The 144,179-nt window shown below is 37.6% G+C and overlaps 4 protein-coding genes across 7 annotated transcripts; 3 read left to right on the top strand and 1 right to left on the bottom strand.

Moving 5' to 3' along the window:
• The first annotated feature begins 4,774 nt into the window (after nucleotides 1-4,774).
• Nucleotides 4,775-24,548, top strand: LOC306880364 (HEAT repeat-containing protein 3-like). The gene is made up of 17 exons (XM_079433860.1): nucleotides 4,775-5,040; nucleotides 5,151-5,213; nucleotides 5,564-6,075; nucleotides 6,368-6,540; nucleotides 7,315-7,402; nucleotides 8,804-8,907; nucleotides 9,236-9,345; nucleotides 12,236-12,376; nucleotides 15,212-15,513; nucleotides 16,231-16,321; nucleotides 16,490-16,644; nucleotides 19,064-19,146; nucleotides 19,228-19,364; nucleotides 19,767-19,855; nucleotides 19,955-20,098; nucleotides 23,491-23,667; nucleotides 24,105-24,548. Exons 3-17 carry the CDS (start codon nucleotides 5,947-5,949, stop codon nucleotides 24,216-24,218), a joined length of 2,037 nt encoding a protein of 678 aa, XP_079289986.1. The 5' UTR covers nucleotides 4,775-5,040; nucleotides 5,151-5,213; nucleotides 5,564-5,946; the 3' UTR covers nucleotides 24,219-24,548.
• A 1,348-nt stretch (nucleotides 24,549-25,896) lies between these two features.
• Nucleotides 25,897-64,260, top strand: LOC306886727 (terminal nucleotidyltransferase 4B-like). The gene is made up of 12 exons (XM_079444051.1): nucleotides 25,897-26,690; nucleotides 51,714-51,837; nucleotides 54,506-54,552; nucleotides 56,860-56,980; nucleotides 57,074-57,181; nucleotides 57,549-57,677; nucleotides 58,264-58,477; nucleotides 58,596-58,722; nucleotides 58,890-58,999; nucleotides 59,082-59,272; nucleotides 60,598-60,744; nucleotides 61,516-64,260. Exons 1-12 carry the CDS (start codon nucleotides 26,209-26,211, stop codon nucleotides 61,654-61,656), a joined length of 1,941 nt encoding a protein of 646 aa, XP_079300177.1. The 5' UTR covers nucleotides 25,897-26,208; the 3' UTR covers nucleotides 61,657-64,260.
• Nucleotides 64,261-64,941: 681 nt separating this feature from the next.
• LOC306886704 (adenylate cyclase type 2-like) lies at nucleotides 64,942-108,916 on the top strand. Of its 3 annotated transcripts, XM_079444031.1 has the most exons (27): nucleotides 64,977-65,135; nucleotides 89,502-90,035; nucleotides 91,603-91,809; nucleotides 91,995-92,168; nucleotides 92,306-92,455; nucleotides 93,741-93,898; nucleotides 94,664-94,775; nucleotides 95,794-95,921; nucleotides 96,057-96,215; nucleotides 96,315-96,447; nucleotides 96,558-96,746; nucleotides 97,445-97,485; nucleotides 97,632-97,691; nucleotides 98,345-98,425; nucleotides 98,547-98,616; nucleotides 98,772-98,869; nucleotides 98,997-99,081; nucleotides 99,549-99,686; nucleotides 99,799-99,891; nucleotides 100,154-100,332; nucleotides 100,677-100,788; nucleotides 100,881-101,039; nucleotides 102,961-103,107; nucleotides 103,698-103,802; nucleotides 105,155-105,269; nucleotides 107,302-107,426; nucleotides 107,548-108,916. In XM_079444031.1, the coding sequence occupies exons 2-27, from the start codon at nucleotides 89,871-89,873 to the stop codon at nucleotides 107,692-107,694; spliced, it is 3,330 nt and encodes a 1,109-aa protein (XP_079300157.1). In that variant the 5' UTR covers nucleotides 64,977-65,135; nucleotides 89,502-89,870; the 3' UTR covers nucleotides 107,695-108,916. The 3 variants fall into 3 exon arrangements, with proteins under 3 accessions (XP_079300158.1, XP_079300157.1, XP_079300159.1); XM_079444032.1 differs by lacking the exon at nucleotides 97,632-97,691 and having other exon boundaries at nucleotides 64,942-65,135; nucleotides 107,548-108,915; XM_079444033.1 differs by lacking the exons at nucleotides 64,977-65,135; nucleotides 97,632-97,691 and adding an exon at nucleotides 65,867-65,960.
• A 778-nt stretch (nucleotides 108,917-109,694) lies between these two features.
• On the bottom strand, nucleotides 109,695-132,297 carry LOC306886695 (bromodomain-containing protein 7-like). Of its 2 annotated transcripts, none has more exons than XM_079444007.1 (17): nucleotides 132,151-132,297; nucleotides 131,218-131,405; nucleotides 131,012-131,135; nucleotides 130,837-130,894; nucleotides 126,343-126,487; nucleotides 126,028-126,138; nucleotides 125,592-125,776; nucleotides 121,569-121,680; nucleotides 121,361-121,436; nucleotides 121,166-121,273; nucleotides 112,615-112,750; nucleotides 112,330-112,441; nucleotides 112,140-112,217; nucleotides 110,753-110,849; nucleotides 110,316-110,459; nucleotides 109,942-110,085; nucleotides 109,695-109,840 (listed from the first exon to the last, which is right to left on the bottom strand). In XM_079444007.1, exons 1-17 carry the CDS (start codon nucleotides 132,197-132,199, stop codon nucleotides 109,803-109,805), a joined length of 1,905 nt encoding a protein of 634 aa, XP_079300133.1. In that variant the 5' UTR covers nucleotides 132,200-132,297; the 3' UTR covers nucleotides 109,695-109,802. The 2 variants fall into 2 exon arrangements, with proteins under 2 accessions (XP_079300133.1, XP_079300134.1); XM_079444008.1 differs by having other exon boundaries at nucleotides 112,140-112,196.
• Between the last annotated feature and the right edge of the window lie 11,882 nt (nucleotides 132,298-144,179).

Below are 144,179 nucleotides of genomic sequence, written 5' to 3'. Positions count from 1 at the left end.
TGTTTGGTGAAGGTGTTGTGAGACGGTCAGAGTGGGTGTGGGTTGTCAGATCAGGCTTTTGCAGTTCAAATCTACAATAAAACTTGTTCAAGTCTTCAGCCAGTTGTTGATTGGTGCTGGGGGAGGGGTCTTGTAACTGGTGATGGCTTTCAGGCCTTTCCACACTGATGTAGTGTCGTTACTTGAAAGCCGTTTTTTTAGCTTTTCAGAGTAGTTTTTCTTTGCCACTCTTATCTCTCTATTCAGTGTGTATTTGGCCTGTTTGTACAAGGCTTTGTTCCCACTCCTGTGAGCATCCTCTGTGGCCTGGCGAAGCTGTTTGTGTTTTGTACTGAACCAAGGTTTATCGTTGTTAAATGTTAAATAAGTCCTGGTGGGTACACACGTCCTCACAGAAACCAATGTAGGACGTCACGGTGTCAGTGAGTTCATCCAGATCAGTAGCTGCAGCCTCAAAAACACTCCAATCAGTAAGTTTGAAGCAGGCCTATAAATCCTGCTCTGCTTCAACAGTCCATCCCTTTACAGTTTTACTACAGGCTTAGCAGATTTAAGTTTCTGCCTGTAGGCTGGTAGAAGATGAACCAAACAGTGACCAGAGAGTCCCAGTGCTGCACAGGGGACAGAGTGATACGCATCCTTTAAAACAGTGTAGCAATGATCCAGTATATTGCTGTCCCTGGTGGGGCACGTTATGTGTTGTCTGTATTTAGGCAGTTCGCGGGTGAGATTAGCTTTATTAAAATCACTGAGAATGATAATGAAAGAGTCTGGGTAACGCTGCTCTGTGTGTGTGATTTGGTCGGCCAACAGTTCTAGTGCGGTGCTCACACGCCCGTCAGGAGGAATGTACACACTCACCAGAATAAAAGAGGAAAATTCACGCAGCGAATAAAAAGGCTTGCAGTTAATAAAGAGAGCTTCCAGGTTTGGGCAGCACATCTTCTTTAAAACTGTAACGTGTGTACACCAGCCTTCATTGATATAAAAACATAATCCATCGCCTCTCGTTTTCCCCGACGACTCGGTGATGTGGTCTGCTCTGAACAGCTGGAAGCCCGCTAGATGTAGTGTGCTGTCCGGGATAGATCCGTTCAGCCAGGTTTCTGTGAAACAAAGCGCAGAAGAGTTTAAAAAGTCCTCCTTTGTGCGGGTGAGGAGTTGTAGTTCGTTTGATCTATTTGCAAGGGAGCGGAGATTCGTCAGGTGAATACTCGGCAGGGGAGTCCATAAACCTCGCTGTCTGGATTTCACGAGCGCACCAGCGCACTTCCCTCGCTTGCGTCGCCTGGAGCACTTGTATAGGAACGCAGCTCCTCTAACTAAAATGTCCAGTAAAGCATCCGAATGTTCAAACTAGGGCTGCAGCTAATGATTGTTTTTATTGTCGACTAATCTATCGATTATTTTTTTCGATTAGTCGACTAATCTATAGATTATTTTCCAATTTATCTATTTATTATTTTCTTATCAGTTGCTGAATTCTTTAGTTAAACTATCAATAAATAATAACAGTAACTTCTGCTATTAATCTATTATTTAATTCTATTAATTAACACTTTACAAAAAAATAAATAACAACAACAAAAGAAAGAAAGAAAAAGAAAGAAGGAAAAATAACAATAAAGATAATAACAAGAAAAGAGAGACATTTATTTTTCTTATTAACAACAATAAATAATTAATAAAAAATATAAATGAAAGAAAATAACAATAAATAAAAAATAAGAAAAGAGAGACAGAAAAATAATAACAATAAATAATTAATAAAAAAAGAAAAAGAAAGAAAGAGACGTGACATACGGCCAAGTATGGTAACCCATACTCGGAATTCGTGCTCTGCATTTATCCCATCCAAAGTGCACACACACAGCAGTGAACACACACCATGAACACACACCCAGAGCAGTGGGCAGCCATTTATGCCATTTTATTTGGGACTGACAGCAGTTGCTTACAGGTGAGAGACTTGAAATGTTTTATTAAAACTTTTTATTTTTAATAAAATTTTATTAATGGTTTATGTTTGTTAAAACATCTGCTTGAATACATATCTGTATGAATGAACAGCTGAAGTCACAATTGCATTTAGGACATTAGAGTGACAGAATAAAAAATGCTGTCATAACACCGGGAAGTTTGATCACAGTTGACAGCCCGTTTTTAAATAAATGCGCCCAGTCGAGGCTTGTCCTATCCATCACACAGTTAAACAACTAACGACTTTAATGCTTTGTTAGCGAGTGCACTGCAGAGAGCGCATTTGGCGCGCGCTTCTCAGAGCTCGCGCGATTGTACTGACAGCACCTCCGGTGGATCTTAAGATGAACGCGAATCATTTCTCCATCTCTTTGGGTGAATTAAACCCATCATGATTATATAGGCAACTCGATGTCCCGTGCTGTTCCGTTCATTCAGCTCAGCTTTGAATACGGTTGTGAATCCTGACAACGTAAAGGCGTCAGTTCGGCTATGTGCGGTTCTGACGGTCCTATAATAATAGAATGCTCTATGAACACAACTCTATGAAGTGAAGTTGCTCTAGAGTCTTGTGTTAAACGGCAGAAAAACCGTAGAGAGAGATAACTGCGGGCTCGCGCAATGGGCGTGGCTAAAAGTGTGACGCGTTGACCTACTCCATGCTAATCGACTTACTTTTATAATCGACCTAATCGATGGCCTCGACGAATCGCTGCAGTTCAAACGTTGGCAAAAGGTTATCCGGTGTGCTATTTCTTATGTCCAAGAGTTCGTTTCTAGTGAAGCTGATCGGAAAAACGTTGCTTAAGACAGGACAAACAAACAAAAACAGAAAAAGTACCAAGGAGCAACAAACCGAAGCGGCCATGTTCGGCGCCACGCGCCAGTCAGTACAGACTGTTCCTGATGCGTCCAGTAGAGGGAGGCTGTACAATATGAGCCATCAGAACAGACTAAGTCTAGAAGCGACACGAATAAGAGGTATGTCAAATAATCGCTAAAATTAGTATTGTTCAGCAATCGTGCAACGTTGCAACATTTAAAGTTAAATGATTTGCTAAGAGTCGATGTCAATTAATTTTAATATGTTAATAGATAGGTCTAAAAATGTACATATTGAGGGTCAGGTAAATAGTAACATTTGCATGTAATGTTATGCTGTTTTCTTTGTTTAAAGAGCTATACTTTTAAAGTCGTGACGTATTGTTTTGTGCTAGTTATTTTGATTGTTATCTCTTGCAGATTGGAAATGCCTGCATTTGCAGCGTTTCTCAATTTGCATGTGTTGTGAGGATTTGCAGCGTTTCTCAATTTGCATGTGTTGTGAGGATTTGCAGCGTTTCCCAATTTGCATGTGTTGTGAGGATTTGCAGCGTTTCTCAATTTGCATATGTTGTGAGCATTTGCAGCGTTTCTCAATTTGCATGTGTTGTGAGCATTTGCAGCGTTTCTCAATTTGCATGTGTTGTGAGGATTTGCAGCGTTTCTCAATTTGCATATGTTGTGAGCATTTGCAGCGTTTCTCAATTTGCATGTGTTGTGAGCATTTGCAGCGTTTCTCAATTTGCATGTGTTGTGAGCATTTGCAGCGTTTATTAATTTGCATGTGTTGTGAGCATTTGCAGCGCATGTGTTGTCAAAATGATGATGTTTTCTTGATTTGCTGGTGTTTTGTCTATTTGCATGTGTTTTCTGAAGTTGCAGCGCGTTGAGCTCTCACGACCACCGTACCTGGCTGTTTTTACATTGTATAAAATCTATTAATACACACGCGTTTGTAGGATTATATATGGACCAATCATAGAAAATAATTAGTCAAATATAGAAAAATAAAAAATAACATTAGTATGATGAACAACTTCTCAGCTATCATTTTTAACTACAGTATGTAATTATTAGCTTGCATATTGGTTGTTCATTAGTACTTAAGCACATATTAATTCTGTATTCTTCATGACCATATTCTGCATCCCATAATCCTAAACTTAAGAACTACAACGACTACCTTACAAGCTATTAATAAGCAGTAAATGAGGAGTTTATTGAAGTAAAAGTCATAGTTAGTAGTGAATATGTGTTTATCATTCTAAAGTGTTAAAAATAATTTAGGATACAAATGATTGGTTATTGTCCAGCAGTGTACTTAATGTGTTATTTTCTTCTGTATGTCACTATTCCCTGTATGTACATGTTTCAAACACTACTTTATTTGCTGTAGACAGAGGCAGAAGTGAATTCAGAGTTGAGAGTGAATGAGGCAGAAAGTTTCAGTGAGGCTTCAGAGGTAAAGATTATTTAGAGCATTGTCTATGATAAGATATTTATTTTAACAGACTAATCAGACTAATGTATAATAGAACAGAACAGAACAGAATAAAGGAGTATGTGAATGTGCAAGTATCCATTACTGTGTGCCATGTACTGTACATACAACACACATAAAATACAATCTGAAATATGTAAACAATAGTACCCTTATGAGGACATCTTTGTAACTTGTACTCAAAAAGGTGCTCATAAGTACCTTAGAATACCAATATGAAACGGAATGACTTTTGTACCATTTGACTTATATTTCACTGCTTGTTATACTCTGTATAATGGTGTATGTGACGAATAAAAATCTTGAATCTAATGTACAACTATGAAACTTTTTGGGGTAAATAAGGTACAAAGATGTCCTTTTAAGGGTACTGTCCCAGTGACAAGCTGTTGTATTTCTTTCTTTCTTTTTCTTTTTTCTCTCTTTCTTTCCTTCTGTTTTATAATCATATATAATAATATAATAATAAAGCATATTAAGCAAAAAGGTATGATTAAAAATAAAACCTGTCAATTAGACAAGGTTTAACTGAAAAAAAAACAGGTATAACACTAGACATTCCGCCCCCCCCCACTTTTGAAATGATGGCTACGCCCCTGGTAATCAAAGCCTGGTTTTGGAGATGACCAGCACAGAGACATCTTTAGGTCCACAGCTAAGAGACGATTGCCACGTTCCTATGGCATATAACATTGACCCTCTACACCGGGCTGAACACTCCATTCAATTTCCCTCAGGTGAGCTTTTCTATTTTCTTCATTAAAAGGTTGCTATAAAGTTGTTGTACTTTATTACTTCTAACAATAAGATCTGAATACTAATCCTGTAACATTTCAATTTCTGTTAGTTTGACATTCCTGCTATCAAGGAGTGGCGGTGTCTGTCTTATTGAGCAGTTTGAGACAGAGGGGTATGTGTACTAGATTCTGAACATCTCAGTTTGTTGTTTCTTTCTTGAAGTCTTTCTTGCCAATGGAAATAACTGACCAAACCGAGGCAACACAGCACAGATGAAAAATGCAATAAATCATCAGCATAGTCATAAGGCATCAATCAATCATGCCTTGTCATTGTTTTCATAATCACCTTAGTAAAATTCCCACATGGAAATACTTACATTTCTATTCTTGATAACCAACATCCAAACAGTTTAAATGAAATTAAAACATTTTAATTATGAATCTGCCTGTTTATTGTCAGTAACTAGAGTTGTCGTATTGGGGGGGTCAGCAAATTAAAATGTTTTCTTTCTTTTGAAAGGCAAGGCAGTGGCCAAAAGAATTCAAAGTGGCTTTACACTTTTTTTGCTGATATACACTGAAGATCAGGACCCGAAGTAATAGATTGGGACCCGACCCGGCTGACCATTTAAAATATAGACCCGAACCCGAAGACCTCTACTGCCTGCTCCAGGTCTGCAGCCTCCCCGCATTCGATCAGACCCGCATTCAAATGCAGTGTATTTTTGGACCCACAGGATGGCGCTCCCATTCTTTCGACGACACTTTTATTACGACTGTCTCTCACGCTTTACGGCAGTGGCTAACGTCCACATGGTCGCTAGTGTTGTGAGTCTGCCGGAGTTTTTATAAACGATCGGAATTGGTATTTAACTTCAAGTGCAGTCCAGACACATTAAAAACATGGGAAAGACTAAAAACAACAAATTCAAACGGCCATCGTTTTCTCCCGATGGTCTTTCAGCCACTCCTGTGAAACAGGCTGAAGAATCAGAAGATGAAGACTCTCCGGCGGCGGAGCTGCTCGATAAAGTAAGCTGACACCGCTGTGACAACTCCACAGACTTGTAGTAAATTATGTTTATGAATCTGAATATCTGAAAATACTGAGCTAAAAACAATATTGGCGTAACAGCTAAATGTGGCGTGTGTAATGTTTGTGTTAGCCCTTTCATTGATGGGACTTTGGCATGATGAATAAATGAAGCGAGTCAGCAGACCCGGGATTCAGATCTTCAACTCTGAACCAGCCTGTCTTCCAAAAAGGGGTTCAAATACATCTCTATTAGCACGTGACTGTCCTTCTGTATGTGTGTGTGTTTAGTTGCAGAGTCCATCAGCTGATGTGCGCGAGTACGCGTGCGCCAGTATCTCTCGTGTTGTACAGCAGAGTCAGACGATCCCAGGATTCCTCCAGAGAGATGCAGTCAGGAAAATAGGACCTTTACTGCTGGACCGCAGCCTGGCGGTCAGAGAGACTGCTGCTGGAGCACTCAGGTACACACACACACACTCTCAGATGACACTGAGATAGTTAACCTGAGCTGTAGGAGATATCCAACCTCCAAGGCAATTACAAACACACAGAAACTCTGTCACACAGACTCTGCATTTATTTCATAGATAAGCAGTAATTGTTAGGGGTGTGCAATGTTGACAGAAAATATCTTGTATTCTCTATATTTTCAGTTTTTTTCTCGATAAGGTAATTATAATATATTTTGCCGAGTGTTATTGAGCTGGTATCATAAGGACTGCTGTAGACATCTGACTCTTAAAGTTTTTGATGTTCTTCATATTCTGTGTGGTGGTCAGTTCACAGCAATGATAGAAATTAATATTTTCCAATAAGTTTAAATAGATTTTTACCTTTTATGGGCATTTTTTTGCCTTTTATAAAGCTATTTTTACTAAAAGTGTGCTTTTTTTGGGTTAAATTCTTACATTTGGTAAATCAATTAGCAGGGATGTGATTTTTCCGTATAAAGCCCAATTTATACTTCTGTGTCGGACCTACGCCGTAAAGGCCTTTCCACACTGAGCGTGAAAAAGCTAAACGTATTTCGGACGCGATGAGGCGCTGGAATAAAACAACAGCTTCATATGGATTTTTACATTTTAATGTCATTATTTCCCTCTGGACTAGTTTGTCTAATGAACAGCTTGGCATTTTTGCTGTCATTATTTCACAGCTCTCTGATATGAGACCCTTCTGTTTAAGGGTTTATTTCATAAAATGACCCTTAATTTTCATCCGTGTGTGTGCTGCAGGAATCTTAGCGCCTGCGGAGGACCTGAAGTGTGTGAGGACATGGTGAGACAGGATGCTCTGACGCCTCTGTCTGCTCTCCTGAGGGAGGTACGAGTGCTGGATCAATTCAATTCAAAAGCTTTATTGGCATGAGTCTTTAACTTGATTTTTTCAACATTTGAAAAATGATTAAAGGGGAGGTCACACTAGACTTTGAGCACAAAATATCTCGTCATGCTCTGTGGTGCTTTAAAAACATAAATTCAACCTAACTAATAATAATAAATCCAAAATGTACAAATGAAGAGTTCAGATGCAAAAGCCTCTAAGTATGTCTGACATTTTTCTTTAAAATTAGCATTTCTTTCTGGCTACTATGTACAGGTTTCTATGTAAGTACTGGTACTTCTGAATGGGTTGAGGCTGGGATTTTTGGGCATTTGAAGTGAAAGGCTTTTGCATTGGAACTCTTCAAATATACTCTGAACACTTTTCTGTAACACTGCAAACCTGTTGCTTTAAAGTTTGTGTTTTTAATTTCAGCTCATGCTGTGATCCATTAATCATTTATCGGTCTTAATTGGTATTCATTGATATGAATTTGCAAGGCAGAGTTCAGTTTGGAATAAAGTGAAATGTGAAACAACTCCACATGATTTTGTGCTTCTGGACTCCAGCATTTGAATGCATGTGAATGGAAGTCAATGGGATGAATTGTGTAGTGTGTAGTGTGACCACCCCTTAAAACAGTTTTTATTGCATTGATGGAAGGTCATTCTGTGTCAAATCAACCAAATTTCAGAGATTTTCCCGGCTCAAATTTTTGATTTTGCTAAACTATTTTCTGAAGAAAGATAAACATGTATAGTGATGATAGCTTAAATATTAAATGTCATGAGTTAATATTTACTAAGTAATCCAATATTTTGTAGAGGGGGGTCAAAATGGCATATCAGGTAAACAAAGATTGCTAAAGTCAACATATTTTACTAACAGGTCTACCAATCTCTGTGTAAAAGTAACATTGTGACGCTGCCATCTTTCTGAAGCCATTTTTAGCCCCTTGTAATTTGGCTCTGAATCTCAGGTGAAAATTGCCATTTTTCCAATTTTAACCCCCTCTCTACAAAATAGTGGATTACGTGGTAGATATTCATCCATGACATTTAATATTTTAGCTTTCATCACTATACAAGTCTGGCTTTCTTCAGAAAAAATATATTTGCAAAATCAAAAATTTGAGACCGGGACCTCTGGTTGAGTTGACACAGAATGACTCTGAAGGATATTTTTAGTCAGTCCAGTTAAATTAGCATGGCTATAGTTCTAATTCACTTGCAAATAGTCTTAAAAAACAACAGGATTGTTGGATCATGATTTTTTTTTTCCTGCCTGAAAAAATTCATATGTGATATGATATTTTCGCCATATCGCCCACCCATAGTGAGAGAGGAAAAATGTGAAAGCTTTTTTTGACAAGTGTCTCTTGTGTGTGTTTGTGGAGAGCAGTGCTGTTCTGGCTTTGATGTGAGCTCCTCTCCTACTGTGAAAGGACAGAAACACACTTTGGAAGATGTCGCCAATGAGGCTGTAAACTTACTTTGGAACCTCTGGTAAGATTGAACTCAAACTGACTTCAGGGTCGCTGGGAAACCCAATTAGCGATTAAGTGTGTTAACAAATGTTCCAAATGCCTTTGAGTGTCTTAAGTGTTTCCTGTGAACACTTGACAGCACATTATCATGCTTTATATTTAGCGACTAGTTTGCAGGATGAAGATTAGGCTAAAATATGAGACTAATCAGTTATCGCATTAAAAACAGTCATCAAAAACAAGGTTTGAAGAGTTGTTTTAAACTGTCAAAATGTGCTCAATCAGATGACATGGTTATATGTCTTGTATGATCTGTTTTTTCTGTCTGTTTTTCTGTGAATGTTTAGTGAGAGCAGCAGCACAGCTGTGTCAGTGTTTAACAAGACTGGACTTCTAGATGTTCTTCTACTCTGTCTACAGAGACACCCTCAGAATATGGAGCTGGCAATATCAGCAGGTGGCACTAGTTATAGACTAACACATATATACACTACCATTCATATGTTTGGGGTCAGCAAGTTTTTAATTTTTTAAAGGAAATGCTTATTTAACAAGGATGCATGAAATTGATCAAAATGATAAAGACCAGTATTTATTTCAGCAAACATTTAAAGGTGCCATAGAATGAAAAACTGTCTTTACCTTGGTATAGTTAAATAATAACAGTTCTGTACATAGTTTTCTCCTTCATATGTAAATCTCGTGATTAAAAAAGACCACTAAAAAACAGGCGAATCAGAACACAACACTGACTATGACGCAACAGTTGGGATCACTACGCCCCCAACATTTGCATAAACCCGCCCTTGTTCTAGGCCAACCGAATCATTAGAAGTTCTGCAGGTATTGTAAATAAACAAGCGCGGACAACAGCGGAAATGGCAGACCATGGCAATAAATGTTATGTTCCAGGCTGTGCAGGGGATGTGAAGTGCAGGGATGGGTTGGTGTCTTTATTCAGAAAGGCACGGAAAGCAAATAACGCGTTCTACTAAATTAACGCGAGCCACTAAAGGGACATGGTTAGCTCCTTGCTAGTTGTAGCCTGTTACAGTACATAAGATTTCACTTTCCACATAAACAGAGTAAGGAGAGATGAGGATGATGGCGAATGATTTACAGATGCTGAGCACCACTGACAAGCATCTGATCTTGTGAAATGTGTGGTAAGTGCTGCCGCTTCATAGTTTAAACATAGTTTGTGCGATCACGTCTCTTGAAAGTGAAACTATCGCTCAAAAGCAGTTTCAATGCCTCGCGTATTAATAACGGCTCCCTGATGCCCGCGTTTTATATACAGTATAATTACCCGGCGATATAACTGCGAGAGAAAGTATTTAAATATATATTTTCCTCCGTGCTTCCTTCTTGCTGATGAGCTGTACTGTGAAACAGCCAATCAGAGCAGAGCTCAACATTTAGCAGCACTGTGAAACAGCCAATCAGAGCAGAGCTCATTATTATTCATGACCCTGTCAAATAAGCCAATAACAGACCGTTTCATTCTAGGGAGAAATCCTAGGGTTGTAAATGGACATGTAAATTCGTCTCTGGAGATTTTTTGCCCTTACCTAAGCCACATACCTTCTATGTAGACATCAGAGAACAATTTAAAAATACTGTTTCAATGCATTCTATGGCACCTTTTAAACACGATCTGATTAATGTGAATCTTATCATTAGTCTTCTCCACTAGATGTCACCCTCTTATTAATGCTCAGGTAAGATTCTATAGCAGGGATGGGCAACTTCGGTCCTGGAGGGCCACTGTCCTGCAGAGTTTAGCTCCAACCCTAATCAAACACACCTGAACCAGCTAATCAAGGTCTTCAAGATCACTAAAGCTACAGGCAGGTGTGTTTGATTAGGGTTGGAGCTAAACTCTGCAGGACAGTGGCCCTCCAGGACCGAAGTTGCCCATCCCTGTTCTATAGTAATACTACGAAGCATTTGACATCACACATTTTGCCAAGTAAGACATGTTCCTGGATCAACATCTTTTGTTGAAGCACTGAACCCTGATCGTAAGCCTAAAACAGATATTTCCTGAAAAGTTATATCTCAATTCTGATTGGTTGATCAGGGCGCCCTGATTTCCACAATGAATGAATGGCTGATGGTGCCACGCACTGTTTGGTTTACTATACACAAACTAAAGCGCAGACGATGCTCGTGGTGTTTTAAGCTTCTGCCGTCTCTCTATGATGTATGAACACACAAATATCATCATACCAGCTGCTCTGAGAGTCATTTCATTAACATTTTACCATTTAATTTGCCATCATATCACATACACAGCAGCTGCAAATTCCTCACGGCAACCCTTCAAAGTAAAAGTTTAATTTAATGTGAAGAAACTGTCAGAAATATATTACTATTTAGCAGTCTTAAGACTCAATGTAACAACAACGCTACTACTAAATATTAATAAATCTTTATTTTTAAAGGAATAATCACATTTGCTTTCTTTTTAATTTTAACAGTAAACCTCTGTTGTGCTGCACTTTGTTTAATTTAAAACGGTTTAATTTTCATTTGATTAGGATAAATGAAATTAATGTTTTATACCTTCATCTGATTACCAGAAAAATTAAGAATATTTGATAGGGCCCTATTATTGTTTAAATAAGGACCCTATACAAAAAAGAATAGGTTTAAAATACAGGCTTGTGGCTTTTAATTTCTTTTTATTAATTCACCATTTGTAAACTGATGTTTACTGTTCATTATTTAGAAATATCAATAGCATTTGTATTAAAACTATATTCACTGAATGTAATCAAAAAATTGAGAATCGAATCAACAATTGAATCGAATCTAATCGAGAGCTTGCGAATCGAAATCAAATCGGGACATCTGAATTGATACCCAGCCCTAGTTTCTTGAGCACCAAATCAGGGAATGATAATTGAAGGATCACGTGACACTGAAGACTGGAGTATTGATGCTGAAAATTCAGCTTTACCTGAATTTTGCAATAAATTACATCTTAAAGTATTTTAAAATAGAAAACAGTCATTTCCGATTGTTATATTTGGCAGCTTTACCTTTTTTGTATATTTTTAGTCCAATAAATGCACCAATCCTTGGAGAATGTAAGAATGTTAATATACTTATTTCAAAATCATTAAAGAAACATTACCATTCCCAAGCTTTTAAACGGTTGTGTATATATAAACCCCCCGCCGATTTCTATTAATTTATTTTTTTTATTCCTTCCAAATAGACATGTGGATATTTATTTATAGATTTTCATACTCCATGTTTTTCATCCTCACACTCCTTTATTTGGGCACTATTTAGTGGTAATTGCTGTTGTTCGTTTGTTTGTCTGTTTTTCTGTGTAGCCCACTGCTTGCACACCGTAACAGAAGAGAACACAGAGCTCGTGTGCAGTGTGAATGCAGCGGTGTTTGGGGTCTTGGAAAACATTCTGTTGTCCACACACACCAGTATGGAATACACTCTACTGCGAACGCTGGCTACAGGTAAAAGAACGTATGACACAGGTCGTGTAGTAAAAACATTTACTAAATCTACTACATCCATCCTTAAATGTGTTTGCAACATGCCACCATCTCTCTCTCGCTCTCTCTCTATTTATCTATCTATATGTGTATATATATTATGTGTATATATATTATGTGTGTGTGTGTGTGTGTATATATATATATATATATATATATATATATATATATATATATATATATATATATATATATATATATATATATATATATATATATTTATTTATTTATTAATTATTAGGGCTATCAACATTAATGTGCTAACGCATGTGATCTAAAAATTGTAACGCGTTAATATTTTTTTACGCAAATTAATCGTTTGATAAGGTTTGACCCCAACTTCTTGCTGTCATCGCAGCACGGAGGGAAATCATTGCCTGCGTCCCGATGTGCACACTATCCATCCTAAATTCTATGTGATATTAGTAATTTTCAATACTATTTAGGGCAGATAGGGTGTATAGTATGCACATTGGGACGCAGGGATTGTGTGATTTATAAGGCGCCGGGCTCGACAAAAGTGAAGCGAACACACAGAGAGAGAGAGAGAGAGAGAGAGAGAGAGAGAGAGAGCAACAGTGCGTGAGAGATATGTATACTCATATGTGATATAAGGGTACAGCGAACCAGTGCTGCCAGGGTCGTGGTTTTCCCACACAATTGGGCTATTTTGAAAGTACAGTCACGAGAAAATTACAGAGCCATGAGTTGCGTTTTTTTGGGCTACTTTTATAATGTACCGCGGCCGCCCAAAGTGTAGCCTATACACATGTGATCGCAAAAGGAAGTTATTACAAACACTCCATGTCAGCTGCTGGTGTTGGTCCACTGTGTTTTATCAAGGGCAGGGTCAATGCAGCTAGCTATCAGGAGATTTTGGAGCACTTCATGCTTCCATCTGCTGAAAAGCTTTATGGAGATGAAGATTTCATTTTTCAGCACGACCTGGCACCTGCTCACAGTGCCAAAACCACTGGTAAATGGTTTACTGACCATGGTATTACTGTGCTCAATTGGCCTGCCAACTCTCCTGACCTGAACCCCATAGAGAATCTGTGGGATATTGTTGAGAGACGCAAGACCCAACACTCTGGATGAGCTTAAGGCCGCTATCGAAGCATCCTGGGCCTCCATAACACCTCAGCAGTGCCACAGGCTGATTGCCTCCATGCCACGCCGCATTGAAGCAGTCATTTCTGCAAAAGGATTCCCGACCAAGTATTGAGTGCATAACTGAACATAATTATTTGAAGGTTGACTTTTTTTGTATTAAAAACACTTTTCTTTTATTGGTCGGATGAAATATGCTAGTTTTTTGAGATAGGAATTTTGGGTTTTCATGAGCTGTATGCCAAAATCATCAATATTAAAACAATAAAAGGCTTGAACTACTTCAGTTGTGTTGTAATGAATCTAAAATATATGAAAGTCTAATGTTTATCAGTACATTACAGAAAATAATGAACTTTATCACAATATGCTAATTTTTTGAAAAGGACCTGTATATATATGTATGTATATAGTTTATATACGTTTAGGGTTAATCCTAACTCCCATTTTTACAAATTTAAAAAAAAATTATGTTTTGTTATCATGTTTTTATTGTTTTGTGTTAGTTAGCTGTTTTTTAATGTTATTTTTTAACCTTGTCAAAGTAACCCAACTGCAGTTTGATTGAGATTAAAGGGGTCATATGATGCGATTTCAAGTTTTCCTTTCTCTTTGCAGTGTTACAAGCTGTTCGTGTGCATAGATGAGATCCCTAAAGTTGCAAAGACTAAAGTCTCAAACCCAAAGAGATATTCTTTATAAAAGTTAAGACTCGTCCACGCCCCCCTAAAACGGCTCATTCAAACAATCCCCCACATGTCTACATCACGATGTGGAAATATTAGCATAATGCCACCCAAATGTTCACGCAAAGAAAGACGGCGTGGTTTCAGTAACCGCAGTAGTGTTGATGCTGCCATGTCAGGGAGACGCTGTGTGTTTCTATACGAAAGCAAAAGCACTTTATTTGTTCTTCTGAAAATAGTTGCAATTAGGAATCATTGGTTAAGATTTGTTTACAACACAACAGCACAATCTAAATGTTCAAATTGTGCAACGCCTTTTATGGACGACAGTTTTGTGAACCTAGTAGAGTACAACGCTGGCTGTGCATGAAGGCTATTTATAAAAAAAAAAGTGTCAATTCTGACTTTGCTATGACAATCTGGCGCTTCTGAATCAGCGACTGTAAGTATGTTTTGTTATTAGTTCAAGTATTTGCTATTGACTGTTCAAATGCGGAGTTTTGCATGTGTGTGAGTGGAACAGGGTCACATCACAGCGGCGTGTACAGCCCGTCAGAAATCGTCTTAACTGCGGCTTGTGTGCAAATACATACGAGCATCATCACTGTGTTTGTCATGCAACTCTGTTCCCCTTTCGGGCTTGAACTGATGGTAAAACTAACTTGAAAGCTGAAGTTCGCGATTATGGTAAGGGGCGTTACATTTCCAACGCGTGCTTGTGGTGATCGGCCAATCACGGCAGCACAATGAAAAAACATGATTTTTGATAATTGTTAAAAACTGACTTATCTTTTTTTGCAAATGAACTCTTCATATAGCTAGGAAATTATAGTTTGCTAATTGAACTTGTACTATTTCCAAAGACTTGATATAGTGCTAATAATTAATGAGTGAATTTATCATTAATACAGCAATTATGCTTTGTGATTGGGTCATAGAGATTAACTGAATATTTGAATTAAATGTAAAGAATGTTGTTCGTCTTTCCTCTGTCGTTCAGGCTCTTTATGGAATCTGAAGAGCGGTCTGTCTTCAGCACAGCAGTCTCAGACGTTGACAGTGCTGGCCACCACTCTCTCACACAACCTCAGTCTGGATGCAGGAGATCTCATCCCAGAGCTGTGGCATGCGGAATCTGCCCGTCTGTCCAAAGAGACCACATCTGCAGCAGAGTCCGATCATACAGACGAACGGCCCGCAGGTCATGAGATGGAGGAGGACGTGAGAGATGAGAAGAAGAATGGAAGAAAGCCTAATGGACGAATGTCAAACACAAAAAATGACATCTCAGATCTGTTGCCTGTAAGTTTAAAGCTATTAAGTGATTTTTTTTTTTGCACATTTTAGAACATTTTAAATTTTGTGAAGATTTGTGTTAAAGAAAAAAGCAAATTCTGTGATTATTTACTCACTCTCATGTTGTTCAGGTTTGAAACAGTCAGTCATTTAGGTTTGAAACAACATGATGGTGAATAAACTATGATAGAATTTTTGGGTGCTTTATATAAAAACATTAACAACAAACAAAAATGAGCCACTTATGATAGGTTCACGTGCGTAAGGAGATCGTAGATGCATTTTTAAAGGCCGTCTCCACTATGCTACTTGACATGAAGGCTATGGCGTACCTCCTGCACTTTCTCTTTCCCCTTCAAACCATGTCAGCCCAGCTGATGACACATCTATCCCTCAGAGCCAGATGGTTCTCACTCTCTCTAAACACAGAGTGACTGTCCCCACTTACATATGAGTGTGCAGGGCTACTGTAACCTCTCTGAGCTCCTGTCTAACGAACCCATAGGGTGTCCTAAACATTGTCCTCTTTGAAAGTTCAGGGTGAGATTTGATCCAGAGCCTCTAATTTGTGGCCCAGTTTACATCTGGAACCAAAGCAAACCATGTTTAAAATCTCCATGTTGTTGTGAATGCTCTTAATCATTTCATTTTCTGTTTGACCCAAATGACAAATGACCCAAACAATTACTTCTGTGGTTTTGTTGTATGTCTGTGGGTTTTAAGAGAGACAGACTGGAGTTGCGGGAGGCCAAAGCACTGCTGTCAGCACAGCAGACGTCGCTGGAAATCATCGTCAACATGTGCTGCTCTGATGGTGAGTTTATAGTCAAGCAGGGAAGACCAGACTGTTATTGACCATCATCTGGATTTTCCTGCTAATGTGTGAAATTAGAGGAATGATTTCTGTGTTTGTATCAGAGAAGACGAGACTGAGATAATGTGACGGGATATTGACTGTGTGTGTGTGTGTATGTGTGTGTAGAGCCCTCAGATGATGAGTGGGAGGAGATGTCCAGCAGCGATGAGAGCGAGATGTGTGCTGATGGGATGTCAGACACTAATTCCAGCTTGTTGTCTCCTCTCTGTCTGTCTGCTGAACTTCACACAATCCTGCTCAACCACAACATACCTCAACAGGTAACACACATTATTACATAGTCAGCAAAACGTAGTGTCACAGTTTTTTTTATTATTATTCTGATGTTACAGACCCTGCTTGTTCAGTGGGGAGAACACAATTCTCACATGCTGTACTCCATGTCACTTTGGCATCTTTGTAAAACAGTCTAAAATGGGAGTGTTATGGGCATATTTTGGCAGTTAAATGAGGACACTGGGTTAGGCCTTGTGAAGGATTTGCCTTGTGCTTGCTGATGAAATAATCCTGAGTTAGTAGACTACTTTTCAGAAATCTGGGGTTACAAAAGATTCTTAATTCAAATACATGCTGTTGTTTTGACATTTTGATTCATCAAAGAATCCTGCAAAAGTGCATCATGGTTTCCACAAAAATATTAACATGCACAACTGTTTTCAATATTGATTAGGAGAAATGTTTATCCAGCAGCAAAAATATTAGAATGATTTCTGAGGGATCATGAAGTCTGGAGTAATGACTGCTAAACATTCAGTTTTGCCATCACAAAAATATATTACATTTTGAAATATATTAAAACACAAAACAGTTGTTTTAAATTGTTTGTCTGTGTGTTTTAAAGCATGATTTTACCAAAGGGAAGCACATGCGTTGTGATATAATGACAGCCTTAACATGATCAAGTTTTCAAGTGGATTATTATGAAATGGCATAATATTCTAGTCTGTAGAATAAGTAGGAAAAACAGCCAATATAATTCTAAGAGTAAAAGACAAGATGAAAAATTGTCATACAAAACTGAATTACAGTATGAATGCTTTCGATGAAAAAGCTAGTGGACCTCAGAGAAAATTCATAAAAAATGTATTCTATGACCCCTTCATACACAAAGATACAGTGCCCTCCAAAAGTATTGGAACAGTTGCCTCACAGGTCTTTCTAAGTGATCAGCTGTGTCCTGTTGCATTAATTCTTCAGATATTAGAAGCAGGGAATGTGTCGTATCAGTTATATCCATTACTTCTGCATTCTGAATCCTGCAATCGATGATGACGCACACAAACCAGGATGAAGATGAGGGAGCTGACTTTGAGAGAAAAGCAAGCAATTTGGATGCTAAAAGAAAAGAGGAAGTCAATTATAGCTATAGCAAAAACAAAGGGCATGGAGAAATCAAGAGTTTGGAAACCACCAGCAACCAACAACTACCTGATCGGCTGAGAAAACAACAGTAGTTGATGACAGACAAATCATAAAATCTGTGAAAATGAACCCTAAAAGACGTGTCTGTAAAATCACCAACAACTTCCAGAAAGCTGGGGTGATGCTCTGACAATCTACTGTCCTCAGGAGACTTTGACAGAATTACAGATGCTACACAGCAAGATGCAAACCTCTGACCAGCACCAAAAATAGAAAGGCAAGATTAGAGTTTGCAAAAAAGCACAAAGGTGAGCCAGAAGAGTTTTGGAACTGTGTTTATGGACCGATGAGACAAAGATGAACCTTTATCTAAGTGATGGGAAAGCAAAAGTGTGGAGAAAAAAAGGGAACTGCAAATGATCCCAAGCATACAGCCTCATCTGTAAAGCATGATGGAGGTGATGTCATGGCATGGGCATGGATGGCTGCTTCTGGAACAGGCCCTCTCAACTTTACTGATGACTTAATGTATGATGACAGTAGCAGAATGAATTTGGAAGGGTACAAAACCATCTTGCCTACCAATATTCAAGAAAATGCCACCAGATTCATTGGGAAGTGCTTCATATTGCATCAGGACAGTGACCCAGAACACCCTGCCAGTTCAGTCAAGGAATTTATAAGTGCAAAGACATGGAACGTTTTAGTCAGTCTTGCCCAAGTCAATCTCCAGATTTAAATCCAATTGAACATGAATTTCACCAGCTGAAGAGGAGAGTAAAGGCAGAAACTCCCCAAAACAAGCAACAATTGGAATTGGCTGCATTAAAGGCTGGGAAAAGTATTTGAAAGGATGAGACCAAGAGTCTGGTGATGTCTATGGGTCACAGACTCACTGCTGTGATTGTGTGCAAGGGATCTGCTACTAAATAATAGCTTTTATATCTGCCTTGTGTTCAACTGTCCCAATACTTATGCTCACATCAATGAGTGGGATGAACTCTAAAAGTGCTGTTCTTTTTATTTGGTAAAACATGTATGTTTTGAAATGGCTAATAATAAAATGTGACATTCTGTAGTTTTGTCTCATATACATTTTTTTTTTTATCATATTTGCAAATGTCTTTACTTCACAGTCAACAGAGCAATTTTGTCTTTACTGTTCCAATACTCATGGAGGGGACTGTATGTCAAAGGTGCACTATTGGAATAATAATACTCAATACATAATCAAGTATTGTTTGTAATACATACTGTACACCTGTGTCATAGTGAAGTGTGTGTACTGAATTCACTTCACTGATTGATTTCTTGCAGGTCTTGAAGAAGGCAGAGTTCCCTAGGGCTGCTGCCCTTGATCTCTGTAGCAAGGATCCTACCTGGAAATACCTCTTGAAAAAGTAAAAAACACATTCATGATGTTTTGTTGTGTTTATACAGAGCTGTGAAAACCCAAATCTTATAGACTTTGATTCTTCTAGGATGCAGCGGGTGCAGTGTCGGGCATTGACATGTCTCCATAATATCCTTTCATCTATGGATACAGAATCTCTTGGTGGTGCTTCAGGGCTACAGGCAGTTGCTCAGCACCTCTCATCATTGGTCTTCAGCTCAGCAGGTAGATGTCTTGCCATTGCATAGGGCTGGATGATATTTTCACTTTCAATTTGGTCTTCCAATGATTATGAAGACAAGATAAATAGATCAGATATTTTGTAGCGCACTGTGGATTTACTTGAACTTGAATTATAGTTTAGCTTTATATATGTATATGTATATAGAAAGCTAAACTATAGTTCAAGTAAATCCATTGATAAAAAATAATTACAAATCAAATTATTTTTTTTTTATGGCATTATCAAGGAACTCTCTGACATTATGCAGAATCTGTCAGTTTTCTGATGAAAAGCGCTTTTAATGATTTTATTTCAATATTACGTATAGATTACACCTTTTTTGTGTTTTTCCACTGTGTGTAAAACAAAATTAATATCTTCTATGATTGTATATTAATTTCTAGAGGCATTAAAGGATGAGGAGTTCCTGGAGGCTGTGACCAGTGCTCTTCGCTCTCTATTACAGATCATGGCTACCAAAAACATCCCTCAGGTGAGAACCACATTCATTCTTTTTTTGCTGTATTGATACATTATTTCAAGCTTTACTTGTTATTTTTAACTTATGTGTTTTATTGGTTTTATCCTGCAGTGTATGACTCCAAACCAGCTAATGAGTTTTTGTGAGGCTGCCACCAGCTGTGAGCTGGTCAGCGTGAGAGTTAATGCTCTGGCCATTCTCGGTATCACAGGAAGCTCTCTTGCCAAAGAGAAAAACACAGCAGACACTCTACAGGTAATACTGACTGTGGCAGAATTGTTAGAATAATATTAATCATATGTATAGTGCCTTTTTTTATGCACCACAAAAAATATAACATTCAGAAATTATTGTATTTTACGTTGTAGAAAAGGGACAACATTTTTTTGATGTTCATTTTGTAATGTTAGACCTAATTAAACCTGTTAATTTTTTAGTTTTTCTCATTCTTTTTTATATATTAGAATATATCTATATTTTACTAAATTATAAGTGGTTACATTTATATCAAATTCTGTAATATTTTATGACTCAATACTATAATAGCAATATTTTATTTACAAATTAATTGTATAATAAAATGTATTTTGTTAACTTTTATTACACTGAACAAAATTATAAACGCAACATTTTTGTTTTTGCCCCCATTTTTCATGAGCTGAACTCAAAGATCTAAAACTCTTCTATGTACACACAAAGCCTATTTCTATTTCAAATATTGTTCACAATTGTGTCTAAATCTGTGTTAGTGAGCACTTCTCCTTTGCAGAGATAATCCATCCACCTCACAGGTGTGGCATATCAAGATGCTGATTAGACAGCATGATTATTGCACAGGTGTGCCTTAGGCTGGCCACAATAAAAGGCCACTCTAAAATGTGCAGTTTTATCACACGGCACAATGCCACAGATGTCGCAAGTTTTGAGGGAGCGTGCAATTGGCATGCTGACTGCAGGAATGTCCACCAGAGCTGTTGCCCGTGAATTGAATGTTAATTTCTCTACCATAAGCCGTCTCCAAAGGCGTTTCAGAGAATTTGGCAGTACATCCAACTGGCCTCACAACCGCAGCGGTTGTGAGGCCGGTTGGATGTACTGCCAAATTCTCTGAAACGAGCCAGGACCTCCACATCCAGCATCTTCACCTCCAAGATCAGTTGAGACCAGCCACCCGGACAGCTGCTGCAATTATCGGTTTGCATAACCAAAGAATTTCTGCACAAACTGTCAGAAACTGTCTCAGGGAAGCTCATTTGCATGCTTGTCGTCCTCATCGGGGTCTCAACCTGACTGCAGTTTGTCGTCGTAACCGACTCGAGTGGGCAAATGCTCACATTCGATGGCGTCTGGCACTTTGGAGATTTGTTCTCTTCACGGATGAATCCCGGTTTTCACTGTACAGGGCAGATGGCAGACAGCGTGTATGGCGTTGTGTAGTTGAGTGGTTTGCTGATGTCAACGTTGTGGATCAAATGGCCCATGGTGGCGGTGGGGTTATGGTATGGGCAGGCGTATGTTACGGACAACAAACACGGGTGCATTTTATTGATGGCATTTTGAATGCACAGAGATACTGTGACGAGATCCTGAGGCCCATTGTTGTGCCATTCATCCACAACCATCACCTCATGTTGCAGCATGATAATGCACGGCCACATGTTTCAAGGATCTGTACAAAATTCCTGGAAGCTGAAAACATCCCAGTTCTTGCATGGCCAGCATACTCACCGGACGTGTCACCCATTGAGCATGTTTGGGATTCTCTGAATCGGTGTATACAACAGCGTGTTCCAGTTCCTGCCAATATCCAACAACTTCGCACAGCCATTGATGAGGAGTGGACCAACATTCCACAGGCCACAAACAACAACCTGATCAACTCGAATGCGAAGGAGATGTTGCACTGTGTGAGTCAAATGGTGGTCACACCAGATACTGACTCGTTTTTGGACCACCCCCAATACAGTAAAACTGCACATTTTAGAATGGCCTTTTATTGTGGCCAGCCTAAGGCACCTTGATCTTGCATCTTGATATGCCACACCTGTGAGGTGGATGGATTATCTCTGCAAAGGAGAACTGCTCACTAAAGCCCTATTCGGACGGGACTAATTTTCTAAACTACGTTTGAGTTTCGATTCTTATCACCTGACGTCTGCGATTTTCATGTACCAGTTCAGACGGGACTAACATCGCCGTGTTTGTTACAGAGGTGGGAGGGTCTGTTTTGGACATCTGGGCGTTTCAGAGATCACGCACTCTGTATGCGTGCATTGCGTATAGTCATTCGGATTGATTACCATTAGTATAATCACACAAATACCATGGTGAAGCTAAATGGCTAATATAGCAAAACCATGTTAATGTGTGGTTACTTTACTTTTACTTTAGTTATTTATTTGTAGTAAATCCGTGTTTATTTTTCATAAAGGTACATATGTAATTAAAACATTATACAATTGAGTGCAGAAATGAACGCAAATAATTTTACCTGACACTGATATTACAATAGCCAGTCTTAACAGTTTACGTGATCTGGCTCTTGATTTTATTATTTATTTTGATTTGATTTTTTTTTCCCTTGGCCAATTATATCAAATGTGCGCACGGTAAGAGCATCTACGTTAATTCACGTTGGCCAAAACACACAAGGAAACGCGTTGTGAGAAAAAAATTCACCAGCAATTACAGACATCGCATTCGGACTGGATTAGTTTTCTCAGAGGATTACTGAGTTTGCTGAAAACAGTAGTTAATTTGCTCTGGAATTATTACAGAGGTTGTCTGAGAAAAACACAGACATGGCAGATTCGGACGGGATTAAAATCACCAAGTACGTCTGTGAAACACAAATTTCTCTAACGACCCCCTGTAAAACTAGTCCTGTCCGAATAGGGCTTAACACAGCTTTAAGCTCGATTCGGACGGTAATTGTTTCTCAGGGGGACGTAAGTGATTTTCACCATATACAGGGGGTAGTTGATGATTTAATTGCCGTCCGAATCCAGGACGTCTGTGTTTTTCTCTCACCACCCTCGTAAAAATCCCCGGCCGAATTACCTACTGTTTTTTGACAAACACCAAGGTTGTGTGGTAATCCGTCGGAATCCAAATCTCTGAGTTTACGAGAAGAAATCGATTCAAAATTCAGCGTTTAAACCCTTTTTTAACACTCCCGAACACCGTACGGTAACTGTTGTACTTCGGTGTAATTTGCATACATATTTATTTCTGAAATGCTGGAAAGTATTTAAAAGAACAACACTTCATAACTGCTCCACAACAGGAGTGAGAGTAGAAAGAGAAGAAAAGCACATAAACATTCGAAATGGGTCTTTATTAAGGCAGCGGCAGGTATGCAAAACAATTTTAAAATGTGTATTATAAACATAATAAAATTCCAGAATAAAATTCATTTTATTTACAGCACACAATCATGTGACTGGCCACGTGAGCAGCGCGTTCTCGGGTTCGCAGGATCACAGAACTCGCTCCTCCACTGTGAATAAATCACTGTCCGAATCCATGTTTTATCACTGAGGTTTCTTATCACTGAAATTCATTTTTACAGACGTCCATATGAGAAACAATTACCGTCCGAATCGGGCTTTAGACAGATTTGTGAACTTTGTGATCTCTTTTTGCAGTTGACTGGAAATGCATTACTGAATATCGCAATGAAGGACTCAAACCTGGTAGTGTGCGGGGAAGCACTGGATGCCCTCTTCGATGTGTTTGCGGATGGCGATGAAGCAGAGAAAGCTGGAAAAAATATTAACCTGCTTTCATCTCTTAAAGCACTTCAGCCAGGGTTTAGGGCTAAGGTTTGTTTAAAGCCAACAAGAAATATTACCACAGATACAAACACACTCATGCATCACATTCACACACCCAAACAGTAACATGAAATCAGAAACTCTAATGCCACATCTCACACCTCCAAATGCATGTTCAGGCTTGAGCTTAAGGTTGAAGCAAAACATTTTTTATCTTCTCTGAGATTGAGATCTGATGCATAAGCATTGTCTCACAGAAAGACTGTCTACAGAAAAGGGCACTCAAATCCAGCTGAACAGATCGGTCTTGGTTGGGTGATCTAAAATGTTCCACTTAAAACTGTGACGTACTTTTTAAGCTGCTTTTATAAATTCACAGTCTTACCATTCACAGCGCAGCCATTGCTAGATCGTCTGTATTCTAGTATGTTCTTAGGCCTTTAGATGGCAGGCTTTTCACAGTTTGGCCTTTTGTTCCACTACAGCTGCGAAAAGAAGGCAAAGGAAAATACAGCCCTGATCAGCTTTGTGTTCTGGACAACATAAGGATCAACCTGAAGAGATTCATCAGCTACTTGGAGAACCTGTCGAGAAAATGAGATTTCAGAGATCAGTAGCACAAATTCTCTGTAAACATCTCTCCTAGTTTTATTTAGCATTTTCTGTCCATACTCCTCTCTGGTTTTCTTTTGGTTTTATTGTAATGTGAGAGTGTTTATGTGCGGAAATTAAGAAAAGGAAAAAAGTTTGTAAAACCAAACATATATAAGTGCTTTAATTAAAGCATAACATATAATAATGGTCTCTTGTTGTTAAGTATTAGGATGAATCAGTAGTGTCTGTTTTTGACAATGTATACTCTATTGGCCATCAGATTTCAGCATTTAAACTGAAAAGTGTAAGTTAATTAAACAATGTCATCAAGTCTCATAAGATTCCCCTTTACCCCCTGAATATTCTGGTAAGAATTGCCCTTGTCCTCAGTGAGATCATCTGTAAAGCCCTAAACACACTGCACGATTTTTGGCAGTCCCAGACAAAAGATTGGCATCGTGAAGCAATCGTGGCCAATCAGAAATCGCTGCGATTGCTTCACGATGCCAGTCTTTCGTCTGCGACAGCCTAAAATCGTGCAGTGTATCTTGGGCTTTAGGCAGTGGTTTTCAAACCTGTCCTGGAGGAGCCCCTGCCCTGTCTCCCTAATCACACACACCCAATTTAGTGCTTGCAGTCTCTACTAATGAGCTGATGAGTGGAATCAGGTGTGTTAGATGAGGGAGACGTACAAAATGTGCAGTGCAGGGGGTCCTCCAGGACAGATTTGAAAACCCTTGACTTAAGTTAAATATAACGTAAGATCTACAAGACAATGTTTCTTTCTCTGTAGACAGGTTTATGAGGGATCTAATACAACTCCTAAACATCTGATAATCTACTGTTGCTGTGGGCCATATAATGCTACATCAAAGGGGTGTTGTTGTCATTCCGTTATTATAAACCAGTTGAGAGGGAAAACATAGCAATATAACAGTGATTATTAAGTAATCCCTGGGCACGGATTCATCATCATTTGAAGTCATTAGCATGCGTAGTAGAATATGTTTTTCTCCAATTGAATAAAGGAAAAAGCATTAAATATCTCTTGAAAATTAGATCAAATTAACCCAAAAGAGCTGTTCAGCATAAAATAAAACAAATAATTTAGTTCTCAATTACCAATCCTCACATTGTTCGAAACCTGAACGACTGGTTTTCTTCTGTGGAACACTATAGGATACAATCTCAGTCTCCATTTACATGCATTTTATAAAAAAAGAAGAAAGGAAAATGAATAGTGAATGAGGCTGTCTGTTCCTCATCTTTTTTATATTAGGTGTTTGTTCCTAACATCTTTTGAGTTTCACTGAAGATAGAAGTCATTCAGGTTTGAAATGGCATGAATTATGACAATTGTATTTTCTTGTTATTATTTTCTCTTTAAGTGGTAAAAAAGAAACACTGGTGGTCAGACCTGTCCCACAGTAATAATACTGTTTATATTCTATTCCGGACTCCTGTTCCCAGTAATCTAATTGCTGTCACTGCATTACAAAATAATCAAATTAGAAGACAACACTGAGACCCCACGAACTATAGGATTTATTGGATTAGCGCCACCTTTTTTACAGGGTACATCTGAAACATGACACAAGCGAGAGTTTCATATTACTACAATGTATCAAACCCGCTGGTGTTACGTAACAGACGCTGTAACGTGCTCTCTTGCGTAACGCTCGCGCATGCGCAGACGCGCTGTGGTCTGTCCGCCATTGAGACACACGATCTCCGATAGAAACGGGTCAGAGGCAGCGACACAGACGACACTCACGTTTCTCCATTCCTCGTGCTCTGGAGTTTGACGGTTACCGTTTTTTAAACAACGCCTTTTTACAGTCCGTTTACACGGGTGTTTTCTTTTTTGTCCCGAGGTACGTTTGATGGACCAGCTCAGGATATTTTAGCAGCGTTTAGTGTTCCCGTTAGCGGGTTAAGCGAAGCGAGCCTGGCTCTGCTCTGGGGATAAGTGCGCCTGCAGCAGCTCAGCGTTTGATGGATCCTAGAATCGCCTGGTTTCAGCCAGAACAGCGCGGACCTGCCAACAACCTGTGGATGCACATCTGGGAAACGACGCAGACGCTAGGAAACCTCTACTTCAACAACAACTGCAACACAGCCAGCGCCAAACTGACGAGCGGAGGCGACGGTGCTTCGAGCAACGCGGCCGACAGTAGCGGCAAGCCCAAGGATCATCGGGGGATGTCTGGATCTAAACCCGACAGCGCGGTCTCCGAACAACTAGACTTCATCCCTCTGGAAGCCAATAACAACAATAACAGCAGGGGTGTCGGCGGAGGGGGACAAGTGGGTGGCAGCAGGGTCGCGGGAGTGGGAACGGAGTTGCCAAGCAAGAGGAAAAGAGACAAGGCGAGCACCTTTGGCTTTAACAGGAGTCTGCTGCTGACGGATGGGGCGGAGGACGTTTACACGGGCACACCGTGGAGGAGCAGGAACTACTCGGAAGGCATTATGGGGTGAGTGCAGAAACCAACTTTGTATGTGTGGGTGTATGATGATAACCTCGGCGCAGGGCCCGGTGTGTTTGCTCGGGATCAGGAGCTGGCCTACGCGTTCACACTAAACTGAGGGTGGTTCAGTACATGTTTAACATGCCGTGACCTGAATAGCCAGACTATAACAGCACGGTGTTGGACCTGCGAGCGTCCATTCACTAAAATAACTATTAGGTTCTCGCTGGTTTGCCAGTGGCTTGACATTCGAGCCGTTTCTTCACCATATTTGGCATGTCTAGAGTATCCGTGCAATCCTTCCATTTTAAATGACCTGCGCTGGCTTGACAGCTGCTCCCCTAACTTCTGTAGTGCCAGAATCCCTAAAGTCACAAGTAGCTCAAAGTCCACTTAGTCTTTAAGTGATAGTTCTCCTCAAAACGAAATTCTGTCTTCATTTACTCAACCCTCTTGTCGTTCCAACCCTGTGCAGCGTTTTTTTCTTCTTCTGTGGAACTTGAAAGAAGTTGTTTTGAAGAATGTTGGTTACTTTGACTTTGTGTGGACAAAAAGTAAGCACTTCAAAATGGTTAATTAATAATCTAGAAGTTAAAGGTTTATTTATTGCCCATTATGATTACATCTCAGTGGATCTTTTCCCTTGTGTGCATGAATTTATTCAATGAGACCAATCCCAGATAGTACTTGAATTACTGTATGTGTAATGCGTTACACAGTGGTGCTCTACTGTAGTTACCCCTCTATTAATAATTATCTTCCCCCCCCAGTCACTCAGTCAATAATCAACTCCTTGCACTTCATACTCGGGTTACTTAATAAGGATCATAAGTCATGATGACATTGACTTCTTTCCTGACTTCTAGTTTTATTGCTGTTATTACTACAATTGCTGCATAGTTTTTCTGATATGAATAAATCAACTTTAAAGGGATCGCACACCCAAAAATGAAGGTTGTCATTTACTTACCCTGAAGTCGTTAGACTGAGTGAATTTTTGTTCCAAAGATCAACAAACGTAAATGACAGAAGTTTCTTTATTGGGTGTTCTCTTTAGAATGTGCGAAATGAAAACAAGGCAGCAACATACTCTGAAAGTCAAACCCCAAATTTCCTGTACCAAGAGAAGTTCAATTAGATTTTAATGGGTGTACTTTATTAAGGTCATTAAATGTCCATCAGAAAATTTTTCAGTGTGCAGGAGAGGTCGATTGTCAAATGGTATGAGGTGAAGCGTGTGGAAGTAGTGCTGGATTGTGTAGCGGTGTGGTTTTAGAATTAGGTGTAATGGGTGTGGTGGTTTGGTAGGTTTTTGAAGGTTCGGATTGCCCTACTTTGTGATATGTGCAGCAGCTTGTGGAGCCCAGAGCAAAGTACAGCCAGCAAGCCTTATCCTCATTTATAGTAATGTTAGTAGAGTGTTTGCATAAGAGCATTCCTCTGTGATTACTCTAATACTCTAGTCCTCTTACCTGATCCCCCCTCCTCACTGTTTTTCCTGTTTCTCCTATGAATGACTCCTGTCAGCTCCTTCTTATAGACATATGGCGAAATGGACAGATTAAGTGCAGATTGGCTCACACTGTAGCTTTGTATTTGCGATGCCTTAAAGATTTGAATCTGGTTCTGGGATCATTTGTTGTGGATTTTATTCTTTGTCATGTCTGCAAGCCGAAAACCAGGATGTGAAATGTGCTTGCTTCCTACAGCACAAAATATTTCCAACTTACATCATAGGAATATTTTGTAGATGTGTTAGTTGGAGCCTAATTTTTTACACTATAATATTTTTGCTGTTCCATTTGGAGGTGTGAGAAAAGGGACAGATGGTTTTATGGGTGTGTCTGAGTGTGGAGAGATTTTTCTGTTTATATTCTTCATGTGTTGAGCAAGTTCCTTCTCTGTTCTACCCAAAACAAATGCTCCCCCTCCCAGCTGACACATGATCCCCGTCTCTCTGATGTCACAGTGCTTCCAGCCAATCAGAGTGAGTTGAGATCCTTTCGTCTGCCTGACAGCTATGCTGCAGTGAGAGGAGAGGGAAAATCCTCTCTCTACGCTTAGTTGTGCTGCTGCTGAATTTATGTTGGGTCTTCTCAATGTTCTTTTTAAGTGTTGGATGAGTTCAGTGACACTGGCCTCTTTTTGAAGAGCACTGAATCAATGCAAAGGCTATATTTTTAGACACAAAGACACTATCATCCATTTGTATTCAGAAAGCGTTGCTGAACAGATGGTGCATCCTTAATGTCTTTGAATAGTTGTTGATCATGCTGAAACTTTAAAGAATTGTAAATTAGTTTGTCTTCACGTAAAGATGATCACTGCATGCAGTTCTTTATAGTTTAGTTTTATATTCATTACAAAACATTAAGCAGGGTTCTTTGTGGCTTCTGCTTTTCCCATTATAGTTCTGTTTTCTGCAATTTAGCTCCGCTTATATTCATCAGTCACTGTCATTAGGTTAACCAGTTGCCATGGGACATGAGGGAGGCATTGCAAGTTGGCCGAAAGGGGCTAAATGTAATAGAAAAGCAGCCTTCAGTACCAACACATGGGGCTTTCCTGAGAGGCTCCCAGACTCTACAAGATAAACGGGGTTTTCAAATTGAATTTGACTGAATCTGTCACTAGCAGCAGGATTTGGAGATGTGAGACTGTGCTCTGAGCCATGTATTAGAGCTCTGACTGTCCCAGACACCCTCACGCACATTACAGCACTCAGCAAGAACTCATCACAAGGGCACTTTCCCAGGGTGGCCGAGATGAACAGGATGATGTCAGAATGTGTAACTCATGTTGCTTTTGTTTTTAGACCAGTGGCAGAATGTTTGGAATCTGCATTGACATTTGAAACCAAGAAACGGTTGGCTGTTGGTAGACGTTTATTAATTTTAATTATGTTAGATCAAACGCTGACATGCTGCAGTGGCCTTAAAGGGACAGTCTGTCGACTTTTACTTCCCTTACTTTTTCTTATTTAGACATTTAAAAAGAAGTCGTAGTGATTTCGGTCCATACAATGGAAACCAAAACTGTTTTGTCACCAGTATTCATCAAGCAGTCATCTTTTGGGTTCTGCAGAAGAAAAGAGGTCATGCAGGTTTACAGTGAATAAATGATGACAATTTATATATTTGAACAACTGCACTTCTGCTGCATAGCAAGACATGACCAATGAATGTGTCTGTTTGTACACAAAAAATAATTTACAAGCCAATGACTCCATAAATGATTTAAAATAAATCACCTACAATGAAATGTGTGTCACAGCCCTCATTATCTTTAAATCTGTAATAAAAAATATGGATTGTACTGGCAAACTTTCTGTTCTGGCATAATTTGGCTTAATATGGCAGCAAATATAGAACATTATAACTCTGAGTTTACAGCAGATACAAGGTTCGTTGAAGGTTGTAGAATCTAGTAGCCTTATATCTAACAATTATTCATAATAAAAGCTGCCCGCACCACATGTGGATACTCCGCAACTCTCCCTTATAAGAAAGATGTTACATACAGTTATAATGCCATTATGTGCCACATGTCTTTTTTTTTTTTGTTGGAAGGTTGCTGTAGTCTGACAGACTTTATCACTTTCACAATATTCCTGTGTACTAATTTGTTAAAAACCTTTGTCACTGAATGAAGAATCTAATCAGTATTGGCTCCTTTAGCTTACACGTGGCTTGTTTATACCAGATGTAGACTATAGGAGTAGTTTGAATGTGGTTTGTCATGGTCTGCTGAGTATTGAGGCTGCAAAGCAACAGACTGACTCCACATGCTAAGCTGAGAGCAGGGGTGTATTCCAGAAAGCACAGTTAACTTGCCGTCAGCTAAACCCTGAACTTTCGGTTGATTAACCCCAAACCGTGCTCAAGGTATGTCGTTCCAAAAACACGTCTGTGAGTAAGTTCATTCAAAGAGTATTTTCCTGGTTAAGACTCAAGACATTCTCAACAGAACGACGAATCGACGAGTGACTGGGAACGGACGCTAAGAAAAAGTGCGCCATGCTGTTTCTTTCTTCTTCTTTTGTTCAATGGTCATTTACATGCTTAGTGCATATCGCCACCTATTGATGGTTGTGCAATCATTTTTCTTTTTTTGTTTGTTTAATCTTTAATCCTTGAAAATATGAATTATATTGTTTGTTTGATGATAATTATATATGAAGTTGTATCAGATATGCATTTTTATTATAGAAATAGATTATAGAAAATGCCGATCTATGTGTTAGATGATAATATAAAATGTAATATCTATGAAGAGTTCATTTGCAAAAACAGAACTCATTACTATACTGGCCATCGGAGCGAACCAACCCCGTGACGTCACAGGCTGTAGTACTGCAAGATGGTGGCGCCCTTGCTCCAAAAGCTATAACAAAACAACCTTTTTTCTTTAAAATGGTTACATTCATCATGTTTGTTATATATATTTTTTAATCAAAGTGGAAATCACTTTACTAATTAATGTAAACTTAACTGACTGCTTCACTTCCACTTTAACATATCATACAACTATATATATAGATATAGAGATACATAGATAGTAGGGGTGTGCGATATATATCGTCTGCGATAATATCGTAGTTGTTGTTTTAACGATGTGCAATTTGACAATATCGAGTATTTTGCAAAAACCAAACAAAACACGGACGGAGTGCAGGCACCATGATAATATGTGGAGAAAGGACAAACACCACTGCAACACTCCATCGATCTGGGCTTTATGCCGGTGTGGCAAGACTCAATCCTCTCTTTAGTATAGACACATGAAAACACACTTCGAATTTATAAAAAAGCACCTAAAGGACCCTCAGACTGTGAGAAATAATATTCTCTGGTCTGATGAACCTGAATTCCAAGCATCAGGTTTAAAGGAAAGCAGGCACTGCTCATCACCTGCAGGGTACCATCCCAAAAGTAAAGTGTTCTGGTAGCAGCCTCATGCTGTGGGGCTGTTTTTCAGCGGCAGGGACTGAGAGAAATGTCAGAGTAGAAGAAAAGCTCAGTGTACCAAAATCTTAAGATAGCTTTAATGAAAACCCAGTCCAGAGCATTCCGAACCTCAGACAGGCAGAATGTTTACCTTCCAACAGGACAATGGTCCTACACGCATACAGCAAGAGTGGCTTATATAACTCTGTGAATGTCCTTGAGTGGCCCAGCCAGAGCCTGAGCTTGAACCCAATCAAATAATTCTGGACAAACCTGAAAATGTGTATCTGTCCCCATCCAACCTGACAGAGCATGAGAGGTGAAGAGGTGAGGAGAATAGCACATAATTGCCAAATGCTGATGAGCAAAGCTTGTCGCATCAAACAAAAAAAGACTTGAGGCTGTGAAGGTGCTTCAGCTAAATATTTAGTTAAAGGTATGAATACTTATGCAATGTACTTATTTCAGTTTATATATTTTTAATTAATTTACGAAGTTGTGACAATTCTGTTTTTGCTTTGTCAATATGGTGTATGGAGTGTATATTGTGGAAAAAAAACCTAATTTTAAGCAGCTTAACATAAGGCAGCAACAATGAAGGGGTATGAATACTTTCGCAAGGCACTGTAACTATATTGTAATATTATATAATGTTGTGTGCGATCTGTCACGCCCACTGAAGGCTCATCTTTAGGTCACGTATGTGTTGATGGCTCTGAAGTGAACAAACCCTGGAACATTTATCTTCAGGGAGCAAGTTACTATGGTTACATATGGCGCTTTTCCACTGCGTGGTATGACTCGGCTTGGCACGGCTCAGAACGGCACGACGCAGCTCAGTTCGGCTAGGTTTGAGTTTCCACTGCAGTTTAGTACCGCTTTAGAATGGGCGGGATTATTCACGTGTCGTTATAGTTGCGCCGCCTCTACTGCCATGACTCCTGAAAAACGTTTTAATTCCACGTCGCTCCATCACGCTCTCGCTGGATCCACTCCTCGGCTATCAACGAGAGGAACATCTGTACTTCAGACAACGACATTTGGTTAAGAAAGGTTAAGAAACCATTTTTTGGTTGTTAAGAAAGGTGCGCTCATTCAAAACATTTGCGTTCGATCTTCCGCTGGCTGTGCCAATTTAAATCTAGCGGGTCTGTTGTGTCTTGTGCCGAAAGTTCAATGATTCAGGCAGTGACGATTAGGGCTGTGCGATTAATCGAAATCAAATCGCAATCGCGATTTGAGCCGTTGTGATTTGCTAATCGCAAAGCCTGCGATGTGGACGTGATATTACTCTGTTCCAGAGCATATGACAAGCTCCCTTATCGGTTCTGCTTTCATTACTGCTACAGAGGCTACATGAACGTTATCTTACACATTTTATCTCCCCAACAGATTAATTTGAAATATGTTTATAATGCATGTTCGCTAATTCAGAAGACCGCACACAATGCCTCTCATACACTGCGCATCTCCCGGGTCTCACGGACGTTTACACGCAGCCTGTCTCGTAGTGCTCTTTTATACTTACGGCCTCGTGCCCGGTTCTGCTCCACAAGTCTCTCACGAGCGCATCTGGTAATATGGACGAGGCAACCTGTGTCAACTCGTGCCTGGCTCCGCGTTTAAAATGAATGTAAATTAAGTCTAACTGCTTGCCAAATTCACAGGGATGAAATTAAACATTCAGCACATTTCCCACTTGTTCTTGAAATCCCAAATACTTAAAAATGAGTAAATCAGCCCGTGTAGCATGTAATACTTTAATAATTGACTAAATAAATACAGTTCTTTATTTATAAAAAAATAAACAAATCTTTCCTGTGAAATTCAGTAATTCTGTAAAAGTAGTAATACCATTATAATCTTCCCTGCAGAAAAACACACACACAAAAACAAAAAAACAGTAGAACCCCTCCCAAAACACAATAGAAAAATGTAATGGATTTAAGGGTTATAATGAGAATTGTATTGGTTTCAATGTAAACTATAATGGTGTCTACTGGTATTTGATGCATTCTATTGGTGGGATGTAATCTAGCAGATGGCAACCAATAGAACAACAGTAATTCCTATTGGAATAATGCCCAAAACAAAAAAGCAATTTTGTAATGGTTTTTATGGAAACTATAAGAATTTATGTGATGGTTTCTATTATTTTATTTTATAAATTTTTTCAACAGGGTAACGATACTCATACTGTGCTGTACATTATTGACAATATTGAGCTGAAGCTTGACTTTGCAATATCTGTCAAAAAAATCGCAATTAGATATTTTCCCCAAATCGCACAGCCCTAGTGACGATTTTCTCTGGCCAATCAGTGATCACCAGAGTTTACACATCATGTTTTGGTGACGGTATGGCTCGCTTGGAACCTCAGCCGAGGTGGTACTAAAAATGTACCATGTACTGTACCCAGTGGAAAACCCCCCAAAACTGAGCAGTACTGAACCGTACCGTGCTGTACCATGCAGTGGAAAAGCGTCATTACCTTCCCTGAAAGTAACCTCTGATTTTAGAACCGAAAGCTCACCGAGGTTATCCGATCGCTCCTCCTCAAACATACCTGACATATGTCACATAACCTGCTTTCTGGAATACACCTCAAGCCATGCTGTGCTTAGCAACGTGAAATTGTCATTTGTTTATGCTTTGACCCATTGAATGTACCAGGGAGGTTTTGGTCAGACTTGACTGAGTCAGAGTTGGGTGGGTGCACTTTGAACTTATGTAATAGCTTGAATGTCAGTGATTCATCACAGAACATTGTCCAATATACATCTAGATGAGAGTTCAACATGGACCTTCAGTCAGCACAAGACAATGTTTTAGCATCTGCACCATCAGAAAACCCATTGACCATCTGTAAGTTTCATACACAAGTCAGCACTGTTTGTTTGGCTCTCAAATCAAAATCGGTCAAGTTGATATGACCTTAAAAAAGAAATGTGAATGAACTAGGGGTGTGCTCAAAATATCGATTCTTAGATACATACCGATATAATAAAAAAAAGATACAGTATCGATATTCTAGCCCTTAGTATCGATACGCTGCCCAGCCATTAGGGGGCGCAGCGGTGCCCGCGAGTTTAAAAAAAACTCATGGAAAATGTTAAAGCAAGATGTAGCATTTAAAGGTGCCATAGAATGAAAAACTGTCTTTACCCTGGCATATTTAAATAATAACAGTTCTGTACATGGAAATGACATACAGTGAGCCTCAAACACCATAGTTTTCTCCTTCATATGTAAATCTCGTGATTAAAAAAGGATCGTTCAGGAACCGGTATCGGTATCGATGTCAAATTTTTGAACGATACCCAGCCCTACCGGCATGATAAATACCACTCAAAACGCCAGCTTCCTCACCCGAATGAAAAGGGTTTTTAGTCTAAATAAAAGGCTAGTAGCAGGATCGTAAAATGAATGGATGTGATTTACGATTATTTGATAAAATGAAGAGAGCGCCGTAATTACGCACGGGATCATTATACTTTGTGGGCTGTTTCATATTCTGTCACGGAGACCGCTGAATGCGCCTTTTTAAATGGTTTCATGGTGCTCGTTGTTTTATTTCAAAACATTGTCACAATGTTTGCAATTGACATTATCGGGATTTAAAATAAAATAATCCCAAATGCATGCAAGTACCGCGTATGGGGCTATGACATGCGGTCAGGGATCAGTTTCCAAAACCACCGGTGTTGCTACGACAAAACACATTGTTACCCATTTAAAACATTTTAATGCGAGTATTATGACACAAGTGAGGTACAAAGCTTTGTTAATAAGATAAATAATTGGTTAGCAGGCAAATGTTACATCGCGACCAGGGCCGAATTTACCTTTTATCATGCCATAGGCAAAACAAATTTTTTGGCCAAAACAAATCCGGCACTGATCGCGACCATGCTTTTGGATTCATGCCGTTCGAGCGCATACATTTAAAATCAAGGTGCGGCTTTGTATTCTGTTTTGCCAGATGGTCACGAATTTAATATTATTTATTGTTTCTTTTCCCAAATCCTCACTCTCTCACCCTCTAGATTCGCAGGTTTATTTTGTTGTTTTTAATCACTTCACTTTCGCATCTCTTACTGTGGTAAACATGTGGGGGCAAATGAAAGATTTCGTGGCCACGAATTAAGAATTCGTTACGATGACTTAAATTGTTCCCGCATTTAATTTCATGGGTTTTCTAGGGAACAAATTAATGAAACCTAGACAGTGGCCACAAATATGTCGTAGGGACGAACAAGTTGTATGAATGAATAGCCTGTATCTGTCCTGCTCGCATGCGCAGCCGTGTCAAAGGGAAGTGCCCGATATGCAACAATTATCTAGGGAAATTATAATTGATCATGACTTATTACTACATTTCAATACAAAAGAACTTTGTATTGTATGTGTTTTAATGTACTTTTAAAGTTTGGATCACATTAAAAGTGTAGTTTGTACATTAGTAAATTATATTATTTATTTATTTTTATTTATTTATTTATTTTTATTTATTTATTTATTTATTTTTATTTATATATATTTATTTTTTATTTATATATATTTATTTTTATTTATATATATTTATTTTTATTTATTTATATATATTTATTTATTTAATTTTATTTATATTTATTTATTTATTTATATATGTTTATTTATAATTAATTCTACTTGCCAATTTTTGGACATAGCCTCAATATAAACCTGCATTGAATCTGCAAATCTGAATCTTCAAAAGCCATTACTCCAGTCTTCAGTGTCGCGTGATCCTTTAGAAATCATTCTAAATGCTGATTTGGTGCTCAAGAAACATTTCTTAATATCAATATTGAAAATGGATAGTATTTTTTTGGGGGGGGGGAATTGTGAATTGTGTCACCCCCCCCAAGGATTCGTGGATGAACATAGTTCAATATTTCTTTGAAATGGAAATTTTTGTAAAAGTCTTATGTCAGTTTTGAGCAATTTAATGCTTCCTTAATGCTAATTTAATGCTAAATAAAATTAAATTGTTTCCCAAACTTTTGAACTGTAGTGTAACTGAAGACCAGTGCCCTTAACTCCCTGCTTAAGTAATTGTTAAATGTCAGTTTTATAATAGTTTTTGCCAATAGTAATAGTCTTGCATTTGATTGTCATGCATATATGTGCATTTGTATCTTGAGTACTTCCCCCACCCTAAAGGAAGAATCCCCCCTATTTTCAGACATCAGGCCTTATGAACTGCTGCTGTATGTGACGTCTAAAAAGGAAAGACTAGTAACAGCAGTCCTGATCTCAGCCAGCAGATGACCAAAATAGTGATTACATTCATGACCAACATGATACTGACAAGTCATATTATTTTGGCACAGAGGCTCATTGTCACTCTGTAGACACATTTACAGAGAGAAGCTTACTGGTACAACTTCCTGTTCCACTGAAATATGTGTCAATTAACACTTCATTGTTTAAGTCGCAATGAAATGGAAGTAGAGACCGATTTTCTTTTTGGGGAGAAATATCAGTATTGTGACGCATCAGAGTGTAACGAATTAATGGAAAACAATGTAGAATGGGAACTTGATTCTATATATCAGTTGTTCTCTCTCTGTGTGTGTGTGTGTGGTGTCAGTCAGTCCACAGCAGTAGCAGTAAAAAATTGTTTTGGCCCTCACAGTGAAGGGTTTCCTTGCGACAGTCTGCTCTCTGATTGGCTGACACTGGGAGTAAACTGCACGCTACTCATGCTTGATTGGAGGTCTCAACAGACTGCTCTGGAGAATTGAAACTGATCTGAACAGCTTATTCTATGAAACGAAACTCAGACTCTCTGTGTGTAGTCTGTTTCCCACAGCCAGGCTGGATGACACTGAGGGGCAAATGTGCTCTTGAAACTGTGAGGCAGCCTGCTGGGATTGATTTAACTCTAGATTAAAGTTCTTTTCATTTTTTTTTTTTTTTTTTTTTTTTTTTTTTTTTTACTTTTCATCTTGTTCAAGATTTGACTAGTCTGGTTTGTCTGCTTCTGCTCTCACTTGTCCATTTGCATGTTTTGTGAGAGTGTTGCTAAAGCAGATATGGTGAGATCAAGAGGCCATTCATGCCCTGTGTTTCCACTTGATTTCTTTCAGTTCTGTTTCTTGGACTAAACTTCCTTTCTTAGGTTCCCAGAAGTGAAACCCACTTTCTATCTAGTCTTGATGAGACAACACACCCTTTGCAAACACACAGCCATATGCAAACATACAGATGCCCTTTGAATAAACCTGATATGCGCATAAACACAAAAATACCTCCCTATCCGTCAGGTGCACGCACGCACACAATACACAACCTCTCATTAAAGTTGTATTTTATATTTGTAATTAATGATTGTATGAAAGTGTGTGTGTTAATATGTCAGATTTTTGAATAAGTCAGGACTCAAATTATGGCTAATTTCCAGCTCATTAAGGAAATTTGTAAAGGAAGAGGGTTAGTTAATGAACACAAGTTTGGTAAAATTGAATTTTTTCAAGCAAATATAAATTAAACATTTATATTGTGTGTGTGTGTGTGTGTATATATATATATATATATATATATATATATATATATATATATATATATATATATATATATATATATATATATATATATATATATATATATATATATGGGCCAGTTTAAAAAAAAATCAATTTTTTTTACTCAGCCTGCCAATTTTTTCGTATTTTTGTATTATGTTTTGGTTGTATAAAAACTATTTTTAATCGGCTTGTTGTATGTATGATGATTTTCGTCTTGGTAATGGGAACCACCCTTTGTCCCAGAACACAAAAACCCAATGGCCTGTGTCTCTGGAATCGTGAGCATGCTTCTGCAGTAGGTGTGTTCATGTTGCAGTGGTGGCCAGCTGTGATGAATGCTGTCAGACTGCCTCTACTTGCATCATACCCACAGCTGACATTTTTCACATGCAGTTTAGTTTTACCAGCACAGGCAGACAATAATCAGATATGCTTACATTGATCAGAGCCCCAGAAGAGACTTGTGTATTTGTCTGTGTTGGTATTTATGCTCAAAGCTTTGCATGACTTGTTTGTTAGTTTGTTGAACCTGAGTGACCGGAGGTACGAAGACCTTCCTTGAGATAGAAAATATGAGTGTTTTCATTCAGCGTTTCCATTCAGATAAGCAAATATCAGTTTAGTGGACCTTTACCTTTATGTAACCAATTCTTTCTCACTGCATTAGAAGGTGGATAAGGTGGAGTTTGAATAATTCTGAGCATTTTTAAGGGGTGAGTCTCATTCTTAAGTAATAAGATGCCTAGAATTCCTAGAGTTCAAATTGTTCTTCAGGGTGTGATTGTTTCTCACCTGTCCAAAAGTTCTAAAATGTCATTGCAGATGACGTAGGAAAGTGGTTTATTTCTAACACTCTTAAGCCGGGCATACACTGTGCGATTTCAGTAAGGTATCAACTCGCACTGTACGAGAAGATCGCATGCGATGTAAAGCCGAAGCTCACGATTTATGTTCTCACACTATACGTGTGAAATACTCGGGTTGCGCTTGCACAGACGATGACACCGTATATGGACGATAGAGATCTTTTAAAAAAAACTATCGGTGATATCGTGAAGATTTAGCATTTCCAATTAATGTATTAAATTATTACTTATGGTACTTATAATTATTAGTGATGGGAAGTTCGGATCATTTTACTGACTTGGACCTGTGAGTCTCGTTCAGCAAAATGAACAAATCTTTTTTTCGAGTCATTTCGTTCATTTTAGCAAAATATAATTAATGTTACGTGCTACTTCCCTAACACATCTACTACTTATGCAAACGTTGATCACACTGCAAACAATCCAAAACTATAATGGTATAAGAAACAGAAAACAAAATAATTTGTTGTTTATCTGAGTCTTTAGTCTATGATTAGCTCACCTCACCTCTTATCTGACAAGTCTTCGGGTTGGAGTCGTTCTTTTGTCACGTGACGTGACGGCATTGGATAGAGAAATTAGTTAATTTGAATTCCTTACAAACGGGTGCATGGTTAGTTATTATTATTATTTACTGTGTTACATGATGCGTTTCTGGTCTCAAATTGTAGCTTTTTAATTCTTACAGTTTATAAATGTGTGAATTTCTGTCATGATGGTTCTTTTCCATAACACTGAATGTGGTAACAAAGGTAATAAACTAAAGAGTTGGTTATTATTATTATTATTATTATTATTATTATTATTAAGTCTTTTCCCCTCAGACTGCATAGGTTTAGCTTATGAGGCTGTCACGTGATGAACGAACGACTCAAACCCAAAGGCTCGAAACAGGTGAACTAATTCAGTGCAGAACCTATAGGATGTCGCTCCCCGTGACGACTCGTTCTTATTTAGTCACATTAAAGATTTGTTCAAAATGAACGAATCGTTCAAGAATGGCCCATCACTAATAATTATGGTAGTTATATTATTAAATTTATAGGTCTACAATTCATTTGCCCCAAAATAATTGCGCATTTACCGCGCAACCGAGGCACGGATGATAAAAGATTAATTTAGATTACTCCTCACAGAAAATTAAAACATTTAGATATATTCCACAATTAACAGGCCTATAATTAAAATTCTCAACCGTCTAGCTAATCCTATGCCCCGACTCCAAATACTGAATGAACATCTTAATGAATATTCAGTCAATGAAAATAAAACCTTTATTATAGACAAGGAAATTCCAAAAACTATTTTTTCCATATTTTTCGTCTCCTCTGAGAGAATGTGCCGTTAATGCAGTGATAGATGCCGAAAGCTTGATCAGTTTTGACTTTCACTTTCTGTAGTTTAATGGGTAACACTTTATAATAACGTCCAGTTATAAGCCATTTATAAGTGATTAGTTAATGATTAACTAATAATTTACAAAACATTCATAAGCGATTAATAAGTGATATGCTAACAATTTGTGTATGTTTTGTTAATTCATTTAAAAGTCATTTACAAGTAATTAGCTAATGATGAACTAATCATTTACAAAACATAACTATACATTCACAAATGATTAAGTAATATGCTAACGATTTATAAATCTGTCATAAGTTATCTTTATAAATAGCATCATGAAATAATCAAACAGATCCTTAATGGTTAATAGTTAATAGTTAATATATTATTAATCACTTATAGATCATTGAAATGTCAACATTGTACTATTATCTCAATAAAAATTATAAATCATTTACAAAGCTTTCTGCATCCCCTAATCTAAAGTGTAAACTACTCATCAGTTGTAAATGTTTTACAAACCTTCCAGGTTACAGGTTGTTTGTGAATATATATATATATATATATATATTTACTTACGCACACACGACTGGAAACCATAAAGTTTGTAAAACATTTACAACTGATGATTAGTTTACACTTTAGATTAGGGGATGCAGAAAGCTTTGTAAATGATTCAAAACTTATTCTACAAAACATAGATAAAAATATTAACATATCAATTATTAATCATCTATGAATGTATAGTCATGTTTTGTAAATGATTAGTTCATCATTAGCTAATTACTTGTAAATGACTTTTAAATGAATTAACAAAACATACACAAATTGTTAGCATATCACTTATTAATTGCTTATGAATGTTTTTTAAACGATTAGTTAATCATTAACTAATCACTTATAAATTACTTATAACTGGACGTTATTATAAAGTGTTACCTTAATGAATTGACTGGATTTGAAAACAACTTCTCAGGCATTACGCTCATGCAGTTTGCAAACTGTTTGCGTGGTATACACTGGCTCGCCTTCATGCTTTAAAACTGAAATATTTATAATTTTGCGACGTGTTTGAATCCTTGTCCATCACTGATTGCAAAATGATGGACAATGATTCACATTTCCAGTGATTATAACTTTATTTTATCTAAAGATCTCCCTCTTTTAGTTTTCTTTCTTGCTGCAATAAAGTTTAAATAGCTAAAGTATTATTTCCTCGCAGGCGCAGTGAGGGAAAAAGCACTGCGTTTAGGGCAGTCAATTCGTAGCTTTGCTTCAATTGTGCAATACCCTCACGAGGGGCGACCAAAATTTCTGACATGTCAGAAATTCATCCGACCATCGATTGCATGTCAGAAGAGGCTAATCGCTTCTCGTTTCCCTCTGTACACTGCACGAACATTGCACGACAAAACTGAACTTCGACCAGACTCAAAAAAAAAAAGTCACACGATTCAGAAATCGGCTCAAAATTGGATGAATAATCGCACCGTGTATGCCCAGCCTTACTTTTGACTTGTAGGTTAGTTTAAGGCAGTCGTGGCCTAATGGATAGAGAGTTGGACTTGTAACCTGAAAGTCATGGGTTCGAGTCTCAGGTCCGGCAGGGATTGTAGGTGGGGGGAGTGAATAACCAACACTCTCTCCACCCTCAATACCACGACTGAGGTGAGACCCTTGAGCAAGGCACCAAACTCCCAACTGCTCCTCGTGCCCACTGCTCCGGGTGTATGTTCATTACTGTGTGTACACTTGGATGGGTTAAATGCAGAGCACAAATTCTGAGTATGGGTCACCATACTTGGCCACACACCCCTTCCCTTTCCCCTTTCCCTTAAGTCAGTGATCTCAAACTAAATTCCTGGAGGGCCACAGCTCTGTAGAGTTTAGCTCCAACCAGCTCCAACTCACACCTGCTTGGAAGTTTCTAGTAATCCTTAATTAGCTGGATCAGATGTGTTTGATTAGGGTTGGAGCTAAACTGTGCAGAGCTGTGGCCCTCCAGGAATTGAGTTTGAGACCAGTGATTTAAGCTCAAATGAGAACTTTGTCTGAATGTTTGTCTGCTCTGGTCAGATGCTGGGAGGAAAAAGGTTTCTGAAGTGAACACCTTGTTCTGCACACGTTAAAGATGTGACATGAAATAAATGCGCCCCGTCCAAAATTCACTTACTGTCAAATGTGGAGGAGGGCCTGGATTGTGAAAGAACGGTATGTTTTATGTTAGGCTGCTCTAGCAGTTTGCAAATATAGAAATAACCAAAGAATGTTAATTTAGTGTAGGTGTAATTGCAGTGTCCACACAGATTTTGTGTCCAACCTCAGGACGAAAGAGCAAGCCAATCCACTCTGCGATCTTACATTTCTTGTTGGTTAACTCCTACATAGAAACTATACTTTTTGTTAAAATCTGGTAAACGCCAAAATCTACAAAATCACCTTTTTTTTTTTTTTAGCATATCAAATCAGCAGTCAAATCTGACAATAGTGGTATCATAAAATTTTCTTCTTTAAATTGAATCGGCATGAAAGTGTATTTTGTTCAGACTGGTTCAGCTAATGTGCATGTACGTATTAGACTAAAAAAGGTGACTGTCTGTTTTAACTGGAAGTTGAGATTAACTGAAATTCATAACATTGAGATTTTCATTGTTCCAAAACAGGGACTTAAATGGTCATCTAATTGGCATTATATTCAAAATTGTCCTGGCTCTTTCAAGCTTTATAATGGCATGGGCGGGTGGTAGTGTTCAACAGGTCCAAAGTAGTCAAATAAAGCTTTAGCATCCATATTAAAACGTGCATCACACGGCTCAGGGGGGTGAATAAAGGCATCCTGTAGCGAATCAATGTGTTTTTGTAAGACAAATATCCATATTTAAAACAATATAAACACCTTTTTCTCACTTCTCATAGGATGTATGTGTTGCTTAAGTGTCAGAGATTCATGACGAGCGCGGAAGTGCAGAGGAGAGACAGCAAAACAAAACGTCACGAATTAGAAGCACAAAACGAGTATTTGTAAAGAAAAATGTCAGAGGATTTCGATATAAGGCAAGATGAGAATGATTTTTCCTTTGAAGTAAGGAAAGTTTGCTTCCTTTGCTCCTGCAAACAAACGTTGTTTTTTTTCGAGACTCGCACGTGCATGCGCTGCATCGGCGTCCTACGTAATCCACTGGAAAGACAATGTCTCGTGAACGCACGTATGACAGATAGCAGAAGTTGCACAAAACTGTTTATATTTTTTTTTGTTAAATATGTATTGTTTTTTTTTTTGTACTAAAAACGCATCGATTCGCTATAGGAGGCCTTTATTCACCCCTCGGAGCTGTTTTAATCTGAATCAATTGTGCCGCACTAATCCTCAAAAGTGAAGCCATCGCATCTCGATCGCCCCCAGGTGGCTGGTCCCAGTATAGGTCATAAACCCTGCCCTCTCCATGTAATCTAATGGGACGTGAGACAAACTAAATAATTAAATTTCACTTCAAATATTTTTTCAAAGATGGATTTTGTCATTTTATGTAAACTTTATCATGCCGATGTGAGTTCATTTGATTAATCTGAAAGAAGAAAGTCAAATACACCTAGGATGCCTTCAGGGTGAGTAAAACATGGACTAATTTTCATTTATACATCCTAAGTGGCCTGTTTCCTCCGAAGTTTTCTGATGCTGCTATGTAGGAATATTTTTTTCTTATTTACTTATGTATTTTGCCACAGTTTTATCCAAAGCACCTTACATTGCATTTATTGTGTACGTTATATCAGTTCTTGCAATCCCTGGAAATCAAACCCATGATCTTGCTGTTGTTAGTGTCATGTTTGAGCTACAGGAAGTCTTTTGGAGTCATTACCCAAGTCATGGGCAGACTCAGCACATGTACAGAATGATGGAACCACCTGCAGCAGCAGCTATATGTGCATGAGTAATGATGACGGCCAGTTTGGCAGGCATGTGCAAATTCAACCCTGGTCATGGGATTGGCACCTGGCACCAGAAGACTTGTGTTAGTAGGAGCTGGAAGAGAATAGGAGCTGATAGCAGGTGCCTTGGTGCAGTCATCTACTGAACATATTGAACTTGACACCAAGAGATTATTTCAGTGAATGAATTCTTCTTCTCTAAGCTGTTCTCATGTACAGTCGTGGTCAGAATTATTGGCACCCTTGGTAAATATGATTAAAGTAGGCAAAAAAAAAATCAAAAATCTAACCTTTCATTGAACAAAAACAATTGAAAATGGGGGAAAATCTCATTATGAAATAAATGTTTTTCTCAAATACACAATGGACATAATTTTTGTCACCCCTAGAAATTGTTATGAGTAAAATAATCTCTGAAGTATATTCCCCGTCATATTCACAATTGAGCACTTCAGGGTGATTATGAACTAGGGCTGTGTATCACCAGCAAAGTCACAATACGATACGTATCACGATACAGAGGCTACGATACACATCACAGTATGGGACTGAACTAAATTTCACCTCAGAAGAATCTAGTAAAACGGCTGTTTATTAAACACTGCATACTATAGGGACATTTCTAACTATAGGCAGAGCAGGCAGTTGACCTCTGCATTATGAAGGGCCTCCATAACTGTACCACAGTACAATATAGGTAATGGCATTTGTTTAATGTTTACATTGTGCACTCCCCACCAGGTACAACATTCTGATTGCTTGCATCTTGTTTTTAAGCCCATAAAAAATAATGTACTCGTTCTAATAAATTTATATTGTAATGTACTCATATTAATATATTAAAAAATCATCTTGCTGGTAGGTTATCATTGTACAAATTAACGCGCACTCTACATTTAAAAAAAATTAAAATTAGAAGCATTCTAAACTAATGCGCTGTCTTCACTAGGGTTGGGTATCGTTTGGGTTTTTTTCGATACCGGTGCAAAATCAATACTTTTAAAATGGTACCGGTGCCTAAACGGTGCTTGAACCGATACTTATAAAACAATTATTACTTTTCTTTTTTTTTTTTTTTAAATGACCAATTAATAATTGGATTGCCCATTAGCGCTGAACACGTCTTTTTCATTCATACTGGACGCCAGAGGGCGACCTCGCACAAAAAATTCACACATCCAGTCACAGAAGTAACGGAGCTCCAGGAAATCCTCAGTATAGACAAAGGTATTGCGATCACTGTTACTGAGTAAACAGAAAATATAAACGTGTCAAATGATAAAACAAACACAAACACTCGACTACGACAATGTATAGTTTATCTGTGTTATTCAAGCCATCTCTGGTATTTTCATGATAGTTAAATATATTTATAATCCATTGTTAATCAATGTATTAGTAGCCTATGGAACATATTTTGTGACAAGAAGCTACATCAGATCACAAAAGTTGTGGACTAAAAATGTTATGTTTTCTTTTGTTGGACAACAGGTTTAAAAAAAGTGAATACAAGAGAATTGTAGCTCTAGGCATTTTAATTTAGGCATGTTTAGCTTAGCTAGTTAATGGAAGGCTACCTGCTACATCAGAGCAAGTGTAATTACTGCATTCACGCTAGGGATGTTGATTTCATTTATTTTTCCTAACCGACAACCGATGCTCGTTAACTGATTATTAACCGTTAACCGACAAGATTATTTTAAATTAGAACTGAATTAAATTAGAGTAAGTGCCTGTGCCTCGTTAACATTTTGTTTTCCGTGGATTAATTTTACATGAGCAAAAACCAACAAACAGAACACGAGGATTCACATCACGCACCTGCAGCGCTTCTGCGAGTGGAGAAAATCATCATAAAGCTAGGCTCTCTCTCTCTCTCTCTCTCTCTCTCTCTCTCTCTCTCTCTCTACGAGAAATATATTTTCACTTAAATAATAGTTTAAGAAAACGAAAGAAAAACTGCAACACGTAGCCTATGCAGAGTTTCGGTTAATTTTTGTGCTGCGCTAAAGAAAACCAGACGGCAGAAAGCGGCATCCTATTTCTTTTAGGCTTATTTTACAATAGCGCAAAGATTTGTTTTTATTGTGAATGTACACAAATCAAACCAGCGCCGCATGCGCGCACACAGTTAAGCATTCTACCTTGACAATGCAGCCGGTTCATTACAATTATAAAAAAACAATCAGTCAAACATGTGGAGAAAAAAAACACACACTGCTCAGTTTAAATATGTAGTAAAATCTGCCGTTAAGCGTTATCACCGTGAAGCTATGCAAAACATTTAGTTTTACGTGGATATTGGAACGCGAGTAAAGTAGGCCTTCATAAAAGGTAAATAATAGGCTATTTTGGCATTCAAGTACATTGTGAATACGGAAACATTTGATTTTCTGTCGAACGAGAGACCCAACATTGATTTCAGTTTCGTTTTAGCCTAAATTAATATTAAATAAATTAAATTATATAGCTTATAGCTTCTTACATTTTTAATTCTTGTTCTTTTCTAAATAGCCTACTGTTAATTAAAAGGATTTGTTGTGGAGTGAGGGAAACTAAAATCTCCTAGCTATGTTTACGGTGTTTATTATAATGTTTGTAATTCACGTCGGCCTATTTCTGAATGAAATAATAAAATGCAACTTATAGGCGACTTTTTTTTTTTTTTTTTTTTTTTTTGACTTTTTATTTTTATGCTCGTAGCTTATTTTAACCATGCCGCAAACTTTTAAAAATATTTTGATAAATTACTGAAAAATAAATAAATAAGTGACTTTAAACCATTTAACTGATTGTATTAATCTGTCAAAATTCTTATTGATTGGTTAACGGTTAAATGGTTAACATGAACATCCTTAATTCACACGCTCCTCGGATGCTCCCATTTCCCGAGTTGTGCTTTTAAGTCGGAATGTGAAAACGGCACACTCGCGTTGCTACAAAGATTTGTTGGATTGTATTATTAGAGCATTCTGACTTGAGTTCACGTGCATTTTCTCATTCGGGAAATTATTTTTCACATGCGGTGCCGGTGATGATGCTTCTTACGTTCGTTTCAGAGACACACAGACAAATATTTCAATCGATCGCTCAGGCATGGCACCGAAATCTGTGTTCTGATTCGGTTCTATTACATACCGGTTACATAGGTACCGGTGCCATATTGGTACCGGGTTTCGGTACTCAACCCTAGTCTTCACCATATCTAATGCACACATATGCTCAGTCACTCTCACACATCACATTGCAGACACTCACAGACATTCAGGAACAAACTTTTTAGTGCTTCCCCGCAATTTTATTAATAAAATAGCTTAATCGCTCAAGAGCTACATTATCATTCTCAACAAGGAGCTGGTAACATCATTGTTTCTAAAGGAATTAAAGCCACAGCTTCACTGTTAATACGGTGGTATTTCATACATGTATACACAGCATCTCTCTCTCTCTCTCTCTCTCTCTCTCTCTCTCTCATACAAAAGAACAGTTGATAAATTACACTTTTCTGAGAATAGAATATTGAAGTGGAGATCGCTAAACTGCAAGCTACCAGTGTTATCAGAAAGCAAGCACGTTTATTCACAGTGGAGAGAGAGCGCGCGTACACATGGTTGCCAGGTTGACAAAGATAAGTAACACACTTAGCAGATTTTTCCGTATTGCGCAAGTGGGAGGCTCTGTTTTGGGGATTACGTCTCTTTATATCAGGCAACCAGTTGTATTCCCCTGCGGTTAGATTAAACATTGTTGTAGCAGCCTGTATGTTATGCTCTATTTATTGCTTTTTAGTAACCTCACACTTTTCTACTCCATTTTAAACGCTGTTCTTGTATTCTAATTAAGCATGGTCCACTGCTGCACACGTGCAACAATATCGATTACAGGGTCAGCTGTATCGATACTCGTATCGTCAAATCTCTGTGACGATACATCGTTATGAACATGAAATTATCCAGCCATGGCTTCCTGTTTCATAGAAATATAAATAGGAGGGAAAACAAAGCCCAAATTCCCTTAATCATCCATCACAATGAGAAAAAGCAAAGAATATATTTCTGATGTGCAGCAAAAGATAATTGAGCTTCACAAATTAGTGAAGTGGCTTTAAGAAAAGAGCTAGAGCAGTGAAAATTCCCATTTCCACCATCAGGGCAATAGGGTAAACGTACCTATTAAGCTCACATACCCATTAAGCACACTTCCATTTTTGAGAACCGATTATAAAAAGAAAAAATAATTTATTATCCTACTTGATGTCTTAACCAGTTGATGTGTTTGTTACTATATATGTCCTATATTTTCAAGTCAATCGGATCATTGCACACTGAGATATGAGTTTCCATGTGTTCACACTGTCTGGCGTCCATTTTGAAAGCTGTCTAAAAACTTTTACCAAAAAGGGAGTCCCTTAAATGTGCGTTTTTTAGATGTTTAAGCCTTTATTTGGGGTACGTTTCACTACTTAATGTAAAATTAAGAGATTAATGTTCAGATTTTGCATATTATAACCTGGAACTCGGATGTGGGAAATAATTACTTTTTGATCCAAAAGATAGTTTTAGCAACACAGCGCAGATGCTACAGAACACAGTCAGCTGACTAGCTGTATAAGATTGTGTGTTACGCTAGCATATTACTTCACAGGCTTTACTGGCTTGTACTTTTACATCCATAATATTATAAATTGACAGTTCATTGCTATTCTGTGGTTTTGCAGTGCTGTAATTTTTAAATATTTCATGTTATTTTAAGGTGAGTTTAAAGTGTACACTACTGTGAAAATCACACAGCTTCAGTGTGACATCAATAAGAAAAAGTATAATTTCATAGATATTGTTAATAATAGGTGTTCATATTAAAATATGTATGAACTTAATACATGACCTACACTATTTATTTAGCAAAAATCCTGTAATTTTAACAAATATTACATGAAATTTATAAAAAAATGTTGCTGCTCCAATTAAGCTCAGTGTGCTCTTCCACATTGAACTCTATGCAAATACTTAATAAACAGACTTCACATATTAACTGATGGTTGTCACTTTAAGTTAAGTTAATCGATTTTCTGTGGATTCTGTCAGCTCAAATCTGCAGATTGGCTCTGATCTTTGGCAACTAGCATCAACTTCTCCAGACTGTAAATCTGTGGAAAATCGGAGCAGAAATCGTGTAGTGTATTCCAGCCTAAAGAGACTATAGATAAGTTGACATCCATTTAAAAATATGTTTCGTAATGAGGCTAGTTTCTGTGTTCATCCCCATGAATTAAATGTTTTATTGGTTTATTTGATTTTTTAATGTTACTTAGCTGAACGTGGACTAGTCTAGATTCTGCAATGTGCTTAAATGACACTTCACTATGAATCTATAACTGATCAAATTGAATGCCTTGTTGCTTGATTTTAGTGTTCTTTTTTTTTTTTTTTTTTGTGATTGACTTTTTTCCTTAAAATAAGCAAGAATTTTTAATAAAACATGATGTGAGCTTAATGGGAGCAGGGTGTGCTTAAAGGGTACAAAAATGTACCCATTAAGCACAGCCAGACTTTTTGAATTTAATGATGTATATCTTAATTGAAATGCTTTTGCCATTTAAAGTAACATTTTAATATTTTTGTGTGTGAGAGATTTAATATTTTATTTTAGCAACTTTTTGTACTGAAACAAATATCTTGTGCACTAAAAATGTCTCAATGTAGATTTTGGTGAGCTTAATAGGTACGTTGACCCCAATTAAGAATTTCCAATCAACAGAAAATGTTACAAAACTGCCTGGATTGAGGACGTGTCTATATCGTCCTAATGCACGGTGAGGAGGAGAGTTTGAGTGACTTAAGACTCTCCAAGGACCACAGCTGGATAATTACAGAAAATAGTTAAGTCTCGGGGTCAGAAAACCGTAAAAAGAAAAATCGCAAACAGCACCTACATCACCACATGTTGTTTGGGAGGGTTTCAAGAAAAATTCTCCTAGCTCATCCAAAAACAAACTCTAGCATATTCAGTTATCAGACACGACTGGAACTTCAAATGGGACTGGCTTCTATGGTCAGATGAAAGAGAAAAACTAGCTTTTTAACAGCAAACACTCAAGATGGGTTTGGTGAACACAGGGATAAAAAGTACCCCATGTGTACAATGAAACATACTGCTGTATTTTTGATGTTGTGCGCCTATTCTTCTGCTGGAACTCCTGGACATCTTGTTTAGACACATGGCATCATGGATTCTATCAAATACCAATAGATAAAGTGACTGACTCTTGTTAGAAATCTTATAATGGGCCATGTTTGGATCTTCCAACCGGACAATAATCCAAACACAAACCTCAAAAACAACACAACAATGGGTCACTGAGCACAAAACCAAGCTTCTGCTATGGCCATTCCAGTCCTCTGACCTGAACCCTGTAGAAAATGAGTGAGGTGAACTGAAGAGAAGAAGCACCAACATGGAGCTGGGAATCTAAAGGGTCTGGAGTGATTCTGGATGAAGGAATGGTCTCTGATCTCTTGTTGGGTGTTCTCTAACCTCATCAGGCATTATAGGAGAAAATTTAGAGCTGTTAAACTGGCAAATGGAGGTTTCAAAAACTATTGAATAAAAGGGTGCCATTTAATTGTGGCCAATGTGTATTAGAGAAAAACATTTATTTCATAATGAACCCCCCCCCCCCCTAAATTCCTATCCAATGAAAGGTTAGTTTTTTTGTGAATTTGTTAAAATAAAATATCAAAAGGATAAACAATGCAGATTAATTTTCACAGCCTTCTCTGATCATATTTACCAAGGGTACCAATAATTCTGACCACGACTGTATAGTATTTCTGCAGGTTTGTCCCATGCCATGTTAGATACTGCTACCATTGCTTGAATTTAGTGTTCAGATAACAGGTTGGAATAAACTTGAACTGCTGGGTCAGGTTGGGTTGGTTTGGTGTGCTATTTTCTGGGGTCAAATTATTAGAGATGTGTAATAATGAGGTGTCACCTAGCTACACTTTCCCTTTCCTGACTCAGAAGCCTCACTAGCTCTCCCAGCTGTAGTAACTTGCCTTTGAATGGTTACTTACTGTAACAAGGGTGTGAATTAGTTTCTTTGTTCTTCTCTTACCCTGAGTCATATTAACCAATGTTCTCATCGCTTACATGACAGCATGCAATATCGTTCAAATTTTTGGTGTCAATAAGATTTTTAAAAAGGAATTTATACTTCTATATAGAAGGGGAGCACTGAATGGATCAAAAGTGGTACTCCCTTTCTCCCTTAAACATTTGTGGTGCCACCAAATCACTTTTTAGTATTTGTGCTAAACATTAAAGAGCTTTATTGCCAATAATGCAATCACTCTTTGATTATGTAATACTGAATTTCTCTCTCTCTCTGTCCAGGCTGCATGAGGAGATAAAGGACTTTTATGATTATATTTCTCCTCGTCCAGAGGAAGAGCACATGAGGCAAGAGGTGGTGAGCAGGATCCACAGGGTCATCAAGGACTTGTGGCCCAGTGCCGAGGTTAGTGTTACACACACAGTTTCAGTTAATATGATTGTCATCTTGCGGGTTTGTCATTTTGTATTCTTGAATATTTGGTATCTGCCAAAGAGGCATAAATACAACCACTTTTTCGGAACTTCCACTTGACCTTTTAAATATCAAAGACAAGATGTAGTAGTTCACCATTATGTTGATGTCATGGACATGTAAAGGTCTAAATATAGAGCCTTGAGGAACCCCATTTCTAAGTTGTCACTGGAACCCATTAGAAATTAAATAAATACTCTTCTCAATTCACCTGTACATCTAAAAGGATATTTATTGATTTAACCGTGAATTTGCTTTATATAATTTTTTTTTTTTTTTTTTACAGTTTGCATTGCTCATTCTAGCTATTTTGTCAAGTCACCTTTATTTATATAGTGCTTTTAACAATAGCGTGTTTGTGTCACAGCAACTTTCCAATATCAAAATAGTGTATAGAAAATAGTGTCAATAATGTAAAATGACAAGATTAAACACTAAATTTTCAGTTAAAGGCATTTCATTATTGAATTCAATGATGTCCAGCTCAATTCAGTTTAAATGGTATCTGTGCAATCAATTGACGATATCGCTGGGAAATTAAGTGTCCCCAACTAAGCAAGCCAGAGGCGACAGCGGCAAGGAACCAAAACTCCATCGGTGACAGAATGGAGAAAAAAACCTTGGGAGAAACCAGGCTCAGTTGGGGGGGCAGTTCTCTGGCCAGACAAACCAGATTTTGTAATGGTTGGTGGCTAATCATCTAATTTCTTAAAGGGTTACTCTCCACCCCAAAATGAACATTTTGTCATTAATCACTTTACCCCCATGTCGTTCCAAACTTGTAAATGCTTTGTTCGTCTTCGGAACACAAATTAAGATATTTTAGATGAAAACCGGGAGGCTTGTGACTGTCCCATTGACTGCCAAGTAATTACCACTGTCAAGGCCCAGAAAAATATGAAAAGCATCGTCAGGATAGTCCATCTGCCATCAGTGGTTCAATCTGAATTTTATGATGCGACGAGAATACTTTTTGTACGCAAAGAAAATAAAAATAATGACTCAACAATTAATCTCCTCTCTGTCTCTCCGTGTCACCGTAGTGCCATTTTAGAGATTATCCACTGAACGCAAATTGCATACTCTCTTCTTTATCAGCTGCAACACAAAGATGCTCTATTCTACGTGTATTTACATTTTGATTTGAATAGATATAGCGCATCCTTGTGTTGCGGCTGATATGGAAGAGCGTACGCAGTTTGCGTTCCCGGTTTTCATCTAAAATATCTTAATTTGTGTTCTGAAGACGAGAGAAACTTTTACGGGTTTGGAACGACATGGGGGTAAGTGATTGACAATTTTCATTTTGGGGTGTAGTAACCCTTTAAATTAGATAATTTTGTCAGATCTGTAAGCCAGCTGGAGCTTATGGATGTGTTCTGGCAGAGAAAGAAATATGTCTTATTGGGGTTCATCATTTGTCAGTACGATAATAAAGACACATGATGTGGAAATTTCAACTGCACAGAATCTGCACAGCAATATAGCACAGCAAACTCAACAGTGACTCTTCAGTGTGTTTCAGAGGTGGTGGGACATTCTGTTGCTAAAATGTACTTTTAAATGCATGGATAATAAGCTGAAAAATAATCTAAAGTGTGTCAACAGCCTGATTTAACCTTTGCGTTGTGGGGAAAAAAAAGGTCTGGTTTTATTTCTGTCTGAAACTGTCTATTTAGCTTCGAGTGCAAGATAATATTTCAAGGAAATCTAATCGGTGTAATAACAGATCACATGTTTCTTGCCGTATATATGAGTGCAAATTGTAAGAAAAGTAGGCAAGGCACTTGTAGCTAGAACATGCATTTGTATCAGAGTTGTTCTTCAGAGGCATGTTTATATTTGGCTGCCACACTGCTGTGTTTGTCTTCCTGCACTTACACATTGAGGAAACCAAATTAGTATCCCCTTCTCAGTGCCAGTGTCTGGTTGCTTGTGTAATTTGGGAATGCATATTTATTGTCAGTAATTCTAGCTCCTAAAACGATCATTTCCCCTGTAAGTTGAAAGCAGCACCCATGCAAACAGCTGCTAATGGTTAGTACTAAAGATGAATTATTTTCAATCTCTTTCTCAACGTTGCCTAAAGGATGTGAATAGTTTGTGTCAGTGTAAGAAGTTTGAGTATTTAACTCTGCAAGGAGAGGCTTTACCTATTATTTTAGAACCACATACATGACATTAAGTCCCTGTGTGAATGAATACTTTGTGTACTACTTGTTGAATGCTTGTTTTGAATTATTTATTTATTTATGCTTAGCTCAAATGTATATTTATCTATTATTTATTTTGCGCTTTTTAAATTATGGAGTACATTGCCCCATAGGCTTGCATAGCATGTAACAATCAACATAGAAATATTCATGTGTCTTATGAGGTCACATCTTTCTCACCAATTTCAGTCCAAGTGTGTTTTTGCAAGTAATTACACTCATGTACTCATCATCATCTACATCAGAGTGTCTCGTGGGAATACCTGTGTCTGATTTGCATGCTATCTTTCCTCTTTTAAATATGAATGCATTAGTGTTGGGACTAATGGTTTCATTGGTAGATTCTTGTAAAGGCAGATTTAACCTGTTTTTCTATTCTGTTTCAGGTTCAAGTGTTTGGCAGCTTTAGCACAGGCTTGTATTTACCTACAAGGTAATATAATAATAATAATAATAATAATAATAATAATAATTTTAAAAATATTATTTTGCTCTTGCTGCTTTTTTTCACTTAGCACAAAATTCATATGATCTAAAATGGTCTTTTTGTAATTGTGTAATGCAAGTTTTATGACATGTAGATGTGTTTGTGTGTGTATGTGTTTTTTGTGCTTGCAAAGAGGAGATTTAAATTTGTGGTCACACTTTAGAACTTGTTAACTATTTACTATGACTTTTCCCTCAATAAATTTGCTGCTTATTAATAGTTAGTAAGGTAGTTGTTAAGTTTAGGTATTGGGTAGGATTAGGGATGCAGAATAAGGCATCAATATGTGCTTAATTAGCACTAATACGTGGCTAATATTCTAGTATTATGCATGCTAATAAGCAACTAATAGATGTAACTGTAGTGTTACCAAATTTGTCATTTTAGCTCTGCTTGTCCTGTGATTCCGAGTGTGTCACAATCCCTATTTTTTTTTACGCCAGTCTCACGTCACTCACCAGTCATACTGTATACACCACCTGGATTACTGAACTGTAGTATAGGGCTGGGCAGTATATCGAGTTTGTACGATATATCGATATATTATGTATAAGCAATACGATATGAGGCAATACCGTTTATATCGATATACTGTACAGTAGTTTGAAAACGAGCGCATCTGAAAATACAGTGGAGGACACATAATACAATAATGCATAATACAATTTGTTCTAAACACGTGACAAACTTTATATGAAGGGCTTTAAAGTTAGATATAGAAGCCTATAGTTTAGTTTGTTTAAAATGGCTCTGACAGAAAGGATGTGTGCCGCTGACAGACTCACGCTGTTTAATGTGTTTGAGATGTGCTGTTTTCCTAAATGCAGAACTTGCATTTCACAGGTATATTCTCCATCTGTAAATGTTAGAAAGCTATGGAAATATTTACATTTTGCTATCAGAAGTGCATTAGCCTTCAGCTTTGAGATTCTCCGCTGAACTTCACACACTTCATTTACAACGAGCGCCGCTGCGCGCATGCGCACCAATCAGACAGAGCGCAATGTAATAGGAGCGCAATAATTCTGACTAAAATATACATTTTGCTGAAATATTTGTAGTTGGACAATGTGTCATGTAGAATTTTAAACCTACAAGTAAGTGTATTTGTATGATAGCACTAACTAACGTGACTGTAATTGGGTAGGCTTGCCACTATGTTGATAGCTCTGACCCACACATACATAGCTTACGCAACCCAGGCAATGAACAAAGCAAAACCAGTGTTACACCGTGTCTACACCGGACGCGAGCGAATACTATAGATTACTATAGAAGTCATTATAATCAGTGATGCTGTCTACACTGGATGCTGCCCAGTGCGACAAATCTCAGACAGAAAATAGCTGCCGTGTTTATGGCGTGCTGACACAAATTTCAAATGATTTTCAGCGGTCACTTTGTCGTGTCCAGTGTAGGAAGATTTTAGCTGTTGTGCCGCGGCGTGTCCGGTGTAGACACGGTGTTACTCACCCACCCATCAAAAAGAACCAAAGCAACCTCAGCGTCCGATCGCAGGACTTCCGCTCCTTGAATTCTCTCCAGCTCTGGAAAGTTGATCCGATATTTACACGGTTCCTACTTGCCTTATTGTTCCGCACACGTTTTCCTCTTGTTTATTTATTTTTTATCCACCATCTCTATCTCTGTGCCGCTCGGCTCCGCTGTTCACTGAACGCTCTCTCCTCCACATCATGAGTAGACACGCTGATTGGCTGAAAGTTTGTTTTGGTACTCGACTCGGACTGTTTTCTAAAGCATTTTTGAAAAATTATGTACCCCACCTTTAACTTCTGCTTTAAAAGCATTGCTTTTTTGTTTTTAGATTGCAATGTTAGAATGTAATTTTAACCCTTTTAACATAATATATGGTTACATTCACTTTATTTGTTTATTTTTTTTAATCCAAATACAAAAGCGTAGAAAATATCGTATACCGCAAATCAGCCAAAAAATGCAGAGATTGATTAATTTTTGCTCATATCGCCCAGCCATAGACATAGTGGAATAAATCTGTCTGTGCCAATACACAAGTATGCTAGTTGTTGAAACAGTTTAGTTTAATATTCAGTTGTAACGTCCATAAATTAATTTGTAACATACTCTGGTGCCCTTTCATAAGTTTGTTTTTAGTTTATTAAAAGCCATCAAACTTGTTCCAAAACATCATTCAGTGTATTGCTCATTTATTAAGAAGAGAATCATTCTTGTTTGCTTATATTTAACACTTTCTCTTCTCCCTCTTTATTTCAGTGATATAGACTTGGTGGTTTTTGGTCACTGGGAGACTTTACCTCTCTGGACTCTAGAAGAGGCACTGCGCAAGAGAAAAATTGCAGATGAGAACTCTGTCAAAGTCCTGGACAAAGCAACGGTACGAGCACCGCTGTGTCATACACATGGGTTGGCTGTTCTTGATGTCTGTCAGACATCCCTGCTTGTGTTTTAACGCTCTGTGTGTTTGTAGGTCCCCATCATTAAACTGACAGACTTGCACACAGAGGTAAAAGTGGACATCAGCTTTAACATACAGAATGGTGTTAAAGCTGCAAACCTCATCAAGGACTTCAAACAGGTGAGTGTGGTGTTTTTTTTTTTTTTTAAGTCCTCTTTCAACAGAAATGCTGACTTCAGATGGAGCTGTTTCGGTTTTAGAAACTAATTTTATTTGGATTTTCAACATCTCAAAAAGTGAAATGGCTCTCAAGCACCTTATTTATCATGTTCTTTTTCCCTTTCTCCATACTCTTCCTCCACGTGCTTTGATATGTTATCAAGAGTAAACTCTCCTGTTGCTGTACATTAGTTTGTGTGAGAATGAAGATTGATTTCTGTATTTGATATGCATCATTTAAATGCAAGGTGCTTTTTAGTCTTGTAGTTGCAGTCTTGATTTTATGCAGATTTATTTTCTGACTTGTGTGTATTTGTGTGTGTTTCAGCAATTTCCTGTATTACCGTACCTGGTGCTGGTTTTGAAGCAGTTTTTACTGCAGAGAGAGCTGAATGAGGTTTTTACGGGAGGAATTGGATCATACAGTCTGTTCCTCATGGTTGTCAGCTTCTTACAGGTAACACACTTCTACACAGTCCGTCAAATACACACACACGGTCTCACAGTACCCTAAAATAAATTCTACTAAAAACATGCATACTGCACTTCACTGTGACAGTAAAGATTTTTACGTTGTTACAAAAATTAAATTTCAAATGCTGTTCTTTCTACTCATCATAGAGTAGGATTATGGTTTTTACTAAAATATTAATCTGCACAGCTGCACAACATTGATAATAAATGTGTTTTTTTAGCACCAGATCAGCAAATTTGAATGATTTCTGTTGGTCATGTAACACTGAAGACTGGAGTAATGGCTGCTGAAAATTAATCTTTGTCATAACAGAAATAAGACATTTTAAAGTATATTAAAATAGAAAACAGTTAATAATGTTTCACAATATTACGGGTTTTACTGAATATATTGTAGAGCCTTGGTGAGCATAAGAGACTTAAAGCCTTTTCCTTTTTTTAATTAAAGGTATATACCTCATAAGATTTGCCTCAGGAGTGAAAATTACCCATTTAATGATAATTGCTCATAGGCTTGTTGTTAATCCAACAGTTTAAGTATAATTTATAATTGCTGTTTTATTTCCCAGTTGCACTACAGAGAGGATGAGTGTAGTTCAAACCCAAACCTCGGTGTATTGTTGATTGAGTTTTTTGAGCTGTACGGACGGCATTTTAACTACCTGAAGACGGGGATCAGGATCAAAGATGGTGGCTCGTACGTGGCCAAGGATGAAGTGCAGAAAGGCATGCTGGATGGGTACAGACCCTCTATGCTTTACATTGAAGATCCTTTGCAGCCAGGTACAAACACAAACCCTAATGCACACACTGACACATTTTAAACAGCTCAACTGATACAAACATGTCACCAAAGATGGTATGGAAGATGTTCTTATCATTGTTTGTGTTTGTGTCATAGGCAATGACGTAGGGCGAAGTTCATATGGGGCGATGCAGGTGAAAGAGGCTTTTGATTACGCTTACGTTGTCTTAAGTCACGCTGTGTCCCCAATTGCCAAGTACTACCCCAACAACAAGTCAGAGAGGTGAGACAAAGAGAACTATAAAAGAGATGTTAAATTTTCTAAGTTGTAATTTCAATAGTAAAAAAAACCTGCACACAAACATTGAGAGAAGTCAAAGGTGAAAAAAAATAAAAATACTGTCATTTAAAATCCAGATCTACATGATTGGTCCCATCTTTTCTCCACAGTATTCTTGGTCGAATAATCCGTGTCACACAGGAAGTAGCAGAGTACCGTGACTGGATCAGTGTGCAGTGGGGCCAGCGTAGCAACAACGAGCCAGTCCTCAATTGTAATGGTAAGACATCATCCCTGAGCTCATTTTGATATGTCTATAACTTGAATATCCCTGAATATCCCTTTTTTTTTCTTCTCCATAGCAAATGATGTCACGCTGCTAGTTGAGTCTGAGGAGCTTGATGAGTGTAATAATAACTTTCCAAAAGATAGTGCGGTACTTCCTGCTGTTCCCCGGAGCAAAGTGTCATCAAATTCTTCCTCCCCTTCCCCCTCTTTCCCTTCATCACGATCATCGTCATCATCTTCAACGGCCTCTAGCTCAAGTGATGCGGTAAGTTGCCATTAGAGTAAAATTACTGGACCTAAACATAGGACCCTGATAAAAATTATAATTTTAGATCAAAATTTCAGACGGCACTTAGGCTTTTGCATCTGGGCCCGTATTCACAAAATATCTTAAGGCTGAAAGTAACTCATAACTCACCGATTTAGGAGAAAATCGTAAAAATAATGGCTGTCAGTCCTAAATTTAGGACTCCTAAATTTTTGCTTTAAGAGTGTTTCACAAAAAGTTTTAGCACTAAAACTAGCTCCTAAACCTGTGAAACATTAGGAGTAGTGAAGAGGACTCCTAAGTCACTAAGACCAAGCCACAAACTATCCTAAAATGGCTGTTGCCGGCAATCTGCCTTAGAATACAACCATTTTTTGAAACCTTTGACAGTTAATGAGCATTTAAAAAGGTATCACTTTTTGGTTTTGGAGGTTATCACAACTTTGATTATCCATTAACCAGCTGGGCAAGAAGTACCAGATGTTCTTGCATCCAGTTTGACTTTTACCTTTGCATGTCTTACTATCAGCCATGATTATTCTACTCTGTTAATTAAAAGGCTGTTTATATGCATGTTCAATAATTGAGACGCATACACGTAAGAGGCTGACAATTAGCTGAACATATACTTGTTTAATTAGACACTTAGCCTGCATTTGAAAATCTTTCTTTGAATGTGGCAATTAACAGTTTCATTTTTCAACCTTTTATTTGAATATGGCAACGTAAATATTTCTGTGAATAAATCTCTAACAGAGACCCCTCCACTATCAGCCAATCACTGTGTGCATAGTTAGTAAGCATGCTGACATCCTCCATAACAGCGAGGTCAGCCCACCCTTATTCTTAGCTTAAGACATCTCTCTATTCCTTAGTAAAAGTTTGTCTCAGCAGAGTAGGTTTTAAGAGAAAACTATTAGCTAAAACTTTTACTGCTATTTAAGAGAACTCTTAGTGGTAAGATAAAATGTTTTGTGAATACGGGCCCAGAACTCTTCATATATAGAAAGAAAACCTATATTTTATATATATGTGTGTGTGTGTGTATATGTTAATATAGGTTTTCTTTCTATAAATACATTATCCTGTTTGTCTCTTCCTTATTTCATACTAAATATGGTAATATTAATAACCGTCACATTAATATTCTATTCATCTGTTTTTAAACTGATTTTTACTATGAGCATTTTCTTACACTAAAAATAGAATTAGATGCTGTTTTAGCATAAAACTAAATACATTTTAGATACACTATTGGTAAAATGTTATTTGCATTACAAAATAATAATAATAAAAATATTTGTTTTGTCTGCTCTCTGCAGGACTCTGATGGAACGCCCTGTAAAAGTTCAAAAGCTTTGGGCCGGGGCTCTAAATCTTACAGTGAGAATACAGAAAGGAATCTGTCCAATCACAGATCACAAAATCATTCAGCAACAATGGCCACCCCCACTAATAAGGGCAACAAGGTAAGAACCTGATGGAGGTGACTGATTCCATTTATGATGGAGACATTGGTTCAGTATCTCAGTAATACATAACACTTTACTGTAACATTCGATTTGTTAGCATTAGTTAACAAATTGATTTGGTATTAGTTAACAAATTCAGGGTATCATGAATTAATCTGTGGTAAAATACAGAATTTATTAATCTTATTTAATGTTACTATCTGCTAATACATTTTTAGAATTTTAAGTTGTATTTTCAAGTGACTTTTTATTATTTTATTTATTCATTTATTTATTTTGCTTTTCTCCTCTGCTGGCATTGTGTACCATGACTGTGTATATTATCACATGCATAATGAATGAACACTACCAACAAATTATCAATGAACAACAGTATATTTATTAAATAACCAAGATGAATAAATGCTTTAGAATGTTTTTAGTTTATGATATCTAATGCATTAATGGTAACACTTTAGATTAGGGAACACATTGGCTATTAAATAAGAGATTTCACTGAATAAACTCCTAAATGTCCTGCTTGTTAATTGTTAGTAAGGTAGTGGGGTTGGGTTAAGGAATATGGTCATGCAGAATAAGGCATTAATATGTGTCTAATAAGTGCTAATAAACAACCAATATGCTAGTAATATGCACGCTAATAAGCTACTAGTTAAAAGTGAGAACTGATCCTTAAAATAAAATATTGTCGCATTAACTGATTTTAACAAAAAACGCAACATGGTAGAGTTTTATATAAATCATCTTTGTTTTTGTTTTTTAATTCAGAGCCGACAGCTTGCTAACAAAAGTGCTCAAGGGCCACACAACAACCCCAACAAGATCCAGCAAAACAGCAAGTCCCAAAAACTCAACATGAAGAAGAGGAAACCTCAGCGTGAGGTAGCGCATGAGGACTTTTGTAGATAGGGGGAGCTGTTCTTGCAGACTCACACCTGCTCTTAATGTCTCTGACCACAGAAGGGTGCTGCTGGTATCATTTATCTCTCCTGTCCCACTGTTTAAGGGATGCGTTTGACTTTGTAGCTGGAAAATAAAAAAAAAACAGAATAATTAAAGTGGGGCGTAGGCCATGGGATTGAAATCATGTGGGAGAGTTTAGGCCTGATCTCCACTGGCTTCTGCACAGCTTCTGCTCACTGCCCATATGGGAGCTGCTCTGCTCTACTGAATATGTTGGAGGACCAGAGAATGTAGGCGAGAGAATTCAACTTGAGCAATACCTGAAGCCCTGGACTTTTGCCTCACTGAGGACAACTGAAATAAAGGACTCGAATTATAAAAAAAAGGTTACATTGAAAGTGCAAAGATTTTTAAATGTCTAAAAAAATTTAAAACGTAATTAGTACAAGAGAAATTATGCATGTTTTTTTCTTTTTTGAAGAGTGGTTCTTTTTTTGTCATGTACGCAGATTATACAAATATTTGTACAAGAAAAAAAAAATTATACAAAAAGACAAAGAAAAAAACAACAAAAAACACAAAATACCCCAAAAATATTATCCGACATGGAAATGGTTTCATAATACTTTTATAGTATTGTTCAATTTTTGCCATGCTATAGATGTACACACATTAACCAGAAAACAGCTCTTCACAGCTATGTACGGGTTTGGGTTCAATTGCCAACACTTATCATCAGCCTCTTCTGCTCTTCTTGTAATGATGTGGTTGGGCAGTGTGAGAGAGGTTTTAGTAGTTGACTGCACATCTGAAAATGCACACAACTCAGTGCACACTGAATGAATGTGTGTGTGTGTGTGTGTGTGTGTGTGAGCAGTCTGTCAGCAAGAGGAGTAAAGTGTGTAGATCTGGAAATTTAAAGAACACCACATCTGTGGTTTTCAGTCTGCTTCTCGGAATGATCTGCCCCATCACAAAATAAGTTGTATTTGTTAATGTATTTATTTTTATCAAAGACAGTGGATTTCTATATGCTGACCGCAGAGGCCAGACATGTTTTGTGTTCTGTCTTATGGCTGAGTGGCAAAACATGATTGTTGCTTGTCATGTAGTGTGCTATACATTTTTTTCTGAATGTCAAATACCCTTTTTCTGATAACAATCGAGTGACCAAGTTTATTTCTGAAAGTACATTTTAACAGCGATATAAGAAAAAAATGGTTTAAACATTTTAATTTGTGGCTGGTCTACTTAAAAAGAGATGGTGAATTATTTAGTATGATTTTTATTTTTTGTTAATTTTATTTTATTTTTATTTCTCCATTCCACTGGATCTTGATGTATTGTAAGAATGCCTGTTCTCTCTAAATTAATATGATTGCAATTCTTCAGATAAACAGTAGGTGGCCAGGTTATTTCATTCACTCTAATTCCCCCGTGACTTTTTGTTTTAAGATTTGCCTAATAGTTTTCACGGATCTCTGTAGGTTTAAGAGATGATGGCTTTTGATGAGGTAATAGTAGTTGCTCCACCTGTGTTGAGTGTACATGAAGCTAAAATGGAGTATCGAAGCCAGTAGTATGTCTTAAAACCAGATGGATGCCACTGAAATAGAGTTGAGAGAAATGCAGAGATAGAACAACTGGAGGATCATTAGTGCCACAGCCAGTGCTCCAGACAGGTTTACTTCACATGTATCCATGATCATCCATGCAATAAAAATTACAGCACAACTATCAAACAATCAGGCTGGTACATTTACTAATCTATAAAATTCATGTTCAATACCTCTTTTCTTTGTTTGTTTTGAAAAGTTGCTATACATTTTGTACTTTCCTAATGTTAAGTGTACTAAATGTTGTTTGGACAATTTTTGATATTGTTTAATGTCTTGGTATAGGGCATTTAACTTAACACCAGTGACTGAGCCAAGCAAATGAATGATGTTCTATAGTCAGAGCGAATCTTAATGAAAACCATAATTAAACCTCACAACATTTTCTCTCTCCAAGACCCAGTGACGCTTTGTGAAAGACTAAATGTATCAATTTCAACAATAATACAGTTTTTGTTTTTTTGCTTAACTTCATAGTTCTCTTTTGGTTGAGGAAATTGTTAGAAATTGGCTATAGGGTGGCAGATTTACTCGGCGCACAAACTTATTTTCCAATTAAAATACTGTTACCTTGCATTCAGAGGGATTTTGAAAAATATTTAGTTAGTTGCAGCTGCATTCTGCACACTACAGAACAACTGATGTGTAATTTTGCAAGTGCACCAGGTTTAACCTGACACTGAAAGAGTTAATAATCTTAAATCTATTAAAATGTCACATGTAACTGTACTCTCTGACTGTGGGAGACACATCACACAGAAGAACTGAGCTAATTATGCTTATCATTTGTCCAGGTGGGACTCTTTGCCCGAGACAGACTCAGACATTTACCAGATCCTCATCTCTATTGTATTTGGCATACCAATATAATACTTTATATGATCTATGATTTATTTGTGTATATATAGGAAGATAATATGGCAGTGATTTGGGAGCAATTATTGCTGCTTGAGCAGTCATATCACACTTTCCAAAATCAGTCAAGTTAATCCACAAAAGAAAAAAAATTAAATAAGGCAGAGTTATAAAAAAAATTAAATAAGGCAGAATTATACATTTTTGTATATGTCCTACTTGTAGTGCCTGTCTGTGAAGTGTAGGCTATTGCAGCTGCTTCACTGATATGCACAAAGCACAGAACTGCAGCTTTCTCAATGTTTCTATTGACTTCTTAACAGTCACGTCTATGTTAAAAACTGGTAATCCCAAAACTAAGCAAATATTGAATATGCATAAACAATTATATATTTTATTAGTTTTATATAATGTTTCATAGTTGATCAACAAAAAAATAGTTTTAAGTCATTGTTTTGAGGCTGTGTCGCTCTTAAAGGCTACTATTAAGACATCAATATGTTTTGTATATTTTTGGGAAAATAAAAAAAAAGGGAATAAAGCTCAGTTTTGGACTCAATCATAAGGAAGATCTGTATTCTAAAATAATAAAATGCACTTTAAAATCAGCAGTGTAGCTGTGTTATGTGCATTTTACATGCATTTCATGCAGACGCCTTCCCATGCTTTTAACGCAAAAAAGGAGAGTGCTTGCATTCATTAACAACAATGAACTCTTACATTGTGTGGACGCTTCTATTTTTAAAATAAAACTTTGTTGCCGAATGCATTGAAGCGACGCGCTGCTTCACACACCGCGCATCCCTTCAGTGTTTCTGCTGCACACGGGGAGGCGCGCGCAGAGCAGACGTGATCAGCACGGTAGTTTCCGTTTGTGATCGAGCCGCTTGAGCTCGAGTCCCTGCGAGAGAAACAGTTAGTCAAGATTTTACACAGTCAAACAGAACTGAGGGCCAAAATCAAATCTGTCTTACCGCTGTGGGTTTCGGCAGCAAACAACAGTTTAGCAGCCAGGTGAGTGGAGTTACTCACTTCAGCGGATTTTATACCTGTAGACTTCAGTTACCTGGACTCTCGAGGGAAACTGAGCGAACAGAGATGTTCTTTGTTTTTCGTTGTATTTTGTAATGTAAAGTAAGTTATGTAAGTACGTTTTCGGGTTTTCTTGTTGTCTGGGTTCATCTGCAGGGCTCTGTCGTGTCTGTAGCGCATCAGTTGGGCTCGGAGAGAAAGAGTAAACATTCCTGACTGAAAATCTGTATCATTATTGATACATGAGGAAAGAATGTGGTCCGGTTTTGAAAATGTCCTGGAAAAGACTTTGTCTCGAAATATAGCTCACAACATCATCTTTAGCCCCGTTCTGCGAAACTGGGGATACGTGTATGGTAGCCTTACTGTGATTTGGGTCCAACATTTTTCATGGTGTACAGTTAGCCTGATGGTTTATTTCAAATACAATCAGCACGACTGATGCAGCAATCTTCAGGCTATGTCTGCCAGATGTGGAAGTTACTGGGTTGCTACTTGATATAAATGGTCTCTGTACAGTAACTGAATATGGCAGAGTGTATGAATCTAAGTGCACTTATCATCTGCAATGTAGTCTGAGCAAACAAAACCACTGGGCTTACCATCTGAAAGTGAACAGAGGAGAGGGACGGGGTAAAACAGATGCCCTCAAGGCAATCCATTCAACTAGTATGGATTAACCAAAAAGTAGAGTAAAATTCAGTGGAGCATTTAGTACTTCTAGAATGATGTAGAGACTGCAGAGCTGAGTGAGACCTGTAAGAAGCTTATTGGAGAGACGCCTGGATTTGTGACTTTTGCTTTTGGGTAAACGCTATCAGACGCTGTCTCTTTACCGTTGCTGCGGTGTCTTTCACATGATGTTAAATTGTTAAATGCAAAATTACCCTCTCTTCCAAGAAATGCTTACTAGTTACAAAGGTTTTACTGATGTCTGCTGGACAATGGGGTGCTTTGTTTTGTAATTTTGTTGTGATTGATTTCAAGAGTATAGAGTATGTAGGACGCAGTTTCCCCCTTGGTCATTGAAGATATGGAAATATCAGGAAAAATGCCTGGAAAAAATGATGGAATAATGAATTTAAATATTTGTGGTTATGATCTGCTCTTAGATATAGAAAGTGAATCCTCCATGTGCGCAAATATTTATTTATTTAGTTAATTGTTTATTTTTGGAGACTTTTTGTACAATTGTAGAGACCCACTCCAGGCCAGCAATCTTAAAGACTTGTTTAAAAAAGAAAAAAATAATAAAATAAAAAACTTAGGCATGAATGACTGGAAAAGTCGTGGTCATAAAGGGTGGGAACCCTTAAAAAAGCCGTGACTGAAGAAGAAACTTTACATAGAGAAGTGACATCTGTAATCTAATGTAAAATGCTGCAAATAAGTGTAAAAATTCAATATAGCATCTGAGATTGATGTGCAGATTCTTCATGTCTGTGTGCCGTAAATAAAAACTTCTTGTGCACAACGCCTTTATAATTAGTCCATTCAGTAGTTTCCAATTTGTCATTGTTACAGTTATTATTAAATTGTTAAAAACGACTGTATAAATAAAGGTTTTGCTATCATGTCAGAGCTGCTGTTTAGCTCTGTTTTTTATTTTGGTAACTTTAAAGCAGAAGAAGCATTTTTATGTCTACTTTACACAACCGGTTAGTATGAAAGTAGAGATGAAATCATATTGACATTAAATTAGTAATTGCTTAATTTATGCAGAAACAGGTGATGTAAACTAAACGTTTTGGATATATATGTACTATTGACGATGACTGATGTTTTATAGGTCACACCTCTGATCTTACCTTAACAGTCATTGAGGTGCAGAGTCTGTCTTGGCTGCCGTAGTCAGCACTGTACAGATGAACTCTTCAACTCATAAACGGTCATGGTCGATGCAAGGGTAACAGGATGTGATTCTGAAAGTTTGCTGTGACAAAAATCTTTGATCTTTGGTTTCGTGAACAGTCAGCTACTTATACAGAACATTAATGTTGTAAACCGCTTACTAGTATTTAAAAATAATATTTTGGAACAAGTCAGAATTATTTATTTCTTTGGTTCTTTTGGTTGTTAATCCCTATTGACAAAATTAAAATAGTTTTTTTTTTTTTTTTACTAAAATTGCAAAGTCGCAATTGTTTCATACTATGTAGTGTTCTGCCAGCACTTCTAATGTCTGTTTAATGGACTTTTTGAGCTTCTTGACAGCAGCTACATATTTTTGCAAGAAATATGGTAGGAAGTGCTAAATTAGCTGCTTAATGCCACTTTATATTGACTAATGGAACATATTTGTCCTGCTGGATTGCAGACTGGAGTGTGCTATCATTTTGTGAGTGATATATAAAAATCTTTGAGAGTGAGATATATAGCTTTTCAGTTTGACATGAGATGCCTGATGCAGGACACTTTCATAAGCTGTCACTTCTGAGAAATGCCCATTATGAGCCTTCAAATATTCATCTGTCATTCTCTTTTTACCTCTTATGCAGCACAATATGAGTTTAGATCATTTTTTCTACAATGCAGTGTTTTAGTATGATTTTTTTGTGGGATTTTGTTGCTTGTGTTTTTGTTAGTATTCGACATTGTAGCCTATTTAAAGAGAGAGTTCACCCTAAAATGAAAAGTCTGTCATTTATTACTCATCCTCTTGTTGTTCCAAACACGCAAGACTTCCGTTCATCTTCTGAACACAAATTATATCGATATTTTTGATGAAATCCGAGAGCTTTCTGACCCAGCAGCAACGGAACAACCACTTTCAGGGCCCAGAAAGGTAGTAAGGACATTGTTAAAATAGTAACTTCTCGTGTCAGTCTTCGACACGCGTTCATGAAAGTACCACAATGCAAACAAATGAACTAAACTAAACTTAATGTACAGTACACATACTGTATGTAGCATATGCACAATGCAAGTAGATTGGTTCACCACCCAAAGGATTGTTGTGTTGTATTTTCTGCAGGAGTTGTTTGTTCTGGGTATCTGTGCAGTGTTGAACAGAGTTTATTGAGTTCATTGAGAGCACTGTTAGACTCTGTCTGAACGTGGAAAGCAAGTGAGAGGCAGACAGCGCTACTTACAGACATGAGGTTAATTATATATATCCGTCCGTCCGTCCAAATTTGGATATTGTGAGACTGATAACAGGCAAGATTACTTTCTTCTCTCTTACTTTAAAAGACACACACAATCACTCTCCAAGACAATGGGGACCTGCTAGATTACTTATCTTTAATTTGAGAAGCACGTGGACTCCCTCTGACCTTTGATGTGTTTTCCACCCGTCTCTGTCACTAATGCTAGAGATCTATAAATGGTAGAGAGGTTAAACATTCAAGTGTGTGTGTGTGTGTGTGTCTAGTATGTTCTTCTCTGATGTCCCCTGAGTATTTTCCACCTCTGCTCCGTGTAGCACACTCCCTTCCTCCTGTGGAGATTTTCTGGAGTTGACCATCCATGTATCCACACAGGCAATGTCTCTTCACTGAATGGAATGCGGTGTTTTTTACGGGAGTGACTTCCTTCGCTTACTTTGGGTTCTTTTGTTTTGCATATGCTAAAATGTCTGCAAATTTGATCTAAATTGTTTCAAAGTAAATCATTAAATAAAAATAATAAATAATAAAAAATTCAATTTTTGGCTTAAAGATTTACTATTAAGGGAATTCTACAGTTTTATTTTCATAATAGTTAGGTTTGTTAACCAATTCAGGTTAACAAACTAGTCAACTTAAAAACACAATTCAAATAACATTCTCTTTATTAAAAACTTCCAAAACCACCTTGTTAAATAATGTTCCATTCCAAAATATAAAACACTTGTTAAATGTCTTTGCAGAAATATGGAAAACATACAGGTCATTCTCAAAAAATTAGCATATTGTGATAAAGTTCATTATTTTCTGTAATGTACTGATAAACATTAGACTTTCATATATTTTAGATTCATTACAACACAACTGAAGTAGTTCAAGCCTTTTATTGTTTTAATATTGATGATTTTGGCATACAGCTCACGAAAACCCAAAATTCCTATCTCAAAAAACTAGCATATTTCATCCGACCAATAAAAGAAAAGTGTTTTTAATACAAAAAAAAAAAAGTCAACCTTCAAATAATTATGTTCAGTTATGCACTCAATACTTGGTCGGGAATCCTTTTGCAGAAATGACTGCTTCAATGCGGCGTGGCATGGAGGCAATCAGCCCGTGGCACTGCTGAGGTGTTATGGAGGCCCAGGATGCTTCGATAGCGGCCTTAAGCTCATCCAGAGTGTTGGGTCTTGCGTCTTTCAACTTTCTCTTCACAATATCCCACAGATTCTCTATGGGGTTCAGGTCAGGAGAGTTGGCAGGCCAATTGAGCACAGTAATACCATGGTCAGTAAACCATTTACCAGTGGTTTTGGCACTGTGAGCAGGTGCCAGGTCGTGCTGAAAAATGAAATCTTCATCTCCATAAAGCTTTTCAGCAGATGGAAGCATGAAGTGCTCCAAAATCTCCTGATAGCTAGCTGCATTGACCCTGCCCTTGATAAAACACAGTGGACCAACACCAGCATCACTGACTGTGGGTACTTGACACTGGACTTCAGGCATTTTGGCATTTCCCTCTCCCCAGTCTTCCTCCAGACTCTGGCACCTTGATTTCCGAATGACATGCAAAATTTGCTTTCATCCGAAAAAAGTACTTTGGACCACTGAGCAACAGTCCAGTGCTGCTTCTCTGTTCAAAAGTGGCTTGACCTGGGGAATGCGGCACCTGTAGCCCATTTCCTGCACACGCCTGTACACGGTGGCTCTGGATGTTTCTACTCCAGACTCAGTCCACTGCTTCCGCAGGTCCCCCAAGGTCTGGAATCGGTCCTTCTCCACAATCTTCCTCAGGGTCCGGTCACCTCTTCTCGTTGTGCTGCGTTTTCTGCCACACTTTTTCCTTCCCACAGACTTCCCACTGAGGTGCCTTGATACAGCACTCTGGGAACAGCCTATTCGTTCAGAAATTTCTTTCTGTGTCTTACCCTCTTGCTTGAGGGTGTCAATGATGGCCTTCTGGACAGCAGTCAGGTCGGCAGTCTTACCCATGATTGCGGTTTTGAGTAATGAACCAGGCTGGGAGTTTTTAAAAGCCTCAGGAATCTTTTGCAGGTGTTTAGAGTTAATTAGTTGATTCAGATGATTAGGTTAATAGCTCGTTTAGAGAACCTTTTCATGATATGCTAATTTTTTGAGATAGGAATTTTGGGTTTTCGTGAGCTGTATGCCAAAATCATCAATATTAAAACAATAAAAGGCTTGAACTACTTCAGTTGTGTTGTAATGAATCTAAAATATATGAAAGTCTAATGTTTATCAGTACATTACAGAAAATAATGAACTTTATCACAATATGCTAATTTTTTGAGAAGGACCTGTATATATGTTCAATATATATGTATACAAAAAACAAATATATATGTTCAGAAATAATATATTACAAGAAAAAAATGTGTATAACTCAAAAAGTCAAATGTAAACATGCTTAACAGACATGTTTGACTGTTGCACTCGCATTTTGCATCTTTTGCAGCGTCTCGTACATGAAACAACATTCTAAAAACTAGGGATGCACGATATTATCGGACTGATATCGGAATCGGCCGATAATGGCTTTAAATGTAAATATCGGCATCGATCCGATATGAAAAATTGTGCCGATATGTCTTGCCGATAAGATGAATACGTTAACTCACATGTGCTCAGGGTGTGCTAGCGATTAGATCACGTCAGCAGTGTGGCTCATTCTTGAAGCAAAGTTTTGTCTGAATGATGATTAGATTCACCCTTTTGGATCACTGAATTTAATCTGTGAAAGCACGTACAGAATCAAGCTTTCGGTGTGTGATTAGGTGCGTTCGACTTGAAGCAGCGCTCTGCAGAATGATCACTGTATGACATCAAAGTACCACGAGAAAGATAAGAGAGCTAGGGCTGCAACAACTAATCGATAAAATCGATTATTATCGATTATGAAAATCATCGACAACGATTCTCATTATCGATTAATCGGGTCTGCCCACAGTGCACGTCCAACTTCAGCTGGTTAGTCAAATTACGGCACTGAATAATTACGGCATATCCATTTTTGCATAAAGGTCCGTCCTGACAGTCTGTGTTAAGTTTAAAATACCGAATGAGCGCCGGCGCGGCGGGCGCGCGCGTCAGACGGACAGAACACAGTAGAGAGGGAGACAATTAATAGGCTTTTCAGCGCAAACATATCCATTGTGCTGAATTATCTGTTGTTGAAAGTTAATTTAAGGTTTAAAATAAATTAAAATATTTTATGAGAGTAGGAACTTTAAAGGGATAACAGCGTGTAATTGTCTGTCTGAATATATAAACATGAGACGCTCCATAACGGCCTTTTACAGGATAAAGAAATGACGAGGTGACTGTGATCAAAGTAGTTCCTGCAGAACATTACTCTTACCTGTTGGTTAACACTGAGTTTGTGTTTTTATTCGTCTTTATTATTATCTTTATTATTTTAAATTTTAATAGAGGTTTAAACTATATTAAATTTTTACAATGCTTAACAAATTTATGTAAGTTTTTTAACAATGTGTTTATGTAAGGTTTGTGCCACTGCTGCTCTAAAGTAACAGTATTGGTGATAACCAAAATCATTTTTCGGCTTTCTGTACTGGTTAGTACTCCAATATGTGTAAGCTCTTTAGTAACAGTAGTAGGCTATTTCTAATGCTATAATATCATTATTGCTGTTATCTATGAAAGAAAACCAGAGCACTTATTTTTTCTTGTATTTTTTATTTGAGTATTTTTTTTTCGCGATACCCAATTGCAGTCAAAAAGTACATAAACAATACCAGCAAGAATGCAAGCTGTTATGAGGCCATTTTTTATTATTATGTCTAATAAATGACAATAACATTTTTAAATTTAAACAAATTTTTGACAAATTTCTAAAATATGTTTTCTCTTTATTATGCTAAGTGGTCTAATAAATTAAGCACTGTATGTTTTCATAGCATTCAGTTGTCACGTTTGTTTGAAGGACATTGGGCAGAATGTGGAATAGTGTTTTTTTTGGTCAATATTTTTTTAATTCGATTAATCGAAAGAATAATCGGCCAACTAATCGATTATCAAAATAATCGTTAGTTGCAGCCCTAAAGAGAGCAGACGGATCCTATGCATTTGAATCGCTCTCGCGGTATATCGGTATCGGCCAAAATGAGTTGAAAAATATCGGCATATCGGATATCGACAAAAATCCAATATCGTGCATCCCTACTAAAAACGCAGCACTCAAGTTAAAGTACAACTTGCATCTTATAACCTTTTTGAAGTTTTTCAATGTTTGTGTGAATAGCCTCTTAGCGATATGTTCTTTGTTACAGTCTTAGAAGAGCGTTCATATGGTGGCCGAGAGAGCTCAACGCGCTGCAACTTCAGAAAACGCATGCAAATAGAAAAAGCACCAGCAAATCAAGAAAACATCTTCATCAGTTGGACAGCAGGTGCTGCAAATGCTCACAACACAAACAAATACATTTTATTTGCAGTGCGCTTCTTTGTTTGGTTTTGTTGTGAGCATTTGCAGCGTGTGTGTTGTAAAATTGACGAAAGTTGTTCTTAATTCGCAGGCGGTTTTTTTTTCTATTTGCAGTGCGTTTCTTTTTTTGGTTGTGTTGTGAGCATTTGCAGCATGTGTGTTGTAAAATTGAGGAAGTTGATTTCTTTATTTGCAGGTGTTTTATCTATTTGCAGCACGTTGAGCTCTCTCGGCCACCGTACGATCACACTTTAGCAGTTAATCAGGTGCACCATCATGCGGTTAAATAATTATTTTCTTAACTGTTATCATTGGTGTATTGACAATGTGTCTAACTGTAACATTTGCAAATATAATCATGACAAAAACTTTCAAATTAATCAATAAAAATGGTAAAAAAAAAATCACTCAGCCCTACTTGAGGTTCAGTGCTGGACAGAACTACCTCTACTATGAAGATGTTTTGTACATTGAGTTGATGACCACTGAATCCCTTAATCTCATCTCATCCCTTTAGCCAATTACACAAAATCAATCCATCCAGTAATGTAATCACCTAACCAATAACAGACGGAGTGGTGCTAAGCTGCTCTTTATAGGCTTTAGTGAGATATTTGATATGGCAGTACATTATTGTGCTTTGGTATCGAGTGCTGTGGTTTGCTGTGCTGTTTGACTGACAGGCTGATCCATCTGCAGCAATCCAACCTTACCACACATATGTGGGAGAGGGAGAGATCAGTTAATTGAGGTATAGCGACAGCATCACAGACATCTGTTGTATTAAATCTTAAGCAAACAGTTCATGTAGTGGGATTATAGCTACCACAAAAGGTTACTGACTGTCACTCAGTGGGTCAAACCTGCTCTCCATCAGTGCAGTCTGTTGCTGTTCTGGCTTTGTGGGCAGTGAAGTATGTGCCGTATGATCTATTTTAGATTTGGTCTATTTGAGTTGCTTTACAGCTCTGTGTTAAAACAAGATCTCACACTTGTGTGTTCAAAATGTGAGGAGGAGTTGTAGAGTTAGCAGCCGTGTCTTGAAAAGGCGTTCAGCTTAGCAGGAGTCAAATTCTAAACACTTCAGTCAGTGTCATCAGATGATTGATAGGGTCTCCTGTGGGTGGGTGGGTGTGTGTGTTGCCCCTAGAATCTTTCTCGTGGACACATATTCAAAGATGAAATATATAGGCCTATCATATTTTGTACACTTGTTTTTGTACTATAAAAACTATAAACTAAATTATTTTAAAAATATTAGTTGTTATACAATAGTATTTTAATTTAGTTTTTTATTCTTAAAACATTTTATTTTTAATTTACAAAAATGTGTACTTTTAGGGTTTGTTTTAGATTAGGTTTAGTCTGTAGAATTATAATTGGCATTATTTACAGTAGAAGTCTATGGTATGTCCCTGTCTTGATAGCTTAGCACACATATATACTACCATTCAAAAGTCTGTGGTCGGTACGATAGTTTAAATGTTTTTGAAAGTCTCTTTCTCACCAAATCTGCATTTATTTAGGATAACCTTCAGAAATGTTTAACGAAGAAAGAGGACTGGATTCCAATAAGACTGGACAGGAGAGGAAGGGCCAGATCATGTACTAATCTCCCATTTGTTCATCTGTACTCCAAACAAGTGTGCTGTGCTATTTACCAAAACAGATGTGCCATTGTGGAATTCATGTTTTGGTAAACCTTCTCTAGAAGAGACTATGCAAATGTGTTGCATACTACTCTATGTAATGGCCACATGTTAGTGCAGTTTTTTTTTCCTAGAAGCCTGAAATTGTCTGTAGCAGTTTAACACGTAAAAGGTCTATGGCATTTATGTACTGTGCTCTTGAAAATCCACATCTGAGGTCATGATACACTCTGTACGAGACTTTAATATGAAGCCGAATACTTCAAAGAGTTCATCAGGTTTTGAAATCGTACAAGGTCATGTCAGATCTTTGGCCTGTGAGAGATGAAGAGGTGATTTAATTTGCCACGTCTTACCATCTGATCCTCTCATATAAAGCACACTTGAGCTGATAGAAAAAAGAATATCTGTTGTCTTTGTTATGGTGTCTTTCCTGTAATCCCTCTCTTATTCTCTCATTTTGTTTTTCCTCCCTCCTTCTTTACCCTCATCTGCTGGACCGCACCGGTCTGTTTAATTGATGCGTATCTTAGTGTTGTCAAAAATATCGATATTTCGATAAATATCGATACTGAAATATCTGAACGGTACCAATATTAATTTCCCGAAGTATCGATACACCGATACTAGCCGAGCTGTCACTTTCACTTCTCTCCAAAGGCGCGTGGACAAGCACCACACGTGACCGCACTCGTCTCCTTCGCTCTGGTTAAATAGCAAAAGTGAAGTGAATAGAAAGATGACTGCTCTGGTTGTTAAAGAACACAGCAGGAGCGCTATCTGTAGGATCTATGATCTCCGCGATGCAGAGAACGCGCACGGAATCCAGTCATAAAAACGGAATTTACAGTTTAACGCGGAATGTCACAGAATTTGTCAAAGTTTGGATGAATTAATCAAAAGTAGGTCATTACACTTAAATCAAATCGCGATATGGACTAGTATCTGTAAATATTAAGCTGCAAATGTGGATTTAAATATGAATCCTGCATGTTCTGCGCGTCTCTGTGTGAATGTGCTGCACGTGCGGTTGTGTTTACTAATGTGGCGCTCGCGGTGATTTCAGCGTCTGCCGTCTCAATGAGGACATAAATACATCAACAATATCTCCAGAACTGATCTGAAAGGCACTTTACCAGTCAAAATAAAAGTTCGGTTTAACTTAGCCTATTAAAGACCGTGTGCCAGAAATAGGCTATATTACTATTATTTACTAGAATGTACATAATACTACTACTTACTACTACTGTTAATTTTTTTAAAGAAATAATCACAAAATATTTTTATTTTAATAGTAAATCCCCTTCATTTGCCAAAAATGTAAATGTTTAATTTTCATTAATTCAAATATAAATTAATTAAAATTGTTTTATGCCTTCATCTGATATCCAGTAAAATTTAAATACCCAACACATAATTTCTGAGGGGGAAAACACATTTCATAAGGCTACTGTAAGAATAAATAAAAATAGTTTGTATGCATTCAAATAATAGACTAAAACACAGAATTTGGTAACAATAAAACATAAGGTGAGAAAAAAATAAAACATTTCATATGGCCCTAAACGTGTTATTTTTGTTACACTTTTAATCAATTAAATGTTAAATTGTATAATTTTCATGATTTTAATGAATTAGACATGTTTTTAGATTAATAGCATTTAATTTGACCATTAAAAAAAAAAGTCCAGAAAAATTCAAACGGAAAAAATTTAATGTAGAAAAAAATAAAACGGAATTTGGGGAAAAATCAAACGGATTTGATAGGGCCCTATATCTGGAAATATTTTGGTTATGAAGCAAATGAGAATATCAACAAATAGAACTTTGGATTTTAATTAGTACATGTATTAGTAAACGTTAGTTTCAATTAACATTTAACTAAGATTAATAAAAGATTAATAAATAAATCAACAAATGCAGTACCTCAAGGCATTTTTTTGTTCATGTAAAATATACCGCATGTTCTCGACTTGTTACATTTATCTTTAAATTAAAAAAAATTACCCCCTTAATATTGTGGCAGTTTTTTTCACCGTGGTATCGAAAATGGTATCGAGTATCGATATTTTTCAAGGTATCGTATCGAAGTTAGAAATTCCAGTATCGTGACAACACTAGCGTATCTTCTGCCCATCCTCTCCTGTAAACCCCCCAAAACCCTCTTTTTCTCCGACAGGCACAAAGGCTTGCATATAAACAAACAGTAGATGATAATGTCAAAAATATTATGATTATAGTATGTAGTGGAGGACTGGTATCAGTGTGTCACATGCATTCTGAACATTCTTTTGCAGTGTGTTTGCTCACAGCACTGATGTAATGTTTTGTCTAGCCTTGTCTTCTCATTTTTTCACTGTCTCTCGTTCACATGCACTCTCATTCTGAGACGCAGAGGTGTGGACGTTATCCCTGTGCAGTGTGGAAGTTCTCCCGCTCTTGACCCTTTTGACGTTCTTGTCTCTTTGTCCTAAAAGTGGATGTGACACTTGAAGCTCTTTCTGAAGATCATTTGGCGTTGAAAGGTATTTCAGGTGCTTATGTGAAGCGTTGTATAGAGGGTGTGTCGCCGCGATGCTGTTTTTATCGGATGCGTTTTTCTTCAGCCCGCGTTGAACACCAATTGTTTTTGTGTTGTTTTGCATTTGTTATTATGCATATGTTACATTTGGGTATATTTGTAACAGTGAGTATTTGTGGATGGGTTTTTGATATGGGATTCTCTTTCCTAATGGTGTGGCTTATGAAGAAACATTGAAAAACCTATCCTGTTGTCCACAATGCATTGTTTCACGTTTTTAGTCAGTAAGGAGATTTTTGTTCACTCAAAAATGAAAATAGTTTCATTTATTCACTTATTGTTTTGGACCCCATTGACTTGCATCGTCTCGACAAAATGGTTAAAACGTTCTTCAAATATTATCTCTTGTGCTCCACAGAAGAAAGTAAATTAGATACTTTTGGCAATGACATGAGGTCATGTAATTAATGAAATATATGCTAAATGGCTCCCACAAATGGTTTAGTGCCATAATTACTGTTTGACAGGAATGAAAATGAGGCTGTAAGAGGTAGACGCATAGTGCGTTCAACCAATGGATTGTACTGTTGCTTAACAACATACCGATTGTTGGGCCGACAACACATCTTTCCAAAAACTTCCAGTTTACAAAGCCCCCATAAAACAGTTTTGAAAATGATGCAATCTAGTACCTTTAAACAGTATACGTACCATTGTAAAGTCTCCATCACTGCCTTGTTTTAATCCACATGAAACGCAGTACAGTGTCTGCCAGGTCCATTTTTCAATTTTGGGTTTTTTCAGGTTTGTCGTGTTTACTCTGTTGATGTTTTTCTTTTTAGCAGAAGGTTTCTTGAACGGTGGGGAGCCTATTTATGTTTGAACGCACCTGAAGGCCAGAAGAAGTGATAGAGTCTGTGTGTTTGTGCTCTGTAGGAGTCCAGGTGCTGCAGTCTTTTGTCATATGACATGTCTGAGACGCACTTATCTTTGTACTGTGACAAGTGAATTGCAGAGCTCAAGAAAACGACAGTCCTTCTCCATCGAAATCTCTCAGAAAAGGTTCATTGTTGTTCGAAGCGATGTACCTCACTGCTCTGCTGCCTGTACTGCACTGCCTTCAGCCCTGTAGTTAGGGAAATGAATCACAGTTGCTAAGGAAATGGGTTGGTGTGTGGTTAGAATGAGTAGACATCTAAGGTTGTCCTTGATGAGAGTTTCTCAGCTCAGAAAATGGTGGATTCTGTCTTCTGCATTTGCGCGTGATGTGTATGTCATCGACTTACTATTATTCTAGTGCCCACTCACTCCGACTGCCTTTATCAGCACAACAATACAAAAATCAGCTCTGTTGATGCCACGTCTTTCACATCATCACCTAGCATGCATGCGTGTGGCTAACGGTTAACACGTTGAAGTGTATTTCTATGCGAAAGCATGTGATCTGAACACGGCTAGTCAGTTTTTTTGTAACGTGAGCTTGGAGATGATGTCATGCTGTCACTTCTCTGCGGTTTTACAGCAATTGTCATTAAAGGTTCTTTGCCCTTAAGAGAAGAAATTGTCTTTTTAATTTGTGATCTTACTGGTACAATGTATTGGTGCATTTATATGTGTGTGTGGGTGTTATAGTGTGACCAGAAAAAGGGTGTTAAAAGAGGTCTCTCTCTCTCTCTCACTCACACACATACATACACAAACACACACACACACATCACTGGCTAAACTGATACAGCATGTTAGCGAATAAACTACTTATTCCTGTTATATTCTGACTTTTGTGTGGGTTCCAGTATTTATCCACCGCAGAAAAAGGGAGTTAATCACGATATCGTGCCAGGGAAACACAGACACACACACACACACTTTCTGATTGAATGTTCCTGCATAGCTCCACACAGATAAACACCTGCAAAAACACTGTTGATTCTGCGCACACACATGCACACTTAGTTGAAACAGCGTAATGCAACACCGGGGCACCACTTTCTGACACAACGGCTGCTTTCATTGACGGAAGAGAAAAAGGAGAGAATGAAAATGGTTGATGCATGGAGTAAGACAGAGAATGAGCTTCATTCTGAACAGACTTGAGTTCACGTTAAAACAGAATATCCTGTCATTTCTTTCTACTGAACAGTCAGTATTAAGTAGGGAAAAGTCACAATAGTAAACTAATAGGTTAGCTAACCAACAGCCAGGATGCATTTAATTGATAAAATGACAGTAAAAATATTTCCAATGAAGGTTTATATTTCAAACAAATGCTGTTCTTTTGTACTTTCGATTAATTCTGAAAAAGATGTATCATGGTTTCCAAAAATATATTACGCAGCACAACTACTTTCAGCCGCTACAACATGTGTTGTGTTATGCCTGTTTTAAAAAGTGTTTTAAGTTAAAAAGAGTCCAACTTTTAAAAAATGAGCCTTGGGAACCCTGAATCTGACTTTAATAGAAAGAATGTATTTTAAACCAACTAAATTATATTAACTGACTAGTCATTCAGGGAACCCACTGATTTTGAAAAAAATATTTTTGCACATGCCTAATATTAGGAATCCTGTTAACAAAGAAGGCACAGACCTTTAGAAACTATCTGGGGAGACTTAGGAGGCAGAAATGAAAATCAACGCACATGCAGAAAGACAGACAGTGAGATGAGTCAGCCATTTAGTCCTGATGGTGGCTCCTAATGAAAGAGAAAGACCAGATCGCCGGTAGTTACATCACGTATAATTACACGCACAGTAATCAGATATTGGAGGTGTTGAATGGTTGGGTGCCCTCACTCTAACCTCAGATGGAGGATAATAATGCCCTCCTGTGCAACACTTACCTGAACTACGCATCACATCGCCCCAGCTAATGATATTCTGCAGAGAGTGTGAATGTTTATTTGTAATTTACTAGTCTGACTTGGTTGGGTGTCCAGATACTTTCAGCAGCCTGTCATAATGGTGCCTTTCAAGTGTACCTGGGCTTTCATTGTGCGTTCATTATTACAACATGTAATACATTCAGAGGCGGATACATAACATGGAGACATAACATACCTCCATAAGTATTGGAACAGTAAAGACAAAATTGCTCTATTGGCTGTGGAGTCAAGACATTTACAAATATGATTAAAAGATGAATATGAGACAAAACTACAGAATGTCATTTTATTATTGAGTGATTCAACTCAGATGATTTACCAGCTAAGAAGTTCAGCATTTTAGAGTTTCATCCCCCTATCTGATGTGAGCATAAGTATTGGAACAGTTGCCTCACATTTCTTTCTAAGTGATCAGCTGTGTCCTGTTGCATTCATTCTTCAGATATTAAAAGCAGGGAATAGTGTTGTCACGGTACCAAAATTTCAGTATTCCGTACCGATGCCAGTGAAAATCCACGGTTCTCGGTACCAATTTTGGTACCAAAGCAAAACACAAAAACATGAGCAAAAATAAAGGGCATGGAGAAATCAATAGTTTTGAAACCACCAGTGACACCACCAGCAACCAACAACTACCTGATCAGCTGAAAAAACAACAGTAGTTGATGGCAGACAAATCATAAAAGCTGTGAAAATGAACCCTAAAAGACATGTCTGTAAAATCACCAACAACTTCCAGAAAGCTGGGGTGATGCTCTGACAATCTACTGTCCTCAGGAGACTTTGATACAGAATTACAGATGCTACACAGCAAGATGCAAACCTCTGACCAGCACCAAAAATAGAAAGGCAAGATTAGAGTTTGCAAAAAAGCACAAAGGTGAGCCAGAAGAGTTTTGGAACTGTGTTTATGGACCGATGAGACAAAGATGAACCTTTATCTAAGTGATGGGAAAGCAAAAGTGTGGAGAAAAAATGGCAATTGCAAATGATCCCAAGCATACAGCCTCATCTGTAAAGCATGGTGGAGGTGATGTCATGGCATGGGCATGCATGGCTGTCTCTGGAACAGGCCCTCTCAACTTTACTGATGACTTAATGTATGATGACAGTAGCAGAATGAATTTGGAAGAGTACAAAACCATCTTGCCTACCAATATTCAAGAAAATGCCACCAGATTCATTGGGAAGTGCTTCATATTGCATCAGGACAGTGACCCAGAACACCCTGCCAGTTCAGTCAAGGAATTTATAAGGGCAAAGAAATGGAAAGTTTTAGATTTCCCAAGTCAATCTCCAGATTTAAATCCGATTGAACATGAATTTCACCAGCTGAAGAGGAGAGTAAAGGCAGAAACTCCCCAAAACAAGCAACAATTGGAATTGGCTGTATTAAAGGCTGGGAAAAGTATTTGAAAGGATGAGACCAAGAGTCTGGTGATGTCTATGGGTCACAGACTCACTGCTGTGATTGTGCGCAAGGGATCTGCAACTAAATAATAGCTTTTAATCTTTTATATCTGCCTTGTGTTCAACTGTCCCAATACTTATGCTCACATCACCTCGGTTGTGGTATTGAAGGTGGAAGAGAGCGCTGGTTATTCACTCCCCCCCACCTACATTCCCCACTGGACCTGAGACTCAAACCTACGACCTTTGGGTTACAAGTCCGACTCTCTATCCATTAGGCCACAACTGCCCACATTATAATGTACATCATGGAAAAAAAATGATACATGCACCATTTATATGTATGTAAGGTACAAAGATGTATCTTTTAGCTTTTGTACCTTATAGGATAACATTCCACTAACAGCTTTGTACCCTTTTTCTGACAGTGTAAATGTAGAAATAGAGGAAATGAGCAGCACAATTATATAATCTACAGTATTTACCAATATATTTAAAAAGAGGATGCATGCTGTAGGGCACTGGATGAATCTGCCTAAGAGCAGATTGGTGTGAATCCTACAGCAGAATGGACAGATTTGCTTTAGGAGGCTGTTCAGGGTGGAGCCATATGAAGTCATTATAATTATTACAGTCTGCTTCCCGTTTATATTCAATTTCATATGTTTCTATGGTTATAGTGTTTGTGGTTGCTCTACTGTGTCTGTATTGCAAAACTAATTTAACTCGTGGGATGAAATGTGATGCTGTGAACAGATTGGCAACACTTAATGTGAGAGTTATAACACTCCATCCTGATAAGGCAATATGCTGAAATCGACTACGTGCCACCTACTGCAAAACCAAACATTTTACTCATCCTTGTGTGCTACCAGGAAATGCAGTCAGGCATATTAATCATTGAAAATTAGAGTTTTATTGAAACTAGCAGTTTTGTAGGCTGTACCACTGGACTTGGATTAGGTAGAAATTCAAGTCTAAAACAAGCTGGGACTAATTTGCTTTTCTATGCACTAAGGCAAAATGTCTGTTTAGAAGAAATAGATCCTTAAAAATATAGGCTTAATGCTAAGTGTTAGAATGAGCTGTCTTGTGTGCAAAAGTTAATAGCCCCAAATTGCCCATGACATTAATATCCAATGAAAGTCGTCCATTCTATGGACAAAAGAGAAAAATCTTTAGAATCTTCTTGGGTAAAATTGAAATCAGAGGGGTCTATATTTTTCCATGTTGCTTTTTTTGGACATTTGCCAATATCGTGGCGTCTTCATCATACTGTAGTTGAAAGGAAGGGTGCAGTAATTTAAAACACAAACTCAAACACACTACATCTCCACCCACAGCAACACTATCAGGATTCCTTTGTAGCTTGACCTTGCCCTCACCCAGCAGGGTTGCTATTGTCTGTGTTTCCAAAGGATAACAGTGATGTCTCTTTATGAGAGTGATGCTGGAATATGTTTCCTTCTAAGAGACTCTTTCTGTCTGCAGGGAACCATTAACCACATCCCATCTGTGTAAGAGAGAGAGAGAGAGAATGCGGAGACAAATGAGGCAGAGTTGATCTCTTGATAAAAATGAGTCTACATTCTGTAAAGTCACCATAAAATTATGCAGGCCCCACTGCTCATCTTTTGGTTCATGTTATTGTGTAAACAGTAATAAAGGAATCTGCAGTACAGTGTTACTTTCCAGAATACACTCTAAATATTTCACAGAGAGTTTATGTTTTTATAATGTTTTTGTGTCAGGCCAGTGCATTTATGTGAGTTAGGACTGTCATAAGCTGAATATTGCTTGGCATTTGTGATATTATAGACAAACACAGTCTGCTGAAACAAATAACACCTAAACAATGGTACATTTTCATGTCTTTATTGAACGCACTGTCTAAACATTCACATTTCAGGGTGGAAAAAATGTGTGAACGCTTGAATTTAATAACTAGCTGACCGTCTGGTTATATAACGCACACCAGACATTCACTTTGACTGCTGATCAGACCTGCAAGTCAGGAGGAGTACTGGCCTTAGTTTTGAAAGTCTTGGTATAGCAAAATCTATACTGGATGACATTTTTTTTGTATTGTTGCACAGTAAATACAATCATAACTGGTAGGATTTTAGTCAGATTAAAATGTTTACTAGATTTTAAGTCAAATGATTGTTGTAGTTCACCTGAAAATTATCTAGTGTGCATGCAATTAGTTCATTCTTAACATACGAACAAATAAATTTAAACTAAATAATAAAAAATAATAATATCCCAGAATCAAAATCAGTTGGATTGTGAGGTGCCTAAAGATTCCCACACCTAGTCTCATGTTTAGGATAGCTCATGCAATGTTCATGCAGCAGCTCAATTTGTGTTATCCATTATTTTTCAGATATGTTTGCAACATCAAAATATAACAATGTTTACAGTATTCTCTTATCCTAAATCTCATTTGAAAATATATCGATGTACCTTACAATGTTGATACCATTCAGCCCTTCATTTTAGCAGGAGACTGGACTTTCGTATTGTAAGATGAGGAATTTCAACAACAGATTGAGACAGAATTCATTTACAGTGCCCAAGTCGGGCATGTGCCTTTGACAGTCTTCACTTCCTGTGTACACTGCAAACAGCAGCACTGATTAGCCAAACCAGCCTCGGATAGCATCTGACTTAATCTAATCAGCCCCTAGTCTTGTCATCCTAGTCTTCCTCATCAGTGCCTAATTCAATATCCCTCATATGGGGGATTTATTGGCTTTGAGGGGTAGTAGTAGTACCTGTCACACAAAGACACAATTGTTTGTGTTTAAGGATTCGCCTTTCTCAATATAACACTTAATACTTTTATTATTAAATGCGATATTCTTATTGTCTTCATTTTAGTCACTTGTTTGCCAGTGTGACTGATAGTCTGACCTACATTTATATTGTTGTTCTTGGCAGATATTTACTTACAAAATATATTAAATAATTACTTTAGCAGGTAGTAAAATATAAAGGTCAATAGTTGCACAGCTATGACAATAGCTGACAGATTGCGATTGTAAACATGAAATCCTGAGGGAGGTGTCTGGCTGCTAAATCAGTTATCATGTGTAAACATGGCAGATAATAATCTATGAGGGTATAGCCTAAATAATATGCTGCAAACATTAGACACAGTAGACACAGTGAATGATTTCTCACAACAAAACTAGACTGTTTGGATTGTACTAGTGCTGTGTAGGCAGCCTCGTTGATTACTATAATGAGAGTGATCTAGTAAGCATTCTATGATTACTCTTCAAAATTCAGCTTTGGCTTAACAGGAGTAAATTACATTTCAAAAATATTTTTAAATCGAAAAATTTTTTTTTAATAGGAAACGTTTGGATGTGTATTTGTGTAAATTCATGACACATCCAGTATGTGTCTTTATCTTACCAGTTATTCAGAGAGAATATTTCTTTCATTTAAGTGACATTGTACAGTATTTTCCAGAATCAATGGAAATCAAATGGAAATTTAAACAGGGACCTTGTCTTGCTTGCTTGCTTATCTTATGCGGATGATGTCATTAGTGCACACACCCTACCAGAAGATAATCACGTGCACAGTCTTTGGTCTCTGCATTACCATAAACTTCACCGATGAATTAATAAAATCATATCACAATCATATTACAACCCTAACGATTAGCCTATAATTCAGCATTTTTAAAAATCAATGGATTGTGCAGCTCTATGTGATGGTATGGACAACAAAAGGGAGATTTAAAGCAGAGTAGATAACAAGTGTAAATAGTTAATTTTCTAATAGTTTTTGCTGGATTAAAGCAGAGAATGGGGCTTTTATGTGTTTGAAAGGCCACTGTCCTGGGTTTGACCAATGACTACCAGCTCTCACATCACATGTCGCCCTTGAAAATTAACATTTAGATTTCTGAGATTTGGACACACATGCACTTCCATCTTTTCTTTTCTCTATCACATGTTTTTCCACAGAAGTACAGATGAAAGATGAGTGTGAGAGAGGGGCACTTCATGTTTTATGATGTTTTGGAATAAGAAAGTGGAAATAATATCAATTTAAATATTTTTAGAGGGCTTAAAGGGATAGTTTACCCTCATCGTTTACTCACCCTCGTATCATTCCTAACTGTCCTACAACAGACTTTCTTCTGTAGGACACAAAATCAGATATTTTGAAAGTCATTGGGGTCTAAACAACATTTGAGTTCATCAACTTTTATTATGTGGACAAAAAAAAAAAAAACATAATTCAAAGTATCCTTTTGTGTATAATGTTACAGAAAAGAAGAATGTCATGAGGAGTATGATGACAAGTAAGAGAACACAGAATTATGATGTTGATTTTTGCCTTACAACTTTGGATTCAGAAGTTTGAAGACTCAAGTCACATTTATTTCTATAGTGCTTTATACAGTACATATTGTATCAAAGCAGCTTCACAGTGTTAAACAGGAAAACAGTGAGTCGATAATGCAGGAGGACAATAGTAAACAAAAGTGATTCTCAGTACACTCTAGGCTAATGCTACATTTGAGTAACCATATATAATAGAATTGCTAATGGACCTGTCCAAAATGTATATTATTCATCATGGGTTGGTGATGTGAATAAATTCCTCTATTGTTAATAGTGTGGAGAATTAGTGATGTCTGGCAGTCCCTGGTCAGTGCTGCAGTCTGCTGTGCTGTTCATGTGCAGCTGCATACAGTTTGACCCTGAGGATGCGGTCTGATTATAGTGCTGTGCTTGTGTCATGTTAAGCGTCAGATCATTGTGTAGGTTCAGAGCTTCACCACTCTTCTGCCGTGCACTTCCAGGAACTACAGCAGCCGCCAGGAGGATTTGACCCTCCCTGTTTTCGCATGGAGAGACATTCTCTCCCGGCCTTTTCTCTTTCTTTCTGTCATTGCCCTGTTGGATTGTTCCTTTGCCATGGTAACTTTAGTTTGGGAATATAAAGGCTGCTTGTTGGCTTGGGAGCATTTATCTAGGAGAGTGAGAGTGTGACTGTCATTCAGTCTTTAATGACCCTCAACAAAGAGAAAATCACGGAGCATCCCAGTTCTCTATCACTCTCTCTCTCTCTCTCTCTGCCTGTCTCTCTCTACAGTTTTTTGTGCTTCTTTTCAGGGGCACTTCAGTGGAGCTTTGGAGCTTATTTCTCTCCGTGTTGTAGTTTGCAGTCCTTCACTATCTCTGTTCCTTTCTGTCATGTCCTTTAGCATTAAGCTTTTGTAATCGTATTAGAGGATATTTTTAATACTTATCTAGTAATCCAATGAATTTACAGGAAATGAAAACACTGACGAAAATGTTATAATATTTGCTTTTGAGTTCGAGTCATATTATCAGCAATGCGTCAGCATAGCCAGGTTTAGCATCACTTGAATACTCTGGATAGTGTTTCATGGTGAGTGTGCATTCAGATATGAAGCTGTTTCTTACGCTTCCATGATCATCTGGTTGCGCTCCTCAAACATTAATAACCTGCATTGAGAAATCATGACCTTTGGAAGCAGCTTATTTACAGAGACTCTTCTGCTCTTTTCCTCTGTGGACCGCTTCCTCCACCCGAGAATGGGGTTGTACTTTGCCTGTTTGTTTTCTGGCGCATTTAGATCAGGAATAGGTCATGATGATGATAATGACGATGAACTGATCAACTATACTGTAAAAAGTGATAAGTTGACTTAACTTAAAAAAAAAATGAGGAAACCCATTGCCTTAAAATGATTAAGTAATAAATAATAAAAAAGTATAAGTTAAGTGAATTGTCAAATGTCATTTAACTTTTTTTTTTCAATTATTATTTACTTAATAATTTTAAGGCAACAGGTTTCCTCAATTTTTTTTAAGTTAAGTCAGCATCACTTTTTACAAAAAGGAGGTCAACTAGTACATATATTTTTTTATTTATTTAGTCTTTTATAATTTGTTCACCAAGGCTGCATTTATTTGATCAAAAATACATTAAAGGGGTCATGAACTGAGAAACATTGAATTTTTAAAATTCCCTTGATCTTTTGACATATAAGAGGTCATTGTACTTTAAAAACAAACTTTAAGTTTCAGAACTCAAAACTTTCTTGATAGTTTAAAAACAGCTTATTAACACCACCTCCACAGAGGAAGATTAACACCTGCTTCTACATCGCTGCCTGTTTAGCCCCACCCACCGATTCTCACATGTAGTGTTTACCAGTTGGGATGCACCGAATGTTCAGCGACCGAAATTGTTAAGCGAAGTAAGCAAAAACACCGAATAAATTGTATCGAACAATGATGTGACGCTATCAACCAGAGCCGTACACTAATGCAGCAAACATGTCGGCAATGTGGAGGCATTTAAAACTGTCAGAGAAAGATGAAAAAATCATTACAAGCACTGACAGCGAGAGAATGCTTAGTTCTGCATCGCATGTCTTCGATGAGAAGAAGAAGGGGTGGCTGTTGCTGGTTAAGTGTATGATGATTGAAATTGTGAAATAGCCTTAAACAATTCAATTAAAAACTGCAGAACGTTATGTTTTCTAATGCATGCACGAACTGCATGTATTTAAAGCGTGCTGCGCAAGCTCGCGCCGCCAGGGTTCAGAGTCCAAAGCGCAAGGAAAAAAGGCATGGAAGTGACAATGTGATACGTGCAACAAACATCTTTCCAATCATTTATAAATCTGCTGTTGTCAACAACAACAAAAAAGGTCTTCCTGGGGGTTTCCGCCAAAATAAAAGCTCGCTCAACATTCATTACTGTTAGTATTGAAATGTTACTGTTGTTCTGTAAAATAAAATAAAAAATAAGATAATAATAATTACAACAGCTATATTAATACATGTATTATAACATTCACACATAGTGTGCAAATCTGTAATAGATATGTATCTGTGGGATCTGAAATATTGTCTAATGTTTTAAAAGAATTCTCTTCTGATAATCAAGGATGCATTTATTTGTACAGCAAAAAAATGGACAAAATACATGGGGAAAATACGAAAAACCGTATTGAGTATAAGGCCTTTGGCCCAGTGTTTCATTTTGTTCAGCTTCGGCCAAGAATTTTCATTTTGGTGCATCCCTGTTTATGAGAGAGGCGAACACACAGGTCTACGCAGAAACCAAACGATAAAGAAGGCTCCGAAGACAACAAGATGCTGTGCAGTGCCAAGTAGTGGAAAAAACAGTCTTTGTACTGCCTTCCTCCTGATCCCAACATTAGGATTTTTGTTAATTTAATTTTACCGCAGATTTGATTACAAACAAGGCACAATTCAGTTCAGAATAATAATAATAAAAACAGGACAGAAAATAACCTATTCTAAATTATGATATTTTTGATGTAAAAAAACTTGATAACATTATAAGTGGACCTCAGAGAACTGTACAAATAAAAAAAGAGGCAGTTCATGACCCCTTTAAAACAGTAATAAATTACAAACAGCTGAATTTTCAGCAACCATTACTCCAGTCTTTAATGTCACACGATCCTTCAGAAATCATTCTATTATGCTGATTTGAAGCTTAAGAAACCTTTCTGATTATTACCAATGTTGAAAATAATTACTGCTTAATATTTTTGTGGATGTGCATTCAGGATTTTCAGGATTCTTTGATGAATGGAAAGTTCAAAATAACAGCATTCATTTGAAATAGAAAACTTTTGCAACACTATAGGCCAAATGTTTTTACTGTAACCTTTGCTTAATTGAATGCATTCTTGCCAAATAGAAGTATTAATTTATTTAAAATTCTTTTTAAACTGTTCTCCTTTCCTGTACAGTCTGCATGTTTGCAGTGTGACTATATCAAGCACAGTAAGACCATTGACCACTCTCTGCACCGAGATCTCTATGTGTCCAACAGGGCAGAGTTCACATACTCTGTGTCCAGTGTTCACTCAGGTTTTTCTTTGGAGAGCTCTGCTCATCTCAGTGTGAGTTGTAGATGAGGTTTGGCTGAAGATGCCATGGACAGCAGCCATCAACATTAGGCTCTGTAATGAAGAGAGTACTGAATCCACACAAATGTTGAACCCTACCCAAGAGCCTTTTTACAGACACAGAGAGCTTCCAGTGTGGGAATGACTGAACAGAGCAGTGTTTATAGAGATCTAAGGAGTTCTCTAAATTTGCTCTCTAAATTTGCATGATTCAACAGGTTTTGAATCAAACCGAGTTAGTTTCTAAATGAAAAGTTCCTGATTTTAGTTTCTTGGCTCTTCAGTGGGTCAGAATGACTATAGAGGTGTTGTATTAGTATAATCATTGAAGCACATCTAATAAATAACTCTCTGTATTTTTTTGTGACAGGAATTTTTGGACTGTGGATGTATCACCATTACATTGCATTCCTTCTCGTCCAACATACATACACACACCGTGGTATCCTGGAGCCCTCTCCAACAGGACCGGGAGACACCAGAGTGAGGACGAAAAGTGCTGAAAGAGCGAATACCGAACGAAGAAGGATCGTAAAGGACATGTACAGAATGGTGCTCTGGAGGAGAGAGCAGAAGTGTTCTGCACTGGAATGACCTCCCACACACTCTCACGTGGTTTATATGGGGATTTCAGCATAGCCGCATTCTGCTGGATGGGAAGTGGAGTATTTCTGTGCCATCTGATCGCTCTGCTTTGATTGGCCAGTATTATTCAGTCGCTGCACTGCTGTTGGTCAGAATGCCAGCAAAAGGGAAGTACTTGCTGAACGAGCAGGAGTTGAAACAGGAAGCACTGTACAGGAAATTTTATGGCATTAGCCAATACCAGCCCTTCGTCTTGTTGCTGGGACTGAGCATGCTTACCTGTGCCACACTGTTAGTGCTCTTCTTCAGTCTGAAGCTGGTGAGATGCCACACTCATGCAAATGCACTACATGCTTACACACGCCCACAATCCAAAGTCAGCCCAAGGTCAAACGCCCACCCACGCAAGTGTGCGCTGTTGAACAAGTCATTTAAAATTAGGAAAGACAATAATTGTCACAGCAAAGACAATATTCAACATGTACTGGATCAGTTTTGTCCTTGCTGTTCAGATGGTTTCTGATGATTGAAGCAGCCTCTCTTACATAATCCTGCAGTGACTGAGATGCTGATCCTCTGTAGTTGCGTAATCTGAAGTCAGACGATCACAATGCTGATGTGAACTGGCATTATCCGTGTCCGGAAATTGAGCGTTTTAATTGTAATAATTGGCAGTTTATGCCAGGTCCATCAGAATGTTTTTTTTTTCTTGGGGAATATGTAACACATTGCATAATAATCTCACTCACATTTTCACATAAAGTTTCTCTGGAGTCAGCTGGATGTGAAGAGGGGCCATGAACGCTCCTTTCGTACCGCTGTTGCTCATCTCTTTAGCAGATAAGCACTATACCATCTGTGCAAACTTCTGTAACCTCCTCTCTCAACACCAACCGGCCGTGGGAGGAACAGAATTACAACCAGTGTGGCACTCTGTGTGTGGGCATGTGTGTATGTGTGTGTGTGTGTGTGTGTGTTGTGTTTTACTATTTATTTGAACTTTCACAAAGCCCATAGGGTGATGGGAGTATGTAGGTGTGTTTGTGTGTGTTTGTGTGTGTGCTTGTGGACTGAGGGATGTATTTCTGAGTGTTTGAAAGTTAAGTCAGTGATGTAGCTCAGTGGTAATTCAGAGTGGTTGACTTAACATGAGTTGAGGACTCACTGTGGTGAATGTGTATATTGGTGGGTGGGTGAGTGGTGGGATCGACCTAGTGCTGTGATTTGCCAACATAAGTAGGGACTTGTAGACTGATAGTGTCATTTAATCATTTTGCTTTTTGTTTATTAACTCTGACTTTATATAGATAATCTATGACTAGTGTAGAGATTATACTACTGTTCAAATGCTTGAGGTTAGTAAGATGTATGCAATATTGAATGTTTTTGAAAGTCTCTTTTGTTCACCAAAGCTTCATTTTTCATTGATCAAAATATAGTAATATATAGAAACACTATTAAAATAAAATAACCATGTTCCATTTTCATTTTTTTTTTTTTTTTTTTTTAAACTAGTGTTAGCTTTGTGACGGATGGAATCAAGTGATCTCTTGAGCTTTTTAAGGATTTTTGGCTTTTGTTTCTTTGTTTGTGTTTTTCTGCCTAATAGAAGGAATAGTGTGGGAAGCAATAGTCCCTCCATGACAACTAATGTGCAAAACTAATGTTTCCAAGAAAGACTGCTTACACAAACATATAGACGCACGCACATTCAGTTTTTCTAGAGAGAGCAACAGATTTCTTTATTTTTTCGAAGCTTACGCACTGCAGTACAAACACCCACTTACACACACACACACTGTTTTTTCCAAACCCCTTGAATGAGCTGACTTATATTCGATAGCATGTTTGCCCCTAACACCTTGCTCTCTCCGTGTGTGTTTCAGGATGCAAAGGTCCATGGCGTATTTGTGGGAGTTGTGGGAGGAGCGTTGTGTTTGTTCCTGGCTGTGTTTATATTAGTGTGTACAGAGACCCTCTCTCAGAGATGGAGAACTTTACTCGGCCTCGTCGTGTGGGCCACACACCTCACAATGGGATTCACCTTCATTTTCAGAGCAGAATCCGAAATACCAATACAACCATGGGACCAGGTAACACACACTAGCTATAATATTTTATTTAGATTTCACACGACAGGGTAGTTTTTACTTAAGGAGCATTCTTATGTGTTTTCTGTCATGCTTTGAAACATGCAATATTGGCAGTAATTGATAATTTAATACTAGTCAGTCTTACATAAATGTTAATGTTGCACTCTTCATCTCATTCTCTCCAGGTGCCCTTCTTCCTCTTCATCATCATTACAGTCTACACAATGCTGCCATTCCAGTTGCGCTATGCTGTGACCCTGAATATCATCTCCTGTCTGTCTCACATCATTGTTCTTTCAGTGTGCCTCACAGATGGTGGGTTACACCTCAAACTCACCAAGCACCACATCACCAATCAGGTAAAAGAAAATCTGGTTTCTGATTGGTTGAAAGGAAAGCAGGTTTTCAGCTTCAGCAAAACTGTATGTAAAGAAGCTGAAAAGGATGTAACCTCAATGTTGATATGTTAAAAGTCAGTTTCTCTCCCTCTCTCTAGTTGCTGTCAAATGTTGTGGTGTTTCTTTGTGGAAGTATGGTTGGTGCATTTCACAAGGTTCTGATGGAGAAAGCTCTCAAGCAGACATTTCAGGATACTCTCCGCTGCCTTGGCATTCGCATGAAACTGGAGATTGAAAAGAGACAGCAGGTGCTCATACAACTTCATTCCAACAAATCACAGACACAGCCAAAGCAAACATATAGGACAAAACAAATTCAAATAGTCCCCTGTGTAATATATATGCTCAAATATTTTTATATTGTCTGTTATGCAAGAGTATCAAACTGTCTGTTTTATTCAATTTTACTGACTACAAATTTGTTTTTATACAAACATGGGTTAATTTTGTTTTTATTTTCAAAAAACGTTGTAACCCCTCAAAAGCCCAAAATGTGCTTTAGTTTTGATATGAACACATGATGCGAATGCCGAACACATAGCATTTTAAAGTTTCCTCCATTTGATAGTGTGTGGTAACACAGATGGGCACAGACAGAACACATAGATTAGAAATAGATAGCACTAGAACTAATCTTTGTTCAGTGTCTGCGCTATTCCTCTCCAGAAGTTCTGACCGACTTGTTTGTACGTTTTTAAACTAGAGGTGCTTGTTAATATATTGTTACTGTCATGTCCAGTAATTGTTTGTTTTTCTATCTCATATTTATTTTTTGACTGTGAAACAGTGTCCCAGGCCTGTGTTGTCACCTTTTGGACAAAATAATTAGTGCAAAAATATTAAAGGCGCCTATGTGAGCTAAGCATGCAGAGTACACATGGTTAGAAAAATGGCTGCATACATAATACATGTACATACTATGCACTAATTTAAATTTGCACCGTTTGTTATGATTACCCTAGCGTACACTTTTAAACATTAGTATACTGTAGTCTTAAGTCCATATAACTCTGCACAGTCCTGCAGCCTTTTCTTTTATATGTTTTTAATCGGTTAGACTGACAAACACCTTAGCAACACTCTAGCAGCCACATAGCTTTCAAACAAATCTCTCTTCAAATAAAAATCCATCAAACTTTGACTTTCTCTTCAGTCTGCTCTGGTATTCAAACTAGTCTTAAACAACCTTCACTCTAAAAGAACTTTGAATATCGGCTTAGAAAGGATTTTTTTATTTTTAATGATTTTATATAATAGTTCATTTATCTTCAAATCTGACAGCTGATGGTTATATTAGACTTTGAAAAGTGAATCTAAGAGGTTTCTACTGAAACGGGCTAAATTTCTTGTGTGCTTTTTCAACTGTGTTGCTTCTCAGTTTGTTTTGAGTGTTGTTGAGGAAGGATAGGACACTCAAGATAAAAGATAGAAATTAAATTCAATTACATTTTCAGAACTGTATAATATCACGGTTATTATCCTTAAATATGTGTGTGTGTGTGTGTGTGTGTTTGTTTGTTTGTTGTGCTGTAGGAAAACCTTTTACAGTCAGTGCTTCCTGTGTACATCTCCATGAAGATGAAGTTGGCCATAATGGAGCGCTGCAAGTGTAAAGATAAAGAGGAACAGCAGCGTATGGTCCGTGATAACAACTTTCACAGTCTTTATGTGAAGAGACACGAGAACGTCAGGTAACATGTCAAGTGCAAACACACATATACACCGTCATACATATCCGGAGCTGTTTGTGTGTTGTTCTGTGTTTTCCATGCTCTAATTTAATTCCTCATTAATCAAGACCTGATAGTGAATGAATGGTCAGTCTGTTAGTCCTGACTCTCAAAGTGCTCATCATGAGGCCTCTCATTTAATTAGTTTTATTTCCCATCAACCCCAAGAGTGGCAATGGGGGATGGGATGCATCTATTAATATTCTTTGTCCCATACTCACAATGCTCAGTTCTCAGGCAACTGTTTATATTTAGATAGATGGCTTGTTTGCCTCCCTTTACAGCTGCTCAGATAGAACACAGATTCACTCACCTGTATGTGTGAGCAAACAATAGAGAGCTAGCTGTTCACCTGTCGAAATTCATGGGATATGCTCTCTTTGAGAACTCGTTCATTAGGAGTGTGATGACATGGATTGTGTGTGCGTGTGTGTCTGGTCCCGTAGTCAGCACTGAGAACAGCTGGATCTTAAAGGTTAACCTCCATGAGCCGTGTTTATGAAGTTTTTATTCTTTCCTGGGCGTTCAGACAGCTGACACTGGGCTGCTGCTGCTGTTCTCTTCATTAAGGACTCAGCAAAGTCATATCAACTCCTACATGTCTCCTCTTCCTATTTGACCTGACCTGAGATTCAAACTAGCAAGCATGATTTTCGCCTTTGTTTCACTTCTAAAATTACCTACATAAACACATAACAGTGTCTCTTTTTGTCTGCTTTCTGCTAGCATCCTGTATGCTGACATTGTGGGTTTCACACGTTTGGCCAGTGACTGTTCTCCTAAGGAGCTTGTGATTATGCTGAATGAACTTTTTGGGAAATTTGACCAGATTGCAAAAGTAAGTATAATTATATATGAATGAATGCATATAATACAATATATACTGGCGTTCAAAAGTTTGGGATCAGTTAGTTTTTAAAGAAGTTTCTTATGCTCATCAAGGCGGCATTTATTTGATTAGAAATACAGAAAAGACATATACTTTAAAATTGTATATATTTCTGTGATGCAAACCTGAATTTTGAAAACTGTTTCCAACACTGATAATAAATCAGCATATTAGAATGATTTCTGAAGGATCATGTGGCACTGAAGACTGGAGTAATTTTTCTGTATTTTGATCAAATAAATACAGCCTTGATTAGCAGAAGAGAGACTTCTTTGAAATCATTACAAATCATACTGATCCCAAACTTTTGAACACCAGTGTAATTATGCTCAACATTTATTTTATGAAAAATAAAGTAAAAATAGTAGTATTGTGAAATAATATTACAATTTAAAATAACTATTTTCTGTTTTAATATGTTTTCAAATTTAATTTATTCCTGTTATGGCAAAGCTGAATTTTCAGCAGCCATTACTTCAGTCTTCAGTGTCTTCGATGACCCTTCAGAAATCATTCTAATATACCGATTTGGTGCTCAAGAAACATTTCTGATTTTTATCAATGATGAAAACAGTTGTGCTGCGTAATATGTTTGTGGAAACTGTTGTACATTATTTTCACGATTCCTTGATGAACAGATTGTCTAAAATAACAGCATTTATTGGAAATATAACATTAGAATTCTCTTCACACAAACTTTCTACACACTAATGGAATGCATCCTTGCTGAATCAAAATATTTCTTTAAAAAACAAAACTACTCCAAACTTTTGAATGGCACTGTGTGTGATTAAATGATTATTATATAATATAATTCAATTTGTTATAATTCAATCTTATCATCGGTCAGTTTGGTTCTTAAACAAAAATGTAATTGATGATTTTGTCAATTAGATACTTGTGCTCTGAATTTTACATATGAGTTATCTTTTGAAGATGACTAGCATGTGTGTGTGTTCCCCTGTAGGAGAATGAGTGCATGCGGATAAAAATTCTTGGTGACTGTTACTACTGTGTGTCTGGCCTCCCCGTTTCCCTGCCAAATCATGCCAAAAACTGTGTTAAAATGGGCCTGGACATGTGCGAAGCCATCAAGTAAGTCTATATATGTTTATAAAACATGCAAATCATTATTAGCACAGAATTTCTCCTCATAGTGTTTTTTTCCTAGCACTGGCCAAGATATGTGGCAGATGACAGGCTGAATATTTTTCTAATCATCACTTGCAGGCAGGTGCGCGAGGCAACAGGTGTGGATATAAACATGCGAGTAGGCGTGCACTCTGGAAACGTCCTCTGTGGTGTGATTGGCCTACGTAAATGGCAGTTTGATGTGTGGTCACATGATGTCACCTTAGCCAATCATATGGAGTCAGGTGGATTACCAGGGTATGAACAATGAAATTGCTTAGCAAGCAAGAACTCTTTAAGTTTCATACTGAACGCTGTTTGTATGATGAGATGCTACACTTGTGTTTTCTCCATTAGACGAGTTCACATCACAGAGGCAACTCTGAAACACTTGAACAAAGCGTATGAGGTGGAGGAGGGGAATGGTCACCTGAGAGACCCCTACCTTAAAGAGCTTAACGTCAAGACGTACCTGGTTATAGACCCACGGGTAGAAACATTAAATCATACATTAACAGTGTGTGCCTGCCACATACAGTATATATGTCACTGAATGTGAATCTGATTATGTTGATGTGTTGTTTATGTTTGTGTGTTTAGTCAAAAGACTCATCACTGATGGCTCCCAATGTCACCAAGCCTCGTGTGAGTGATGGTTTGAAGATGCGAGCATCTGTGCGTATGACACGCTTCCTGGAATCGTGGGGGGCTGTCAAACCTTTTGCCCATCTGCAGAGCCGAGAGGAATTCAGCACAGATGCTATGGTCAATGGAAAGGTTCGCTGCAAGGTCAGAGACACACACTTTAAAGGAATAAATGCTCAAAAATGACAACTGAGCTCATGATAGATAAATGACAGACAGCCCAAATAGCCAATAAAATTGCTGTGCTAAAACGCCTCGTTATCTGCAGTTTTGTCCGTCAAATTTATTGAACTGTCTGACATGCAAAGCTCCTTTTTTTTTTGTGGATAATTAGGCAAATTATAATAAAAAAAGGGTTTCCGAAACCATACAGTAATTGCAAAAAATGCGGATCAGACTTTGTGGTAGACCGTGTGAACAATTTAACATTGAAAGTTTGATTAATCGTCCAAAACCAAAATGTTTTCATAAAAACATATTTATATATAAAGTATATAGTTTTTTTTATTTTTATTATTGTGACCATGACTGTCAAGCTTCTTAAAAGCACCAAAAGCATGAAAGCAGTCCATTTGGTTTGTTTTCTATATTCTAAGTCTTATGAAACCATAAAATAACTTTTGTGTGATGGATTAAACGGTTTGAAATCATGCCAGTTTTATTCAGTCTATTTGTTCTGTTCTTCACACAAATCTGTCAAATGTTATCAGAAGACATAATTATTTGGACTATTCATATCCCTATTTTGATCTCATCAATAAAATGATCTTTGTATGCAGAACATGTTTTGATGATGAAAGCAACTCTTTATGCATGACGCTCATGTTTGTCTCTGTCTTTAGGACATCCCTCTTAGATCAGTACCGACCAAAATTACTGAAAGGTGAGTTGTGTTTATATCGTCAATCTGTCTGTTTTGTGTGCGTCTCAATGGAAAAAAAACAACAACAGGTGTATGGCCTCTGGTTTTGTCTTGTTGACTGAAGCAGCGATGCTGAAGTTGTCTTTCTCACTGTTACTCTCTGACAGCTTTGATGAGTCTCTTGAGGAGCCCTTCTCTTTACCTGCTCCTCCCTTGAGCACATATAAGTGAGTGGAGCCATACTGGCTCAGCCAGCTCTATGGGGCCTGTAGTTTCCACACTAACAATGCAAACGCTTAGTGAGACACTGCTAACTGGTCATACGGTTAGCATGACCATAGCTGCACTCCCGCAGTACACCTGTGGTGTGTTTCCAGATTACAGTGTACTTTTGGCTTAGACAAGCGTATGTGTTTCTGCTTGCAAAGAGAGAGAGAGAAAGGAAACTGCATTTTCCTTCCTGAACCATGTTGAGGCACATTGCAAGGGGACTCGCGATTTCTCTCAGGGGTTTAAACTAACACACGGCATCCTGCCTGCCTCAGTCCAAATACACACACACATTCTCAATTCTCAACAAAACTAAATTAGAACTTTTTTCTCTTATGGTCTATTTAGATCCCTTAACTAAACAAAGCATTAACTACAAAATTAGTCAAGTCATTTATAACTACAAACTTCACACATATTCACAAAAGCTTCCCCTGTACTGGCTGCAGTCAAATATAACTCAATAACAGCATGACAACAACTATGAACATCTTTCCTATCCCACAGTGCTCATATATAGACATGTGCATTGTGTGTGTGTGTGTGTGTGTTACTTCATGGGTACAAAGTGTGTTTCTGTCTCTATGATCTGTGTCTGCTGTCTCTATAGGAATAAATCACAGAAGACTAAGTTTGACGAAGAACTTCACGACAAGATGACCACCACCATCAATGATTTGAGCTCCAGCAAGTTAGTCTTAACAAACATGCTAAATCATTTTGGATGGAATTAAGTCCAGCTTGGTTAAAGTTGCAAATTTAGTATGCATGAAAACAAATGAATGAGTTTTTGTGTGTCTATGTTTGTGAAGGCATTGGGTAAAGTCTGAAGAGATCTCTGGCCTCACACTGTGGTTTACTAAAAGAGACTTGGAAAAGCAGGTAGGTATTTTACTGTGGGCTTAACACGAATGTTTAAATTTTTTTTTTTGACTACAAAACAGTCAAACAGTTTTTTTTCATACACTGTGTATTGTTTGCATGTTAAAAATAAAGAAATAAATAGAGATTCAAGTATGTATATGTGGTTCTCTCAGTACAGGAATATAGAGATGCCAAGTTTTAAATACTACATTGGTTGTGCCACCTTCATCTTTTTATGCATCTTCATCATCCAGATGCTTGTTACTAAGGAGTAAGTGTCATGAATAAAAGCTGAACACCATAGGCAGACTTGATTTAACACTAAACGTGTCTTCATATGTTACAGCCGTTTGCCCTGAGACTGTGTGACTCTTTCTTTGTCTCTCTCTCTCACACAGGCGTAAAAAGCTGGGGCTGGCGTTTGCGGGGCTGGCGTGTGTTCTGCTTTTGACTCTGTGCATCTGTTTTGCAGGTCATATACAGGTTAGACCACCACTGCTTTCCTTTGCCTTAGCACAGACATTCAGTTGGTCTATTGGGTTCTGGGGTATTTTTATGTGCCTAACTCAATAAAGATCCCACCCCCCTGTGGATGTATCGATGCTGGATCATGTAGCGCCTCTGTGTTGCGGTGTACAGTGCCGTAATGAGGAGAATATCATATGCTGTGTCCATTGTTGGCACTGCATTTTATACATTTTTTTTATACTGGAATGTGAAATAATTAAAAACAGATTGACATGTGTTACAGTGTCACAAACATAAATACATACATACTGTGACGTGCACACAGTGTTCCTCCCAGTGTCCTCTCTGCCCCATTCAAATACACTGTTGCTTTTTCCAACACATTCTGGCTTCCATAACCTAGAGCTTTTGCTCGGGTCAAATCCAGCTCTGTCTTTTTTTAACAGCTGCTTTTCCCTTCCTTTTCTTTCTCTATTTTTCAGAGGATGTTTCCAGAGAAGTTAAAATCATGTACGTGGCTCTCGGCTCTTTCAGAAGCAGTGGTTAAGAGACCGTTTCTGCGCCTCCCATTGGCAACCGTGGCCACCGCAGTCATAGTCATCATCGCCATGTTCAACTTTGTAATGCTTTTTTTAATGCTTAGACAATATTGTTGGTATATGTTTTTGTGGAAGCACTACAAAAGTAGGTTGGCCTCTTAACATCTTTGCCTATCAAACTTTCTTTTCACAGTATTTCAAAACCCCGGAGAATTTATGCCACACTCTGCTACAAAATAAAAGCGTTCCTGATCTACCTATTGTATATGACCTTCCATTTTTGCCTGTGGGTAGCAAGCACATACATTAATCACACACACTTAATTGGATAGCTACATACTTATGTTATTTTTATATATAGCTAATTATGAATACTATAAATCCACATCATAACCTATTACATTATTTACTGTATTTATTTCTCATCTGTGTAAATGAGGATGTGTCATATTCCTGATTTGAGATTGTGAGAGTATTATAACTTCTTTTGGGGGAAAAATTTTTTACAAAAATGACTCATTTGTTTTCTGTATGATTTTGTCTTCCAGTATTCTGTATATAATTGTATATTGGCATTGATTGCCTGTGGCGTGTTTTTGAGGGTGAGTTTGGAGCTGAAGGTGGCCTTCCTCTTCATCGTCTCTACCATTTCCTACGTCATCATCTTCTACTCTCAGGAAAATCTCTTCAACAGCTACAGATGCCTGCTTTACAGAAACCACAGCTGGTACACTCTCATAAACACACGTGCAGTTGATTGTCATCATTTTTTTTTATTACTGCATATTTAATTATAGATGTTTATCCCCCCCCCCCCCCCTCCATTTAGATTATCTTTGCCATCATTTAACATTTGCTTAAAGTTAATCTATTAATGTTTGAATAACACTCTTAAAGGTAATCTTTAGAAAATGTCAAAATATCAATTTTTCATATTGGGCTTTTATAACAATTTATTTTTAGTGTGTTACTTTAACATAGACTTAACATAGAAATAATGATAAGTATTAGCCAGATTTGTAATATTGGTACATCTCTAGTATAATCATGTCCAACGTTTGTCTGTTGTAGTGTGGAGGACAGTTTGATGCTGTGCAAAGCAGGACTTATGAAGCACCCTCAAATCATGAGCTGCATCTACATCACACTCTTCCTCTTTACCATGCTGCTCATATCTCGCCAGGTACACACATCATACCACACACATACAGTGCCATACTGTCAGGGCAGAGAATTATGCCAATCCTTGCTCTGTCCTCTCTCTCTTCCTCTCAGAATGAGTACTGTTGTCGTCAGGACTTCCTGTTGAAGAACAAGAACCTGGCTGATAAGGAAGAAGTCGAGCTGTGCGAAAACCTGAATCGTCTCCTTTTGGAGAATGTTCTCCCTGCACACGTGGCCGCTCTCTTCGTGGGCGAGAACAAAAAGAATGAGGTGGGGCTGCTGTCCACTATCTCTTTACTAAACCGGAAATACAAGGTAGGAACCGGCTTGAAATGGGTGGGATGAGCCTGTATATCACGTCTCATGTCACAACCTCATGCCTCCCATACAAGACCAGACATATACCAGTGATTCCCAACCAGGGGTACCTAAGCCGGTTCCAGAGGGCACTTGGAAAGATGGAAAGAAACAAATGTTAATTCTTTAAAATGACTAACTTTGAATAATTTCATGGTTTTGCTATCTTTTTTATAATGTGTGTAAGATTAATGTTTGTAAGAGTCTTACAGATTGGGCTGTGGCAGTGCATTAGATAAAAAAGGTTGGGAAACACTGCCATATACCACACAAGATAATATCATGCAATACCATTCCAATATCATACTGTAAGATCACAATGTACATTACACAGAGAATACCAGACTTCCCACACTGTAGTTTATAGTAACCCTCTATCAACCATTTTCTACCACAGTCCATACTGAACCATACCATAATAAAGAACGTTTCAGAACTTTAGGTTAGAAAATAGGCCTGAAGTAATTATTGTGATTTAGGATTTTTTATTTACAAAGATTTTTGTACCTTCCTGATCTGAATTTTTCAAGAAATGTTAGCATAGTATTACAATTTTCTAGAAGTGCAATGGTTTTGTCTTATTTCCTTTTTCTCACTCTCTAGAAATAATTTTGTTAATTTACATTTAGTCATTTAGCAGATGCTTTTATCCAAAGCAACTTAAAAATTAGAACAATGGAAGTAATCAAAATCAACAAAAGAGCAATGATAGGCAAGTGCTATAACACGTCTTAGTTAGCTTAACACAGTACAAGGTTTTTTTTTATTATATAATAAATAAAAAGAAAAAAGACAGAATAGAAAAAGAATAGAGCAAGCAAGTGCTAGAGGCCCTTTTTGCTTTTGTTAATTGTATAATAAATAAAAAGAAAAGAAATAGAATAGAATACAAAAATAATTTTTTATAAAAAAAGCACTTAGTAAATAAATAGAGTGCAAGTCTAAAAGGGTCTTTTTTTAAGAATAGAATTAGAATAGAGATTACTAGATTTAGAGGGTCAAATAAAGATGGAAGAGATGTGTTTTTAGCTGTTTCTTGAAGATGGCAAAGCTGCTTGATTAAGTTGGGCAGGCCATACTGAATTCATACTGAATTTAGGTCAAGGGGTGCAGAGCATAAAAAACAAACAAGCACACGCCGAATTTTCCCCATTGCGCTCTAACGCTAATTTGCCCTGTTTAGTAAATCTGGCCCTAAGAAGTAAGATGGAAGCTGTGTGTCTAACACTAACTTTTAACACACTATTGGTTCCATTTGCGGATCGGTAAGATTTTTTGTTTTTGAAAGAAGTCTACAGTGTCACATGATCCTTCAATAATGATTCTAATAAGCAGATTCGGTGGCCAAAAACATTTATGATTATTATGATTTTTTTCAGGATTCGTAGATAAACAGAAATAAAAAAAATAATCTTTTTAGAAATAGTAGTTTTTGTAAGTTTTTACTTTGATTAATATCATGTCCTTCTATTAATTTCTTAAAAAATATTACTGACTCACAATAGCCCAATATGTATAGAATTAGATTTTTATTTTGTTTTCTTACTGTCTAATATGCAGATTTTTTATTTGTGAAACAACTCACCAGGTGTCTCAGTACATTCAGTCTTGTGCCTCTCTGATTTCTGAGTGCATTTAGTGGCAGTTTTCGTCCTGTTACTCAAAACACCCATGTCATGTATCAATCGTACCTCATACCTGTACACATATATTAACATAGTCTGTGAATGTCCTGTCAAGAAACATTTTTTGTTGTTTCTGTTGTATCGTGTGAATTATTGCGACAGAAGCACTGAGCTCTTGCTGCATGCCTCTCTCTGATCCTCTTCTCCAGGACCTGTACTATAAGTCATATGACTGTGTATGTGTGATGTTTGCCTCGGTCCCAGACTTCAAAGAGTTCTACACTGAGTGTGACATAAATAAAGAAGGACTGGAGTGTTTGAGGCTCCTCAATGAGATCATCGCCGACTTTGATGAGGTCAGAGTGATGTCATGTCTCAAAGTGCATTTGTGCTGCTTTTTCTCTGATCTCCTTATTCCACTGTCTTTATTCTTCTGTCATTCCCTTAATGAATGGATGAATCATTGAATATGAAAAGAGCTCTGCCTATGTCCAAAATGCTTATAACTCTAAGGGCGTCACCTCAGCTATCACCGGGGTAGTTAAATGAAATGAGGCAGCCGTTGTGTAAATGTACACTCATATCACTTCAACTGCTTCTTTGTGTGATCTGATTTTGGATTGAGGACTCAGCAGGAAAAATGCCAGGACTTGTTTGGTGATCACCACCACAACAAAGCCCTGGGTTCACTGACTACAAAAATGTTTAGGCCAACAGTTCTGGCAGCAACTTGCTTCACTCAGAGGGATCTAAATCCAGGCTTCGCATATTGCTAGTACTGAGTTTCAGTGTGGTATGACTGCTGTCCCTCGTTTTCTTTCAGTTCTTATTATTCTTTCATTCTATCTCTGTCATTTAATGTAAGAAGATAACACCATGGCATGGATTTCTACTGCTCTGAAACACTGATATCCACTTGGCCCTTCCCTCCTCTCCTTACCTGCAGTTGCTGTCTAAGCCCAAGTTCAGTGGTGTGGAGAAGATTAAAACCATTGGCAGCACGTATATGGCTGCTGCAGGCCTGAGTGGACCTCCAGAACAGAGCAGCCAGGTACTGCACTACCACATACCACTATGTAAACATCCAGAGCAAAGGGAATTTAAACACATAAATCTCCATAAATGCATTCATAAAATTCATAAACAATTACACTGCGTTAATTTCTCAGTTGTCTTTACCTCTCGGGTATTTATCATTCAGGAAAAAGTGAAGGAGAATGCTCTCATGCTGATTGTAGGTTTAGAAACCAGTTCATTTTGTGTTAAATTGTAAGCTTTTGCTGTCATACTTCTGACATTTGGTAGCTATTATCTAAAATTTTTGCTGCTGGAAAGCAGGCAGTTTGAGTATGCTGTCTGCCACTGTACACCAATCAGGGACAGTATTTGCATATCTGAGGCTTAATTAAATTTAACTTAATGAAATGCGAAAACTTTTGTGAATTAAATACATAAATCTGATCAAAGGAAAATTCACATCTGTTATTTAAATGCATGTTATTGATCTTATTGTAAATATTCATCTATGTGAAGCATGCTGGAAATCTCCAATCATTTAGTCAGATTAAATTCTGCCCCTTTCTTACAGTCGACTGCAAGCTCACTTTCAGATCTGCCTCCATCATAATTTAGAACCTAATCCCTGCCCTACATTTTTTTCCTCAGTAATCACAATATGGAAGAAAAGATCTACTTCTATTACATTGAAACGCACCTCTTTTTTGAGTGAGGCAGAGTGGTAAACATCTGTAAATTAAGTGGTCGATTAGAATGGTTTCTTATTAATTCTAAAAAACAAAAAAGATACATTGTTAATTCTATATTCATCAGGATTGCTGTTATGATAAAGCAACAGGCCAAAAACCTCAAAATGTGTTTCATTAAGTAGCAAAAATCTTAAATCGCAGTAAATTTCAAAAGCTTGATAGAAACCAATCGACCACAATTTAACGCAAAATAGACTGATGAATTTCTTCTTATTTCACTCTAAGTCTGCAACGCTGCATGCAATTACAATGCCATGTCCATGACTTAAATGAAATTATAGTGAATTTCTTTTCTTGAATATGATTTACATAAGAGCTTGTGAAGCGAACATAGCTGAGAAGTTAACATGCTGAATTGATGAATTTTAATAACACATTTGTGCTGTAAGATGCTTTAATTCACCTTGACTGTATTGTTATGAAAAATGAAAAGTCTGAACAGCACTTTTGACATCTGCCCTTGATGAATGAATGATAAAAATAGGAGGCTACACAGTTAAGAACTAATTGAAAAAATATGTTCCTTTCTTCAATGCAGTTCATTTTATTCTCTGACCCCTGGTCACCCAGCATTTTTGCAAAAGTGTCCTTCAAGCTACATCTCTGGTTGACTGAGCTTTGTTGTGTGCGCCCTCAGGACCGTGAGAGGCAGAATGCTCAGATAGGAAACATGGTGGAATTCGCCATCGCTCTGATCGGCAAGCTGGACGGCATCAACAGACACTCCTTCAACACGTTCAGGCTTCGTGTCGGTAAGTCTGATTACAGAAACCTCAATTCTACTCTGTTGTTAATTACTCACTTATTGCTTGGAGTCTGAATTTGGAGCCAAACACCAAAGGTGCTTAATCACATATTGTATCCATTAGGTGTCGTCTTCGTCGTCTTCTCCTTCTCAATATTCAATATTATTTTTTATTATTATTATTCAATATTATTACCTTCTCGATATCAATATTCAGTATTAACCACAGCAAATTACGAAAGAAGTGTGCAACGATTTGAATGCAGACTGAAATTTAAATTTCTACAATTTTGATTTTTTTTTTAACTCATTCTAGACGGTGTGTCCGATTTTCACCAAAATTGGCTATCATCTTCAGACTATTCTGGCAAAAAGTTAACACAAGATTTCCGATAGACCAAACTGTTCTCAATAAAGTGTGTTAACAAATATCATGCAAAATTCATACAAAAATGAGGCTATAGCTTCGCAATGCTTTAGCAGATTCCGGCCAAACTTGGTACATTTTATACCAAGTATGACCTGAGGGCACATGAGTAGTTTCGGCACAGTGCCACCTACTGTTACAGTTTGACCAAAAAATCACAAGATTTATTTTGTTAGATTCAGAGTGGCATACCAAATATTCCTTTGTCAGCCATTTTATTTTAAGCGTGGACCATTTAGAGTTTTGTAGTAAAATGCTGTTTTACAAACACTTTAACATATTATTATGAATCTTATCTTATAGAACTGCTTACGGTAAAGTTCTGAAATTTGGCACACGGATAGAGGACAGTCTCATTGACCACAGCAAATTTAGAGACTCTAACTTAATAGTGCCATCAACAAGCCACATTTGCACTCATGTTTCTGCTAATAACTTTTGAACCGCAAGGTCTAAAAGCAAAATTCTTTTTCCTCTGATTTCTTGACACGAATGCATACCAAAATTTACATTTCTACAGGTCTAATTTTTTTTGGCAATTTTGAATTTCCCAAAAAATCTAGTTTTTCAAACTTATCCTAGATGGTTTTCCAATTTTCACCAAATTCAGATCATCTTTAGAGCATTCTGGCAGAAAGCTTTTGGATATACCAAACTGTTAAAACTGTCATAAAGCATGTTAACTAATTTGACAAAGTTTGTGCAAAAATGGACATGAGACTATAGATTTGCAATACTTCCGCAGATTCTGACCAGTTTTGGCACAGTGCTACCTACTGGTCAAAAGATATTTAAAAAAAATGACCCTTTTGCTTATAAATTCTGACTGGTTTGGCCAAAAATAATTGGTTTCCCTTCACTTTATCTCTGCTGTGCTTGGGACTTTTTGCATTTAGTCAGACTCGAGATGAAAAACACTTTACCTCCTGGTAGTGCAGATATTTCTTTTTAGACTTTGCATCTCTTACTTCAGCATTAAGGGTTAAAAATAAAACCAATATATACGGGATGTAGCTACAAATCTCATTGAAAACAGAGGCAGCTCATAAGAGAGATCTCAGGCATCTTCAGCAGCTCAGAGTAACAGATGCACTCGGGAACTGGCATGAAATGCTTCATAAACGCTCCATTTAAGAGTCTGAGTGCATATCACCCATCTGTGGCAGAGATCTGATAAAAATTATAATAACAGACAAAAATCCCATCTAAAAGACTTTATTAGAAAAAGCGAAAAGCACATTCCAGCAGTCACTTGCGGATCAAACTCACTAGATCTACTTTATACTTCAAGTTAGTGGATGCCAATTATGTCTGTGAGCCAAAATTATGAGGTCTAAAGAGTGTTGTCACTGACACTAAAAACAGAACAGTCTAGGAGTAATTGAAATAAAACCAAAATGGTGTAGTGAGATTTATCAAGTTAATTGGAATAAATAGATTGCAGTAAATGCTGCTCGACATGAACTCATCTCTGCATTTGCCCTGAGTTTGGGTCATTTGTGAAGTGCAAGTGGGAATGTAATATTCTACATGAGTAGTGCTTTTTTAAACATCATATAAATGTCATATTTGCAGAGTTTGTTCATTGATCTGTGCATGTTTGTTTGTGCAGGTATAAACCATGGCCCAGTGATTGCTGGGGTGATTGGAGCCAGGAAACCACAGTATGATATCTGGGGAAACACTGTGAATGTGGCCAGCCGGATGGAAAGCACTGGAGAGCTGGGTAAAATACAGGTATGCACCGAATCACTCTTACACTAGATCCACTATGATAATGATTCTTTTCTCAGTTTTAGATTTTCAAAATATCTAAGTCACTAAAAGAAATAAAATGTTGATTGTGTTTGTGTTGCAGGTGACAGAGGAGACATCAGATGTCCTGCAGAAGCTGGGCTATTCATGTGAGTGTCGTGGCCTGATTAATGTGAAGGGCAAAGGAGAGCTCAAAACCTTCTTTGTGTGCACAGATTCCAGCAAACAGCAGGGCATCGGTCTGAGCTGAGACTGAAGCCTCTGCCGCTGACAGCTTCATACACACACACGCGCACATACACACAGACTCCAGAACATATGTGATTCTCTTTGTTTTCATTTAAGAATGTTTTATTGCTACTGGATTTGTTTCTTTAGAGCATGTCTAAAGAACTGCACATTCTTTCTAACTCTAACATGTTGGAGTTTGTTTTGGCAGCATTTGGAGAAGTAAAACTCTCAGACATACAGCAGCATATACATACACGCATCTCACACAAATACAAGCTGAACTTTGCAATCCTCTTATGGGAAACAGACCACAGACAGTGGGTAACTGAGTTCGGTGAAGGAAAATACTGCTTCTCAGTATTGCTCTCAGACTTTCTGAGGACTGCTGTCATAGTGGCCTTGATCCTTTTGGATTTAGACTAATTTGGGATGACTGAGCTGGTCGACCGGTTTTGGACCGTTCTCATTTGAGGCTCGCAGGCAGAGGGAACACGTGACCCACACAAACCCATCATCGCAGATGAGCAGATGCTAAAATATCTAGAGTTTCTCCAGTCAAGTTCTTTAATATAACATGTATCTTATTATAAACCTTTCTGTCAACTTTTGGACCAACAAAATGGCGGATTACACTTGTTGCTTGAATCTACATACTGTGGATGATTTTATTTTTTGGTTGGTTTTCTTTAAAAACATCTGACAAGTGTTTTGAATGCCAAATATAGTGTTGATTTGAGATTAGATTGTGAATGTTGGAGATGATACTTCCTTAGCTTCATAACATGCTACAGATGAAAACTATTAAGAAATGTTTATATGTACCGGGAAAAAATATCAATGACTGAAATTCAATTAACTTTAAGTGAAAGTGTGCTTTCATCGCTTTCCCATCATCTTTCTTAAATCTTGACCAAATGGCTCTGTGGCTTCACTCATCTGAAGCTGTAAATTCGCTACTGGATGTATTCATGCATCTTAGCTTACATTGCAGTAAATTGATTTGCTCAGACGGTCTCTGCTTCTGTTCAGTCAGAATGCTTGGTGAAAGTGGGAAGTGTCTGATGTTAGATTGAAAATCTTATGCGCCTCTCTGGGTTTTCAGCCCTCCGAGTGTAACAGTGACTGAATTTACATGGTTTGAGATTCTGCGTTGACTTTCTGTACCGCAGTGTTCGTGAGGAACGCCTGCCGTCTCCTCTGTTTTGTATGCATTGTTACAGAATAAATCATTTTACACTTTATATGCTTATAGTAAGTTCATTTATCACATATTTATGATTTGTTGCCTTACCACAGGTCATTGTGAAACATGAATCACCATGATTTCCTAGTGCTGCAAGGATAAGAACCTAGCTGATGATCTCAGACTTGGAATATTACTTTTCATTTAAAATGTGTACTTGCAAATGTTTCTCATTGATGTTATATAAATTTAGCATTGCCAAACATGAAGGCGATTAGAATTACCCACAAAACCTTTAGTTTGGCTTTAGTGCCGACACGTAACAACATTCAGAGGTCTTGGTTTCATTTCCTTTAAGCTTTATACATAATACTCCCAAAGCATGATAGGATTTGTGAATCTAAAAGAGAGAGCAAGCCGCTGTCAGCTGCTCATGTTAAATCTAGAATTTTCAAACCATTTCGTATTTTATTCATTTACAAATGCTACCCATGCTACTACAGCTCATTTACTCACCCTCATCTTATACAAACAAAGTATAAACATCGATAAACACACACATACAGCACATCAAATATGGTAAATGGAAACTCTAAACATGTTGATGCATGAGAACAAGTGAGGCTTACCTTCACGTCACGCAAGCATGTGTAAGCTTCCATTTGCTATATTTAAAAAGCTTTATATGTGCTTCTATGTGATTAAACTTTCAGTGGAAAAACAAAAATGAGCAAAAAATCTTCATCTGTGTGCCGAAACAGGAGGATGAGTAAATTAGTGAACTATCCCTTTAAATGAACCGTTTATTTCTAAATTACTTAAGAATGGAAACACAAAATGCTTAAAGATGTTTATTTAATGAAACAGAAAATTAAATTAGAAACAGCACCATTGAGGGATGACATGGAATAAGCAGAACCGATAGCCTGCAATGATGGAGGATCTCAACACACTCCCTCCATGGGTTCCGTTATATCTCCCACTGAAACACAGAAAACGCGTTTATTTACATAAAGAGTTTCCTAAGCACTGTCATAAAAGACACAGCCGAATGTGCTAAATATTTCTTGTGCTCAGTGTTACCTGTGGTCAGGTGTATAAACGAATCCTGTGCGGTATGGATAGGTAGCGAGATACCCATGGCCTTTCTAATACCGTACACACTGCACACGTCACCAGGGGTCACCTGACTGGTCAGCTGGGCCAAGTTACCTGTAACTTTCTCCACTGCAAGAAGGATATGGGGGTTAGAAGTTATGAAGACTGTACAAAATCTGTTCTTAAACAGCTGCTGAAACCCACAGATCTGTTAATGTGCATCAATACTGACTCGCTAAAACTCATGAAGCAGGAAAAAAAAAAAGCATCCCTTTCAGTAAGTGTTTGCCTAGTATCTGAAAGAAAGAGCAGTGAACCTATCATCATAAGTCATCTTTTGTGTTTGTGTGTGTACGTACCAAGCTGCAGCTCTTTAGCAGTAGGAGCCAGTAAGCAGATGATGTTTGGTGGCTGTTTAGCGCTCAGTCTCTCTTTCTGAACCTTCTGCAGCTCCCTCAGCAACACTGTTGTCTCATCCAGCTTCTGCTGGAAATGCTCTGCTTCTAATGGAGGAAGAGGAATTTTTACTGAGATAAATCAGTCTGCTTAATATGTGGGAAAGGGGTTCATGTGTTATATTGATGTGACGCGTTCCATTCCGCTGCTGAGAGGAGGATCATTATGAATTCATTCAGCATAATACCCATGAAATGTGTCTCCAGAAAATAGTTCATTAATAAACTGAAAAATAAAAAAAACTTGGGGCCTTGATTTCCATACGGTTCGATCACACATAAAAGGACTAAAAGAGATTATCCATATTTAAACCTAAGCATTTTAATAATGGGATTTTTACCTTCTGAGTCAAAGTTCTCAGGGAGCAGGTCAGGATTCAAACCCAAAGAACCAAGAGCCGCCACACTATCACCACCGCTGGGCTCTGACACAACAACCTACATGGACAAGCGTGAAAAGATGGGCATGGATTGAACATTATAAATGCTATTAGTGTCATTTTTGACCAATTTTATTTTCTTTTGAATGGTATTGTATCTGTGTGTTTATAGTTACCATCAAGTGCATGGAAGGTGATTTTACTATTGTGAGTTGTATTACAGTGAATTTGCATTCAGTTCAGTGTTTGCACCCCTTACATACAGAATTTATTATTGTTCATATGACAAAGAAAATATATGGCTTTATTCACAATTAGTTATTTTAATGTACTGACCGCCATATTATTTGTTAATTTCTCTTTCGTAGATTTTACAAAGCACAATCAAACTTCTTTCAAATACCCCAAGGAAACAGCAATATATATATACACAAAATATATACATTTATACATCACCTGAAACCTGTATGATATGTATAATAAATAAGCTGTCCATTGATGTACGGTTGTTAGGATAGGACAATATTTGGCTGAGATACAACTATTTGAAAATCTGGAATATGAGGGTGCAAAAAAAAAAAATCTAAATATAGAGAAAATCACCGTTCAAATTAAGTTCTTAGCGATGCATATTACTAGTCAAAATTTAAAGTTGATATTTATGGTAGGAAATTTACAAAATATCTTTATTGAATTTTTGCCATAAAGGAAAATTTGATCATTTTGACCCATACAATGTATTGTTGGCTATTGCTACAAATATACCTGTGCTACTTATGACTGCTTTTGTGGTCTAGGGTCACATTTGAACATCTGGTTGGGAATCACTAGATAAAATCCCTCTTGTTCTTTCTTCAACCCAGCTATTTTGGTTAATGGATAATACATAGTTTTAACCTATGCTATATGTGAAATTTGGACGGCTAAAAACAGTGTTGAACAGTAGCACCACCCTGCTAAGGTATGCTAGCAGAACCACAGTCAAAAACGGCCTTCCACACACGGACTAATGCCATAATATGTTTCATAGACGACTCATGCTTACCTTTCCCTCTATGTCTACAGCACCCTCACACACACACATATTAGTGTGAGTGAAGGAGGAAGTCAAAAACGACGGGGGAGTGTGTTTGTGTGTGTCTGGGCAAATATTCTTTCCATTAGTGTGAAAGTTGGTTGGTGTTGTTGACACAGCTGCTGCAGAGCAGAGAGCCTGCGGTTCTGACGCTGCCTTTAAATAGCAGGTTTGTGTCTTTACTTCCACTCAAGTGAGCTATACACTTGTATGCACTTATAGACATTTGGAAATGAATTATTGAATTATTTTGAGGACATGAGAGCATTTTACCTCAGCATCATCTGTTGTGTCTACTTTCTCGGCAGGCTCCTCCACTGGCAGATTATCCTGAGGAGAGCAAAAATCATCCTATCAAGACCAGAAATAATCAAAAGTAAGCTGCCCAGTTGAAAATAATTCAAAATAGATATTACATTAATTTTGGCATGCTGATGAATAAGTGTGTAGTGAGGTTTCTTACAGTTTCTGTCTCTTTCAGCTGTCTTGAGTGCTCCCCACTGGTCAAAGCGTCCAAGACATTATCTGCCAACCTGCTCATGTGTTCCTCGGATTTAGCCAGGTAATCTGCAACGCTACACAAACACATCCAAACTACATTTGTGGAACATAAGGGGAACGGTGGAAGGGTGTGAATCAGGGCTTTATTGTTTGAGAGGTTCACAAAACCACACAAATGCATGTGGCTTAGTCATCTAAAACCGATCAATGGATATATTTCATTATATGGCTGATTCTATACACACACCTTTCAGATTCTGGCTGACTGTTGTCCTCTCCATAGAAGGAGTAAATGAGATCAGAGTCCTCTTTGCTGATATTGGAAAAACTGGAGTCATATGTTGGTGCATAGGAGCTGTATGGGCCGTAATTCATATAGGCAACTGCAAAGAACGAGAGAGAGGGGCATGTGTGACTTTTACTTATTCAATGAACTTCAGATTGATTCCTGTAATAGTAGTTATGTGTTTATGAACATTTCTGCAAAATGGAAGGACTGAACACAGACTTAAACTCTAGTTCTCAACCTTTTTGACTTCAAGGCCACCTATTGTCCACAACAATATTCTAGGCTCCTTAGCCCTAGTTTGGTTTCTGAAACTTATTTTAATCTATGGGTACTTTTAGTTTCTGTAAATTAAGACTTACTAAAATAATTCAAATTAAAATAATGAAATTTCAATATTTAAGAAAAATTTAGGAGTAGAATGTTCTTCAGGGTTCCCACTCTTTTTAATAATTGTTTGTGATTTACTGGATAAAGACAAATTATTATTATTTTTTTTTTTATTCTAACTGATGAAATAATTAGGAGCTTGGCATAAATTATATTTATTCAAAAATGCCCATGGCTTTTTAAGGTTTTCTTAAACTACACAACATTTCCAGGTCTCAAAATCACAGTTATAAAAATAGGCTTCCTCACATATCCAGGTTTTTCAAGACTGTGGAAAGCCGGGTTCTTTGAAGGAAACAAGGGGTGAAATAAATAATTTGATGTTTTAGGTGTTTTAGCTGATTTTAATGCTTGTTTTGAGGCGCCCCTGGTTAAGAACTATAAAAGACCGTCTAAAGTACTGCACACTCCAAAACAGCCACTTCTGAAGCTGCATGGTACAATTCTTTAACTTCATTCCAAACCAGGGCTATTCAATTGGCGGACCATGGGCCACATGCGGCCCGGAAGCAACCTCCAAAAGGCCCAGCCTGTGGTCCCGCCAAAAACGCACATCCCTACGTAAATTCATACAGCCAAACGCCAAACCGATGTGTTTAATTTGTAATGAGTGCGTTGCAGTACTTAAAGATTACAATGTGCGGAGGCACCACGTTGAGAAACACCAGACTTTCCACACCAATTTTGCAGAGGGATCTCAAGAGAGGGCAGCAAAAGTGCAGAGTTTGATTGCATCTTACAACCGGAGCAGTACTACCATGGTGCGGTCATTCACAGCCCAAGAGAGAGCTACCGCAGCATCCCTTCGTGTTTCCTGGATATTGGCAAAAATGAAAAGGCCATTCACAGACTCTGAAACCGTGAAGGACTGTATGCTGGCCGTCGTGGATGAGGTGATAAATGGCGATAAAATTAAAACGAGCGTGGCATCTGCTATAAAAAACGTAATCCTGTCAGATACTTCCAACATTCGTAGGGTTGAAATTCTTGCTGCAGATGTGTATGAATGCTGTTAGGAGACCTGATGAAAGCTGATACTATGTCTATAGCAGTAGACGAGTCCACAGACAAAACTGATACTGCTCAGTTGTGCATATATGTCCGTTTTTTTGACAGCAAATGCTTCAGAGAGGAGCTGCTCTGCCTACTGCCGTTAGAAGGACACACAACGGGCAATATAGTCTTTGGGAAAATTTCCGCTTTTTTTAAAGACAATGGTCTGGATATGTGTGTGCATGCTTGTGACAGATTGGGCTCCATCCATGACAGGGAAAGTGAATGGTTTGGCAGCACGTTGGTCCGCTGTTTCACCTCAGTTGATCTCCTTACACTGCATTGTGCATTAGGCGGTGTTGTGCGCAAAACTAGGCGGGGCGCTCAAAACGACAATGGACAACGTGATGGCTACAATTAATTTTATTCGCTCTACATCAAGCCTCCAACACCGCTTGTTCCGCATGCTGCTGTCAGAAATGTCTGCTGAGCACCACGACCTGCTTTTGCATAATGACGTGAGGTGGCGGTCCAAAGGCAAAGCACTGGAGCGTTTCTGTGGTCTCAGAGAGGAGATCATAACTTTCCTCCGCAGCAGCAAGCAAAAAAAGGCAGAAACGCACTTGAGTCGCATACTGGACGACAACTTCATGGCCGATGCCTGCTTTCTGAGCGACATATTCAAACACCTGAATGATCTCAATTTGGCACTTCAAGGCAGAGACAAAACTGTCATCGACCTTGTGGAACAGATGCGCGCATTCCCAGTTAAACTGGACCTTTTCGCAACTGATTTGAGCACAGACCGAATGCTGCATTTTCCGACACTCCGCAAATTCATCTCATCCCCCGCACAAAGTGATTTCATTGCGAGGCTGAAAATGAACTTTGCTGGTCGATTGGATGGACTTGTTCTGCCCTCAGAGGTGGCCGTTTTTGTCAGAGACCCGTTCACTGTTGCAATAGAAGGGGACTTATCCGCCAGAGCAAAGCAAGTGGTTCCTTCCATTGATGAGGGGAAATTCACACTCGAACTTGTTGACATGCAGTCATCTGTAACCATGGCACAGGAGCTTTGCACTAACGCGCCTACAATGTTTGGGACTGATGACAACGTACATCAGTTCCCTAACATTAAGAAAGTAGCGATCGTCATGCTCAGTATGTTTGGATCAACATACACATGTGAGTCAAGTTTTTCACACATGAACTCCATAAAGAGCTCCCTGACCGACTGTACTCTCCACCAATGCCTTCGGATTGCATTGACAACTTACGAGCCTAAAGTCACTGCTCTCGTTCAACACAAAAAAATGTCACTTCTCCCACTAAATCAGCTGGGTAACTGTAGCCTGCATCATTATAATGTTGGCTGTGTAACAAAGGCATGCCTAATCACAAATGTGGTGATTTAAAATATGTTCCCTCAGTATGTGCAATATGTGCAGTAGTCCACCTTGTATTCATGTGTTAGTTATAGCCTAGTCGTGAATACTGTGCACTTTTTATTTTATGCACTTTGAGATGTTCCTGGGTCAAATGTGAGCAAGAAGTTTATTTTGTTTCAAAAGGAAACTTAATGTTATTGCTTATTTACTACTGTGCACTATTTTGTTTTATGCACTTTGTGATCAGATAGGTCAGATATGTAGCCTAGGTAGGCCTAGGCAAGAGGTGCCTAGGTCAGTTTTTTTTTTCTTTTGTAAGTGGAAAAAGTAGGGGCTACCTCAGATTCTGTTCAGTTAACTCTTTTATTGTATTTTTATGCACCTTTTGATGTGCAAACTGACCAAAGTTAAAAGAGAAACAATGAATAAACCTTACATGTATTCAATAAATTTGTTTGTGTTGGTTTTAAAATGTGTCATTACGAGTTGCTTCGCCATTGAAATAACTGGCCCAGCTAACCTTCTTGGTTTGAAAATCTGGCCCAACTGAATTTGTAATTGAATATCCCTGCTCTAAACCTTCTTTTTTTTTTTTTTGGTCAAACTTTTTACATTTTGAAAATGTGAAAGAATACGAGAAATTATCATGGAAAACTCAGCAGGATGCTGTTAAATGTTACCAGACCAGAGCTGTGAGGTTGTTAACTAGCCCCCAAAGAATAAAGTGGCCCACCCCACATCTTAATGTTCTGACTCATTAAATGGAAGGCTATGATATTTGTTTGCCTAATCCAGAATGTTTTGAGGTATCATTCATATCAGTAGCATGGTGTGGAACAAATGACACTCAGAAGTAGGGCTGGGTATCGAGTTCGATACTTTTTAGGCACCGACCGAATTGCCTCGATACCACCGAGTATCGAAAAACGTCTTGTCGTTCGGTACCAAATTTCGATACCTAAGGGGTTAATCTCATCACCGTCAGTGAGCCAATAATCCTGCAGCACTAGGTGTGTTTGACTAGAAGCGGCGCTGCGCTGATTGATCAGTGTTTGACATCCGCGCGAGCAATTATAAAGCATACGGAGCAGTCCGCTCTCTATATCGCGAGGTTTGTTTATTATACACAGACTGAAGCTCACGTGACGCTCGCGGTCATTTCAGCGTGTGCCGCCTCACTACATGAGGACATAAACACATGAACAACATCTCCAGACCTGCTCTGAAAGTCACTTCATGAGCATTTTACCGTTTGATTCGAGTAAAACTAACGTCATATCATATACACACAGAACTGTAAAGGTATTCCAGGCAACCCGTCAAAATAAAAGTTCGGTTTAACTTGGAAGACTGCGGCAGAAATATATTAATATTGTTCAGCAGACAGTACATACATGCTACTATTAAAATTAAAACTTTTTTTTTTTTTTTAGTAATGATCACACAACAGTTATTCCATGTTTTAATTTTAATAGTAACCCCCCTTTGTTTGCCAAAATAAATAAACTTTGATTTTCAATAATTTAAAGATAAATTAAATTAATGTTTTATGTCTTCATTTGAAAACCAGATACAGAACACAGAATTTCTGAGGAAAAATAAAACATTTCATAAGGCTATTTTAAGAATAAATTTAAAATATAGCTGCGAGCAGCGATGACGGGCCCAAGCCGTCAGCATACGCCACCCCGGTGGCATCGATAAAACGGTGCCCAGCGAGCACAAGCATCACAGTAACCCTCTGGCAGTTTGGTTTTAAGGGATACGGCAATTAAAGGGTTAATCCAAACCATCAACTCTGTGAAACACACACACACAGAACAACATATAAAACTTTAAATTCTGTGAAAATATATTTTTCATTGGTAGTTGATGTTAGTTAATGCATTTACTAATGCTAACAAATGAGAAATTATTATAGTTACCAAAGGTTTTAATGATTTATTTTTCCATTAACTAACATGAATAATTTTTTCTAACACAAATGAATAAAGTAAAACATATATTGTTAATATTTAATGTTATTTGTGCATTCACCAATGTTAAAAAACAACATTATTTAACTGTTGTTAGTTAACATCATTAATAAATATATACCATTTAATGTTGATCAAAATCAATTCCAAAATGTGTTAATATATTATTACATTTTAAAGTTTTATCTTTTGAACATTACTATTTTTCTAATATTAAAAATATTTTGTTCATTGTTAGTTCATTGTAAGTTCATACTATCAATGAAGAATTAACATGCTGTAAAAAATATATTTTTCATTGTTAGTTCATGTTAATTAATGCATTCCCTACTGTTAACAAATGAGACTTAATTATAAAGTGTTATCAAAACCTTTAATGCTTTATAAGCATTTTTTAAGGATTTTATTGAGAAGTTTAAACAGACCCTCTCTCTCTCTCTCTCTTTCTCTCTCTCTCCCCCTCCACACTCACTGAACTCACACAGTCAGTCACCCACCGCACACATTAGGAGCGCAGTGACAGCAGATCTCTGATAGTTTTAATTTTCTGCTCTCCATAGTGTATTGTAAATTCATGAAATTAATCACATATCCTCAGACGGTCTTGTTCTGTGTATGTAATTTTTTATGAAGTGTTTGGAAGCTGCTCTTTAAAGATAAAAAAAAAAAAAGTGTTCTTTTTTTACTGTAACTTTAATAAATTGCCATTAAATCACCGTTCAAGATATCCTAAATCGGTCCGCAATGAAGCATCTTCAGTATCTTGGAAGCATGTGAAAAAATGTTTGGTGTGAATTTTTGGTTTCTGCTTGAAGGAGTATGAATTTGTTTACAGCCCGTTTAAAAAAAAAAAAACCGCATTAAAAAAAAAATAGCCGATTTCCTGTTGGTCGTAGCTAATGACTGTAAATTAGAAAGTTGTCCGGATTAATAAGAACAATTTATGTACCGAGTTTGGTGTCTGTAGCTATCATTATATATATATATAATCATTAATAATTATATACCATTTAATGTTGATCAATATTAATCCAAAATGTGTTTATATATTATTAAATTTTAAAGTTTATCTTTTGAACATGACTATTTTTCTAACATTAAAAAGATTAATAAATGCTTTAAAAAAATTGTTCTTTGTTAGTTCATACTATCATGGAAGAATTAACATGCTGTAAAAATATATTTTTCATTGTTAGTTCACGTTAATTAATGCATTTCCTAATGTTAAGAATTGAGACCTTATTATAAAGTGTTATCAAAATCTTTAATGATTTATAAGCATTTTTTAAAGATTTTAAAAAACAGACCCTCTCTCTCTTTCTCTCTCTCACCCACTGCCTCAATCCACACAGTCACTCACAGCCCACCCCCACCCCTCACTCAGCTGCAGGCTGACAGGACCTCTCACTCAGAGGCAGGCTGGCAGGGAGCTCTAACTCAAAAGCAGCTCTGATAGTTTTTTAATTTTCTCCTCTGCATAGTGTATTGTAAATTCATGAAATTAATCACATATCCTCAGACTGTATTGTTCTGTGTATGTAATTTTTTATGAAGTGTTTGGAAGCTGCTCTTAAAAGATAAAAAAAAAAAAAAATTATCTTTTTTACTGTAACTTTAATAAATTGCCATTAAATCATCGTTCAAGATATCCTAAATCCGTCCGCAATTTAGCATCTTCAGTATTTTGGCATCATGATAAAAAATGTTTGGTGTGATTTCCGTGTTTCTGCTTGGAGGAGTATTAATTTGTTTACAGCCCGTTTTTAAAAAAAACCCACATTAAAATAAATATAGCCGACTTCCTGTTGGTCGTAGCTAATGACTGTAAATTAGAAAGTTGTCCGGATTAATTAGAACAATTTATGTACCGAGTTTGGGGTCTGTAGCTAAAACTAACCCCCTCATTTTTGACAAAAGGTGGCGCTATAGAGTGCCTCTTCCACGCCCGTTTATGAGCTTTTTCCAGTGTCTAACTATCATTAATACTGATATGTGTGTTGAGTTTCATGACATTCTAAACATGTTATCTGCCTCAAAATCACCAGAAACGAATTTTCAACTTTGACACGTTGCCATGGCAACATAATTTTAGATATCAATATTCCCTTCACAGTTTTACATCGGCCGTGTTTTGACATTATTCTGGTGAAGTTTGAAGCAAATCGAGTAAAAATAAGATGCTGAATTCAAAGCATTTTGAAAACGACACACTTCCTGCAGCCAGTTGGTGGCGCTATAACTTTCAGTCATAATAGTCACATCTATCCGATCGGCATCATACAACGAACAAATCACTGAAGTTTGATCTACATCATACAATGTATGTGGACGTTATTAGGCATTTCCTGGGTCTCATTTTTCGCCATAACTTCATCGCCTCGCCACGGGCAAACCGTTCGACATATCAAAAATATCTTCGCAATTTAGCGTCCCCAATGTCTTGAGATCATGTTCACCTAGTTTGGTGGCAATCGTATGGAAATCCTCAGAGGAGTATATCAAATTCCAGAGCATGCGCTTTTTAAACAGCCCTGAATAGCCGACTTCCTGTTGGGCGGAGCCTAAGACATGCAGCGTGAAAGTTGTTCAGCTCAATGAGTTCTATATGTGTACCGAGTTTCATATGAATACGTGCAAGTATGTGTGAGCTATACATCAAGCTTTCTGACAATTTTCCAGGGGGCGCCGTAGAGCCCCTGTGCCACGCCCGGGTCCCAGCCTCAGCGGCGTCCTAATGGCCGCAGGTTCCAATGTGCGTGCCAATTTTCGAGAGTTTTCGGGCACGTTAAGGCCCCCAAAAGTGCCCGGATGATTGAAATAAAAAAAAAAAATAAATAAAAAAATAATAATCCTTAGAAGAACAATAGGGCCCTGCGCCTTACTGGCTTGGGCCCTAATAAACTAAGTTGTTTTATGCATTCAAATAATTAGACATACTACACCAGAATTTAATAACAATACAACATATGGTGAAAGAAAATAAAACACCCACTTATGAAAGTGGATGAAGATTTAAAATTTCTTGAAGTCTTTAACAACCTAGAAATTATGATTCTGTCTGAGCTATGTGTTTTAAAATGAACACGCACTAATGTAAACGTAGCCTAACAGATGTGCAAACTGAAAACTATTTGAACTTTATTAAAATTATTTATTTATTTATTGTGTTGGATATATTTTGTTCCTTTGTGCATTGGCTCAGGAGATGAGGCTTTGAGTCTGTATAAATATCAACAAGCTAAAAAAAAAGTTTTTTGAGATAATGTAATCTTATTAAAACTGATTTCATAAAACTGGTATCGAAAAAAGTATTGTTCAGGAACCGGTATCGAACTCAAGGTATCGGTATCGATATCGAAATTTTTTGAACGATATCCAGCCCTACTCAGAAGTCTAATAAATAACAATATGAATGAAAAATAACAAGCACCAAAGATAACTAACAGATACAAAAATACATACGAGTAGGAACTTAAGTCCACTGATTCTGCAGTGATTTTTTCCTATTGACAGAAGGAACAATTGGATTTTTCTGGCTTGTAATATTACATTCCTCTGGCAGTTGAACTATGGGTTTTTAAACAGAGATTATAAGGCATCCCTCCCATGATCTTCTCCACATGACTGAAGGTAAGTAAGGACAGTTTTTTCCATTAAGTTGTTTTTCCAGGAAAATGAGTACTGGTTTAACAGAGTGGTTGAGACAGATACACAGAAGTAAGTTTCAACTTGTGGGACAATGAATGGAGAGTTTATATATATTACCTGGAGTGACCATGTTTCTCTTGTCCTCTTTGAAACCCTGAAGGGTATTGATTCCAGTCTGCAGTCTACCTCCCATCATGCCCAATTTGACTGGGCAGTATCCTGGATCTAATATGGAAACATAATGAACTGTAGACTTTTACTGTACATATGCCTAACATCTGCTTGTTTTCTTGAACTCTCATCGTCACAAACCTCCAGCACTCAGGTCGACGGGGTTCAGAATGCCTAGAGTGGTTGAACCATCAGACTTCCTCCTCTCAAACTCCAGCTGCTCATGAAAAACAACCCCAAAGAAAAGTGACCCTTCATCTACTGTTATCTGACATCATCAGTGAATGATCTCACATTTGAGGGACGTACAATAATACATGATTCATCCTATCTGGTCTTGTACTCTTACCTCACACTGCAGGCTTCTGTTTGAGAGTCTCCCTCCAGAATCCTCAATGATCTTCTTGATCTCCTCCAGGTCTTTCTCTGCTTGGCTCTTAGCATCATCTTTATTGTCCCTGCTACACAAACATTGCAAGCATTGATGCAATTCTGAATATATACCCCTTCAAAGTGAATAAATCCCCCACATATGAGCCACATCATTCCTCCAATGAATTCCAAATCTAAAACCCCTTTTCCACTGCAGGAGCTTTCCCCAGGAACTAGGGACTTTGAGCCAGTACTCGTTGTGTTTCCACCGCAGGAACCAGGATCTAAATAAAGTTCCGGGTACAAATTTGCCCCTCAGAAAGTCCCTGATCGCGAGGTAGCACTTTTTCAAAAGGTCCAGAACTTTCGGGGGTTGGACTTGGGCGCTGAACATGCTGATTGTATTTCAACCACCATATTCGCATATTTTTTAAAAATATGACTGTTGTGTCATGAAATGTAGTTTTAACAATATTTCAGGTGAGAATGTAGTTGTTTAAAACTCAAATCTGCGGTTTATTTATAAAGACAGCGCCTACTTGAAAATGTGCTTCGCCGATTTCTGAGACGTGAGCTCCACACGATCACCGGGCGCTCAGTGCTCATGTATCCCGAAGAGAGGAGCATAACCTCGGCTAGTCCTTCTGATGCTGGCTCTGATGTCTCTGTAGTGGTTAAACATGAGATATAATTCGCTTTGGGTAAATCTAACAGATAATCTTTGGTCTTTATTTTATTATTACATTTACATTTATTAATTTAGCTGACGCTTTTATCCAAAGCGACTTACAATTGCTATATATGTCAGAGGTCGCACGCCTCTGGAGCAACTAGGGGTTAAGTGTCTTGCTCAGGGACACGTTGGTGTCTCACAGTGGATTCGAACCCGGGTCTCTCACACCAAAGGCATGTGTCTTATCCACTGCGCCATCACCACCCCTTTTCATATTATTCCATTAATATGCTTAAATGAAAATGAATATGATCGAGCGGAATATTGAACGGAGAATTACGTGGCGCAGTGATGAGAGTGAAACCTGAACACTGATTTACGCCAAGTAGAACAACGGTGCGGCATATATTTTCGGCGGCCGAAAATTCAGTGCATCCCTAGTAAATGGACTAAACGATTCTTCGAAGCACATAATTTGCCTCGATGATTTTTTTTGTATTCGAGTTACTCAAGGAATCGTTTCAGCCCTAATCCCAGCGTCTCCTGGTATCTGCTTCGACGAGGAAAAGGTTTCTACAAGGGTGAGGAAATGACAGAATTTATTAGCAGTAACTTTCCAGCATTCTAGCTCAAAATGAATGCTTTACGGTCAAGTGCTTTTCTATGTGACACAAATGCATTATTAAGTTTGTTGCATTTGTTGTGAATTCAGTAATATCTATCATTTCAGTCATGTGTCATTTATTAATTTATTTACTCCAATTGATGGCACTATGGATCCATCAAAACAAGGGGGAAATTGTGGGAACTCACTGAACATGATTTTGAGCGGGCCCCATAGTGCACAGGGCCCAGGATTCCTAGTGACCTCTAGTGAAAGTCACTAGACTATTTGCCTATTATTCTTGGTACTTTAGTCCACGATGGAAACGCAGACATCAACAGGTCTGGGGTAAAAAAAAAAAAAAAAAAAAAGTTCCTGGGACATTGTTCCAGGTAATTTTGGTGGAAAAGCGGCTTAATTAACTCTGAAGTCAGAGCAGCGATTGGATATGAGTAATGTCATAAATAATATATCAATGTGTGGTCCGTTCTCAAGCCGCTACCCGACCCAGTGGAGTACCGTACAGGAAGATGATTCATCCTCCCTGAAAAGCTACAAAGTGTGCGTGTTTAAAGGGCATGTTGCTCGTGCGCTACAGATGGCCTACAAGTCACAACATGTTTAAGCATTCCAAGACTCTTGGTCACTGCAGCAGCCAAGCCGATTTACGTAGGCAAGCAACAAAAAGAGAGAGTAAAATAGAGAAAGCCAGCAAACACCCCGGCAACATCCTGCAATGTCTCACTGGCTTGAATACAGCAGCAGAAGCCCTGAATGCAGTTACAAAGCCATTGTGAATTACTGCACATTTAGAAAACACACAACAAATGGTGAAAGGAAGCATTTGATAATTCCTTTGAATAATTTTACTGACTGTATCACTCATTTATGTAGTCACTTTTTCCAGGCAGACATGATAGGCTACAATGATGAATAATTACTGGAATCAATTCTCTGTAATGGCAGCCAATTAATATCCTACCATTTTTCACCACTGCGGCATATAATTGATTAAAAATACAGTAAAAACTGTAATATTGTGAAATATTAGTGTAATAACTTTTCTATTTTAATGTATTTTAAAATAGTTTATTCCTGTGAAAAAAAAGCTATTTCAGCAACTAAAGCCTGATTCGGATGGTAATTGTTTCTCATATGAATGAATTTTATTTACAAATGTATTCTTATTATTGTGTAAAATGTATTTTAAAATACTTATTATATAAAATGTATTCTTATTATTCCAAGCATATTTTATAATATATAATCCTATTTATTATTTAAATCCTGTTTAAAAAAAGGAAAATAGACGGGCTATAGTTGTATATAACTATACGAGATATAGGCTATATCTGTTTATAATACAAATTTTTAAATTGTATTGCATACCTGCTGCTGCCATAATAAAGACCCATTTCGAATGTTTATGTGCTTTTCTTCTCTTTCTACTCTCACTCCTGTTGTGGAGCAGTTATGAAGTGTTTTTCTTTTAAATACTTTCCAGCATTTCAGAAATAAATATGTATGCAAATTACACCGAAGTACAACAGTTACCGTACGGTGTTCGGGAGTGTTAAAAAAGGGTTTAAACGCTGAATTTTGAATCGATTTCTTCTCATAAACTCAGAGATGTGGATTCGGACGGCAATTAAATTACCACACGACCTTGGTGTTTGTCAAAAAACAGTAGGTAATTCGGCCGGGGATTTTTACGAGGGTGGTGAGAGAAAAACATTCGGACAGCATTAAAATCACCAACTGCCCCCTGTATATGGTGAAAATCACTTACGTCCCCCTGAGAAACAATTACCGTCCGAATAGGGCTTATTACTCCAGTCTTCAGTGTCACATTATCCTTTAGAAATTATTTGAATATGATGATTTTAATTTTTTTGAGAAACAGGACATATATACATATATATATATATACACACATACACACACATATATATATACATACATACATACATACATACATATATATATATATATATATATATATATATATAGTTTAGGTGTCCTAATGCAGGGGATAATTCAGATATGCGTTTTCACGTGGAGAAAAAGAAAACGCACCCTCAGAGGTTTATCTAGAATGCCTACATTTTGTTCAAGATAAAAGGTGTCGTAGGACACACGTCAAGGCAGATGTTTTCATATGTTGTGTGTCTTTGTTTTGCTCACGGCACTTAGATTAAGAACGAAAGTCAGCTGTTGATCTGTGTAACGTTGAAGTTAAAAAGGGAGTAACCTGCCAAATGGCAAAAAACTGGTCAAAACCAATTTTATTACATTAGGCAGTTGGCAAGTGTTTTATACATCCTCCCTGTGGTTAATATAAACCATTATTTTAAGAATTCTTCTTAAAAAAAAAAAGAAAGAAATGTAATTGTTAAATTTTCCATGCCACCTCAGGATCAGTCTAACTGGAAGGAAATTTCTCAGATGACCATTGATGACAAGGAAGGATTAAGGCCTGTTCACACCAAAAACATTCAATATAACCAGAAATTTGCTATTTACTTGACAGCGTTTCGCTCCAACACACTTGCCTGGAAGTTACTAGAGAATCTGAAGGTCTTGATTAGCTGGTTCAGGTGTGTTCAATTAGGGTTGGAGCTAAACTTTGCAGGTCAGAGGCCCTCCATGAACAAGTTTGGGCACCCCTGTTCTAGACAAACTAGCCCTTGATAAGCAAAAGAAAAAACAAACATTATTCATACCTTGGCGTATCTTTGTTACCAACACGGGGTGATTGGGAGTTGTCACTTGTGTCCATAACAGAGGAGTTCTCTTTGGCAGCGTCTGATGTCCCGCCCTCATCCTCTCCATCCTCTGCTAAATGACTGCTGGATGTCTGCAGGCCAGCCATGAACTCTATGCTCTGTTTTAAACTGTCCAGTCTCTCCTAAAAGCACACACATCCTTAACTTCCATATGTGCAAGAGTTCCAACTTTGCCAGTCTGATAGATTGGAATGGGTGTAAATGAAGTGGTAAAACTTTATTCTAACCACACTAGCAATAGGATCATTTTGTACACAGCACACCAGTGCCCTCTGCTGTGAAAACACGTTTGGTTTCACAAACCATATTTACTAAAACCTGTCTAAATGTAATACAAGTTCTGATACAATTGTTCAGGTTTTTCCTAACTCACCGTGCTCAAGATCTTCATTCCAGAGTGAAGGAGTTTCTTTGCAGCTTTGTAGTAAATAGTCTCTGGTTTGTTGTAGAGCATAGCATTCTCACACATCACTTTGAAATCCAGCTGTGGGGAGAACAGTACAGAATAGTCAACTATTTTGTCAAAATGAACAGGATATACTTTCATCTAAATGACCATCAATATTCAAATGTTCTATGACTAATTAAAATGTTTTACCCTCTGCAAATTAAAGCAGCTGGCAAATTCAATTATTCAACTACTTCGTGCCAGTCTGTGTCCTGGTAACAGCTGTGATGATCATATTACCTTGAGCTCCTCAAGTGACTGGTATTGCTCCTTCTTCACTTTCTCCTTCATAGTGCTGAAGTCCATGGGTCTCTTTATAATGAGAGAGTACCCTGGAGCGATCAGGTCAGTCACAGGAAATGAGAAGAATGCACTTGGGTCCTTCCTGCAATAAACAGCAGAAAACAGTGTTTGGCTTTCATTCGCAGTAATTATAGACAGGATTATGATCATAAGCCACAAGGATATAAGACCCACAACACCTGTCCGATAAGGTCCTCAAATAAAGACTACTTTTGAAGGTAGTTTGTGTTAGAGAACAGTTTCAAAGTTATACAGTGGGGGTGGGGGGGGTGGGGGGGGTTATTCGATCCCCTATTGATTTTGTATGTTTGCCCACTGACAAAGAAATGGTCAGTCTATAATTTTAATGGTAGGTTTATTTGAACAGTGAGACAGAACAACAAAAAAAAAATCCAGAAAAACTTATTTCTAAAAAGTTATAAATTGATTTGCATTTTTATGAGTGAAAAAAGTATTTGCTCCCCTATAAATCAGCAAGATTTCTAGCTCCCAGGTGTCTTTTATACAGGTAATGAGCTGAGATTAGGAGCATTCCCTTAAAGAGAGTGCTCCTAATCTCAGCTTGTTACCTGTATAAAATCAATCAGATTCCAAACTCTCCACCATGGCCAAGACCATAGAGCTGTCCAAGGATGTCAGGGAGAAGATTGTAGACCTACACAAGGCTGGAATGAGCTACAAGACCATCGCCAAGCAGCTTGGTGAGAAGGTGACAACAGTTGGTGCGATTATTCACAAATGGAAGAAACACAAATAAAAGCCCGCAAGGTCCCCCTGCTCAAGAACTAGGGATGCAACGATACCATTTTTTCAGAACCGATCCTGAAAATTCTGAGTATCTGCGGATACCGTTTTTTTTTAAATCGATGTAGAATTTCTATACTTCTGTGTGTCTGTGTGTGTTACTCTTTTGTGTGTTAAACACAATCTACTAGATAACTTCATTTTAATGAAAAATAACAAATGAAAAAATATGTAATCATAATCTATGTTAAAAATACTATTATAAACTTGGTTTATAATACAGCAAAAGATGATCTAGAAAAATCATGGGTGCACAATTTTATAAAACCTAGTGAAACATTTTTATTTACAAATAAAAGTGAATAAGTGTAGGACTAAATCTGGTGAAATTATACACATTGCTCTTTGAATTGTTATAAAATACATTCATGAAAAAACAAGCAAATAAATTTATATATAAATATATAGGCTACTATAAAATTAAAAGACATTTCTTTTAAATCTATAGCACAGTAATGAAGGCAGCAACATATGATAGATCGTTCATTGCGCAAAAGTATTATAAGACTCCAATATAGAGCAGCAGAAAGCGCTTATGCGCATCCCGTGCGCAGAATGATGCGCTTGAAGCGACACAGAGTCACAGCGCGCAGCCCTCTGAGTCTGCATAGAAACGTTCAAAGTACAAAGGGAAGAGATATTGATGCGTAGTGTATTAAATCTGTGCGTACGTTTATTAATCCTTTTCTTTTAACAGTTTTAAATTTCAGTAACTGTGCGCTCTTGAAGAGAGTTTGACTGTAGTAACCGAAGGCGACACACAGTTTGATCGCTGAATGGAGCAGCGGAGAGAAGAGTTTACCTGAACTTGAATTTAAAGACTTAAATATTCATCTGTACCTCAGATTAAACTATAGAACAGCTTCAGAACACTTGAAATATAGTGCACAAAAACTTTATGGTGCTTTCTAATGTTTTTGTACTTTCGTGGGGCTTAACAATAACACAGAATAGTATACGCACAATATCGGATTTGGATCGGTCTCGTCTGACCGATACCCGATCTGCAGAAAATGACCGTATCGGAGCCGATACAGATCCTGAGTATCGGATCGATGCATCCCTATCAAGAACGCAGATGTACAGGCCCGTCTGAAGTTTGCCAATGATTCAGAGGAGAACTGGGTGAAAGTGTTGTGCTCCGATGAGACCAAAATTGAGCTCTTTGGCATCAACTCAACTCACCGTGTTTGGAGGAGGAATGCTGCCTTTGACCCCAAGAACACCATCCCCACCGTGAAACATGGAGGTGGAAACATTATGCTTTGGGGGTGTTTTTCTGCTAAGGGGACAGGACAACTGCACCACATCAAAGGGACGATGGATGGGGCCATGTACCATCAGGGGTAGGTCACTGAAGCCAGCCAGAGGATTGAAAATGGGTCGTGGATGGGTATTCCAGCATGACAATGACCCAAAACACACGGCCAAGGCAACAAAGGAGTGGCTAAAGAATAAGCACATTAAGGTCCTGGAGTGGCCTAGCCAGTCTCCAGACCTTAAACCCATAGAAAATCTGTGAAGGGAGCTGAAGGTTCAAGTTGCCAAACGTCAGCCTCAAAACCTTAATGACTTGGAGAGGATCTGCAAAGAGGAGTGGGACAAAATCCCTCCTGAGATGTGTGCAAACCTGGTGGCCAACAACAAGAAACGTCTGACCTCTGTTATTGCCAGCAAGGGTTTTGCCACCAAGTACTAAGTCTAGGGATGTTCATTTTAACCGATAAGAATTTTGACCGATTAATACAACCAATTAATACAAATAAATACAATTTATTTTTTTCGGTAATTTATCAAAAATATTTTAAAAGGTTTGCTGCATGGTGCATGCATTATATTTTACTGGATTATTAAAAAAATATGTTTTTAAGAGAGAAAAAAAGACAAGTTGCATTTTATTATTTCATTCAGAAATAGGTCGACGCGAATTACAAACATTATAATAAACACTATAAACATAGCTAGGCTATTTTAGTTCCCCTCACTCCACAACAAATCCTTTCAATTAACAGTTGGCTATTTAGAAAAGAACAAAAATCAAATATGTAAGAAGCTATAGCTATATAAACGACAAACCAAAACGAATTTAGGCTAAAACTAAACTAAAACCAATGTTGGGTCTCTCATTCGACACAAAATCAAATGTTTCCGTATTCGCAATGTATTTAGATTTACCTTAGGCCTACTTCACTCATGTTCCAATATCCACGTAAAACAAAATGTTTTGCATAACATCACGGCGGTACGGTGGTAACGCTTAACGGCACAGATTTTACTACATATTTAAACAGCAGTTTTTTTTTTCCCCCATATGTTTGGCTGATTGTTTTTTTATAATGATAATGAACAGGCTGCATTATTGTCAAGGTAGAATTTTTTTCCCCCTTCGAACAGTGGAAGCAACTACTCCTTTTAGTCATGAAGATAATCGGAACTGTAAAAGGTTTGCTTTTATTTGTGTACATTCACAATAAAAACAAATCTTTGCGTAAAATCTAAGCCTAAAAAATAGGATGCCACTTTCTGCCGTCTGGTTTCCTTTCGCGCAGCACAAAAATTAACCGAAACTCTGCATAGGCTACTTGTTGCAGTTTTTATGTTTTTCTCCGCTCGTAGAAGCGCTGCAGGTGTGTGATGTGATAGCTATGATGACCACGTGAATCCTCATGTTCTGTTGTTTGCTGCTTTTTGCACATGTAAAATTAATCCACGGAAAACAAATGTTAGTAATTTTAATGGGTCACAGACACTTATTCTTTCTAATTTAATTCAGCTCTAATTTAAAATAATCTTGTCAGTTAACAGTTAATAATAATAAAAGGTTAGGAAAAATTATCGAAATGAACATCCCTAATTAAGTCATGTTTTGCTAAGGGATCAAATACTTATTTGACTCATTAAAATCCAAATCAATTTTATGATTTTTTTTGTGGTTATTCTGTCTCTCGATGTTAAAATAAACCTACAATTAAAATTATAGCCTGATCATTTCTTTGTCAGTGGGCAAACGTACAAAATCAGCAGGGGATCAAATTTTTTTTCCCCCACTGTAGCCTATACACTGCCATTCAAAAGATTGGGTCAATAACTTATGTTTGTTTATTTGTTTATTTATTTTTAAATAATACTTCTATTCATCAAGGACCGATTGATCAAAAGTAACAGTAAAGATGTGTATAATGTTACAAAAGATTTATATTTCAAATAAAAATGCTGTTCTTTTAAACTTTTTATTCACCAAAGAATTCTAAAAATGTATCATGTTTTCTACAAAAAAATATTAAGCAGAATAACAGTTTCCCACATTGACAATACTAATAAACGTTTCTTAAACCGCAAATTAGATTAATTTCTGAAGGATCATGTGACACTGGAGACTGGACTAATGGCTGCTGAAAATTTAGCTTTGCCATCACAAAAATAAATTATATATTTAAAACATATTCAAATAGAAAGATTTACTTTTTTTTTATACAATATTACCGTTTTTGATCTAAGAGACTTAATATAAAAACACAAAAAAACTTACCAACTTCAAAATCTTTGAATATCAGTGCACATTAGTTACATATGAATCTACGACCTGTTTAAACAGATTGTCCACAGGTTAGCAATGTTTAGTCCTACCTCTGGAGTTGTCGGATGAGCTGACTCAGAGCTTCCTGTAGAGGCGTCTGCTCTTTTTCTGAGGAATTGCAAAAGCCACAATATTCAAAAGATAATCAGCACAAGCACGCAGTCCCTCAAAACAACATCATTAAAATAGATCAGTTCTAAACCATGAAAGGGTGCGCAGCTCTACCTTCCATTTTGGCAAGTGAGGGGGTGAGGGGCTTGTCCTGGGAAACATCAGAGCGAGCAGGAGTTCTGCTCTGCTCATCCCAGTCTGGATCCACAGAGTCTGGGCCCTTCCTTTTTTTGGTCATCTATAAGACATAACATTGATTAGGATGTAGTTAGCAAGTAAACAAAAAAGTAAAGCACAAAAACAGAGTATTCATAACTCACCTTTTTCTTTTTGTCAACCAGTGACACTGGAAGACTGGCTCTGTCCTTCTCGTCCTTCTTTTTCTTCTTCTTTTTCTTGTCTTTGTGTTTGTCGTAATCTACAGAGTCGTCATAAACACTCTCGAGGCTAGGGCTGCCTGTGGTGACCTCATTCCCAGCCACTTTCAACACCAGCTTCAGTGGACGCTCTGAAAGGCCAGACACACAAGCGAGTTGCTTAATGTCAATATTGTAATTTAATACAATAATATAATATTGTAACACTGTCCCATTCATTACCAAAATGTATAAACTGAATCTGATTTGAACACCTTGTATAGCGATTAGTTCCTCTCAAAAGAGGCAAGTAGTTGTTAGTGCTTATATTAAAATATATGATTCTGTACAAAAAATTATACATTTTAATATGATATAAACACTAATTGCCTCTTTTGAGAGGAACTACTCTTCTCACAAACCACTGTTTGTATCAGAGTTTGAAATATTCTTTATTTTAAACCCACATAACAAATCAGAATAATTGTTTGATTATTGTTTATTACAATTCGTGATGCTCAATGTATTTTCACCTGGTTCTTGTACATTTAAGACATTTATGGAAAAGAACCTAAAACTAATTCTGATGCCGACTTTACTAATGTGATGTTTTAAGCATCAGCTGCTTGTTTTCCGGAGCAAAACAACTGTTAGCCAGCTTGTTAGCCTTCAAATAAATCCGAGAAAACACATATTAGTCTAAATAAACCGGATCAAATAGGAACAATTACTGTATTAACTTCACGTTGTGGACATGTAATACTCATTCACTGACAGCATTAGTCTGAGTGCTGCTTCACAGCTCATCTGAGTTTATAATGTAACGTTACCTTAAAGCAGTCTCACGTTATAGTCAAATATTCTCCAGCATTATTGAATGAATCGTGAGTGACCTACCGTCGTGTGTATGCTTCTCTGATTTGTGTTTCTTGTGTTTTTTGCCCATAATTTAAAGTGAAGCTGGTGGTTCAATCAGGTCAGTGCTTGACCAGTCTGCTCTTTGTTTTGTGTCGGTAAGGACTTCAGAGCGCCTCTCACGGAGCTACAGGATTCAAACAGCGGCGTCTAGTGCTCGGCGGTGGGAACTACACTCAACAAGCCATGAAATCTGTTTGTCTTCATTCGTCTCCGACTGCAGCTCAATAAATAGTTAAATATAATATGACAGAGTTAAAATATAAATGTTTATATAAAGCCTATATATTTGTTTATAAATAGCAAAAGGGAAAAACATTGAAATACTACTTAATACCACTAAGAGGCACCATTGTTAAACATTCAGAACATCGGCGTCCCACAATTCAAAACTCCCAAGACTGATAAGAGCGTGTGCTGACAACTATAGAGCAACGAGCAACAAACAAGCTTAACAGTATTACATCATTTTCCACAGCACACTGAGGCATCATAGTCAGAGATTTGGTGTAGACAAGTCACTATGTGTGTTTGTTAGTCATGTCATTTTGTGGCAGATTATGCATGGATTTCTGGAAAGTCCCAATACCAAAACATTACGACTCAAATAACGAAATATTATAGTAAAAAAAAAAAAAAAAAAAAACTGAATTACATGCAGAAAATGCGGAAAACAAATGTATATAAACTGCACTGCTCTACCAATTATAACACAATGTTTCAGCTTGTATTATAATACATGCTTTCATTCATTGTGTAGGCTACATTCCTTCCCTTTCCAAAGCCAGTACTGAGTGTTGAAGTTTGAATTAAACTCAGTTACCCAGACAACAAGCAGTGTTGGCCCAGATTCAGCCCACATCTGGCCCGCATGGATTTCACACGGGCCAGATCTGAGCCAGCACTATGTTGCTATCTGTAAACATAAATGCATTCAGGACAGCCAAATATATCTATTATGGTCTTTGTTAAGTGCCAGTTTATGATATAGTTTAGTCCTATGTATTAAACTGAACAGTGCAGACTGCAGAGTATTTATCTGGATTACAATGAATTCATATATGATAAAAAAAAAAGCGCTCTATTTTTTATTGACTTTATTTAGCCATTTATATTCACTTTTAGCAGACATATTTAAACACTAACTTTATTCAGATCTGCATATTATGCATAAAATGACACATGACCCCCCAATCTGTCCTTCTCTGGTAGCATAGGCTTTCCAAAAGCTGCCATTATCTCTAAACTGGAACACCCTCAGGCTGTTCTTCAGGCAGTCTATGATGTGATTTAACTCATCTCAGCCCGTCTCATATACTATAGCCTTTGCTCTTATCTCTCATATAAAGCCACACACTCTCACTTACACACACACACACACACACACTGACTTAATGGCCATATAAGCTGTGCTGTATCTATTTGCAACAGGCCTTAAACCTGAGGGAAGCTATCCCTGTTTGAATAGACATGTTGGACTTAATCTTCTTTTCCATCACATACTTTTAGTAATACCATTTCACACTGGCTCTATGCTTGCTTTGAACCATTTGAATAACTATTAAGTAATATTCCAGCAATCACTGTTAGAAATAAATGTAATCAGACCCACTTTTTAAGACATGGCATTTATGTTCCATTCGCTTGTCCTATAAAGTGTGCATTGTGTAACTTTTTTGTAAAACAAAAGACTGTTAAGTATGTGTATGGAGAAATGATCATTGCCTCCTACCCGTGTTGTTATTGCAAACTAAAACTATTAAAAACTGTTTTAATAAAAAATGGTCTTAAAGTTAAAAGAAAATATTAATTTTTCCTGGAAAAAAATGTAATTTACAAAACCTTACAAACAATTTACCTTACTATAATTAGTAACAATAAAACTGAAATCTTAATACAGATAGAATGACAAAATAATAAAAATGACAAAAGCACATATATAACAAAACACTAAAATAACTGAGTCATCCTCTCAAATATACAGGTTGTTCTATAAAAACATAAATGGTCTTAGTTCTTTGAATTGCATTCCAGGTTTTATTAACATGCAGTGATACCACGGAGGCCTGCTCTCTAATGCTACTTTATGGCTCAAAAACTAATGGAATCTGGTCACCATATTGGCCGTACTCTGAAGAGTTGGATGCAAAGGAGCACAATGAGGTGGGTCACTTTCATTTACTTCAACAAGCCAATGACTTTCAAAGTCTTTTGAAAACCATCCCTTGGATGCATTTCTCATCAAAGCAGCCACAAACCCATGGGGACAATCATCACATTTGTTCTGGTGATTCATTTTACCATTAATATCTAATACAGAGCTGGTCTTGATTTTCACTCAACTCTGGACATGAAAGGGACCCAGATGGATGACACAGCACAATTATGTATCATTTACACTGACGCACCAGAATATACGCAATCATCTCTCAAAAATCCCTAAACTGTAAAACCTATTTGCTCTGTTTACTCAGCTGGTTTCTTAAGAACTGGTTCTGCAACTCATTCGACTTGTTCAAATATATTTGTATGGTTCAGCATTTGCTTTCTATTTTCCATGTATTTGTGTATTTTCCAAATTTCTGCTAAAAGTTTTTTTGGGGGGGAATGACTCCTAATTTTGTATGTTGGACATGTTCCATAAGTGAACGGAATAAAATCTGGATTTGCCTGAGACGGATTTCTAGGATTCTTGGCCAGATGTTCTTTGAAGTCTTGAAGTCCAGCCTGAGGTAACTGTGGGTCTCCACGGCTTGGCTTTAGATTTATAGTGATTTGTTTTAGCATGGCAGGTTAAAGCTAGGGTCCTGGTTCTGCTTAGGACGGTAACTGTCAGTGTCTGGTATTCTTAAGCCCGCAAAGAGACAGACTCCTTCATCAGGTGCACCCGAGGCGCATTATCTGTCTCTGCTGACATGAAATCTTAGAGTCTGCTCTGTGAAGACTTAGTTTACCTTGGCTCCCGAACGTGGGACTCTTCTCCAGCAGGAGAAGCTATCTTTAACTCGTTCCCAATCAAATGATAGTGGATTAAACTTTCAGAGAGATTCATTACAGCAACACTATGTTCTGTACCCAAGCTGTAAACAAAAAATTTGATTTCCTCCCATCAGGCTTAGTGTCTAATGTTAAGTCTAATGTTAATATAGTATTAATATATTTTAATGCACAGTATCCATGCCAACTGCCAACATATTTCTACTAAAATCTGCTTTGCAGGATTCCATATAGTATTCTCCCATAGCAAACTTTAATTTTTCTTATTTCTACTGTTTAACTGTTGAGCACAACAAATTTTGTTATTATATACTAATATATTTCTGTACACAGGCCTATTATTAGCTTATATTATTATTAGTAGCCATAAAAACATAAAATTTTTGAATACCTTTAGTGTAAAGGTGGATCTTATCAATATTTTGTATTAATCAAGACCGATTTTGTGCTTTAATTTTTTAATACATTGTGCTGCACCATAAGTTGCAGTGGTGACTAGGGCATAAATAAGCGGTCATGCATAGAGTGCAACCATTTAACAAAGACTTGCTAGGTTCTTTCACCTTGGCTCATAGAATTTGGAGCTAGTAGAATTGGATTGTTATCCATAAGATGATCATTTACTTAAATCTGTATGGCTTTTTTTATTCTGTGGAACACAAAATGGGAATCTTTGAAGAATAAAAAGGCATATTTTCCATTAAATGAAAGTAAATGTAAATTCAGTTAGTTTGACACATTTGGCATCATGAGTTAATGCATTTACTGGAAATCGAACCCATGACTTTGGCAATTGTTAGCGCCATGCTATATCGTTGGAGCTATAGAAAAGCCTTTTTAAGACACATGTGCTATAGTCTTTTGAAGCCAAACAATAAGACTAAAATTTACATTTAGTTATTTAGCAGACGCTTTTATCCAAAGCGACTTACAAATTAGGACAATTAAAGCAATCAAAACCAATAAAAGAGCAACAATATGCAAGCGCTATGACAAGTCTCGGCTAGCCTAACGCAGTACACGTAGCAAGTGTTTTTGTTTTTTAAATTTAAATCATTATTTACTTTGACTACTCTTCTCCTTCACCATAATTATAAAAATATACAACAGAAGTTGAATGTAAGAATGTGTTACATTATTTAACACCAAATGCCACTGGCTTCAGTTCTAATAAAATGCTTCTTTACCAGGACCCACTAGGGGGCCTCAGCAAACTTCCAAGGGGGCCTCAAGATGACTTTAACATATTTAAAATAACACAAAACAAGCATTAAAATAAGTGATTTTACTGATTTATTTATTGAGAAACAGGTTTACCACGTGCAGCCTCAATTTAAAAGAGTAATTTCTAGAACTAGAAAAATATCGTTTTCATTATAAAAAAACATTTTTATAATGAATACATATTTTTCTAGTAATTCCAGACTTGGGATAATGTAAGCTGGCAGAAACTGTGATCCAGTAAATAACAAACACCCTTTTCAATATTGTAGACAATGGAATTCTGCAATTCATGCAGTCAAAAAGGCTGAGAGCCATTGGTCCGATGTTTGATGCCGTGCAGCTACAGTAGTTTCTGTTCTTCACATAGTGCAATCATTTGACTTCAGAAGAGATAGCACACAAGTCATATGGACCACTTTTATGGTGCTTTTTTCTGTGCTTTACAGCCTCAGCCCACATTCACTTTCATCCAATTCACACTTCCATATTATGAAAGAAAATCATACAGATTTGAAACAACATTTGGCAGAGTAGTACACTTTCATTTTTTGGTAAACTACCCCTTTGTCACTACTGTAAACTCATGGCAGATTTTACCTAATTCAGCCATGATAAAATACATTTATAAAAGAAAAAAAAGAAAAAGAAAAACACACATGGACCACATAAAATCTCATTCCAATGGAAAAACATGGGTAAATGCTTCCTCTTGCTGCAGCAAGGGCTGAATTGAAATATTTGGTCTCATCCCCTTCCCTGCTCAAAGGAAACGATTATCTTTTTATCTGGCCAGCACACAGTGACCCAAACCAGAACACCAAGTGTGGGTTCAAAGACTCGTTGCTGTAGCTGTGAAGGACAGTTGGACATTGCAGCCATTAAATACTATACTGGACTTTTCTCCTATTCATATGCCAGCATTCTAGCATGAAAACTGCAAGTAAATTTGAAAATAAATCTGTACAATCTGCATGTTTTAATGACAGCAAAATCATTAGGGATGAAGGAGGCCGCCTGTCATTTTTTTTTAGTGTAAATGTTTGGGGACTCCCTCTCCCTGACTAATTTATTTTTACATTTATTTTCACACGAGACACAGTGACATGGTAGGGTATTAAAACATTTCTGGATCTGTATAAGTTCTGTGTGTGTAGTTCTGATATATGAGATTACCGAATGGCTCTTTGTTAAACATTTTTTTTTTATGACTTCTAATCATATATGAGCTCATCTCATATATGATATGCCCCCGAAGGTTAGGGTTAGAATACATTGACATGTACTTGCAATATTACTACGCTCAAAAGTGTTACCAATTTATTTACTTTAAGTTTGCACTTTATTTTAAGGTGTTTTTGTTACAGTGTAATTATACATTTAAGAACTGAGTAATATTAATTAACTATATGTACTTACTATATGGTTAGGATTAGGAATAAAGTTTGGCTTGGGGCTACTTACATGCAATTATGCATAATTTATTGTTATTATAATAGTAAGTACATGTAACGTAACAAGGACACTTAAAATAAAGTGCTACCTACTTTAATTGCTTTTTGGACAGTTATTTTGGATAGAAAATATCCACAACGAAAGGAAGATCACGACCTCAAAGCTTTATTCTTTAATCTCAAATTTTATACTCAAATTGCAATTTGCAGATTGGTGCATGTTGGTATATTCTTAGATCAGTGCCGACCATAAATGCCTTTCACTAGAAGCATCTCTTATCCTCTGAAATTCCATTGAAGTTTTTCCTCCTCCATGAGTAGTAAACAGGCTTCAGCAGTCTAGGCATTAGACATGGAGGATGAAAGCTGAAATCAAATAGACTTCTAGGTTTGACTTGCCACATGGATCTGATACACTGTCATCGTCAGCATCATCCATTTCCAGTAACTCTCTCAAATGCCACTACTCTCTGATCCAATTACTCTAATGAATATTTAATTTGGCTTACTTATTGTTTTTGTAGCAGGCTATATCTGATGTTTAAGCTTCTTTAATGTATTATTCTGTTTTTAAGGTCTCTTTATAATGGAAGTAGTAGGCTTTTTAATAGCCTGTTCTGATGAGAGACACTGTGGGGGAGTTACATTGGATGTGTGTGTATGTGTATGTGTGTGAGTGTGTGTGTGTGAGATGAAGAAAAGGAGGGTGGGGGGGTACTGATAGCTGTCGCTCGAGGCCTTTCTTCTCTGTGAGCCTCTGAAGGCAGAGGCCCTTTGGAGAGGAGAATTCACAGGAGAACGTTCAAAGCCAAGGAGCGCCATGATGGTCTTCCACCAGATTCAGAGACGTTTGAAAAGTTCACACAAACTGTGATGCTGCCATTGGGAAACGTTTTTAACACACACAACGCTCTGGTGTGCTTCAGTCTGCGACTCGCTGTGTTTATCGTAAAGAGGAGGGCAGGAGAGGCAGAAAAAGTGGCAGAGAGGTAGAGAGCGATGGACAGAAAGTAAAAAAAGAGAAAGGAAAAAGCAGAAAAAGACAGATTAGAAAAAAAGCCAGCTGTGACCCCAGCAGCTCTTATTATGAAGGCCGCTCGCTGTCATTCTGTTTGAAATCTCTTTTAACTCAAATAATCAGTACCCTCAAAGGGAAAAGTTGCATACCACGTGATTCCCTTCAACATCCATGTCTCTCTGCCTAGACATATGTCTTTATTGGTACAAAATATGCCACAAAATAAATAAATAAAAAATGAGTGCCTTGCACACACATGAATCATTTGTTAGATGCATCGGATAAAAGTCCAAAATAAACTCAGATAAGCCTGAGGAAGGCTGATCGATTGAATCGTTGCTAATAAAATGTCATAATAATGCAAGTTTGAGTAGTGTGTGGGATTTACACATTTTTGTCTAACAAAATATAAATTGTGAATTTTTTCAGTAGTGATCTGTGAATTAAGTTTGTATGTCTGTTTGTTAATAGGGGATTATTAAATATTTACATTTGTCAAATTAAATTATTGCTTTTATTTTGAAGTGGAGAGTTAATTTGTGATGACTGGTGGAAAATGCCCCTCACAACTGGGGCAGAAGGTTTCTAGTGGCATGTTGTTGCTAGTGTTTTCATTATTTATATTTATTAATTACAATTTATGGAGTTATTATTGACATCATTTCAGTTCAGTATAGGCCTGCATACAAATTGTATGCTGCACATTGTTATAATAAAGATTTTATTTCTTACTTCATTGATTGATTCTGTAGAATTGTATTGTGATAATATATTCATATGAATCTCTATGATTGGAATTGTGTTATTTGATTATTCTACCATTATTCAGTTGTTCAACAGATGTCATAGGATTACCCTGGGGGGACTTCTCGCTCCAGGTCATCTTGTCCCATAGTGGAGTAAATACCTTTGCGTGAAATAAGAAACAAGAAGGCTTGCTTCACGAATGTTTACTATTGGGGACAAATCTGTTTGTCCCTGAGCTCTTATCATCACCTTTCAGACTGACATTTTCCAGTTCTTATAGCTCAAAGCACCGCTTTATTCCCAGGGAGCAGATGATCAAACCCTTGATTATCAAATATCATCTTATAGTTCAGGTCTGAGTCGGCCTACTGAGTCTCTTTTTCATTCTGTCTTTCTTTCAAGTTTCTTGATGAGCCCTACACCATGCTACAAGGTGGAAGATTCTGATAAATGTCTACACCAAGTCCGGATGACTACAGTTAAGGCCGATTACTGACCAGCCATTATTTCCTCTTTAGCTCCGTTGGACATCCCACATTATGCATGTAATTTCCCTCTCTCTAAAGTCTCTGGATTGAGATTGAAGAGGTGTGACTTTATTGTTCACAGGAGCTAAAGGAACATATAAAGCAGATGAGAAGCGTAGGTTCAGCGTGGGGCCTTTCGTCAGCGTGCCGCTCGGTTCTGTGTATGGCAGCAGAAGGCAGGGGTCTGTTCGTTCTGTCACCAGAGACATGAGGAGCCAAAGCTTCAAAGCATCTCTGTAATCTGCCTGAACATCACAGACACCAGGAAGTGACTGTCTAACCGACGCGCCGTCCCGGCCAAGAGTGGCACACGCACACATACACTCTAATGAAACTGAGATAAAGGGATCATTCACACAGCAAGCACTGGCTGTTCTGATAAAAAAAAAGAAAAAAAAAAAGAAAATGAGAGAAAATGGAAAATCAGTGGGGTTGTGCTTTTCTATCTTTATTTCATGTCTTATAGGATGTTTCTTCAAGAATTCACTAACAGATAAACAAAGTATCCAGGATTTCATTTGTGTGTGCGCTGTAAGATGTTGTTTCATGCTTAGACATGAAAGTGATTAAGTTCAGAGTTGATGTGAGTCTCATTCTCTAAACATGTGAGCGTACATATTTGTGTGTAAAATCCGTGTACAAAGGTTTTCATTCCAAAAATGTAATAATATGCATTACCTAAAATGTATCCTCAATTTAAAATTATACATATAAATACAAACACATGCATGTATATATTTAAGAAAAATATGTTATATTTATATATTAAATATATTTTTATATAATATAAATGATATGAATATAAATATAAACTATAAATATAAACATGTAAATACATGTAAATATTTTCAAAATATATACTGAATGTGTGTGTCTTTATATATACAAAATAAATATATACAGTAAACACACACATACTGTGTAAACAAAAACTTTTATTTTTAATTCGATTAATCGTAATTAATCGTTTGACAGTACTAATATATATATATATATTATGCCTACACTGTAAAAACTTGACAATTCACTTAACGTAGTTTTTAAAATGATTATTTACTTGATAATTTTAAGGCAACGGGTTACCTCGATTTTTTTAAGTTAAGTCAATTTATCACTTTTTACAGTGCAAGTAATTTAATCTAATTATATATTTCATTATATTTCATCTATATATGCTTAATTTGTGGGTGTGTGTACAGGTTTATATATCCTGGTGGTGAATACACACAGACTCATGGGCACATGGGTACATGGGTATACAAAAGCTTACAAAAGTTTCCTGTAAGGGGTAGGTTTAGGTGTAGGGTGATAGAAAATACGGTTTGTATACAGTATAAAAACCATTACGCCTATGGAGAGTCCCTACAAGGATAGTTGACCGGACGTGTGTGTGTGTGTGTGTGTGTGTTTGGGATCAGTAAGATTTTTTATTTATTTTAAAGAAGTCTCCTATACTGATCAAGGCTGCATTTATTTGATCAAAAATACTGAAAAAAACAGTAATATTGTGAAATATTATTACGATTTAAAATAATGGTTTTCTATTTTAGTATACTTTAAAATATAATTCATTCCAGTGAGGGTAAAGCTGAATTTTCAGCAGCCGTTACTCCAGGCTTTTTAGGGAAGGGAAGTGGTGTGTGGCCAAGTATGGTGACACATACTCGGAATTTGTGCTCTGCATTTAACCCATCCAAGTGTACACACAGTAGCAGTGGGCAGCCATTGCTGCGGCGCCCAGGGAGCAGTTGGGGGTTCAGTGCCATGCTCAAGGGTCTCACCTCAGTCATGGTATTGAGGGTGGAGAGAGTGTTGGTTATTTACTCCCCCCACCTACAATCCCTGCCGGACCTGAGACTCGAACCCACAACCTTCGGGTTACAAGTCCAACTCTCTATACACATGATCCTTCAGAAATAATTCTAATATGCTGATTTATTATCAGTGTTGGAAACCGTTGTGCTGCTTAATTATTATTTTTTTGGATCCTGTGCTATTTTTTCAGGGTTCTTTAAAAGCTAAAAAGAAGATCATTTATTTAAAACACACTATTATTCAAAAGCTCACTTGGACTGTAGTGTTTGTCTGGTCATGGACTGTATGAAATGCGACATCTGTAATCTGGTGATTGACGATGTTGATTGATCAAGATTAAACTGCTCTATTTATCCATCAAGATACAAATTGAAGTTTATAAAGAGATCAAATCTTAATTTTTGTAATAAAAGATTAAACCACTCTTTTTAGTTCATTATTTCATCACATTTAATAAGTTTATGTCCAGCTATCCATTGTCTCTGATTCCTGTTCAGATGGAGCATTAGTGAGCAATACTCAGTAGAGCATAGACGTGTCTGCCTTTACTAAACCGTTCCTTGTGGCTGCCTGTCAACTGGAGTCAGGGGACTTGTTAACGGCAAGTAGACCACGTTCTACAGGAAGTGTAGAGGGGGGCTGATTTCCCCTGAGCATCTGACAGATGAATGGACCCACAGCAGCCTGTCAAACACCTTCATTTCTTCTGCTTTCATGGTTTGGGATTTAGAGCGTAGCTACATTTTAAAAGCCAGTTCCCTTAAAAGAGAACATGTGGGCCTACTTGTTTAAATAAGTGAACACCACACATCACCAGGTGCCTGGAGAACCTCTAAAATTGTTGCATATCAAAATTAAAAAAGGTATCACTAAACTGCATAGTTCTTGTCCTGAGAATAGCATGAGAAGACTGTCTGTCGCAGACTGGAAAAGCATTCCAGACTCCTTTATCAATGACCACAACTAATATGTTCAAGCAAACCAGTAGACCACAATGTCATGCTGCTCCCGCAACATGCACATTTCATTCAGCTGACTTTAATTTATGACAGCAGTCAAATTTGAACTTGGAAATAGGGGAAAAATCTGTATACTTGATTAAACAAAGTCTCTGTAATATATATATTTAAAGTTTTAAAGCTTATGAACATTTGAAATGTACAGTACAGTTTAACAGATTGTAACTTTACAGCACGAAAAAAGCTATTTGTCTTTAAGACAAGAAAAAAATTAAATGACAAATTTAAAGGGGTCATATGATGTTGCTAAAAAGAACATTATTTTGTGTATTTGGTGTAATGCATTTGTTTGTGGTTTAAGGTTCAAAAAACATTATTTTCCACATACTGTAGATTATTGTTGCTCCTCTATGCTCTGCCTTTCTGAAAAACATCGATTTCTGAGAAGCGAGGTGTGCTCTGATTGGCCAGCTATCCAGTGTGTTGTGATTGGCCGAATACCTCAAGCGTGTAACGTAAATGTTATGCTCCTTACCGTATTGTGGTGTCCCAGCCTGACGAGACAAAAATCATAAAGCCAATTATAAATGAGAGATAATCCAGGTACACGAGCAATAATCCAAATGAGGGGCAAACAAAGTCCGAACGGCAAGGCAAAGGGTAAATCCAGGAAACACGGGCAGGAATCAAAACACGAGAAAACAGGCAAGGCAAGACTATATCAACTGAGTGGGCTCCGTAAAGTAGCTATCGCTAGGTTATATGCTACACAATACTCTGCCATGACAGAGAGGAAGCCCAATGCTTATAAAGCATGTCTGAAGGGATCAGCTGTGTAATCGGTGCAATGTGAGATTGGAGACAGCTGTGTGTCATCAGTGTGATGGATGATGGGAGTTGTAGTTTGATGGTGAAGTGCAACAGTAGTGTAGAGCAAACGGAAACGGAAGTTCATAGACAGGACTCGTGACATAGACCCCCCCCCCCCCAACGAGCGGCTTCCAGACGCTCCTATACAATCCAGGAGGGCGGTGAAGCAGAGGCGGAACGGGGGAGGGATAGAGGGCCAGGTCCCCGTGGCAGTGGAGTGGCCGGGGACCGAGACAGAGCCGGCAGAGCAGGAAACCAGGGCGGAGCCAGAGGCCAGGACAGGGCCGACAGAGCAGGGGCCCGCCAGGGCGGAGCAGGAACAGGAACCCACCAGGGTGGAGCAGACAGAACAGGAGCCCACTAGGGCGGAGCAGATGGCACAGGAGCCCACCAGGGCGGAGTA

The sequence above is a fragment of the Barbus barbus genome (genome assembly GCF_936440315.1).
Source record: "Barbus barbus genome assembly, chromosome: 2".
NCBI classification, from domain to species: Eukaryota; Metazoa; Chordata; class Actinopteri; order Cypriniformes; family Cyprinidae; genus Barbus; species Barbus barbus.
The sequence above is the reverse complement of the archived record's forward strand: the minus strand, read 5'-3'. Positions and strand labels throughout refer to the sequence as shown.

What these genes read in the sequence shown, in the direction of transcription:
- LOC306880364 (XM_079433860.1), top strand. Translation starts at nt 5,947, where the DNA reads ATGGGAAAGACTAAAAACAACAAATTCAAACGGCCATCGTTTTCTCCC. An exon ending in ACATCTCAGATCTGTTGCCT is followed by an intron (nt 15,514 to 16,230) that starts GTAAGTTTAAAG and finishes GTGGGTTTTAAG; the next exon opens with AGAGACAGACTGGAGTTGCG. An exon ending in AGCCAGGGTTTAGGGCTAAG is followed by an intron (nt 23,668 to 24,104) that starts GTTTGTTTAAAG and finishes GTTCCACTACAG; the next exon opens with CTGCGAAAAGAAGGCAAAGG.
- LOC306886727 (XM_079444051.1), top strand. Translation starts at nt 26,209, where the DNA reads ATGGATCCTAGAATCGCCTGGTTTCAGCCAGAACAGCGCGGACCTGCC. An exon ending in CCTCTAGCTCAAGTGATGCG is followed by an intron (nt 59,273 to 60,597) that starts GTAAGTTGCCAT and finishes TGCTCTCTGCAG; the next exon opens with GACTCTGATGGAACGCCCTG. An exon ending in CCACTAATAAGGGCAACAAG is followed by an intron (nt 60,745 to 61,515) that starts GTAAGAACCTGA and finishes TTTTTAATTCAG; the next exon opens with AGCCGACAGCTTGCTAACAA.
- LOC306886704 (XM_079444031.1), top strand. Translation starts at nt 89,871, where the DNA reads ATGCCAGCAAAAGGGAAGTACTTGCTGAACGAGCAGGAGTTGAAACAG. An exon ending in AAGAGACACGAGAACGTCAG is followed by an intron (nt 93,899 to 94,663) that starts GTAACATGTCAA and finishes GCTTTCTGCTAG; the next exon opens with CATCCTGTATGCTGACATTG. An exon ending in TCATCGCCATGTTCAACTTT is followed by an intron (nt 99,687 to 99,798) that starts GTAATGCTTTTT and finishes TTCTTTTCACAG; the next exon opens with TATTTCAAAACCCCGGAGAA.
- LOC306886695 (XM_079444007.1), bottom strand. Translation starts at nt 132,199, where the DNA reads ATGGGCAAAAAACACAAGAAACACAAATCAGAGAAGCATACACACGAC. An exon ending in CGTCGACCTGAGTGCTGGAG is followed by an intron (nt 121,274 to 121,360) that starts GTTTGTGACGAT and finishes TTTCCATATTAG; the next exon opens with ATCCAGGATACTGCCCAGTC. An exon ending in ACACAACAGATGATGCTGAG is followed by an intron (nt 110,850 to 112,139) that starts GTAAAATGCTCT and finishes TTGTCCATGTAG; the next exon opens with GTTGTTGTGTCAGAGCCCAG.